Consider the following 144,179-nt stretch of genomic DNA (forward strand, 5'->3'; position numbering starts at 1 on the left):
GGACTCAGGAATGGTAATGGGTTGTAGAGGGGTCCAGTGGAAGCTCCTGCCAGGCTCTTTCTATGCCTTCCCTGAACCCTCAATGGTGGGGAACACCTTAATACAGGGCAAGAAAATGCAGAGCCTCTGAGGTCTTTCTGTGTCACCTGCCTAAGACTCTCTATAGCCTGCTGTGGGAATTAGATCATAGTTACTTAGACACAAGACCCTTTACTTTTCCCCTTCCACTGTATTATATTTAGGTACCTAACCTGATATGAGATATCAGAAAGAACACAGCTGAATGGTGATAGTATCGTTGTACCCAGATGCCTCACCAGCCCCTGGATCCATCCGGTGACTTTGACCATGCTTCAGGGAAGGTATTTCACATCTCAAGATTCCAAAAGCTTATGCAATAAAGAGACAACACAAAATGGTAACCACTAAAGCCCTCCCCACTCACCCCTTTGATAAAACGTGCTGCATGATGAGGGTTGTTATGAGGAGGGGAGGATGAATGAACTGGGGGGAAATCAAAGGTAGTAAAAACAAAGGTAGAGAAAAGTTACTCATCACAACTGGGCTTGAATAAGAGGCTGTATAATATGTTTGTTATTTCAATGTGTCCCCCTCCAAATTCATATGTTGAAATCTTAACCCCCAGTATGATAGTATTAGGAGGTGAGGCCTTTGGGAGATAATCAGATGAGGGTGGAGATTAACACCCTTATTAATAATATCCCAGAGAGCTTTCTTGCTCGCTTTCTTCCATGTGAAGATCAACCAGAAGGCATCCCCCACAACCCCAAAGAGGGTCCTAACCTGAACCTGACCAAGCTGACACCCTGACCTCAGACTTCCAGTCTCCCAGAACTGTAAGAAAATAAATTTCTGTTCTTTCTAAGCTTCCCAGTCTATGGTCCTTTATTATAACAGCCTGAATGAGACAAAATAGTGTCAAGATACACAAAGACTATTTCACAAGATTCCTCCTCAAAAGAAGGAATGGAAGAAAATGTCCTGTGGCCTGGAACCTAGCACAGTGATGGGCACAGAGAAGATGAGCCAAAAATGTTTTCTGAATGAGTGAATGATCAAATGACCAAGTGAGTGGGTACGTTATTTATTGTTACCATTTATTAATATTGATGATTCACTGGGGTGCCTAGGTGACTCAGTCGGTTAGGCAGCCAGCTCTTGGTTTCAGCTCAGGTCATGATCTCACAGTTCGTGAGATCAAGCCGCAAGTCCAGCTCTGCATGGACAGTGTGGAGCCTGCTTCGGATTCTCTCTCCCTCTCTCTTTGCCCTTGACCTGCTCTCCCTTCCAAAATAAGTAAATAAACTTAAAATACATATATATTGATGATTCACACTGAGCTACAAATATATTCCAGAAAAAAAGAACATAGAAGAACGGGCTACTGATGGGGGATTACTGGACTTCCTGCAATTAGGATGAATTATTGAATGTTAGTACATCAAAGTGGCCAAGCAGGACCAAGGGGCCAAGGGACCCATCTGCCGGGCTGCTGGTCTACTCTGCACATAGTTTAATTCAGTTGAAGTCCTGTATTCAGCTTTCTTTAAACTCATTTTAGTTAAATATGTCACCAAGAGTTTTAAAATTTCCCAAGTTCTCACAAAGTTCAGAAATCATTTCTGATCTTTATTATCTCAATCACTGTGGCCAAACTAAGTTTCTGCCCTTTTATTTTATGCAACTCATTTACATTTTAAAGGCAAGTTCTTCTCCAAAATTCTCACACTGCGAATAAAATAAGAAAATATCCCTATTATAATACAGATGCATCCAGAAAAAGATTAAAAGAGTTTAGGAAAAGCTTAAAATAGAATCAATGCTTTGAAGTGTCAGAAAACAAATTTTTTGGAGGATGTTTACTTTTTGTTTTAATTCCATCATAGTTAACATAGAGCATTATATTCCAGGTGTACGATATAGTGATTCTATACATTACTCAGCGCACATCAAGATAAGTGTCTCTTCATCCCCTTGACCTATTTCACCCGTCCCCCCACCCACCTCTTCTCTGGTGAGTTTGTTCTCTCAAGAGTCTGTTCCTTGATTCGTCTCTACTTTTTCTTTGTTTTGTTTCTTAAATTCGGAAAACAAATTTTAACGAGTTGACAGCCCAATGCGTCAGAGTAAATAATATTCTCTTGACAGGTTTGGATCTTTAAACTCGGTGTAAGTGCAAAAGCCACCAAACCTTCCATTTCTAAATTGGCTTCTGATCGGTCCATCGGTGCAACAACTTAGAGTAGCTTTGTTCTTGGTCTCAGCGCATAAACCTTGATTCATATTTAAGCAAATGCCAGCATAGTCTCCATGCACAAGATATATCTTTATCACGTCGAGCTGTTGATTGTAAGTGTTTTAGCAACAAATTGAACATTTTAACACAGGATGTACACAGTGGTACATCAGAGTACATCTGTGATTCACTAGGCACCATCCAAAAAAAAAAAAAACTTAATATGCTCTGCTTCTCAATTAAGTAGAAATCAGAGTTTTTGGGGAGGGGTAATTGTGAGTCAATTTCTATTGACCTGACAGTCTTAGCCTCAAGAGCTGGAATTATAATGCACAAAAGTTTCATAAAAGGACGATGGGTCCATCAACTAATAAAGTGGGATTTGGCCCACGTTGAGGACAATAGATTATACAAAGGAAGGAGAACACTTCAGAGAAGAGTTCACTCTCCCTTTCACTCTAAAATCTCTGCACCATGAAATTTCCAGGAGCTACACACAAGTAAAGGAAAAACCTAATTTCCCCCATGTATTAACAAGGACTAAAACTTAACTTTGAAAAATGTTAATACACAAAACATAAAAATATTTTAAACCATGCTGAAATATAATGAAAGTACAAAACACTTTATATGTTTAAAGTGTAACATTTGGTAGGTTGTGTTATATGTATACACATGAAAAACATCACCACGATCAAGATGATGAATGGATCTGTTACCTCCAAATGTTTCCTGTTCCCCTTGGTAACCCCTTCTTTTTCCCTTCCTGTGTCCCCACTCTCTCCCCCCTCTCCTTCCCTCTCACCCCTCTCATCCTGCCTCCCAAAAGAAACTGCCACTCTGTTTTCGAAAGTGGCCAGTCCATCTTCGATATCAACCAGCGGTGTATGAGAGATCTAACTGCTATGCATTCCCGCCAACACTTGCTATGATCAGTTTCAATTTTAGCCATTCTATTAGTGGGGGAGTAGTATCTCCCCGTGCTTGGAATTTGCGTCTATAGTCTCCATGCGCAAGATGGACCTTTATCACATCACGCCTTTGGTTGTAGGTGTGTTAGCAACAAATTGGCACATTTTAACACGCGACTAACAATGTTGAGCATCTTTTCACGTGTTTATGGGCCATCCATATATCTTCTTTGTGAGGTATCTTATCGGACTTTGGTCCATTTATTTTTATTGAGCTACTAGTTTTTATATTGAATTTCAAAAGTTCTTTGTGTATTCTGGATACAGGTCCCTTATCAGATATGCTTTGCAAGTAATTTCTTCAGTCTGTGACTTGTTTTTTTTTTTTTCCATTCCCTTAGCAATATCATTTGAAGGGCAGATATTTTTAATTTTGGTAAAGCCCAGCTTATCAATTTTTTTTTTCTTTTAGGACTCAGCCATTGTGTTGTCCTTTGGGAATCTTTGCCTAACTTTAGACCACAAACATTTTCACTTGTTTTCCTTTAGAAGTTTTGTAGTTTTAGGTTATACATTCAAAATTATAATTAGTTTTTGTATTTTATTTTAATAATTAATCATTATATTTTTCATGCTATGGTAAATGTATTTCCTTTATAATCACTATCTCCGTTTGTTTGTTGCTTGTATATAGGAACAAAATTATATTCTATATATTGATCTTACACCCTACTACCTTGGTAAATTAACATTACTTCTCGTAGTTTTTAGAGATTCCATTGGATTTTCTACATATACATTCATACCTGTGAATAAAGTTACATTTCTTCTCTCCTAATGGGAGTACGGCACTCCTTTTGTGCTTGACCACTGTGGCAAGAACGTGCAGTACAATGTCGATTAAAATTTGTGAGAACTAAGGGCGCCTGGGTGTCTCAGGCGGTTGAGCTCCGACTTTGGCCCAGGTCGTGATCTCCCGGTTAGTGAGTTCAAGCTCGCGCTGGGGTCTCAGCTGTCAGCGTAGCCGCTTTGGATCCCCGGTCTCCCCCTCTCCCTGCCCCTCCCCCACGCACACCAGCTCGCTCTCTCTGAAAAATAAACACTTAAAAAAAAAAAGACTGGATGTTGACTTTTTTCCAAAAGTCGTTATTTGTATGCAGTGGAATGGTCATAGGGTTTTCCTTATTCACTAGGAAAACATAAGAATAACATCAATTAATGTTTTCCAATGTGAAAAACACCCGTTGGTAAAATGCACTGGCATAGTTCCCTGGGCCTGAAATGGTCTTCTGAGAACGCTTTAAACTAAACAGTATATTTCTTTGGTAGGTATAAAGCTATTTTTGAGTGATCACTGTTAGTTTATGACTTTCAAGACAGTTGGCCATTTTAGCTGTCAGATTTATTGTCTTGAAGTTGTTCATAATATTGTCTTCACATATTTTTAATATCTGTAGAATCTGCTCTATGTCACCAACATAATTCTTAATGTGGGTAATTCGTGTCTTGCTTTTTCCTGACCAGTTTGGTCAGAGATTTATCAATTTTATTAATCTTCCCGAAGAATTAATTTTATTTCATTGACTAATTTAGAAGTTTTTCTGTTTCCTATTTCATTAATTTCATTAACTTCATTAACTTTGATATCGATTATTTCCTTTATTCTTATTACCTTAGGTTTAATTGATGCATATTTTCTATTTTCGTAAGATTGAACCTGAAGACTTTGATTGAGACTTTACTTATTTTATAATAAAAGCATATAGGGCTTTAAATTTTCCTTAAGTACTTCCTTAGCAAAATCCTACAAATTCTGATATGGCATGTTTTATTTTAATTCAATTCAAAATACTAATGTCCCTTTTGCATTTTTTATTGACCTATGCATTTTTCAGAAGTATGTTACTTGTTTCTCAACTATTTGGGAAGATTCCACATATATCTCTATTATTTATTTATTTATTTTAATTTAGTTCTGCTATGGTTAGAGAACATACACGACTTTAATCATGTGCAATTAATTAATGACTTGCTTTATGGCCAAGATTACAGTCACCATCTCCAATGAGCGCCATCAAGTGGCACTCAAGTGGGACTCCCCCACCTCAGAAACTACATCGGGTCATTTGGAGTTGGAATGACTGAATATATGAAAGGAGGGAAAAACTTGCTGGCTGGAGCCATGGAAACTTCTAGAATTCTTGGAAAAGAAATTTTAAAAGAAACATTTTCTATAAATCAGAACCCTTAAAACCATGATCCCATGTCCATTAAGGAACACAAATCATAGATTTCAAAACACTATTTTGGTTCAATCCCAAACTCTTCAATTTTTTTTTTTAAAGATTTTATTAAGTAATCTCTACAGCCAACATGGGGCTCGATCTCACAACCCTGAGATCAAGAACCACATGTTCTGCTGACTGAGCCAGCTGGGCGCCCCTCAACTTCTTCAATTAAAGGTAGAATTGATTCAAATGTCTGGGCTACAGAGCCCCTCGACTGAACCTTGGAAGAAGATTGGGACAAATGGTAATCACCCAAGTTTCTGCCATATTTTTGGTAGTTTCGCCTCTCGCCTTAAACCTTCCCACCACTGCTGGTGCTGGCCTCACTGGCCTTGACACCTGAGTGCCTAGCATCCATGGGCTGAGTCCATGAGCACATCCAACCTAATAAGGAATTCATTTTTGTTTGTTGTATTTGACTGGCAATGGATATTCTATACATAACATAGAATAAGTTCTATAGCATAAGATAGTATAGTATGAGTTCTTCTAAAGAGTAAGATCTCTTTCCAAGAATAAAATGGAGTGCTTTGTGATGGAAAAGATAATGCAAAGAATAATAATACCAAGGATAATAGCTTTATCCTGATTCAAAATACAATTGAAAAAAGGCATAAAAGCCAGTCTCCGAAAGCTGTCCTCATTCCAAGAATACATACCTCCTGGTCATTTAAAAAACGCACTGGGTCCTGTTAGAGGCACCTCAAGCACAGGCCACACCCCCTCCCTGCTTCAGCCTATGCATTAGGAATTCTGCAAATGAGTGCTCATGGTTCACGGGGGGTTCGATCACAGAAAACGAGTTGTTGATCTTTGGATGCCTGCAGGCCAGCAATCTGTGCTACAAGTTTATCCCTCCTAGGAAAAAAAAAAATTTAAAGGAAGGAAGGACGAGACAAGAGGATGGAACCAGTACAAGCATCTGTAACAAGCTAATTGGACCCTTGTGGGCCACCAGCAGGCACAAAATTAAAACAAACAAAGCCTCTCATTGTGCCCTTTCAGGGCTGCACCCACCCCCGGCCTATCAGCTTTACCCCTGCCTCCTCCCCTGGTCCCCATTTTTAAAGGACCTAATTATGGGTCTTTCTGAAGGATCACAAGCCAGTTTTCATCTAAAAAGAATAAGGTATTTTGCCTCCAAACTGGAGACACTGTTAGAAGTTGGTAATTAGTATGACTTGTTAATGGAGTCTGGCTGTGATTAAGCCGTGATTGAGTGTGAGTTTGGTGCCTGTCAGTGGCTAAGCCTGGGAGGACGAGAGATGTTTAATGAGACACCTGTTGTTGGGGGCCCACTGGGGTTCATTGCCGCTGATTGGCACTTGCATGCAGTGTTCTCCGGGTGGGGGCTGGGATGAGCCTGGCAGGTGGTTGGCATCACAGCAGAGCCCGCCGCTCCCTGTGAGTCAAGGCTGGCTGCGTTTCCTGAGCTGTCTGTCCAAGGCCACGGTCACATGTTGCCAACTCCCAGAGAGCACTGCACTTAGCCTGCAGGAGGAAGAGTCCCAGCTTCCCCGTGACCCCTGCTCTCCACCAAACACCAGGCTGGGCATCGGACATCCCTCCCCTCAGCTAGCCTCCGCTGATCCCCGCGTGTAGATGAGGAAGCTGAGGCAAGGGAGATTAAATAGTGCGCCCAAGTTCACATAGCCAGAGACATATGCACTGTCCCCAGAGACGGTGCCTCTCAAACTTCTCAAGAATCCCCGAGGAATATGTTAAAATGCAGATTCTGCTTAAGTCCAGTCTGCAGTGGGCCTGGAAAGATCACGTCCCTAAGAGCCTCCAGGCAGGGGGCGCCTGAGTGGCTCAGTCGATTACACATCAGACTTCGGCTCAGGTAATCATCTCCCAGCTTGGGTTTGTGAGTTCGAGCCCCACATCAGGCTCTCTGCAATCGGCACAGAGCCCACTTCAGATCTTCTGCCCCCCACCCTCCATCTGCCCTCCCTCACTCATGCTCTCTCTCTCTCTCTCTCTCTCTCTCTCTCAAAAATAAGCAAATATTAAAACAAAAAAGAGCTTCTTTGGGGCACCTGGGTGGCTCGGTCGGCTAAGGGTCCGACTTCAGCTCAGGTCATGATCTCATGGCTGGTGAGTTCGAGCCCCTCGTCAGGCTCTGTGCTGACAGCTCAGAGCCTGGAGCCTGCTTCGGATTCTGTGTCTCCCTTTCTCTCTGCCCCACCCTCGCTCACGCTCTGCGTCTCTCTCTCTCTCCCTCAAAAATAAATAAACATTTAAAAATTTAAAAAAAAAAGAGCTTTCATATGATACCTATACTTTGTAAGTCTACATATAAGATACTTCCTTGTGTTTGAGTTGAATAGAACCCACGCAAGATATATGCCTATGGTGCCTTTCAGATTTATGAGTAAGATCACATTGTATTTTTAAAGTTGATTTATTTATTTTGAGACAGACTGAGACAGCACAAGTGGGGAAGGAGCAGAGAGAGAGTGAGGGAGAGAGAATCCCAAGCAGGGTCCACACTGTCAGTGCGGAACCTGATGGGGGGCTCGAACCCGCGGAACTGTGAGATTATGACCTGAGCTGAAACCAAGAGGCAAACGCTTAACTGACTAAGTCACCCAGGTGCCCTGACCAGATTGTACTTTGTAAGGAAGAGAGAAGGGATGTACATCGTACTGCGATACCTCATCTTTGCCCTCAAATAGAGCCTGATGCTAAAATGTTTAGGAATTGTCTACCTAAGCATGCGGTGGAGGAAGCAGGTAGACACGGCAAAGTAGCGGGGGGCCAACCTGAAAAATCACAGGAGTCCCACACTCTACACGAACACATTGGCAGAACATTCCCAGGAGGGGATAAAAAGTCTCGTCTCGGGGACACTGCCCTTTCAATCTGTTAGGGATCCAGCCGCAACCATCCACCCTTACACCTGACTCTGCCCCTGTCCAAATCCGCTTGACAAATACCAACCTTTCAAGATCAGCAACCAGGACCTCAGTAAACAAAACAAAGCAAAAGAAAACAGCCCTTTGTTCTTTCCTGACGGTTGTTTCAGGCTGAATATTGAGTCAAAACACACACAGGAAGTCATAAAGACACCTGCAGCCACCTGCACGAGGTTAGACTCTCAGGTCCAGGGGGAGGGGCTCCAGGATTCCATCTGACTTTCCCAGAGACTCAGCCTACAATTCAGACCACGTTGTTTCAGACATTCCGCTGAAGATTTTCCGAGCTGGAAAAAAAAAAAGACCCACAGCCTCCAGCAAAAATCTGGGCTCACTTGGATAGTTTGTTGAGCATAAAAATACCTGAAGAACAAAACAATCTTGGATGCCTTCAGGTTCCAACACCAATATCAAAAACAGACAAAACTGCATGGGTGGGTAATTCACAATACAAAACACTTTGTCTTAAATTCCATAGATCATTGAGGGTAAAATGATTTTGTTCTGATTATCCAGACAACCATCTCATTTCTTGGTTCCCCTTGGCTGGGGGAGACCTGGCCTGAAGGACATACAATATTGTGTCAAGCATATTTTCCTTGTATTAAAATGATCAGGGTATTGATTTACGGTTCTAGAGAAGGAAAATATGTACCTGATGTGGGCCAATTTTATTTCAAAATTGATAGAAAGAGAAATGTCATACTAGCCACAATTTGATCTAATGAAAGGTAAAATCCAATGAATAAGTTATTGAAAAATTTTATGTGTATTCTCTTTCTTTACATTTATATTTATGACATCAGAGTATGAGGCGTTATCAGGACATTCACATGTGTCGTTTCCAACAGAAAAGTATGCTTTAGACTTCTAGAAGGATATCAAAATTTCAGATCCACCTTTCGGTAGGGATTCAGTATGCTTTTTCGGTAAACATGGAGATAGGGGGCAGTCATCTGCCAGAAACTTACAGAGAGACAGATATGGTGTCTGGCTTATGGGAATCTTTCTTTTTGAACTGTTAAAATTTTCAAGTACCAAAAGGTGCTACATCTCACAGATCCCATATGAAAAAGGAATATGCAAGATGCTTTAGGATGGAGTGAATAAACAGCAGATCTGGAGACAGATGGGTTTGGGACAGAGGCCCAGTTCTGAAAAGTACTAGATGTATAGCCTTGGACCAGTGGCTTAACTTCTTTGAGCCTCAGTTTCTCCATTAGTAATTTGGAAGCAATCATATTATCTTGGAGTATTTTCATAATAATTAGACATAAGGTATGGAAAGTTCCCAGTATGTGGCAGATGCTGAATGAACCCCGAAGAGGGTTTATCATGATCACTATCCTACCAGCATTACACTGGTAAACATCCCCCAGCGGGAGCTGGGAGGGCATCCATTTAACCGTTTCACACCACAGAGGTGGACTATAAAAACACCCATCCAAGTACCATCAGCTCTCACCCGGGACTATTGCCATAGCCTTCTAACAGGTCTCCTTGACCCACTCTGGAATGCCCTCTCCCCTGGCATCTGTTGTGTACATGAAAGTCAAAGTGAGCCTTTGGAAACGTAAGTCATATCGGGTCACTCTGACTCAAATCAGATGGAGCGATAGCCAAAGTCCTTCTGCTTGCCCAAAGCCCTACTTGATCGAGCCTCACGTCCCAGCACTCACCTGCCCGCTCACCCTGCCCAGTCTCCCTGAACTCTCCATGGGCCCCAGCTCAGCTCCTGTTGTTCCCTACTGAGAATGTTCTCCTCCAGCTCTCCACCAGATTCACCCTACCATCCCATCAGTTTTCTATTCAAATCAGAGAGCCCTTCACAGATTAGCCTGTATAAATTTGCCTTCACCCATGCCTCGTGGTGCTTCTCACCTCCTTACCTTGCTGTATATTCTCCATAGCACTGATCTGCTCTAACACGTCATAATTTGTTGTTCCTAAACATTAATATCTTACTCTCCTCCCTAAAGGTAAAGGCTATATTTTTTTTTGTCTTTGTTTGGGTTTTTTTGATAAATCCCAAGAGCCTAGAAACATTACCTGGTACGCCATAAGAAGGATGGTAAAAAATGGATGCATAAATAAATAGGTGAATAAATGAATGAGTTCCTGACAAACAGTAGGCCATGCATGACTGTTGAGAGACTGAATGGCATTGGTTCTTTTAATAAGACTTCTCTCTAAATAGGAATCAGCCTCTTGTGGGGTACAGCGCTGTCTTTTGACCTCAGCATGTTTCCACGGGAAAGTATCAGAAAACATTCAGCCATCTGAACAACCAGTCTGCAAAATAAGAAAATCAACAATGGGAGGGGAAAAGAAGAAGAAGAGGAAGGAGAGGAAGGGGAAGAGGAAGAGGAAGGAGAAGGGGAAGAGGAAGGAGAAGAGGATGAGAAAGGAGAAGGGGAAGAGGAAGAGGAAGGAGAAGGGGAAGAGAAAGGAGAAGGAGAAGATTCAGCCAGTGAAAAGAACTGAAGCCCAGAGAGGAAAACTAATCAGGGCAAGAGGAACTTGAACCTGGGGCCGGGTGTTGTTCAGGCCTAAGCTCACTATTGCCTTGTTCTTGCTGCCTCCTTCGCTGGGCCTATCACCCTCTAAACACTCCTGGGCAGAGAGTAGGGCTGGAGGAATCTTGGTCATGTGACTGACTGAAGCAGGCCTCCTGTTTCTGTGTATGTCACAGATGTCCTTATGCATCCCACGGGGAGGAGCGAGGTCTTCTTTATTCCTCAAACAGAAGAGCACAAGGTAACAGCCCTGGAATAATTCCCAGGAAGAAAAGCCACCATGGGCTGGGCACCTGCTGCTTTCTGAGCGCTGCTCAGTGAGGCTTGTGTGCAATGGTTCAACAGACCTTCTTGAGACTGTCTGACCAGGAAGATGACGTGCTGAACGTGCCAGGGACCCTCTGCTGGCGTTTACCCCATATGCAAGTTCCATGCAGAAAAAACCATGAGTCCTAAGGGGGCAGAGTCCAGAGCATCCACATGAGAAGGAAAAGCTTCATAGAATCCCGGCCCAAATAGAGAGAAAGCCCCCCGCCCCACCTTTCCCAGTACCCCCTGACCTCTGGTAACCGGCCTCGGCCACTGGCAGAGTATATGATAACAGCAGGCCTTCTTGGAATCATCACAGAATGAGCTTGGAACCATGGCCAACGGGACCTGAACACATGCACAGAGGCAGCAGAGTCAGCGTACAAGCAGGAAGGCCTGGCCACAGGCAGGTAACCTCAAGAACCACCGGAGGCCCCCACAAGGGGGTCAACCCAATGTGGGCAATGCAAGGGGCATTGCAAGTCGTGCAGATGAGCCCCAACCACAGGTGATGCTGTTACCCTGCAGCTGACTCCTGGACAGCCTGCCCACCAGTGCACAGCATTGAATGTTCGGTGATGCAGGACCATATTTAACTTAACCGCGTTAGAATGAATTTCATCTCTAGTTCACATTCCAGAATGTGGGTTTAGTCATTCTCAACTGGTCCTTTTGTTTTCTTACTAAAGTTCCAAATTAAAGCAAAACAAAACAAAACAAAAACAAAAAACAAAAAAAAAGCTTCAGGGGGCACCTGGGGGGCTCAGTTGGTTGGGCATCTGACTCTTGATTTTGGCTCAGGTCATGACCTCGTGGTTGTGAGTTCAAGCCCCACATTGGGCTCTGTGCTGACAGAGTGGAGCCTGCTTAGGATTCTGTCTCTCACCCTCTGCCCCTTTCCTGATCTGCTCTCTTTCTCTCTCTCTCCCTCTCTCTCTCTCTCAAGAATAAATAAATAAACATTAAAAAAATCCCATCAGGCTATCATTTTCAAGGGCTACATGGGACTAGCAGATATCTACTGTTTTTATAATTAATACTCCAGTGCATCATCCAGAATTGGTAAAACCAAGGACTTTCAGGATGTGGCCTCAAGGAGGCTTACGTATGTCAAGGTGTATACATGTTACATTATAGCACAATGCGGTGTACTATATGTTGTCTAATTCAACCCTGAGTGTTAGGCATATTTCGTCCATTTTTATAGATCAGGAAAATTAGAGAAAATAAGTGCTTTTATTAGCTGGCTAGGGCTGCTGTAATAACCACAGACGGGTGGCTTAAACAACAGAAATGTATTTTCTTATGGTTCTTATGGTTCTAGAGGCCAAAAGTCCAAGATTGGGGTGTTGGCCAATTTGGTTTCTTCTGAGGCCTCTCTCATTGGCTTGCACATGGCCACCTTCTCTCTGTGTCTTCACACGGTCTTCCCCCTGTGTGCACCCCCTGGTGTCTCTTCCTCTGACACCAGTCAGATTGGGTTATGGCCCAACCTAAAGGCCTCGTTTTAAGTTAATCACATCTTTAAAAGCCTAGCCACAAATACAGTCACATTCCAAAGTACTGAAGGCTAGGCCTTCAGCATATGAATTTGTGAGGGGACACAATTCAGACCACACCAGGGGCCATATACTCCCGTTTGCCTGGAATAGCCAGTGTGAGCTCATTGCCCCAAGGTAATTATTACATAGCACCTTTTCACTCTCAAAAATCATCCCTGTTTGAATGATCAATCCCACACTCATGCAACTGTGATAGCAGAACTCATAAAACATCTCAAGAACGACAGATGGAGTTTCAGCTTTACTCTACTCACCAAATCTGCCTGTCCCCTCTTGCTTCTCAAATACTTCCTTTGTACAAATATGGGGTGCCCCTGAGGGGAATTACGCTTACCTGGCACTTTTCAGGATCTAGGTAAAGAAATCAGGAGATGCACAGTGACCTGGTAGGCAACAGTTGGCCACACAGTACGACATGGCTTCTCCCCAATTTCAAAAGGGAGTATAGCTTCTTTGGATGAACATGGGCATATGGGTCTTCTCCTGTCCCTCTCTCCTCACTTTAGTTTTGGCTGAGCATGTTTTGCTACTGTTCCTTTGTTCCAAAATTAAGAACATTCTTTTATTCCATAATGAAGAAGAAAGCCATGTGCATGTGTCCAGGAGAACGCCATTGGAGGACCTGAGAGATCTTGGTGGGTGTTCCAGCTGGAGCCTTGTGCCAGGCTTCTGCTGTTATTTATCTCTCCCCTACCCCACATACACACACACACACACACACACACACACACACACACACAAAGGCCCAGCAGCATATGGTGCTTCCCTCACCTCTTCAGCATCTTCCATATCACATGCAGCAAGACTTTCTCTCCTGGGGTGTGCATGCTGGGCCCCTCACTGGGACTGCGACTGTATCGTCTGACAGACAACAGGCTGCATATTGCTGGGCTCTGCCACTGCTGGGAGCCGCTTACTTAGTCTTTTAACAGTTCACTCATCGGGGAAGGTAAGATGGCACCCCGAGACTGTTAGCATGAGGGATTTTGTCTGGGGAAGGAAGGCAAGACAACTCTGGGAAAGTCTAAACTGATTGTTTGAACTTTCTGCTCCAATTTATCACTCCAAAAATGAAAATTATAACAATAGCTTCCATATAGTGTTTGCCATGTGGTAGGCTTCGTGCCAAGATCTTTCAAACCAAAATTTAATTGAACCATACAAACCCATGAGGCTTCTGACAGTGAGTGAGCAGCAAATCTGACCTGAGATCTACCTCTCCCTCTATAGTTCTTGCTGCCATAGTACCTCTTCAGATCTTTTTTGCAATCGTTGGTAGGGCAAGCTTCCTGAAATGCATTAATAGCATCACTTTAGCTTTAAAAAAAGTGACTCACTCATATCTGTAGTAAAGCGCCTCAAAGTCTTTCCAAAGAATCTTTTGTCCACAAAATATTATTAAATCCCTGCCTTCTAGTCTTGACCCTGTCCCCAAAGAGGGTTAGTGGCCTCTTGTGTTAGAAAGGGTAATTTGCTCTGTTTCATTATTGCAGAACTTCTCCAAGCCTGAAGTATGTTACTATTCATCATGAATCTCCACTAAGGAGAGACAGCATGTGGTGTTTCCCAGCTTGGATACCTCATGGAACCCATTGCCTTCCTGAGACCCTCAAGAGCCTGGTCACCTGGACAATATCCTCCTGGAAATGCTGGCCTCTTAAAATGCCTCCAGTTTCCATATAGACCCCTCAGCCCTGCTTAATCATGTCCCTGCATTATTATTTGGCAGGAACATTTTCTCTTCTAATAGGTAGTAGGTAATCTTCTACCCACACTATAATTTGCCTCAAACCCAAGCCTAAGCTCAAGTTATTTCTTCCTATCTACCATGCCGCTATCTGCCTGTCCCTACTTTGAGGTCTCAGCTAAACCCTATGGACCTCCTCCTTACCTTGTCTGTAATTCATTCTAGCTACCCAGTTAGTACCTGGCCCATGCCCTTAACTGTGTGCAAAGCACAAATTCACACTAAGTCCGCTCAGTGTCAAATATTCTTTTGTAATGCTAAAACTGTTCTGTCCTTGGTAGTCTTACTTCATTGGCTAGATTGTAAGCTCCATGTGGTGCTTTATCTAAACCAGCAGCATCTCCCACTGAACTGGGACCATGACTCTCCAGTCCAGCCACAACCCTCCTTTTCATTCTGGCTTTCCTGTAGGATAACCAATTGGTCCCAGCTTTCCCGGGACTTTGCTGGTTTTAGCACTGAAATCTCAAGCCCCAGGAACCTGCTCACTTACCAGGCCAACCAAGACAGCTGGTCACCCTACCTACCTTCCCTGGCGTGTGTTAAGGTTTTGCATCCTAAATCTTCATGCTCTGCCTGGAATGTTCTCATCCCATGGTTGGTCTTTCAAGGCCAGGTTCAAATGGTTTTCCCTCATCAGACATTCTCTTATAGCATTCCTCATCATATGCCTCTCTCCTGAGGGGTCAGTATTCACTGACTCATGGGTCAGCTCTCCATACAGCTGTGTCCCCTCTGGGTGATCTCAAGAACAAGGCACTGTCCTGCATCCCCAAGCCTCCCTACTAGTTCAGCATAATTGTTTACCCCAAAGGTTCATCAAATGAGTGGAAAATCAGGTTTTGCTGATAGATTGATCAGTTCTGATCCAGGGCAGGCCCAATCTAGGGCAGGCTGAAGTCCCGGCAGGTGTACCAGAGAGAATCCGGAACTGACGGCACTCATTCCACTGCAGCTAAAAATCACAGAAATAATGCTCAAATCTTCAAACCAGCGGAGAAACGGAGCTCCTCTGTGCGATGCATGGGACTGTCTGTAACTCATTAGTTGTACATTCGCTTCTTTCTAAAGACAGACCCCCAGGCTCCGCTGATATATGCAGGTAGGAGTTGACTTCCGTGATGTATGCCTCCCAGGAACGGGAGCACTCTCCCGCAACGCTGCTAGGTCATGCGGAATAGTTATCATTACAGATCTTGCTGGGGAAATTGTAGAGGCCATCTTTTTTTTTTTAAATGAATATAAAGTTGAAAAGGAATTTTGACAAGTCGGATTCACCAAAGCCAAAGTAGGCCACCCTGACTTGAGCTGTCAATAAGGTGTTAGGGAAGCCACTGGGAGATTAACACCCTTTCACGGTGACCCAGCTGTTCTCTTGAAGGTGATAACATGGAATCAGACACAGGATGATGAACAAAAGCAAGTGGGGGCTAGGATGGGGAGTTTTCCTATCTAAGGGTCCAGGAGAGCTCCTGCTTATTTTTCCAAAAAATGACCATGTTTATTTTTCTTAATCTAAGTAGTGTTATTTTCCAACCTGCATCAACTACAAGAAAGGAAAGATTTCACTGAGTATTTTTCCTCCTATTGTATTGCAGTACGTTGATTTTCAGGAAGCTACTATATAAAGAGAAGCTCTCCATATAGAGAGAAAACCTCTCTCTCTTTCTCTCTCTCTCTCTCTATATAGATATTTTTAATCGATTTTTATATTGCCATTTATATTTCATTATATTATTTATTATGTAAAGTGTGTGCGTGTGTGTGTGTTTGTGTGTGTGTGTGTGTGTATAAGCAGAAAGGCAAAGACAAATACCCGTCCAAATTCAACCTGTCCCATTACCAGGTCGGCTGTGCACCATGTTGGGAAAAGTCACAGCAATCCTCAGACCCACCCTCCTCATCTAAAGTCAGGATTCCTCGGAGGTCATAGGTGAATTGAACTCAAGTCAAATGCTCAGTGGCCTGGCCTCTCACAGCTCAGCTAACGACGCATCAAGAGGAAGCCCTTGTATTTCCAGGATCCTGCTGTACTTCTTGGTGAAATGGAAGTACAGCAAGTACAATAAACCCACATGTTGCTTTTAGAGTTTGCGTGAAAATAGAGCCCGGTGTAGGGGCATCAACTTCCCAAATGGTTAGCAACTCCACACGCTACAGAATTCAGTATCTGTGTGTCTTCCATTTTTAACATCTCTTATCAAAATTCTTTAAAGAGAGTGAAGGCTCCACGTGTCATGTAGTATTGCCAGTTAGCAGAATTCCTCTGCTCACACATCTGGCCTCCTGGGATGCAGCAATTTACCCCACTCCCATCCCCATTAAATGGTAGCTCATTTGGACATTCTGAAGACGTAAAGATAGTTTTCTGTGGTCCAGAATGACTGTCCTGTGTGGGCAATTTGAAACTTTTTTTTTTCAACTTACAGACAAGTGATGAAGAACAGGAAAGATGCTGGAAAATTAAAAAGCAATTTTTAAAAAGGCAAAGAAAAAAAGCAGCACCAGTCTGTCTTCTGAGCCTTCATTCGTGTTCTTCTTATAGGTCTTATTATCTATTGTTTTTGTGTTTTTTGTTTTTTTAAGCGGGCTTTGAGCCCAAAGTGGGGCTTGAACTCATGACCCTGAGATCAAGACTTGAGCTGAGATCAAAAGTCAGATACTTCACCCACTGAGCCTTCCTTTAGGCAAAGCTAAGAACTCTGTTCTGGAGCTCCAAAAATATTGGAGCCATGCTTTGGTAAACTAATCATTAGCTAGTATGAATAATTTTAAAATAAAGGGGAAATAAACAAAAGCAAATTAGATTTTCCTTTTTTAAAAGCAGGAGGAAGAGTGTAGAACAATGCTTTAATAAACAGGCAGTCAAGAATGTTCTCGGACTCCAGCGTCTGGATTTGCCCTAGAGTAGCTCTGTGAATAGAAGCAATTCAGGCCATCTCCTGGAGACTCAATTTCCACACCAGTAAGTACACAATGTAGTTAGACCAGCTGAATTTCAGGTTCCCTTCCAGTCCTGACAGTCCATCAGTCTACAAGGAAAAAAAAATTCTTATTTAAGAATCAATTAAGATTCATTATGATATTATTTTCTCTTAAAGACATCCAGTCTTAGAGAGAACGATAACATTTAAGTTTTTAAATACAAAACCAGAAAATGTTCATTACAGAAAAAAAGAAAATAATGTCAACCTCCCTCACTCCCCACCCCCAAATATTCCTAAAACCCTAGTATCCAGAAATAACCATTCTCAACATTATAGTGTTTATCTTTCAGAATATTTCCTGAGCTAAAACATAAGTGCACATCTACTGACATGTATAAATGAGATAACTGTGCTCATATCACATAGCTGAAGGATATAATCATTGGCTTACGTTTTCTAGAGACCAGGTTGGCCGTACATACCGAAAGTTTTAGAAATAGATGTGTTCTTTGATTTAACAATTACACTGCTAACAAATGTATATTAAAAGGTTATTCGTGATAGCATTGTTTAGCATCAGTTCTTGAAAATGGAAACAAACCAAATGTCCTAAAGTCAGGATTCTGTTAGATAAATTGTACGGTGCATCCACACCGTGGAGTACAATGCAGCCTTTAATAATGATACCCAGATGAACAGATCGAAGGATATGAAAAACAACATAGGACCATTTCCTCTGACAACCACAGGTAAGGGAGCTCACGGAAACGCTTTCTTAAAGCCCCAGGGAAGCTGCCAGGATGGCACAGCCCTGATCTGGGCTGCTGACAACAATTCCAGGCTCCCCATATGCTCTGCAGCTCCCAGAAATGGCAGACTAACATTTCCCTCCTGCTGGCACTTGTGGGCTTTGCCACAACTGTCACTGTTCCTGTCCTCATTCTCCGCTCTATCTCCCAAAGCCCTTGCCCGCTCTTAACCAAGGCCAGAGAGACTGGCTTCTTGAAGAGTGTCAAGAGACACTCTTGAAGCTAAAAGAAAGAAAGAAAGAAGAAGAAAGAAAGAAAGAAAGAAAGCAAGAAAGAAAGAAAGAGAAAAAGAAAGAAAAGAAAAACCTGCTGGGTGGTCCTCTTAGACTTCACAGTGACAGGAGCCTTTCTTCCTCTGGAGCTGGGCAGGGGATGAAGGCGGCCGCAGGGGCAGGAAGCAGAGGGGGCTGGAAGAGGCAGGGGAGTGTGTGGAGACACTCAGCAGAGAGAAAGAGGGTCCCAGAGGAAAACGAAATCAAGAGACCAGGCTCTGGGGCTACAGCAGGAAATGGGAAGCCGTGTTCTTTAAATAAGCATTCAGACCACGAAAGGAAGGAAGACATTGTTGTGCTTTCTTTCTTTGGTAATGTGGCCGATCAAGGAAGGAAGGAAATTCAAGGTATAGTCACCAGGTTCTGAGCTGTTTCCTGGTCCCTGGGAAGGAAAAGCTTTCCTTCTGTTATCTACTCCCCTTCCCTTTCTTCTCTACCATCCCACTCGGATTCCCCTGACTCACGGGTACACTTTCCCATCTCTGTTGTCAGAGTCCAGCTAAACGTCCCGATGGTTGGGCTGGTGCTAACAAGACAGGGCCCTAGATGGGAGAAAGGTGGCTGGTCCGCCTGTGCAGGGTGGGGTGCGTGTGATGGTTCACCTCCTCCTCTACTCTGCCACGTGTTGGTCCCCCAATGGGGCGACTGCAGACTAAGAGAGTCAGGAAGTCCCGTACAGTGACTTCCGCATCCTCTCCTGGCCACCCCAGTCATTGGGGTTTGGCTATACCCAACTCTTACTGGGCACTGTCTAGCTTTCCTTTAATTTCCTTTAATTTCCATAATTCCTTATGCCAAGTATACTTATCAAACTTGGACTGTCAACAACGCCCCTTTCGCTCTATGATTTGGAATAGTACCCAAGGATCAGTTAAACTAATCCAACCCCCTCTCTAAAACAAAGCATCCTTTTCCTCAACATCTCTACATTTTCCACCTCCCTCCTTTCCTGTTAGTGTGCCATGATGAACTATTAATTAATTTACATTTTTAATTAACAGACCCGGTAAATCTGAGATGCAACGATAAACAATTAAAAGTCCGCCCCAGCATCCATCTCGGCTGCCTGGCGGTGCCTGCTGCCTCAAAACTCTTGCATTTTTGTGTCCCCAACCACCATGAGGCCATTGGTAGATATAGCTTTTGTCAGCCTGATGCTATTGTGTTGTCCCCTAACTTCCAAGAATCCTGAATTTCTTAACGAGAAGGAATAAAACGTACAAGGAAAGTCCTAGGGTGACACAAAACTAATGGAGACTGTAGAGCACCACATTCCCCAATGGAAGAGGAATCCAATGAGTCAACAACACAGCTTCACAGTAAAGGGAATTCAATTGCCTAAGAACCTGCTATGTGCCAAATACTATGCTAGATGCTTCATGCCCACCAGGAGCCGTTATCTCTTCAGGTGCTGAAGACACAATCCCTGTCCTCAAAATAAACATGTGTAGACAAAGCAGGCACATGATAACTGGCTTATAGACACTTGTAAGCAACATCTTAACACAGGGAACTCCAAAGGCAGTCAGACTAGATAAGCATGCGTTTATGATACTAAAAATAATTTGTATTTATTTGGTGCTTAACAAAAGCCAGGCTCTTCATCATCTTCATCATCAGAGAGATGTTGAATGATGTAGGTATTAAATTAAATTACTTTTAAAGTCGGCGATCTATTGGTATATATAATGGCAACGAATTGACCTGAGTAAGAATTAAATCTTATTTTGTGAATATGTGAAGTGAAGTTTATTAAAACCCAACAATAATTAGTCATATTGGCTTAAAAGCTGCTAATTCTGGAACACAATTAATACTCAGTAATATTTTAATGGTAATTGATATTTAAACCACAACACGAATTATGACTAGTGTTCGTTGTTACAATTAGTCGTTTTTGAGCATTGACCTAAGTACATCCTAGAAAGCAGCTCATTTATTACTCCTATTAACCTATGTGAGAGATTCTATTATGGATCTCATTTTACAGATGAGAAAACTGAGGCACAGAACAGTGAAGTGATCTGTGCCTGGTTTTAAATATGGTGGGGATAGAAGTGAGACTGAAACCAGGTTCTCCTTGGCTCTGAACCCATAGTGTCCTAAGCCACGACCACACCAACTAGATTCAGCTACTAGTTTGTTGGCTTGTTCTTTAAAGTGGGCTCCATGCCCAATGTGGGGTTTGAACTCATGACCGTGAGATCAAGAGTCACATGCTCTACTGACTGAGGCAGCCAGGCACCCTAGATTCAGTTACTAGTTTTAATAGTAAAGAAATTACAACTTAGGAGCACCCGGGTGGCTCAGATGGTTAAGCATCTGACTCTTGATTTTGGCTCAGGTCATGATCTCATCATGGTTCGTGGATTCGAGCCCGGCGTTGGGCTCCATGCTGACAGTGCAGGCCTGCTTGGGATTCTCTCTCTCTCTCCCCCTCTCTCTCTCCTTATCCCACTGGTTCCCTCTCTCTCACTCTCGCTCTTGCTCTCGCTTTCAGTCTCTCAAAATAAATAAATAAACTTAAAAAAATAAAAAAGAAATCACAATTTAAAGAAACCTCTAGGGTATGTTCCACTATAATATAATAGGTAAAATCTAGTTGAAAACCAACCACATCAGGGCGTCTGGGTGACTCAGTTGGTTGAACGTCTGACTTCAGCTCAGGTCATGATCTCACACTTTGTGGGTCTGAGCCCCACATTGGAATCTCTGCTGTTAGCATGGAGCTCACTTTGGACCCTCTGTGTCCACCTCACTGTCCCTCCCCCAACTTACACTCTCTGTCTTTCTTAAAGTAAATAAATAAACTTAAAAAGAAGAAAAGAAAACCAACCACATCCTTTTTTCTTTCTTTCTTTCTTTCTTTCTTTCTTTCTTTCTTTCTTTCTTTCTTTCTTTCTTTCTTTCTTTTCTTTTTTTTTTTTTTTTGGTATATTTCTGACAAGTTAACTGTTCCGTTTCCAGAGGGTTTCTCTATAGGAGTGGTCATCACTACTAAAATCCTTTTTATCTGAAAACTCCTAGCCTGGCTTTCAATCACCCAAGCTGACTTTTTAAAAGGGGGTGTTGCCTCTTGTACCAACCGTTCTTTCTTTGCAGTCCGACACCTGCAAAAGCCAAAATTGTTTTTCCCCTGCTGTTTCTTGCTTGTGGGATGCAGGCTCTGGGGCCTGACATGACTCACAATAGGCCATGGGGACCCTTGCAAGATCAGCTCATGGTGCTTCCTGAAGAAGCTCTTTGGACACCCAGGCCTGAGGGGCTCCTGAGAAGGCCTCCCGACTGCCTGATGAAGACATCACAGATCAGAGGGAGCATTTAAACACCGCTGGCTGCTTTGCATCCCTCAGAATGGAAAACGCTCTGTTCTGCCGGGTACCTTGCAATGGAAGACCAGAATCTGACTCCTTCTCCAACTGCCAGCGACTTAATGCGTTGCTCTCTCTTATCAGGAGTTGAAAAACGCTTTGCATGATCAAAATATTTTAAGGTCTCCCCAATTTTTCTTCTGAGAATTGCCACTGATTCTGCCTAAGGTTAGTTTCTCCAGTATTTGATTACCTTCCCCTCTCTCCTGTGGGTTTTCACTGCGTGTTGATGGGTACTTTGAACTTGCTGAGTGTTACAAGTGGGGGCTGAGCTTGTATTATGCATTAGGTGAGGTAACTTCAAGGCCATGAAGCTAAAAGGATTCTAAGATGTGGCTGGAGGAATTTCTGTCAAATATCGTACTGAATTTTTTCCCACCAAATTCCTCACTGGAAAGATGAACACGTTAGAGCACAAAGCTTATAATCTACATCTCCACTTAAATAATTTTATGCTTGGGGGCACATGGGTGGCTCTATCGATAAAGCATCCATCTCGTGATTTCTGCTCCGGTCATGATCTCACAGGTCATGAGATCAAGCCCCGCGTCAGGCTCTGCGCTGACAGCACAGAGCCTGCTTGGGATTCTCTCTCTCTCCCTCTCTCTCTCTGTCCCTCCCCTGCTCTCTCTCTCTCTCTCTCTCTCTCTCTCTCTCATTTTCTCTCAAAATAAATGAATAAATATTTAAATGATAATAAGAATAATGTCATGCTTGAATCGATTTTTAAAACCCATAAATCTGCATCCTATTGTAAGATTCTGATGAGGGCTGATGTCTTAACTACGGCTGCTGAAGGTTCAAGAGAAGCTTCCCTAGGAAAACCGGATTGGGTTTGTAAATGAAAAAAGAAAAAAAAATACAAGCGCTCGTTCTTAAACTCTAGCTACACTGAAGACGAATGTGTGATTTACCAAAATGGTCCGGATTCGAGAAGAGGCTCCCTGTAGCTGACCCCACTCATATGTAAAGCCAAAACCCACAGCAAGTTAGCCTTGAGTCAAAATAAAACTTTGCTCCATCAAACAATGAGAAAAGATCTTGGAAACAAAAGTCCTTTCAGTCTTGTATCATCTAATGGATAGCAACAATTCTCACCCTCACCAATATCGATACTTCCTCGAAGTTCAACACCACCAATTACATTTCCTGGACATTTGTGCGGCTCTCGCAAGACACAAGTCACCTTCCACATTCCCACATTTCAACTCATCCTAGTAATTTTGTTCAGAAATTTTCAATGCATTTCCACTGAGACTCCCATCTCCAGATAACTGTTACTTCGCACAGGCTGGGTTAGAAAGTCAAGGTATTTTTATCCTCCCATGGCAGAGTCACCAAGTTTTCTAAACAGCACTCATGATTTTCTACTTGAAATCCGTTGTTTGTGTATACTTCTTGCTACCTGAACCACAAGCTTCATGAGAAGAGGAACCATCTCTTCTTCAAAGATTGCATCCTATCACCTACGGCGCTTTGCACATGATAGTTATGCAATAAATATACATTGAAGGGCCCAGAAATTCCCCTTCTAGGAATGCATCCTACAGATGTGTTGGCAGAAATGCAAAAACAGATATTCCTTGTAGCATTGCCTTCCACGATAAAAATTGGGATCTACATAAAATGCCCATCAACGGAGGAATGGTAAGATAACCTTCCATAGCATACAAACTATGGATTGCTACATAGATAAAAATATACATAACATGTACACATGCACTGATAACAGGAGCAAATTAACTATGATATGATAAAGTGTGCATGGCATTATTATGTGAGAAAAGTTAAAAAGGAAAGTTGCAGAAAACATGTATAGTATGCTCCCATTTTTAATACGTGCATATATATATTATGTACTATAACATTTTTATGCATCAAAAAAATGTCTGAAAGGATATACAGTGTGCTCTCATAAGGAACATTTCTGGGAAGTGGATGTGGTGGAGGAAAGGAGAATTTTGCTCTTTTATGTGAATTTTGAGGCTGCTGGTGCTCTGTGCACTGAGTATGTATATCTTTACAATAAAAGCTTGAGGAAAATAAGTATTATCTAAATGAATGAGTGAATGAATGAAAATTGAATGAATAACATCCACATAATCAAGTAGCTAATTCTGAACACCTATGGTGGTTATGAGGACAAGCTGATGAAATCAGTCCTCTGCTAGGGATGGAAACATTATAGGATCAGACAGGTATTTACTGAAAGGCAACATAACACCATGCAAATTATCCCACCCTAGGAGTCTGTAAATTCCTGGATCATCTGCTTACCTACCGAGCTGTGGGACTATATAGCTTCCCTAGATCTTAGTTTTCTGATTTACGAAATAAGGTTGAGCTGATTTACAAAATAAGGTTGATAAAAAAAGAGTTCCAAAATTCCTTTGAATTCTAAATTTCTTACCCCTTTCTTGAAGGGAGAGAGAGAAATGATGGGGGTCATCAAATGGCCAAAGGATTAAAGATGGGAGGTGCACTGCTAGAAGAAGACAGGCAGTTAACAGAAACTGACCTTGAAAAAAAGAAGTACTTAGGAGGTTAACATTCATTTTATACTTTACTTCATGATATAAATTTATGCTTTCATCTGCATTCAACCCTACATAACATCCTATAAGACAAGGGAACACTGTTTACAGCATGACATTTCAAATATCCAGATGATGGTCCATTTGGAATAGATTACAACTCTGCTTTCTGTCATCAAGCATTCTTGGACCCATATTGCATCCATATGTAGCCAAGAACCATTTGTTGGTCCAGTTTTCTTTCGTTTGGGGGAAAAGGGGGAAAATGGAGAAAAAGTTTAACCCAGAAGTCTTTCTTAATATGCTCGTTCTTCTAACTTTTCTAGATTAGAAACTTTTCTACATAATGGTTGATGAGCAAATAACGTCCATTAATAACGTGATAGCGGAAGGGAACCTGAATCTCATCAACATGAAAGGTAACCTCCTGCCTCAGAAACCATATTGATCCATGAATTTTACGCCAAATATGTTGCAAATATCAGACCGAGAGGGTTACTCAGATATAATCTAATGAGAAGAGCTTCTTTTCTATTTTCCAATTCCTTGGTTTAAAAAAAAAAAAAAAAGCTAACTTCTTTTTATCATGACATCTTATTAAATGCAAAAGGAGCCAATGGTTTGCATTGTCCCCAGTGATATTATATACAGTTCTTTTTATGTTTTCTGACAGAGGATCTTAATTAGACCTTAGAAAGGACAAGTTCATTTTTTTAGCCAACTTTGAAAGACGATCTTACCCACCTAATTCTAGTTGAAAATCAATACATAGCATTCTGCCTTTAGCAGTTCCCAGAATGATATCCACACTGTCTTACCTCCCAGAGACCTGCATCTAGTTTTCGTTACCCAGATATTTCTTTGTTCCTTGAAGAGCTACAAAGAAACATCCAGTCTGACTGCATTGAGAACAATGGAAAATAAAAAGTTTCAGAGTCAGAAGAAAGGTGGAAAGCATTGCCCTCCTTGAAGTGGGAAGCCTGAGAATTTCAGCCTCGGTTGCCAGAGAGGGTGATGAAATCAGGGCTGGAAAAATAAAATGGCCATGCGAGTTCTCTGATTGGCACTTGCCTCCCACAGACTCTGTCTCCTTCTGCCTGCCTGCTATTCCTTCCAAGTGCTTTCCTACCTCCTGACAGTTGACCGGGCACCCCGTCTTCCCGACTGCAGGACCTCAAACCGGACCAGACTTCCTCATTTGGGCAGTGTCCAGCAATGGGATCTGTTCTCCCAATCCTGTCCACACATGCCTAGCCTGTGTAGACCCTACTAATCTGTAGCTACTAAAACAGTTAAATGGTTAAAGTAAGAGCTACAGTGTAAATATTGTTACAGTGGCTTCTGAAAATAAAGTCTTAGATCCAAGACAACCCTTCCCAGGTCCTGTCTGACAATCCTACATTTGTTCCCTCTAAACCCAGATGCAACCTTACAAATCTAAATACAAGATTCCAAGTAACCACTTCTTTCGGATGGAAACTATTGGCCATCATTGCTTGACCCTCTAAAAGCAAACACTACAATTGCTTAGATAAGCATGGATAGCTGCCAAAGAAGGTGGGTAAGATTAGTACCTTGTCATAGGTAAGGCGGACCTTTCAATAAATCCATATGATGACATCACCCCAGCTACCTATGAAACTGGCCCTACTTTAAATACACCCCGGGGTGCCTGGGTGGCTCAGTTGGTTAAGTGGCTGACTTCTGCTCCAGACGTGATCTCAGGGTTATGAGTTCGAATCCCACATCGGGCTCTGTGCTGACAGCTCAGAGCCTGGAGCCTGTTTCAGGTTCTGTGTGTGTGTGTCTCTCTCTGTCCCTCCCCTGCTCTCTCACTCTCTGTCTCTTAAAAAAAATGAATAAATATAAAAAACATTTTTTGAATATAGCCCTTCTGATTCAGTACTGTAAAGACAGGAGTACCTCTAGTCCATCTGTAGTATTCTCTGTGATGATAAAGCCAACTTCTTCCATCCTTGACTGCTTAATGATTTAAGTCTTAAGCCTTCAAATCAACAAATTCTTTGCCAAACATTTAAATTTGGTGAAAAAAAAAACAAAACATAAGTCACCGCTGTTCTTGTCTAATGCATTTCTATTTACCCAGTTCTGAACATGTAAGCACTTACCCAAGGGTATGGCAAAAGCGTGCAATGTTCACTCATAATGCAAAACAGCCCACACCTAAAAAAGTCAGCAAATTTTATTAGTCAGCTTGAATTTGGGGAAGCCTTTCTGACATTGTATAATCCCATTTGATTTCCAGATTATTGTACTGAATTAATGCATTTGTTACACATGTATTAAGGACCCACCATATACAAAGTAGCCATCTGAATCAATGACATATGTGATACCTTCATTGTCCAACTTTGAAAACACAAGACAATTGCTTGGCATTAATACGGAAGCATCATTTCTCTTCGGTGGCTTAGATTTGTGACTTTTCTCCCTGTCACCCCACCCCCACCTACACATGCCCGTTAACACAGGAATCAAATTACCCTTGTTTTATTCATATCAGGGTATTTCACCACAGATGTCTTCTGAAAACCTGTTAGATAACCAGAATCCCTCATTCATATTCACACAGTGTCTCAGTCCTTTCTGCAGGATTTCAACACATTTTTCCAAATTGTTTGGCGTTCTTCTCATGTAAAGGTTCTGAAGTTAGCTCTAGCTTTCTCTCAGATGAAAACTGTCTATAAGACTTAGTAACTCATATTAATAATGAAGTTTGACCCATCCAAGTGTGATCACTTACACAATTTGCACAGTAGAAAATACCAGTTTGCCACTAAATCAAACTTAATTTTTCTGTAAGCTGATTTCATCCTAGAGGGACAAGGTAATGAGACTTGGCGAGTAGGTAGGGAACGTTAGAATCCCACAGAAGAGCAAAAAGCAGTGATCTCTCTACTCCTGACGTTACTTACTTTTCCCTACCTGGAAATCTTAATAATAATAATCTCAGACTCAGTGTTTATTTCATTCCCCATGAGCTGGACCCTCATCTCTCCAAATAATCCTGGACCATTCGGATTTAGTGACTGGCTTGAGATTCAAAAATTTCTGTACAAGGAGGAATTGGGTTTTTTGGGTTTTTTTGTTTTTTTTTTTGTTTTTGTAGTAGCGATAGCATAATGCTACACATAGAGTGAATAATTTTTTTTAACACACATGTTTTCCCAAAAGGCCAAATTTTTGTGGAAATAAACAGAGACCACCCACATGAGAACAACCAGAGGCTCTCTCTTTTGAGTTCAAGGGAGCCAGCGACAATCACATGCGCTTGGCAGAGATTCAAAGGCAGACAGAACAGAACACGTGTGCCGCGGTGGGGAAAAGGGAAGGTTTCAGGTGTGCCCTCATTGGAGGCACTGGTGATGGGGATGCTGGACACGGGCTAGCTAGAAGGGGGACATCCTCTGTCATTGGTTAGGGAAGCGTATCTGGCTTTCTCCGCGTGGCCCTCAGCTGGAAGCAGGGACAAAAATTAGGGAAGGTGTCAGTTACTGATCAAGTCCTGACTATTCACGGCCCGTTGCTACAGCAGTTGACTTAGTTGCCCGGATTTGTTGCTGCAGGTTGCGGGTCAGAGGTCTATTTTATTCATGGTCTGGCCATTGCCGATTTATACACTCAGTCTCTTGACTGACACACACTGAAGAGGCTTGCTTAAATCCAGCAGCATTAAAATGGCCATGCTGTTTTAACAACTGGTACTTCCCATCCAATTAGCTAGTTGAGCATTTCTTTTCTGTGATGACAAAGTAGAAGTCATTCAATGTACATTATTTTGAAGAAAGTAAAACACACACACACACACACACACACACACACACACACACACAAATAAACACCAAATATTCCACCATGTTTAAAAGACAACTGTGTTAACATTTTGGGGTGTACATTTCCACTGTTCATTCTTTTTTTTTTTTTTAGTGTTTATTCTTGAGAGAGAGAGAGAGAGACAGACAGAGACAGAGCACAAATGGGGGAGGGGCAGAGAGAGAGAGAGGGAGACACAGAATCAGAAACAGGCTCCAGGCTCCGAGCTGTCAGCACAGAGCACAATGCGGAGCTCAAACTCACGAACAGCGAGATCATGACCTGAGCCGAAGTTGTAGGCTCAACCAACTGAGCCACCCAGGCACCCTTCCACTGTTCATTCTTTATACAAAATGTACAAAAAACAAAACAAAACAAAACAAAAAAAACAGAATTGAACTGGGCATAGTAATTTGCAAACTCTTTCAAACTAACAAAAAATCCAACAATCATGAGCATTCCTCTGCTTTGTCATTTAGCAATCTTCTCTATCATCATTTTAATAACTGTTATTTTAATGGCTACATATATTAAGAGTCCTCTGATTTGAGATCTTCATGGTATCTAGTTTTCACTATGAGAGAAAGGTATTGCACAGAACATTCCTGAAGGTAACTCTTACTACACAGCTCTGAACAGTAGATTCTCAAGAAAAAAAAAAAAAATTTAAAAAGTGTTGGTGAGGGGCGCCTGGGTGGCTCAGTCAGTCGGTTAAGCATCCAACCTCAGCTCAGGTCATGACTTCATGATTCATGAGTTCGAGCCCTGCGTCGGGCTCTGTGCTGACAGCTCCAGCCTGGAGCCTGCTTGGGATTCTGTGTCGCCCCCTCTCTCTGCTCCTCTCCCACTCCCACTCTGTCTCTCTCAAAAATAAACATTTTTTAAAAAATTTTTAATAAAAATAAACAGTGTTTGTGATAAGAACTGACCAAGAGGCCATAGAGTAGTGAATACCCAGGGAAGCTGGTAGGTGGATTGTACCTGTTTCACAGCCCCCCCCGAACCCCCTCGCTTCTCCTCCCCCCCCCCAGGTCCTCATCCACAGGAAAAGAGCTCTCCAAGGACACGGCAACAACACCACTTTGCAATCCTTCCAGCCCACCTCCTGCTTCTCTGGAGAGCAATCCTCCGGCCTGGGGCAGCATCCCGTGGGAGCTCGTCCTGGACGGAGCCCCGCAGAGCGTTCAACCTGGAGGCCTGGCCGTCTTGCTGGAGGAGGTTGCTACCCTCATGCTACCTGCTTTTCCCTGACAGGCCGAGGAAGACCTCTCAGAAGTCTCAGAAGCCCTCTCTCTGGGCCTCTTTGAACTTCAGAGGGTGTCGGGCTACAGCCTGCCTGTGAGCCCGGGGCAATCCGAGCTGCTACAACAGGTGAACTGAACGTTGAGGTTACCTTCCTGCTGCATAGACAAATCCTTCTCTCTGGGTGAGCCGTATGATCGTGTGGTTTCCTGTCAAGTTCAAACATTTTAGAAATATCATAAAGTTTGCGTAAAACACCAAGTTGCCCAGACAGAAACGAGCTCAGTGTTAGGGGAAGAAATAGGCACATTTTAAAGTCGTGACGAAGTGTGGATCCAGGTGGAGGTCTTTTTTTCTTTTTTTAATTAAAAAAAATTTTTTTTAATGTTTCTTTATTTTTGAGAGAGAGCACGCACACAAGCGGGGGAGGGACAGAGACAGAGTGAGAGGGAGACACAGAATCTGAAGCAGGCTCCAAACTCAGAGCTGTCGGCACAGCTCAGCATAGAACTGACTGAGCCCCCCCAGGAGCCCCCCAGGTGGAGGTCTTGAGGCTACCATTTGGGTGTGCCCTTTAAGACAGAGAATTTGAAGTTACCAGTATAAAATTAGTTGCGAGGGTTTAGACTTCACCTTGCAGGGAAGGGTGCCGCTGCTCAGAGTTGAAGCTAAATCTCCTGGGACAGGAAGCTGAGAATGTGCAGTTCTAAAGAATTCCCCTGAGATACGGGGCAAATTGCTGGCCCCCACTTCGAGAGGGTTCACACTTTGGGAATCGCTGGTTTATACAATCGGCTGTTGGGGGCTCTTTAAGAAAAAGTACAAAATTCTTCTTCACATTTTACACAAATCTTATTTACTTTTCTCTGTTTGACAAACACACACACACACACACACACACACACACACATGACCCCACTGTAGGGTCCCTCCCAGGCTCTTGGAAAGGTTCCAGCAAGTAAGGGGGTGGGGGCTGTGAGGCTTCTCTTGGCGTCCTGGTCAGGCCACCACTGGGGATACCTGCTCTATGGCTCAGCAGAGACCTAAGAGGCTGCATTTCTTTCTTTCTTTTTTTTTTCTTTTTGTAATTTACATTCAAGTTAGTTAGCATCTAGTGCAACAATGACTTCAGGAGGAGATTCCTTAATGCCCCTGACCCATTTAGCCCATCCCCCCTCCCACAACCCCCCCAGTAACCCTCTGTTTGTTCTCCATATTTAAGAGTCTTTTCTATTTTGTTCCCCTCCCTGTTTTTATATTATTTTTGCTTCCCTTTCCTTATATTCATCTGTTTTGTCTCTTAGAGTCCTCATATGAGTGAAGTCATACGATATTTGTCTTTCTCTGACTAATTTCACTTAGCATAATACCCTCCAGTTCCATCCACATAGTTGCAAATGGCAAGATTTCATTCTTTTTGATTGCCAAGTAATACTCCATTGTGTGTGTGTGTGTGTGTGTGTGTGTGTATATATATATATATATATATACACATCACATCTTCTTTATCCATTCATCCATCAATGGACATTTGGGCTCTTTCCATACTTTGGCTATTGTGGATAGTGCTGCTATAAACATGGGGGTGCATATGTCCCTTTGAAACAGCACACCTGTATCTTGTGGATAAATGCCTAGTAGTGCAATTGCTGGGTTCTAGGGTAGTTTTATTTTTAAGTTTTTGAGGAACCTCCATACTGTTTTCCAGAGTGGCTGCACCGGTTTGCATTCCCACCAGCAGTGCAAAAGAGATCTAAGAGGCTGGATTTCTGCAAAAGAAGAGATCATGCCAACTCTCTTCAAAACACAAAGACGAGGGGCGCCTGGGTGGCTCAGTGGGCTAAGGGTCCGACTTCGGCTCAGATCATGATCTCGTGGCTGGTGGATTTTGAGCCCCGCATCGGGCTCTGCACTGTCAGCTCAGAGCCTGCTTGGGATTCTGTGTCTCTTTCTCTCTCTGCCCCTCCCCAACTCACGTTCTCTTTGTCTCTCAAAAATAATAAGTAAATATTTAAAAAAAAACACAAAGACAACGGTTGTTACAGTTACTGCGGGGTGGGGGTGGGGGGTGGATAGCACAGTGTGCCCAGGCTGAACACTGATGAGGTCAACTAAGGGAACTCAAACCTTGGCCTTGCCCTGGACTGTGTGGCCTCGGTCGGTCACGGCCCTCTCTGGGCATGTGTTACTTCGTCTCTAAAATGGAGATGACAACAGCATCTCTTTCACAGCAGAGTTGTGAGGAGTCAGCACCCAGTCAGAACCGGCTGCCTTCAGTAGAAGCAGGAGCAGCACGACGTAGTTTACGGCATCAACCCTGGAGGCAGATCACCCGGGTTGGGATCCTGGTGCAAAAGAGATCTAAGCTGTGCAAACACTTCACAGCTGTGCAAACACAGGCGCGTGAAGTAATCTCCCTGGGCCTCATCTCCTCATCCACGAATCAGGAATAATAATAATCGCAGTCTCCATCAGTTCAAGGATGATATGAGATAAGGTATACAAATATGCACAGTGCCCGGCACACAGGCAAGTGACGTAAATGCCGGCACTGCTCTTGCTGTAGCCGTGATTTTCTCAGGTGATGACCCTCTGAATCCTCACTGGCTCGGGAAACCTGAAGCTTGGAGGAACCCCCCTGCGTCTTCCTCATTGCCCACCATTAAGCACATGGGGAAAAGTCAGTACAATTCTTCTGAATCGAAAACAAAACTGAACTGAATGGCTCCAGCTCATCAACATCAGTCACCCGAACTCATCATTCGTGCTGTTAACAGAGTTCCATGAAAATCACAGTCTAATCTAACCAGCCTGCCTCTGCCTTAACCTTCCATTGCTTTCCCACCAAATTACATTCACACCTTAGAGTTGGTGGTGGGAAAAGGTGGGGGGGACCTCGCTTCTTAGGGGTCAATCAAATTTGTCCTCTAGGGAGAGCACCTGATTGGCTTACCTATTGAGAGCTTCATGATTTTATTAACGTTTCGTGTGGTTGATCTTCAATACGCAGAATACTGAAACCATCAGGGGTATTAGGAAGGGAACAGCTATAGAGGTCATTGTCATTTTGGAAGCCATCAGCAAAATGGCTAAGGTTTTGAGATGGCTGCCAGTGAGCCTGCTGGGCACCATCTGTGAAGGGGGTCCAACTACGAAATGCAGAGGTTGAGAGACAGCACAGCATCCTGGTCAAAAAGCCTCGAACAAGTGGTGGGGGCCACCCTTTGATAAATGGGCCTACTGCCACCCTGTGCCCTACCCAACCTCCCCCAAGGGGAACCGTGAAGACAGCAACACTGAGTCCTCAGTGAAACCTTCAGGGGCTTCCGTTAAAGGAAGTCTGGGTTGCGTTTCACTATTCAATGCTAGGAAATATCATTTGTGATCGAGTAAAAACATGATATCTTTCTCTACAAGATTCTAAAATACTCATTGATTCATTCAAAAGCATGGGTGGCACCTCTTATGGCCCTCAATGATTCCAACACGGGGATGGGAAGTAAAGTATTTCATGCAACTTCTTTGGGATCATGTCAGTTGCAAATTTCTGAAGACCTGTGTCCCCCACAGTGCAGGGCACAGAGGATGTACTCACTTAAATCTGGATGAATTTAAATACACCGGAAATATGCTTCCGGTACCATGAACTAGAACGACACGGTCTGCTAATATCATGTTCACCAAGGGAGAGAGGGCACCTGTCGTGTGTCTTCTATATGAACACGTCCTGTCTTCACGAGGAGACCAAGAGTACCTCTCAGAGATGGACTGCATGGTAACCAATACTATCCTGCTGGCATCAGGCAGGGGGCCTGGTCTTTGCTGTGAAGGCTCTTGTCAACAACCTCCACGTGGTGGACACAGTTCACCTTGCCCCACTCATTCTCCCTGGAATCCATACCCACCCCATGGGAACAAAGTGTTAAGGGTACACAGAGTAGGGAGCCTGCTTTCTGCTGAGAATTTGTAGGAAGGTAGTCCAAAGAACAGACATTAAAACCGGTCCTTGAAAGCACGAATAAGATTGTGGCGATGGTGGTGGTGAATGGGAGGAAGACTATCCCAAGCAGAGTGAACGGCATGAGGGAAAAGTACCGTGGCGCAAAAAGGGAAAGCAGGGTATATACCCCACAAGAATGGAAAACAGGGACTCAAGCAGATATACATACGCCCACGTTCATAACAGCATTATTCACAATAGCCAAAAGATGTCGGCAACCCAGCTGACCCATAACAGATGAATGGCTAAACAAAATGTGGTCTATGCAAGCAATGGAATCTTGCTCAGCCTTAAAAAGGGAGGAAATTCTGACACCTGCTACAACATGGATGAATCTTGTGGATATTATACTAAGTGGAATAAGCCAGTCACGAAAGGACAAATATTGTATGATTCCACCCATAACAAGTACCTAGATCAGTCAAATTTGGAAGCAGAAAGTCAAGTGGTAGTTGCCTGTGGTTAAATGAGTTGGGAATAGAGTTATTATTTAATGGATAATGGATTGTTTCAGTTTTGCAAGATGAAAAGAATTCTGGAGATGGATGGTGGTAGTCGTTACACAACATCGTGAAGGTACTTCACGCCTCTGACCTCTGCACTTAAAAAGTCAAAATGGTAACATATGTATGTGTATTTCTTAATGTTTATTTTTGACAGAGAAAGAGAGAGAGCACAAGAGAGGAGGGGCAAAGAGAGAGGGAGACAGAGAATCCCAATCAGGCTCCATGCTGTCAGCACAGAGCTGGACATGGAGCTTGAATCATGACCTGAGCCAAAATCAAGAGTCAGACACTAGGGGCACCTGGATGGCTCCATCGGTTGAGTGTCCGACTTCAGCTCAGGTCATGATCTCATGGTCTGTGAGTTTGAGCCCCGGGTCAGGCTCTGTGCTGACAGCTCAGAGCCTGGAGCCTGCTTCGGATTCTGTGTCTCCCTCTCTCTCTGACCCTCCCCTGTTCATGCTCTGTCTCTCTCTCTCTCTCAAAAATAAATAAACATTAAAAAAAAAAAGATGTAAAAAGAGTCAGACACTTAACCGACAGAGCCACCCAGACGCCCTTTTAAGCATATTTTTTACCACCATTTAAAAAAAAAAAGTGTTTTCTTTAAGGGCAAACCAAAAGACACAACTAAGCCCTGAGTTAAAACTTTATCTTCTATTTAGACCTTTATACTTTCAAAAATACTGGGCAGTTATTTATTTCAGGGGGGGTGACTTATATTTTATATAAATTCATATTGTGCAGATTTGAAATAGACACAATTGAAATAGTAATAAATATGACATTATAAAAAAAAAACAACAATGTGAACCTCCCTCTAAAATTTTGTACTTAACCAAGAACCATTTAGTTTTAAGCCATGGGAATTGTAAATTGTGTTTAAGATCAGATACATGACAGCTTTAATCGATAAAAATCCCATCATCTTTGTGAGTGACTTCTCAACTATATGGCACACAATTTTGGTGAATATTGAGTCATTATCTTTAAGTATAGTCACAAATTTTACATGTTTCCTATGCTATATTCTTGAAATGCAAGCTCTTATTTTGTGATACCATTGCTAATGTTGGGGGAAAAAAACGGAAAACAAAGAACTTTGGAACAGAAGATATGTCACCATCTTAAGAAGCAAACCAATCATTTCTCAGTGGTTTATCTATCTCTAGAGATTAAAAAAGCATATTTGAAAATTTTTAAATGCCCTCTTTCTCTCTCTTTTTCTCTCTCTCTCCCTCTGCCCCTCTCCCCTGCTCATGCTCTCTCTCTAAAAAAGGAGAAGAAGAAGAAGAAGAAGAAGAAGAAGAAGAAGAAGAAGAAGAAGAAGGAGGAAGAGGAAGAGGAGGACGAGGAGGAGGATAAATGCTACAACTGGACTCAGCAAATGTCTGGCCTGCCACTCTGGAGTCTTCCTTTGCAATCCCCGTGACTGCAATGATTCCACTGCCAGGCACAGTGTCTGTAGACTCTGGTCCCAGGCACAGAGCTGCGTTTGCTCAAAGACATCCATGCACATGTGAGTGGACCCGAAGACACTAGGGTGTGCACCTGCCTGGTTCCCAAGCACCGAGTCTGGGAAAACTTCCACTGAACTGGAATGCATGGACGGTTGGAGGCTGTCCCCCAAGATGGCAAGAAACCTCCTCAACTCCTACACAGATCTTACCTCCTGAAGCCAGTCCTGAAAAACTGTCATAGTACTGGACCTTGGATCCTTGGAGGCTCCAAAAAGTATCAAAATAATTCAAGAATTGGCCCGCTAGAGAATGTAGTAACTTGACCCTATAAACATATAAAGCCCTAACCAAATCTGTGGGTATGAGTAGATATACAAATAGAGATAGAGTATCACGTGTCTGTCAAATAATAAGACAATTGAAGGCCGAGAAAACATTACCGGACATACTGGAGCCACATAGAACATTCAGCCTCTTAATCACATACACACTTTTCTCTTCAAACTTTTCCAGAAGGGACACACAGTCTGTCTTTACGCCGATGCCAAGGTGGGTCCATGAAAAGGCAGCCACGAGTAACAGAGGGCAGTTTCCTGCCACTCTTTCAAAACATGAAAAGAAACCAACCGCAATGTGAGGAAGGAAGCATCCAAGGAGACTGTCATGCATATCACCACTCAGAGTCCAGCTCCAGGGTCCATCACGGCAGCATTATTTGACTCCCTTTGCCCGAAAGTACGAGAAGTTTGGAGTCTGGAGAGGTGACTTCCCATTTCAGCCAGAGTTTTCTAGGGTAACAGGAATGTAGTCACCTGCAGAAGAAACTCTGAAGGGGTGGGACCTCCCCCCAACCCCGAATCCCTGTGAAGAGCTCCCCAGGCCAGTCTTTAAAAGCTCATCACCCTTGTCAACACACACACACACACACACACACACACACACACACACACAAGCTTCCCGGCAAGGACAGGACGGCAATAATTAAATGGGATAAAATTAGAATGTTAGAAGAAGCCTTTCCATCACCCAGATGCATCTGGAAATCAATCTTAAGGGTCTACTCGGATTTCTGCTTCCTGCAGAGGCTTGGTGGGGGCTGAGTAGAGGAAGCGTCTGGGTCTCCATTCATCCCCAGACTAGAATCGACATAAGGAGAAAAAAAGAAGTTCATTGTGTTCCTAACTCAGTTCTTCTCAGATTTAATGTTTAATGCCAGGACGCCCTTTCTATTTTTCAATCACACAAAATGGTGCTTATTAATGAGCTCTCAAATTACATAAAGAGAGAGCTAAAGCCCAGCAACACTGGTATGGCCCGTGGCATTGTGGCTTTGAGTGCAGAATGACATCTGTGTGCAAGTTAGGAGGACCTGTCCACCGCAGCTATGGAAACCAGAGCCAGAGGAAGAGGGAAAAGAGATGCCTCAGAATAAGCACTAGGGAGCTGCAAAGAGGGGACATCCCAGAAAAGGAAGATACTCAGCATCCCTAAACACAAACACACACGCACACATTTCGCTGGTACCTTAAATGATGCGAATCTCATATACCAATCATTTAAAAAAAATTTTTTTTAATGTTTATTCATTTTTGAGAGAGAGACAGACAGACAGACAGAGTGCGAGCTGGGGAGGGGCAAAGAGAGAGAGAGACACACAGAATCCGAAGCAGGCTCCAGGGTCCGAGCTGTCAGCACAGAGCCCAGCTTGGAGCTCGAACCCACGAACCGCGAGATCATGACCTGCGTCAAAGTTGGATGCTTCACTGACTGAGCCACCCAGGCGCCCCGATCATTTTTTGTTATATTGCTGGATTGTAAAATTAGTCTTTCACATGAGTAAGTGTGCATACATATATATATATATATGTGTGTGTGTGTGTGTGCATGTGTGTGTACATATATATGTATGTGTATGTATATATGTATGTGTATATACGTGCATGTATGTATGTATATATGTATATAATACTAGCTTAAAAATAAAAAGTATTTTTGCAAGATATAGAAGGGCTGGGCCTTCAATCCATTATGAAGATCCTCTGTGTGTTCCTCCCCCTTTCCAGATGGTACCAATTAAGAGTAAGACCCTCGTCCTAACAGATGTTAGCCAAATAAGCCCAATCTGAGGCTTTAATGAACAAAACCAGACACATTTACTATACCCAAGAGAAGCAAAAATAAATATAATGTATACAGTGGGCCACTTGGGTTAACTTGCAGTGACTGGGGCTTTGACCCTCTGCTGTGATTAGTTTCAACTTTCCCCAGTACTTGTAATTAGCATACAGAAGGCCGAGATAGCTTTTAACACAATCCCAACCTTGGATTCCATCCACTCCCTTTATCTTTCCTTAATATTGTTTGAAGAGGCAATTTCCACCTCTAAAATACTTTTCATTGCTTTTATTGAAATGGGAAGCATGGCTTTTTAAGATTCTAAATCAATAATGATTAGCAACTAAGAGCACAGCTTGTTCCGTGTGGAGAAAATACGGCATTTTCTAGCTCTCTCGGCTAGCTTTGGATGATCCGAGCTTACATCACCTCCCTGACCTGTGCCTCAAAGGGTCCCAGCAAGGATGACCATGCAGGACAGAGAGGCACCTCAGGAGTTCAAACGGGCTCCCGGGACCCCCAGGGCGCTCTGATATTCTCCTGAACAACAGGTGGCAGTAGAGAGGTACTTTTGCAGGAACTAATTAAAGAGGTTTCTGTTTCAGGAGGGGGTGTAAAATGCTGCTTAAAAGCAAGGATTGGATAGTAAAAAACACAACCTGATTCAAATTTCTGTGCACACGCTGCTGTTCTGTTTCTACATATGTCGCACCTAGCTGAGAGATTCTCTCCCCACCACCTCCTTTTCTTATTTAAAGAACTCACCTTGTGATATAAATAGTTTCCTTGCAGGGGAGATCTCCCTTTTTTTTTTTTTTTTTTTTGCAATTAACAGATCTCTCACCACCGACTCCGCCCTCCCCCCCCCCCACCACACATCTAAGAGAGCTTGAGCTTGTCAAAAGCACAGATTCCAAAGCAGCAAAGCCAAGGGAGAAAACTGCCATATTATGGGAACATTTGGTTTCTGAACTGCCTTAAAATGGTGACCTTTTTTCTATTGCCAAATAAACATTCTGCAAGCTGCACTGGTGTAGAACAAAAGTATCATCTGATAGTTGATCAAAGAGTTGTCTTTTAGATCCTGTCGTCATTTTGACCAGAAAAGGCATTTGTTTGAATTCTGAGCAGAAACCCGTCCGCGTTGCTTTGAGTGCACATCTCACTTTTAAAAAATCTTTTAGGCGTGTACAGAACAGAGCTTTCCTCTGAAAAGGGACGGAGAGAGAGAGAGAAAGAGAGACTTAATAAAACACCAAGTCCCAGGGAATCCACATGACTAATTTTGTATTAAAAAAAAATACTGAAGACGTCTGTTCCAGTGGGAACTGTCCCCAGCTATTAGTAATTGCAAACATTAGTCATGAAGACATGGAAAATACAATCTGTAAGCTCATCCAGGACATTCTGCCCAAAAATACAATCTATGGAACTCAGTACCACCCATTTTGTCGCAGTGTGCCTCCCGGTGACGCAGTCCAATTTTCAAACCCAATCTGCCAAATTTCACTGACGCATCAAGTTCTCTGGGCAGCTCTCTGGAAGCAGCAGCCCCCCTACACCCAGTAGGAACATATAGGCAACTTCCTTTTCCCTACGCCCATTCTGTTTCACCTGCAATCTCACAGATACGCTCTACTTCTGATACTATGGATTCAAACATAGCAGGCAAAAAAAAAAAAAAAAAAAAAAAGAAACCTTTGAAATGTAGGGTGATGTCAGACATGTGGGTATTTAATAACTCAGTCTCCATTCCTGGGTCTTGGATGCCAGGAAGTAGACGTGACTCTTTGTCATTGGTTAGTATGGGATCTACCAAGCTCGCGGACAATGAACATCTTGAAGGTTTCCCAACATTCATTGTGGTCCAGTGACTCACTTCTAGAAGTGACTACTTTGAAGGTCTAAACCTAAGGAGGCAGGTGCCAAGCCAGAAATCTAGGACTCACTTTTGATTCCTCCCTCTGCCTTCTTCCCACATGCCCGCACCCCATACTTTCTACCCAAATAATGACCAATGATTCTTGCCTCGACCTTCTAATACATCACCTAGCTGCGTAACTCTTACTTGTACTTCCAGACTTACTAAGGCATCATTTCCTCCTGAAAGTGGTTCTTCTTTCCTCTCCTGCACTTAAATTAAATCCTGCACCTGAATATCTCCACAATCCACTGTGCCTACCTCTATCAGAACAAAGTCACAATTTATTATAATTGCCTACTTATGTGCTTGTCTTCCCTAAAAGACTGGGAGCTCCTTGTAGAATACAACTGTAGCATTTTTCTGTCTCTTCTCAATCTGCCTCTAACCCAGGTGTTTGGCAGATGGATGGAAGGATGGATGTGTGGGTGGATGGACAGGAGCACTCCCAGCAAGAGGACCCTGGCTTCCCCTTGTCCTGTAGAGTTGCCAAGGACACCAGTCCAAATCACATCTGTCATGAGGATGCTCTTCTCAGCCAGAATTGCTTGGGCAATTCTTAAGAACAAATTATTTTTAAAGAAAATTTAATTTGTATTCAAAGACAGTCCCTGAACACCAGCCCTTGAAGAAAGCCTCAAGGAACCAGCTCTAAGTCATGAAAGACTTGCCTTCAAGGCTGGACCACATTTAAATTCCCTAACAAATAGGCGGCTGTATTATCCCCATTTCTTTAAGCAGCCAACAAATGGGGCCCTGCTCTGGTCTAAAGAGCCTGGCTGGAATTCTTCGAGGTGAAACATTCCTGCCTAAACAACTAGAGGCACTTGATCTACTGAGATTAATGGCCTTTTTTTGGACCTGGAATATAAATCCCTAGAGAATGGGGCCAAAACTTTCACCAGCCACACCATACCTTATCCTACTATTGTGTGCACTTAAAAATATCAGCAGTCCAAATGACGTATTGGATAAAGGGTTAGTATCCAAAATCTATAAAGAACTTACCCAACTCAACACCTGAAAAACAAATAATCCAGTGAAGAAATGGGCAGAAGACATGAATTGACACTCTTCCAAAGAAGAATCCAGATGGCCAACAGGCACATGAAAAGATGCTCAATGTCCCTCATTATCAGGGAAACACAAATCAAAGCCACATTGAGATGCCACCTCCCACCTGTCAGAGTGGCTAAAATCAACAACTCAGGAAATAACAGATGCTGGCGAGGGTGTAGAGAAACGGGAACCCTCTTGCACTGTTGGTGGGAATGCAAACTGGTGCAGTTGCTCTGGAGAACAACGTGGAGGTTCTTCAAAACATTAGAAATAGAACTACCCTATGACCCAGCAATAGCGCTACTAGGTATTTATCCAAAGGATACAGGAGTGCTGATACATAGGGGCACTTGTACCCCAATGTTTACAGTGGCACTTTTCACAATAGCCAAATTATGGAAAGAGCCTAAATGTCTATCAACTGATGAATGGATAAAGAAGATGTGGTTTATATATACAATGGAATACTATTCAGCAATGAGAAAGAATCAAATCGGGCCATTTGCAACGACACAGATGGAAATGGTGGTTATTAAGCTAAGTGAAATAAGCCGCTCAGAGAAAGACAGATAATCTATGTTTTCACCCATATGTGGAACTTGAGAAACTTAACAGAAGACCATGGGGGAGGGAAAGGGGAAAAATAGTTTCAAACACAGAAGGAGGCAAACCCATAAGAGACTCTTAAATACAGAAAGCAAACTGAGAGTTGATGGAGGGGTAGGGGGAGAGGGGAAGATGGGTGGTGGGCATCGAGGAAGACACTTGTTGGGATGAGCACTGAGTGCTGTATGTAAGCGATGAATCATGGGAATCTACCCCCAAAACCAAGAGCACACCGTATACGCTGTATGTTAGCTAACTTGACAATGCATTATATTAAAAAATAAGTTAATTAGAAAATAATAATAAAAATTAAATAAAACACCTGAACCAGAAAAAAATATCTATATCAGCAATCTTTCCGGGGAATTGCCTGGATCCAGGTAGAGTTGCCGGATAAAATACAGGACACCCAGTTAAACTTGCTTCAGATAAAGAATAATAATTTGATGTAATTGTCCAGAAGAACCTTTTCTTTTCTTTTAAGTTTTATTTATTTTGAGGGAGAGAGAGAGAAAGCAGGGGAGGGGCAGAGAGAGATGGAGGCAGAGAGAATCCCAAGCAGCTCTGCACTGATAGCCCCATGTAGGGCTCAAACTCACAAACGGCAAGATCATGACCTGAACCAAAATCATGAGTCAGATGCTTACACGACTGAGCCACCCAGGCGCCCCAGAAGAAGCTTTTCTATAATCATCTCAGGTTTTGTGACAGCGGTTCCTGCAGTCATATATCGGTTTCTAGATATCTACAGGTTTATTTCCTTCTCTGTGGCTCCAGGTACAAATGTACAGGGTCTAGACCAGGGTAAGACAAAAGAGGCATGTAGGGTGCAGAGTTTAAGGGGGCGTGGAATCTCCGAGTAGTGTCAGTGGGCAGTCAGTGCCTGAGAGTGGGAGCCTCCTTAAATTTGTCACCCCAGGTGACAAATGGCCCTGCAATTGTAGGTTATTTTCCCCTCCAGCTGAAATGGTTTCGGAGACAAGAATTTAACATTTCTAATGGCCACCTAGTAGTCATTCCTAGGTGAGAAGAACACAGATTTTTGGGGACAGAGATTGCAATCTTTAGCAAATGCAGAACACAGTCCCTCGCCTACAGAGAAGTATGTAACAACAGGACAATATTCTTCATATATGAGCTTGTCCCCACCTTTATTAACTCGGGGAGCTCCCTACAGTGCGTGTTCACTTCCCAGGACTGCTGTACCGAGTACCACAGGCTAGGGAAGGGGGCTTAAGACAACAGAAATTTAGTGTCTCGGGGCACCTGGGTGGCTCAGTCAGTTGAGCGTCTGACTTCAGCTCAGGTCATGATCTCGTGGTTCACGAGTTCGAGCCCCGTGTTTGGGTTCTGTGCTGACAGCTCAGAGCCTGGAGCCTGCTTCAGATTCTGTGTCTCCCTCTTTCTCTCCCCCTTCCCCCTCGCTCAAAAATAAACACACATTAAAATTTTTTTTTAAATGCAGGGTCTCACAGGGCACCTGGGTGGCTCAGTTGGGTAAGCTTCCAAGTCTTGGTTTCAGCTCAGATCATAATCTCACAGTTTGTGGGTTCGAGCCCTGTGTCGGGCTCTGCAAGGCTCTGCGGAGCCTGCTTGGGATTCTCTCTCTCACTTTCTCTCTGACTCACTCTCTCTCTCTCAAAATAAATAAATAAACTTAAAAAAAAAAAATTCAGTGTCTCCTGATTCTGGAGGCTGAAAGTCTGAGATCAAGATATGGTGATCTCAAGATATCATCAGGGCTGGTTCTTTCCAGGGTCTGTGAGGGAAGGATCTGCCTCAGACCTCTCTCCTATCTTCTGGTGGTTTCCTGGCAATCTTCAGTGCCCCTGGCTTGCTGAAGCCTCACCCTGACCTCTGCCTTCATCCTCACATGGTGTTCTCCTTGTGGGCCTGTCTCCAACTTTCCTCTTTTTATAATGCTGGTCATATTGGATTAGGGCCACCCCAGCGAGCTCGTCTTAACCTGACCACTTCTATAAAACTCTGTTTCCAAATAGGTCACCTCCTAAGGTGCTGGGAGTTAGGACTTCACCATATGAATTGGGGGTGGGGGGCTCACAATTCAGTCTGCAATACAGCGCCTCTACCCTGATGGTCAAGGGCCCACCTGTGGACCCACAAGGCCCTTCGGACAGGTAACTGTTCCCCTCACGTCTCATTGTGCCTATCTTCCTACCCACTCCCCGTGGACACCCCGTATGTCTCTCTCCACACGGGGACAGCTCTTGTACACCGGATAACACGGTAACCCGCCTGGCTCTGCTCTCCACACCACCGAATCATGCTCGATCCGTCTCTAGGACACTTTCCACCTCCCTCAGTATGCGGCAGCACCAGAACTAAATGAACTTCGAGCACCCTTCCTGCTCTTGATTTTTAGTTTTCTACTTGCCTCACTATAAGCATCACTTCCTGGGAAGGGGGAGGTCAAGCACCACACGTCTCGAATCACAGAGGGATTCTTTTTCTGTACAAGCAAAGAGCCGCAGGTTGCAAGGGAGGGTTGTGGCGATCTGGGCACGTCCATAACTAGACCGTGCCTCTCAAGGAGACTCGGGACAGCTGGCCAGGAACCAGGCAGGGGTCTGTAAGGGCCAACTGGAGTTCCTTCCAAACATGTGACATGTGGCTTCTAAAGCAGGCGGAGCTAGAGGCACCTGGGTGGCTCGGCCAGTTAAGCGTCTGACTTCAGCTCAAGTCATGATCTCACGGTTCGTGGGTTTGAGCCCCAAGTCGGGCTCTGTGCTGACAGCTCAGAGCCTGGAGCCTGCTTCGGATTCTGTGTCTCTTTCCCTCTCTGCCTCTCCCCCATTCTCTCTCTCTCTCCGAAAAATAAATAAACATTAAAACAAATTTAAAACAGGAAGAGCAACATTTTATGAGCATCCAGGAGAGAAGGACAAGATGTGAATGGTGAAGGGAGGAAGTAAAACGGGGTGGGGGCAGGGGGGAGGCACAGAATCAGAAAAAGTGCCCTTGTCCTGGAAGGAAACAGCTAGTGGTGAGTTGGAGATCTGGTTCTTTCTGGAATGGCTGTGTGACCTTGGAAAAAAATACTTAACCTTTCTGAATCTCCCTTTCTCCCATTTATAAAATGTGTTAATGATAGCTGCCTCAGAGGTTTGTTGGGACATCAAATATAAAATACCCCACATACATTCTAGTTTCTCTTCAGATCTTATAAACCTTTCTTTCGCCTTTTAAATAAATATCCCACAACCTGGCCCACCCAGCCCAAGAGAAGTAAGTTCTCGGTGTCAGTTCCCCTTTCTGGCTTCCCCGAAGGCTTTTTAAAATCAGTCTCCAACCTACCAGAGAGGTCCAGGAGGGCCAGAGGGGTGCGCAGTGGGAAGGATCGAGGGGAGGAGGGAACGCGCCTGCAGTTTAGCTCAGCCCTGGCTGCTGTCCATGGTCGCGATGCTCTTGGAGCCGCAGGGTACAGCCAGGACTGGGAGAGGCGAGACGCCCTCAGGGGCCCTTACGACAAGGGTTGGGGACCGTGCAAGGTGAAAGCCAAGGATGCTGAGAAGAGTTCTCCGGCTTTTGGCAAAAGGTGTCACCAGGACGCTGGGTGATTTCCTATACCCTGAGGAAACGAGGCGCTGAGCAAGCCCGGCACCAAGAGCGGCCGACACTAGGTGGCGCTGCGCGGCCAGGCAGCCCGAGGCGGCGGGCAGTGCGGTTCCTGCAGGATCGCTCCTGGGAGCCAACAGGTTCTGCTCAGTCCAAGGGCTGTTTGTGTTTGCTGAGTAAAGCACCTTATTGACTGACTGATTGATTGATTGATTGACTGATTCATTCATTCATTCATTCATTCATTCATGAGTTCGTTCATTTATCTATTTATTTATTTATTTTGTAACACTCACCTCCTAACAGACACGTACAGGCAAAACTTCATGAACACGGGACTCTGATGCCCTTAACCAGTTCCTTAGTTAAAATGCGATTCGAACAACTGGTCACCAGGGAACCAAAAGATATGAAATTGCTCTAAATTTTGTGATTCTTGCCTGTGGGTAAAGTCTAAGTTGGACAATTAACATTTATAAAGTGCTAATGTTTAAAAAAAAAAAAAGTAACTAGGGGCTCCTGGGTGGCTCAGTCGGTTGAGCCTCCTGCTTCGGGCTCAGGTCATGATCTCACGGTTCGTGGGCTCCAGCCCCACGTCAGGCTCTGTGCTCAGAGCCTGGAGCCTGCTTCCCATTCTGTGTCTCCCTTTCTCTCTGCCCCTCCTCCGCTCCTGCTCTATCTCTCTCTGTCTCAAAAGTAAATAAATGTTTAAAAAAAAATTTTTTTAAAGGAACTAGCTAAAAAGTCATGGCACTCTCTAATGAATTTCAACATAGCCTACCCTGTGACCCAGGAATCTCCCTCGTAGGGAGGAGTGTGGATGTCCACAAAACGTGGGTGCAGTGAAAATACTCAGAGCAGCTTCATTCATAATAGCCCAGAGCTGGAAACAATCCAAATGCCTATCACGAGCAGAATGGAAGAACCAACTGTGTATATTCATACCCCGGAATCGCTCACAGCAATAAAAAGGGACGATCTGCTGATCCGTGCAACAGCATGGCTTTATGTGGAGTGAAGAGAGCCAGATACCAAACACTAAATACTCTATGATTCCATTTATATGAAGAACAGGCCGGCTTTCCTACGGTGATAGAAAGAGGGTCAACAATTGCCTTTGCGGTGTGATTACTTGGAAAGGGCGCAGTGGAAGTTTCTGGGATGATGGACATGTTCTAGCTCTTGATTTGAGCGGTGGCTACACAGGTGTGCACGTATGTGATACTCACGAAGTGTATACTTGGATGGAATTTGTGCATTTTTCTATAGAAAATTATACTTAAAAGAGAGGAAGGAAGAAAGGAGACAGATTACCTCCACTCTTGCATTTCCTGTGTTGATTTCTGTTATTTCTCTCTTTTTTTTTAGTTTATTTTACTTATTTTGAGGGGGGGGGGCAGGCAAGAGGCTGAGAGGGGGAGAGAGAGAATCCTAAGCAGGCTCTGTGCTGTCAGTGCAGAGCCCAACACAGGGTTCAAATTCACAAACTGTGAGATCATGACCTGAGCTGAAATCAAAAGTCAGATGCTCAACTGACTGAGCCACCCAGGTGCCCCGATTTCTACTAGTTCTAAAATGTCCCCTCAGGAGAAATTTACCTTGGCCTTCGGAAATGGCAGGGTGTGGGGCATGTGGGTGGCTCAGTAGGTTAAGCATCTGACTCTTGGTTTTGGCTCAGGTCATGATCTCGCGGTTCATGAGTTCAAGCCCACGTCACGCCGGGCTCCGTGCTGACAAGGCAGAGCCTGCTTGGGATCTCTCTCTCCCTCTCTCTCTGCCCCTACCCCCACTCATTCTCTCTGTCTCTCTCAAAATAAGTAAATAAACTTAAAAAAAGGGGGGGCAGGGGGCACAGGTCGAAGGATAGGCATTTCGGTCAGTTGGTTGGGTAGCTCCGGGTAAGTGGTCCAACCTCACTGATCTTTCTCAGCTGAGAAATACCCACTTAACCATCAGGGACATAGGCGAAGTGCCAAAGCTGTTCAGCACAGTGAAAAAAGTGCGCCTCCTTACACAGATACGTGGTGACGTTTGTACCTTTTAGTGATAGTAAGATTTCACACCATTCTGACTCTCGGTTCTTAGATCCTTTTTAGGATTTGTCTCGTTTTTCCCTCTAATGTGAAGAATATGGCCTATTTCTGGCATCTGTCCCTCCCGTCCAGTTTTTCGCTGTGTTTTGAATAATTTAGCTCAAGACATCATTCGTTTTTAAAAGCGCGTATGCTTCCAACTAATGAATTGTCCAAATCTGCATCACACGACTTCCATTTCACTCGTTAGAATCCTAATTGTCGAGCAGCTGAAATGGTTCTTATTGTTTATTCTAATTGCTATTAGGAAGAAGTGCCAGAATTATATGTGATTTATTAGTCACATAAAAATAATGAGGGACAAATAAAATTATTTTCCCTGAAGTTATTCTCAAGGTGCAAGAAGGGGCATGTTTAAGCAAGGCCACTGTGGGAAATCTCTGGGAAGGAGAGAAGCCTGTCTGTGGGTATTTCAACTTGCCGGTTTTATCCACTGAGTTGCTTTTCTTCCACTCCCTTCAGGCACTTGGGGCCTTCAGAGATTGATTCCTGTTGCCCCCACCAAAACCCACTCTTTTTGTTGTTGTTGTTTATTTATTTTTGCAAGAGAGTGAGATAAAGCATGAGCAGGGGAGGGCAGAGAGAGAGAGGCAGACACAGAATCCGAAGCAGGCTCCAGTCTCTGAGCTGTCAGCACAGAGCCAGACGCGGGACTCGAACTCACGGACCGCGAGATCATGACCTGAATCAAAGTCGGATGCCAGATGACTGAGCCACTCAGGTGCCCCAAAACCCACTCTTGAAAGTATCCAGTGTTGGTCATTATGCCTTCATGCCAGTGGGACCCACACTTGCTACTCACCCCAGTGTCTGGGATGGGGGAGATGGGGTCATTGTATTCAACGCCCAAGCCCCAGTAGCCTAGAGCTCATGACTAGGGACTTCTGATGGGTAGTGGTGAGCAGTGGGTTCACCGAACACGATACCCAACAAAGGGCAAGTGGGGACCAAGCCCAAAGGCACAGGATTTAGAGCAGGGTCTAGGGAGGATGCCTTTCCATTGTGCCTGACGTCTACACCCAGAGGGATCAACCATTTGTAATCTGCACAAGTAACTGTTGGGGTTAACAATGGCTCTAGATTTGGCTTCTGGAAGATTGTATTGCTATTATGGCCAACACACCTATTTTGCATGCCTACTGCAAAGAATGCAAAGAGCCTGTGGATGTCCCTAGAGTCTCCCAAAAAGAATTTACATTCTAACCAACGAGTGCACCATAATGCCTGAAGCTGATCCCTTCCCACCCCCACTCTCTTCACATAGCCCATTCCTGAGAGGCCATATTTGATTTTCCTACTTTGAGTTGGGAGTCCCTCCAAACCACCCCAGAACTCTAGTGCTTAGACCAAGTCTCACCACAATTATAACAAATGGTGCCAGAATTTACATATGCTTATACGTATATTGCATGTTAAAAAAAAAATCATCACCATAACCCAGTAAGGTCGTGGCCTCAGTTTCCTCATCTATAAAATGGGAATAACATGGGTCCCTGCCTTCAGAGGTTGCTACAAAGATTAAACAGAAAACACATTCATTTGTTTAATGCCTCTGTGGTATTCTACTTTGCTAAGAAGTCGAGGTCATTACTTCCATTTACACATTAGTAACAGAGGGAAAGAGACAGAAAAGTACTGCAGTACCCAGCTATCAGGCTGGTTACCAGCTCCCTGGCAAACTGGCCTCAGCTCCCACCAGGGAATGTCTACACAGGCCTGAATTCTTACCTGCCTTTCTCCTGGCCCATCTTCCAGTCAACTGCCTGTCACAGGAGTTCACAGTTCTGTAAAAAGAGAAAGTCTAAATGTACAGAATTTGAAATACAAAAATGAATTTTCAAGACATCAACATGTTTGAAACGATTGCCTTTGAAAAACAAAATCGTGAGAGATTTCTTTCCTTCGACTTTTTCTAGCCCCGTCCCCCTCATTTTCAAATAAGTACCTACAGTTTTCATAATCAGAAAAATGTAACGTAATGTTGAAAAACAAACCCAACAAAAATCCCTGCTTCTGCCCTTCCTGCCTTGGCCTAGAAAAGGTCTCAGAGCATGGGGTACAAGGTGAAGGCTGGGGGTCTATTGCATGTAAGCTCCTTGCAAAGATGAACGGGCAGTGAGAGAAAGCTGAGCTATCCACACCAAGTCCTGCAAGGTTTTTATTGGTTATTAGCGATTCCAGTTTTATGTACTTTATTTTTCCATGAGTGTTTGTTTTTTTGTTTTTGGGTTTTTTTTTAAGGTTTCCATGTATTTGAAGTGGAGATTCTCGCCATACAAGGGTTAAAAAACGATCCAGGGGGCACCTGGGTGGCTCAGTTGGTTAAGCGTCCGACTTTGGCTCAGGTCATGATCTCGCAGTCCGTGAGTTCGAGCCCCGCATCGGGCTCTGTGCTGACGGCTCAGAGCCTGGAGCCTGTTTCAGATTCTGTGTCTCCCTCTCTCTGACCCTCCCCCGTTCATGCTCTATCTCTCTCTGTCTCAAAAATAAATAAACGTTAAAATTTAAAAAAACAAACAAAACAAACAAACAAACAAAAAAAAAAAAAAACGATCCGGCCATCAGTGATGGTCCAGATGCCACTTGACCCAGCAAAGCAAAGGCACGAAGAAAGTCAAAGCCACACTCCCAAAGCATGAGAGAGAGCTTCCCCAGAGGGATGTGGGCAGGTGCACTGGGAGCACATGCTCCACTGGGGTAGGAAATGTGCTTCCCCTGGCTCACCGCACAGCTGCCCCCCCCACCCCCCGCCCCCACAGAGTTTGGTCAGACGGAGCTGGTCCTGGAGTTCCAAAGAGCAGAGCACCCAACACCAGATCGACTGAGTCAGACGTGCATTTCACAAGGTCTCCAAGTGAGGCATAGGCACTTAGCAGCTTGAATAGCACCGCCGTAGGCAGCTGGCCCCAGGTGGGTGCCGAGCTACTGACGATCAGGCCTGCGGGTCCACATATGTGTCACATAGGACATTATCTTATTACCTCGTTAGGCTCCCCCGGCCCCCGCCACTCTGCGGCAGGTGAGTAGGAGAGAAGGCACAGGCCCTAACAAACAATTGAAGAAAATGATTTCGAGGGTAAGTGAGGAGAACGAAGCCCGCTAGCTTCTTAATTACGGGGCAAAGCCTAGAACCCCGCTTCCATGTGCTGGACCCGGAGCAAACAGCAGCTCAGAGAAACAGGGGTCACCATGTCACTTGCAGATGGGCCACGCTCATCGTCGCAAGGGAGACGGTTTCTGTCGAGCGCAGTATAACATTCCCTATCCTAACCTTTTGGTTTCCTTTACCCTCTGGGTCCCAGGGCTGTCTGCTCCCTTGGTTGGAGTGACACACATTCATGGTCTCATGACGTCTACTGGGAACCCAAATAGGTAGACCTTGAGATACTATACTGACAAGAGCAGAAGTTGCTGGTTGTTTCAAAATACTCATTCCCATCTTCTTTCCCAGTGATAGACTCCAGCTTCAATTGGGGTGGCATTATACCTAGGTGAAGGCAATTTCCCAACCAACCTTATAGTTAGGTATCACCAGGTAACCAAGTTCTGACGAACAAGATAGAAGCAGATATTCTCAGGAAGGATTGTGGGAAAGCTCTTTAAAGGGGACACAAATGGCCATGCAGGCTTTCTCTGTCCTTCTCTCCTTCTTCTTTTTTCCTTCCTGGATCATGGCTGTAATAGCTAGAGCTCCAGCAGCCATACTGGACCATGAGGCGCCCTTAAGGATGAAAGCCAATGCCTGAGGATACAGAGCGGCAATAGAAGAAGTTTGGTTCTCCAGGGGGAATGTGGAACCCCCACACCAGCTCTAAGGTAATTTTCTTCTCAGGACTGTGGTATGTGAGAAAAACATCCTTTTATCTTATTCTGTTCAGTCTCAGTGACTAACAGTCAAGTAAAATTTCTAGTGGATACAGTACACAAGACCAAGATACCCGACTTTACAGAACTTAGGGACTCATCAGCTGGAACTAATACAACATGACAATATGGGCCAGGGAACCATAGGAGCTACAAATCCAGGGAACCTGGAAGATGCAGGAAGATTTCTCTGGAGAAGAAACATCTAAGGTTAGGACTAAGAATGGGTTGGAGAAGGGAGAGAAGAACGTTCCAGAAGAGATAAGAGTATGCACAAAAATCCACGGGCAGGACAGAGAGCATAACCTGTTCTTTCCATAAGTTTGAACGTAACCACAAGAGCTGTGATGACTGCTGAAGGTTTTTAAGTAAATATTTTCTTGCTAGAAAAATCCCCCCGACTGCTTTACCAAGCAAGGGTCTCAAAGGGCATGTTTGAAGAGAAGAGATAGGTGGGAGGCCAGTGCCGGAGTCCTGGGTGAGATCCTGAGGCAGCCTGGACCCGGCAGGACACTAGCAGTGGGAGGAGAGAAAGGATGGATTTTGAGTGATATTTGGCAGAAAGAGCTGGCAGGGTGTAGAAGGTAAGGTGGTAGGAAGAGCCAAGACTGGGGCTCCATGTACTGGCTTGAACTGATTTGGGGACCACAGAGTCAGCTCCGTTCGGGTCACCTTGCGTCCAGCACCATTGTAGGAAAAAGTTATTTCATAGCGAAACATTGTTCTCTCACCTCACTTGTGGGCATGTCAATGAGTCAACCCCAGCCCAACAGCCCATTACTACTGAAAATAGCTAAGAGAGTCTTTTGTGTGTTTGTTTGTCTGCTTTTGTTAAGAAAGCCTTTTATTTTATTTTTATTTTTTTTTTTTTTAAGCACAAAGGTAATGTATTCTATATGAGTTTAACACCTGTTGGGTAATAACTTAACGAAAATATTTTCAGGGTTTTGTGTGAAAGTAAACCATCGCAGGCAGATTTTTATATATGAAAGTACATGAAAACTATCTTCTGGAAAAATGATTCCAAAACGGATTCTTAAAGTCCAAACTCTACAGTTCTCTTAAAGCAACATTGTCAATCTCAACTCGCAGGGTCAATTTGGAGAAAGGTTCTGAGATTCAGCCCAGGAAATATGCTGAACATCGAGAAAAAGGGTTCTGGAAATAAGGAGAAAGCCCCCTCACCACAAGGAGAGCTGTGTCTCCCTGAATGCACTCACTGGTGTGGTTCTGGCTCCCAATAGAAGCAATGGGAGAACTGAAATGTGAGTGTAGTTACAGTGGCTGCCATGGGAGGGCAGTCTAGCATGATTCTTGCAAGAGTCGGGGACGCTCAAAGCAGAGGTATAAATTACCCTGGGCTTCAAAACAACCACTCCCACTCCCACCTAGTGAGCCCTCCTCTAATTGTGGAAATAACGCAGAATATGGGGTTGGAGATAAATCCTTACAAGCAGTGAATGCAGTGTAACACACAAGAAGGGAAAACTGGAAACAATCTAAAATCCAATGTTGAAGGGACGGCCAGGTACCTCATGATACGTGTAAAATAAGACCATGCCTGCTTTCATGAAAATGATAACAAACTTATCATGTTTGTTGTTAAATTCTGGATACAAAATGCTGCATATGAGCACTAAATGTACCTGAATATACAATGAAAACCGAATTACTATGGAAAATGTTACGAGTAGACAAGGTTAAGGTTATCAACCTTGATAATATAAAATATGAAGATGTGACAGTCATCAACCAGGATATGCAAGGCAGGAACAAGAAATGTAATACAAGGCAGAAAGTGTAGGCGTGAATTAGGAGAAAAAAAGTGAACCAACTAGAAAGTTTTAAACAATATCTTACATTATTCATGGATTTTTAAAACAGAATATCAGAGGAGAAAAACGTGCTTTTCTAGATTCATGGCATGAAAGACCTACATAATGAACTAAGTAAAAATGAATTACTTAAGCATCCAGTTCAAGAAGTTAGAAAATCAACAATAAAATATGCCCTTTCAATAGATGGGAGAGTATAACAAAGGTAATAGCAGAAATGAAAGAAATATCAAACAGAGAAAAAGGAAATGAAGCATTTTCTAGAAAAAATACAAGGTACAAAATTGACCCCAGAAGAAGGAGAAAACATAAATAAAGCAATACAAGTGGAAAACAACGCCAAAAAAAGAAACAGAAAATGACTATAGTATTTATGAATAGAGTTGTATCCCTATTATAGAAAACTCTGCAATCTGTTTGGGTTTTTTTTAATGTTTATTTTTGAGATAGAAAGAGAGAGAGTATGAGCAGAGGAGGGGCAGAAAGAGAGACACAGAATCCGAAGCAGGCTCCGGGCTCTGAGCTGTCAGCACGGAGCCCGACATGGGGCTCAAACCCACGAACCCTGAGATCATGACCTGAGCTGAAGTCGGACGCTCAACTGACTGAGCCACGCAAGCGCCCAAAAAAACTCTGCAATCTATTAAAAGAATACGGTCCTTTTGAATTAGCCCTGGGTGGAAAAAAGTTTTTAAAGGGAAAAAAAGCAAGGTGCCCAATAGCGGTATGGTGTGACCTCCTTTGTGTAAAATTTAAAGACTCAGGTAGACACATGACATCATGTGTTTCTGCCATTAAGGATCTACTAACATTGAGGCAGTGTGGTAGAAGCCACCATGGAGACTCTAGAGCTATAGTCCCTGGATTTGTACCCGGGGTCCACCACTTTCTAGCTGTGTAACTGTCAACAATTTCCTTAGCTTCTCTGTCCCTAATCTCCTCCTCGGTAAAATGGTCACCCTAGAGCCTAACTCACAGATCTATGGGGAGTCCATGGGTCAGTCAATACAAAGTGCTTTAGAACAGTGGCTAACAGTTATATGATAAAAGCTCACAAATTGTTTGTTATGGTAATTATTTTACACCTATTGGTATATACTTCTTTTCCTCTCCCTGAGGAAGTCGGGAAATTTTAGAAGTCTTTTGGAAATTAGGAGGGAAAGACAAGGACAGGTGGAGAGTGCTTACAGACAAAGGGAAGGAGGCTTTCGCTAAAAGGATGTTTCGCATTTCCTAAACACATAATTACATAGGACAATGTCAACAGCGGATTTACCAGGACACTGGTTTTCTTTTTCACCCCTCTCTGATTTTAGACACTGTTACAGGTTTAAATGTTATGTTCCCTCAGAGCACCACTATTTAAGATATATACAAACGAAAAAAAAGATTAGAAGGAAAAATCACAAAACATTCTGATGGCATTTCTTTGTTAGAGTAAGGAGATTCAGGATCTTTTTTTCCCTCCTTCATTTTAAGCAATTCTTTTGTACTTGTTTTCAAATGTAGACAAAATTGAATATATTTTTGTTGTAACCTTTCCCCATTTCCCAGCCTCTCCAGGATAGTGAGCATCTTTCTCGACATTTTTTTTCTGCGCATTCACGTAAATACATAATTACAGGAATATATAAATGTTTAGTATTTTTAGTAATATAAATGTTATCACACTTTTTGTGTCGTTCTGCGATGTTTCTTTTTTCAATTAAATTGGTCTTGAGGGGTGCCTGGGTGGCTCAGTTGGTTAAGCGTCCAACTCGATTTCGGCTCAGGTCATGATCTCACGGTTTGTGAGGTCAAGCCCCACGTCCGGCTGGGGTTCCCTGCTGTCAAAGAGGAGATTCCTGCTTGGAATTCTCTCTCTCCCCCATCTTTGTCCTGTTCTCCCTTGCTTGACTGTGCTCTCCCTCTCTCTCAAAATAAATAAATAAACTTTACCAAAAAAGAAAAAAATTGGTCTTGAAAAAAGAACTTTCTGTATCAATACACAAAATATCTACTTGTTTTTTAATAGCTGCAGGGATTTCCTAACGTGTCCATGACAACATTTATGTAACTGTTTCCTTATTGATGGACATTTAGTTAGTTCTCAGATTTTCACTCTTGCCATCAATATTACAACACACAGCCTTCTGCACCTGCCCAAGCCCATGAATAGTTTCTTATCATTTTTCCCTATTCTGTGTACTTCTGGGGATGTGAATGCACTGCTTTTATGATATGAAATAATTTTGAAACCAACAAGAGTAAGGATAAGAGGAATGTTAGCTGGCTTTCCAAAACAAGAATTCTACAGTGTAATTCATCCCTTAAAGCAATAGCACTCAAGTGAATACCAGGATGCCTGAAAGGGAATAATAAAGAACAAAAAAAGCCCACACAAACAAAACAATAATTATTTTTCCTCAGGAGCTTGCAGGTAGTGCAAACATAAATCTGTGCTTTGGCCAAATGCATAGATGTCGCAGCATTAATTGTCCACTGGGATGATTAGGGACAAACTGCATGTAATAGAAACATCGCGAACACTTGTGTTTCTTGGCCCAGCTGCCAACGACAGGCAATTGGGCTAAATGAATCGAGAGCCGGCCAGGTGTGATCAATCTTACATCCTCAAGACCATTATTACCAACCGACGACAAACCTTTGCAAAGATCCTCCCCCCAATAATTTATCATTGTGTCTCTTTTCCTAATAGGGTTTACCGTTTCATGAGGAAAGACCCACCAAATCAATTAAATATAAATTTATTAGTTTATTTTATTTTATTTTATTATAAGTTTATTGTTTTAGATGAGAAAAGGGAAATACTGTTTTTCTACCCCCCCCATTTTTCTTTCTCTGAGTTTGTATACATGCTAATAGGAGCCTTGTGTCATTTATCATACCAAAGACCAGAGGAAGCAAAAGAAATCACCAGAGAAAGGGGAGGCAGGTGGAATGTGGATCTCCAGATCTTTTGATGGGGGAAAATGTTCCTCTAGTGAGCATTCCGGTGAATGAATCCTAGAGACAGTGAAGTTGAGGCCTGCCCTACTAAACAGCAGAACAGAATGTGTTATTTTGTTTAATGGAACCCCATAGTGATCTTCTACTGAATAGACAGAGTTTGATTTAGGGAAAAAAAAAAAAGAAAGAAAACAATTTGGCCATTCTTGGTTAAATTGTCACACTGACTGAAGAAGAAAATAAAATGAATGTTTTCTATGGAACTTTGTGGTTACAGGTTAAATATCTCCATATGCATATTTAGCAGAGAAAAAAAAACACACAAGGACACAGCCTAAAGCACAAATTTCTGGGCTTTCCATTGGCTAACTGGGCTTTTCATTGGCTAAGCCATAAGACAAGAGTAGAAAAGGTACACTAAATCTCAAATAGCCATTAGATGTCTCTATGTGAGTTTTCAAGTGGGTCTTAAAAAGAAATAATAGTGCTGCATTGCTCTGGCAGACAAATCTTAAAATCACGTTTTAACATGTGACCCCTTTTATCTAAGTCCCACTGTGACACCATAGGTCATGTTGGCCATCCAGATTTCTTTCTGCCTTCAAAGTCGTCCTGGCCCTGGTAGCTCACGGCACCACACGATTAGATCGGTCACCAGTGCCTTCCTTCTGCCCCACATCCCTCCCAGTCGGACTTCTGTGCCTTGTCCTGCATATTCCTTTTATTAAATCCAACCCCTGCGCCATGAAGAATGAAAGCAAAAGATAAGGAGGCATGCATATTCATTGAGCTCTTTTTTTTGAAAGCAATGGCCAAATTAAGGCCGAATTTATAGTTTTGTGGAATACTTGAGATGGTGTTTGTTCTTCCTGTGCCAAGGGCCTTAGGAGGAAGAATTCTCGCTGGGGCATCGTCTAGCCCCACGTACCCTGCACGAGCAGTAGCACGTGGTCAGCCATTGGAGGGCAACTAATTTGAACCGATTCCAACCTGCTTTCCTTTGCCAGTTTCTACAACAGACGCTAAAACTCACTCTCCTCACCTCTGCTACCCTTAGGAATTGCCATGTGAGTCAGTGCTGACCGAAGAGATAACAAGGGAAGGGTGCTGGTTTCTGAAGAACCCTCCTCTTGCCTGCTGAGAACGCGGAGATCGCAGAGATGGTGGCTGGCCGACCCGCTGCCATCTTGCCACCAAGAAGGAAATGCCGGAAGAAGTTTGGAGGTTGAGACTCGTTGAGTTGCTGAACCGGTGACTTCAGCTGCCTACCTTTAGGCTTCTAATAATATAAGGGAAACAAGCTCTCTACTTAAGTTTCTTCTTTTTTTTTTTTTTTTAAGGTTGTTTTTTTTTTTTTTTTCCAACGTTTTTATTTATTTTTGGGACAGAGAGAGACAGAGCATGAATGGGGGAGAGGCAGAGAGACAGGGAGACGCAGAATCGGAAACAGGCTCCAGGCTCCGAGCCATCAGCCCAGAGCCCGACGCGGGGCTCGAACTCACGGACCGCGAGATCGTGACCTGGCTGAAGTCGGACGCTCAACCGACTGCGCCACCCAGGCGCCCTAAGGTTGTTTTTTTTTTTTTTTAATTTATTTATTTATCTTGAGAGAGAGAGAAATAGTGCATGTGGGGGAGGGGCGGAGAGAGGATCCTAAACCGGCTCGAGCTACCAGCACAGAGCCTGACGTGGGGCTCGAACCCATAAAACCGTGAGATCATGACCTGAGCCAGGACCAAGAGTCAGCCGTTCAACCCACTGAACCACCCAGGCGCCCCTCCACTTCACTTCCTTGAAGCAGATTTCTGTTAATCACAGCCAAATGCAATCGCTTGACTAGATGTCACAGGCAGCAATGATGGTAAGCCTAGCTTCCAAGACTTTATAACGTCTTGAGAGAGGCAGGCATCTAACCACTTAACCAAAATATTGAGCAGAATATGAAAAGCACCAAGTTGAAATTAACACAAGTCCACAACGCGGAAGCAGAAAGAGAAAATTCGCGTTACCGGTGGGACCTAAGACACCCTCATGGAAAAAAAGTGGAGAAGACACTGGAGCCGAGCTCTGCAAAACGAAGAGTATTTTTCCAGACCAAAGAGGGCTTGGACCGCACCCCCCCCCCGCGCCCCGCACCCCCAACACACACCAAGGACCCAGAGTGAAGAAAGGAAGTGTGGTCTGTGGCAACCTGGTTAGTATCAGAACAGTCCCGGGTGGCTGGAGAACTGGGTTGTGTTCAATGACACTGGAGTTGTCCGCCCCTCCGTTTGCTCTTCACACACGTTGCAAAACAGTTCTTGCAGCCCTCGCTTCTCCTAAACCACTTCCCACTTTTTCTTCCTTTCTGCGTTCGGTAGTAACCTCCATCACATTTTCATTTACTGCAAGAAGCTAGGTACGAATCATGAGCTGTTACCCTGCAGAGAGAAGGAGGGAAGGAAAAAAAAGAAAAGAAAACAATAGTTTCTAACAATTGCTAATGTGAAAATGTAATGATTCCTTTCATAGGAGTGGTTTGCACCCGAAGGTGATTTTTTTTTTTTCCCCTGGAGGACACGTGGCAATCTCCGGACACATTTGTGGCTATCATAATGGGGAGGGGGGTGCTCCTGGCATCGCATGGGTAGAGGCAGAGATGCTGCGCCACACCCTATAGGGCATAAGACAGCCCCCAACACAGAATTATCCAGTTGAAAGTGCCAGTAATGCCAAGATTGAGAAACCCCATTTTTATGTTATTTGACGGTGACGGATGGGAGTGCCCACGTGTGGTTTCGTATCACCTAATGGGTTCATCAGGGGGTAGCACATAGGTGACAGCATCACCCTGAAGAAACATTGGTGGTCACTACAGGACGGGCCATTGTGTTGTCTAATTAACCACATCAGGCTCTGTGCTGACAGCTCAGAGCCTGGAGCCTGCTTCGGATTCTGTGTGTCCCTCTCTTTGCCCCTCCCCCACTCGTGCTCTGTCTCTGTCTCTCAAAACTAAATAAACATTAAACAAAAATACTGAACAAAACTACAATGCCTAAGGCAGCATAGTAACACCATTTGATACTTTTGGACTCCCTCACACGGGGAAACCCCTCTGACAAGATCGTTGGTAATAAATATTTGTTGAATCTTAACGCATGAAGAAATACAAACCTATCACACAGGGCTCAAAACTACATTTCTCTCAGGAAGTTTTCTGGGGACAAGGTGGTGGAAGGCAGCTCTGGCCGACTACTTTTTCAAAATTGCAAGCCTTTGCGTGTCACAAAAACCAGTTTTTAACACAGTTGCAAAGAGCCACATCGACTATTTCATTCAGAAGGAACTCCACGCCAAAAATACTAGCGTCTTACAAAAGTCGTCTTCTTGGAAAAACTTTTCAAAACATCATATTGAACGACAATGGATTCAGCTTTTGTTAAGAACCGCGTTCAGATCGCAGATGGAATATTGAGGACTGTGCTAAATCACAGATGGTATATTTTTTCCTATATTTCACGAAACAGGCAATTTCTACCACTTTTTTTTTCCTTTTGCATTTTGCTCTTGGTAATCCTGTAGATTGAACAACAACAACAACAAAAACTAAACTAAAAAGAAACGTGGAAACATTTACTTTTAGTGCTGTTTATAATCTTACTCTTTAGTGGGTGGAAACATCACTGAATATTCTGTGTAATTTACTTAAAAAAAAAACTTAGAGTGTAATTCATTTTAGGTGAGCAATTTGTTTTATGAGCCGTGTATGTTTATTTGGGGTTGCGCTGTTTTTTTATTGAGTGCAATAAAGACACTTCTTATCAATTGATTTGTTGTATCAGCAATGGGCTTCTTTCCAGACTGAAATATGGCAGCGTTTCCAAGGACATTATCCAGCATATAATTTCACCACAGATATGAATCCGGGTTCATTAGGGCCCACTTGCACTGCCTGTTATGACCTAATTTCTAGGATTCCTGCTTGATGGTGGAATTATCTTTCCCTGCACACAGTGTATAACATGGCTGTCAGATGAGTTCTCTCTCTTTGATGGTTCATCACATACACAATTTTGAATTGTGCCAACTTTTATACCAGCTGATAAAATCAGAAGTTCAAAAGTTCACTCCCGATCCCACGTGACATGGAAACTTCAAAGATTCTAAAGCCGACACCTTTTAGAAATAATTAATGGCAGGGCTGACGCGGGAGGTCTTGGGTTACTGTGCTGATGGCGTTAAAAACACTTGTCAGGAGGTAATGCTTAACCCAAATGTGGGCTAGTAAGTTCCACCTGTACCTTACGTCTAGCCTGGGGGTGATTTCTGGCCTTTTGGGTTCAGCTGACTTACCGTGACTGTCAGAGCATGGGGCATCTTGCACACCCTGATATTAATGCTTTTGTGTGGCATCAGGCTCATACGCATTCGTGCATTTCCGGAGTGAGAAAATCACACCTCGAGAACTAAATCATGGCCGATGCAGAGCTCACGAAAGTGCCTATCACAATGTCCTGGGGAACATTTCGTTTGCACTTCGGTAATGCCGTGCGTGAGGCAGAACAGAAGTGATATACACTCACAGAAAGTAGAACAGTGAGATTTAACAGCTGTGCACACGGCCTCGAGAACGTAAAATCAGGAGGCTGTGTCTTTAGAAAACTATTTCTTTTAAATCCCCAAATATCACATCTGGTTGCATCGAGTTGTCATTATGACATAGTATTTAAGATGATTTAATGGGTTATTGCAGGATAAGAATCTTGGAGTTTACTTAACTACTGTGCATTAAGAGAATGTAGCTGTTTAAATGATGTTCTGACAAAGCAGATAAAAAGCTGTTCTTGATGTCGAATGACTTTATTATATACTTTTTTTTTTACTGTAGTCAGTATAAATATAGATACTCAAACGTAAACAGAGTATATAAAAGACAAGGGCGAAAGTGGAGCTCTGTGACAGAAATTTAAAGCAAGCAGCACGTAACAAATGCAGAAAACTATTCACCGTTGAAAATTTACGGGGCATATTGACTACGTGTATGAATGTGGCAAAGTCACAATACAAAGGCATCATGTGTCTGCTGTCCCTTGTTAACAAGTCCCCTGACTGGGCCTCTGCCAGCTCACGGGTCAGTCCCCGCTTTGGTGGCAAGGTCTCGCTCCCATTTGGGGAGGCTCCTGGTCTTGCCCCTGCTTCATACCCCCACACCCTCCACCTCCCACACCAGCACAAACCTCTCCCCGCTTTCCCTCAGGTGCACACGTCATTTTTTTCTAATGTTTTTAAGTGTGTATTTATTTGTGAGACAGAGACAGAGCACGAGCGGGGGAGGGACACAGAGAGAGAGGGAGACGACACAGAATAAAAAGCAGGCTCCGGGCGCTGAGCGGTCAGCACAGAGCCCAACGCGGGGCTTGAACTCACAGACCGCGAGATGGGGAAGGGGCAGAACCGACTAAATCACCCAGGCTTCCCTGTACACATTATATTGAATAGAAAGCTGAGGCTCTATGTACCTAGAACAACTTCAGACAACTTACACGGGGCCCAAGTCAAAATCCGACATCCCAGTTGCCCAATGCGTCATTTCATTACCTCATCACATTCCTGCTGCTGCTTATGGCAACTGTCCCAGTGGACATCAACGTGCCATGTTTTTCCAACCTGGAAAAGTATACAAAAGTCTTTCTGTTGGCCTTTCTGTGCCTACAGTAAATGGGTTTTGCCTTAATATCTGAAGGTGCTTGGAACTCCCCATGAGGGGGGTTAAATAAACAAACCGGCAGGGGGAAATGGCAGACTCTCACCGGATTGCCCTGACTGTTGAGTGGTGTCTTAAACAAGAGAGAAGCAGAGTGTTCCCCCAGTTCACTGTTTTGTCATCGCTCCTCGGGGCGAGTCCTCATGCCAGCCGCAGAATGCGGGAAGAGACGAAGAGAAGAGGCAAAGAGCTGGTGTGACTGCCTCCTGAGAAGGGTTCCCAGAAACTGCCACTGAACATAGTGGCTTCTGTCCCACTGGCCAAAACCCCTCCTCCCATCGCCACATCCAGCTGCAGAGAAGAGAACAGAATATTCCATTTTGATTCTGAGGAACCGTGCGCCCAGACAAAATCCCACCATTACGAAGGAAGACAGTGAATGGGACAACATAGGTGCTGTTGACAGCGAAATGGGCATTTGTCTGTGGATTTCTGACCACTAACGAGATTCTTCCTTACTCGTGGCTTCCTTCATAGGTCACGGGCTCTAGTGTTAAAAACAACACCTGGGTTTTATCTCTTGAGCCAGCTCTGATTAATAGCTTAACCCGATGAGTGACGGCTTGATTAATCATCAACCGTGGTTCACGACTGCTTGAGAAGGAGTCTGAAATGAAGTGTGGCCTCCAGGATGAAGAGTTCTGCTATCCATTGGTGATGCCTGCAATGCGTACAGGAAAAGAGGGTAGGGATGAAGGTGCTTCTTTTCTATTCCTGGTCTGACCCTTGGCATTCACTTTCAAATTAATGTAACGGTTCTATAATCCAGCAGCATATTAATAACAAATGCTACTCACACTTCTATGTCATGTTACCCGAAGCAATATATGCATGCAGGTATTATTTCCATCCTAACAGCTTTCTTCTAAGATTAAAAAAAAAAGTGTATTTATGATCTCTAATTTGGAGGCAAAGGGTATAATTGTTAAGTAGAACAATGGGCTTCCACTAAGGTCACCTAATAATAAATAGAAAATTCAGGGGCACCTGGGTGGCTCAGTCGGTGAAGCATCCGACTTCAATTCAGGTCATGATCTCAGAGCCCAGAGCCTGCTTCGGATTCTGTGTCTCCCTCTCTCTCTGCCCCTCCCCCACTCATGCTCTGTCTCTTTCTCTCTCTCTCTCTCTCTCTCTCTCTTTCTCAAAAATGAATACACATTTAAAAAAATTTTAATAAATGAAAAATTCAGAATTTGAATTTAATTCTTTTTTTAAATTTCTTTTAATGTTTATTTATTTTTGAGAGAGCACAGGCGGGAGAGGGGCAGAGAGAAGAGGGAGAAACAGAATTGGGAGCAGTTTCCAGGCTCTAAGCTGTCAGCATAGAGACTGACATGGGGCTCAGACTCACGGAGAGTGAGATCATGACCTGAGCCAAAGTCGGATGCTTCACCGACTGAGTCACCCAGGTTCCCCTGAATTTAATTCTTTTAGAAACAAGATATTCTTTTCACTACCCTATACAATACTATTCAAAAAAAAATGATAGAGATAGAAAGAGAATTAATCTCTTGATAGACTATCTTGGATCAGAGTGATTATATATTATCTACTAATGATTCTCCCTTCAGATTTTTTGCATCTTTCCTGCTAATAAATTCTCCATGGTACCCCACAAGCCCAGATGAACCATTCATTCAACAAAGCTAAAATTTAAACAAGAAACTGACTAGGAACTCAGCTACAGATATGAATAAAAAATTAGTTTCTGACTATAGTAACCTTACAAACACGTAAACAAAGAAATGAGTTGCAGTGTGCTAAGAGCTACAATGAGAAAGGCCCATGGTGGTGCACAAAAGCCAACAGCCGCCATACCAGGTGTGAGTGGGCAGGGAGGGTGCCACAGTGGCCTCATCCGAGAAGAGGCGAAAGGGTCCTGAAGGGTGGGTGGGTGATCACCAAGCATACTCAAGGGGTAGCCAGCCAAGCCAGGAGAAGCAAATGGCGGGACTGGGTACTAGAATAGCATGGCCGTTCCAGAAAACAACAACAACAACAACTGGGCAGGATGTGTGCACGTAACAGAGGCAAGCAAGAGGCAGGGTGTTCACTGGGGTATACAGAGAGAGGTAGGCAACAGCAGGAGGGGTAGACAAGAAGATGGTCATGAAAAGCATTCAAGTGCCTGGATGAGACTGGGCTTTATGGACTTTAGCCTGTAAGCACTGGGAAACCACGAGAAGGTTTTCAGCAGGGGTGCAAAATAATTGTGTTGGCCTTTGAAAAAGACCACCCTGGAAACTCAGCTGGAGTTACCAAAGTCACGGGCAGTACAACCAGGCAAGAAATGAGCAGAACCTAAAACGAGAGTTCTTCCTCTGGGACCTACATGTTTTGTAGGATTTATGGAAGCTCTCAAATTATGTGCCCTAAATGTAGGAATGAGCTTGTCTCTGAGGAAAAGCTCTGTGCCTTTTCCCCAAGGTTCTTAGTGAAACCCAGAACAAGAAGGACAATAACATTCTAAAGTTGAAAAATGTCTGGCCTTGGGGCGCCTGGGTGGCTCAGTCGGTTCAGCGTCTGACTTCAGCTCAGGTCATGATCTCGCGGTTTGTGGATTCGAGCCCCGCACCCGGCTCTGGGCTGGCAGGTCGGAGCCTGGAGTCTGGTTCAGATTCTGGGTCTCCCTCTCTCTCTGCCCCTCTCCAACTAGCACTCTGTCTCTCTCTGTCTGGAAAAAGAAAAAAAAAGTTAAAAAAATAAAAACAAACAAGCAAAGGCCTTAACAATAGGTCAACTATATTTGGATCATATTTTATACACACAAAGTTGAAGGACTCATGTGGAGTAGGAGACTTGCCACAGATTTTCCAAGATGAATCAGACTGTATCACTATCCCTTCTTCCAGCATCTCCCTAAACTTCCAAGTGCTATCTAACATATGGACCATGTATCCCAAAGGTTGGTTTGAAAAGTAAATTTCCTAGGGGCACCTGGGTGGCTCAGTCAGTTAAGCGCCCGACTTCGGCTCAGGTCATGATCTCTCTCGGTCTGTGAGTTCAAGCCCTGTGTGGGGCTGTGTGCTGACAGCTCAGAGCCTGGAGCCTGCTTTGGATTCTGTGTCTCCCTCTCTCTCTGCCCCTCTCCCACTCCTTCTCTGTCTCTCAAAATAAATGTTTAAAAAAATTTTGAAAAGTAAATTTCCTATAAGAAATTTGGCCACTCTGAGAAGGTGGCCAAAAAGACATGTAATAGCCTTTTACAGGACAGGAAAAAGCAGAGAAGCACCAAATCTCAAATCTCTAGCTACAGAAACTTCTAGAAGCAGAAAATGGAACCGTTACCAGGCAACAAGGTAAACACAGAAAGAAAAATCTAGATCACTTGTTCTGAAACTTTATGGGGGTTAAAGACCCATAACCCCCATAACCTTGAGAAGTTGCTGAACCCTCTAGAACTTCTCCCAAAACAATTCGCACAGGTATCTTCTTACAAAATTGTGCATACTATTTGGAGAGGTTTGCAAAACCTCTGGAGCCCAAGAACATCGGCGTGACCCCGGACACCAGCTTGAGAGCCCCAGTCTCGATAACTCTCCTTCCCTCAACAAACATTCTGTTATCATAGTTTTTCATCTAAATTAGGCCCAACCAATATTTACATTATCTGACTTTCATTGAGCCATGCAGTCCGCAATTAATTTCACCTCTGCCACATGCGTGCAACCTCCATCAGCTGTACAATCACAAAGTCTAAAAGGAGACTAATTCTAATTTCCGCTAAATTACACTATCGCCCAAATGGCATACGAAATCCTAAATGGATTGATAAACCTAGAATAGGAAACATTGTTCTATGCTTAAGCTTCATAAAATGCCTTCTCCCCTCAGCAAGGGTATCTGTTCTTACCAGCAGGTATTTGAATTCTGGTCTACTATATGGATATTACATATATATGCATACACACACATATAATACCCTATATGTATTCTCTATCTCTATCTATCTATCCTTGACCATTCTCTCTACTATGAAGCAAATTACATAAATTTTCAAAGTAAGTCCAAGCCCAGCAGTGGTCTTGATTTCCTAATGGATTAGGGAAAAGAGTAATTTGAAGGGGAAAATTACGGCAAATTCTATGTTGTTTCTTCTTGTTCCCCTACTGCAGTTACTGAAAACCTTTGACTAGACCTCTAAAAGAGACCACACATTCGATAATTTGAAGCAAAAGGTTAATGGTGTTGTTACAACTATTATCCCTTTTAAAATCATTATCGTCTTGTTTTTTATGACTATATTACCTTCACCTTTCGATGAACCCACTTTACCAGCTGTTTCCCTCCGTCATAAAGTTTGCCGAACATTATCGTAGGAATAGGAGAAATGCCATGTTTTATCAATCAAGCCTAAGGGAATTTGAGGCTTCTTACAACCACAACTGTAAAGGGAGTTTATTGCAAGTTTCTGTTTTGATTTGTAAATTGTCCTTAAGTAAAATACATACCTGATGCCAAGGGATGGAATGTAAAAACGCAATGCGGTATACGACAGAAACCTGTATCATAAAGTTTGATAGGTTGACAAATGAGAAGGCAATAGACTCCTGACAAACGCAACCAGACTTTCTGCCTTGACGCGCTGAGACCCGCGGCATCATTCAGCCTGCCGGTGTCCCTGATCCTTCAGCCCACACCACCTCAGCACCCCAAGGAATACACGAAACGTAGGACAGATGCTTCTAACTTACACAGGACTACACAGAAAGTCTCAATACCGTTCCAAACTTGATACGATAAAGGTATTATTTCATTATGATGCAATCAAATTAAAATTTTACCAGGAAAGTCCTAAAATACCACCGTACAACAGGAACCAAAAAACACATTCCTAAATACTAGACATTATTAAATATGTGTAACTAAGTGATAGCAAATATCAAACCTGTAGGATACAGCTAAGTGAGTACTTTGAGGAAATGCAGCCTTAATGTGCATTTTAAAAGACTGAAAATAAGTGAATGAAGTATTCAACCAAGCAGACGTTAAAAGAGCAAGAAAACAAATCCAAATAAGATAGTGGAAAGGGACTAAGCATGAGAGCAAAACTGCATTTTTTTTTTTAATGGGGAGAAGTAAAACAACAAAATCAAGATGTAGTTCCTTGGTGAGTACTATTTACAAATCTCTAGCAGGACGGATCAAGAGGAAACAGAGAAGCCAAAAATTAACATAATTAGAAATGGAAAAGAGGGGCACCTGGGTGGCTCGGTCAGTCAAGCATCTGACTTCGGCTCAGGTTATGATCTCGTGGTTTGTGGGTTCAAGCCCCACATTGGGCTCGGTGCTGACAGCTCAGAGCCTGGAGCCTGCTTCTGATTCTGTGTCTCCCTCTCTTTCTTTGCCCTTCTCCTGCTCATGCTCTGTCCCTCTCTCTCTCTCTGTCAAAAATAAATACACATTAAAAAAAATTTTTTTTAAGAAAAAGAAATGTAAAAGAAACATAACTATAGATAAGTTATTTTGTTTTATTTTTTTAAAAGAGTTTTATTTTCTTTAGGTACTCTCTACCCCTGGATGTGGGGTTCCAATTCACAGCCCAGAGATCAGGAGTCACGATCTCTACCAACTGAGCCAGCCAGGCAACCCCATAGCTATAGATAAGTTCTAAGTTAATACTATAAACAATTTTGTACCAACATGTTTGAAAACACTAATGAAATGCCAAACTTCCCCAAAATATTTTAATCACCAAAATGACTCAAAAACAAATTCTGAACAAGCCAGCAAGCCATTAAGTAACTTGAATCAGCAGTCTAAAAACTCTCTCTCCTGGGGGTGCCTGGGTGCCTCAGTCAGTTAAGCATCTGACTTTGGCTCAGATCATGGTCTCATGGTTCATGAGTTCAAGCCCTGCGTCGGGCTCTGTGCTGACAGTTCGGAGCCTGGAGCCTGCTCTGGATTCTGTGTCTGCCCCTCCCATGCTCATGCTCTGTCTCTCTCTGTCTCTCAATAATAAATAACTATGAAAAAAAGACAAAAACTATCTCTCCTCAACCAATTTCACAAGATAACTTTAACTCCACAAAGCCCAAAACTCTCTATTTGTTTTTACAAACTTTTTTTTTTCAGAATAAAGAAATAGAGAAAGCTCTCCAACTGATGTTTTGATGTTACTATAACCTTATTCTGAAACCTGGCTAGGGGAGTGCAAAAAGATCCAAATCATTTATAAGTATAAATGCAACAATAACAAAATAGTGTCAACTCAAATCAAGAGTGTATAAAACTAACACATCATAGGGGCGCCTAGATGGCTCCGTTGGTTAAGCATCCGACTCTTGATATCGGTTCAGGTCATGGTCTCTAGGGTTTGGGAGACTGAGCCCCGCATCGACTCCAGCTCTGTGCCAACATCGCAGAGGCTGCTTGGGATTCTCTCTCTCCCTCTCTCTGCCCTTCCCCTGAGCACTCTTTCTCTCTCTCTCTTTCTCTCTCAAAATAAATAAATAAATAAATAGACACTAAAAAAACCTAACACATCATAAGTGCATTGGACTTATATGACTAGGGCAAAGATATTTAAAAATTATGAAATCAATCAATAAAGACCAAAAATGACATGATTATCTCAACAGATGCAGAAAAGTGGTAAATAGAAACATTTATTTAATATAAATGCATTTGGCAAAGTAGGAATAGAGAGAAAGTTTCTTAATTCAAAGATGATGTCATTCTTTTTGTTTGTTTATTTACTTTCGAGAGACAGAGAGAGACAGAGTGCGAGCAGGGGAGGGACAGAGAGAGACACACACACACACAGGATCTAAAGCAGGCTCCAGGCTCAGAGCTGTCAGCACAGAGCCCCACGCAGGGCTCGAACCCTCAAACTGGGAGATCATGACCTGAGCTGAAGTCGGACGCTTCACCAAATGAGCCCCCAGGCGCCCCAAAGATAATGTCATTCTTAATATCAAACTTTCTAACGGATTCCAGTAAATTCGGGAAAAAAGTCGAGAATTCCTACTGTTGGCCTCACTACATAATACTATGCTAGAAATCCTAGCCCATAAAATACAAGAAAAAGAAGCAAAAGGCTTCAGGTATGGCTAAAAGAACAAAACGTCCTAATTTATAAATAAAATGATTATCTGTGTCAGCGAAATAGAGCCCATGGGCTAAATAGAGCCCACGGGCTAAACGAAGTCTATTGTAGCCCAAATCCAGCCACACCCATCTGTTCACATATTGCCTATGGCTGCTTTAGACCTAGAGCAGCAGAGTTAAAAGCAGTGACTGCTGGACCCTCAAAGACAAAACTATTGGCCATCTTGCCTTCTCCAGAAAAAGTCTGCACGCCCCGGGCTACATAATAATAAAGATGTGGGAGATCAAGCAATCCACAAGCAAGCTAGTAGAATGAAAAATAATACTGAATAGTTTCTGGGCCCGAGATCAATGTACAGAAAACGAGTAGCATCTTTCCGCGCTGTACCATCTACTCGAGAGCTATATTACAAAAAGGGCGACTTCTCACAGTAACAATAAAATCAGTAAGTAAGCAGAATATATGGCCTCTAGCAAAATATGTCACACTTTTGCAAGAAGAGTAAACTAGTTTTGAAGGACACAAAATAAAAAAAAATGGAATAAAAATGGAATAAATGCTTATTTCTTTGGCAAACTGTCCAAGCACGATACAGTCAGTAAGTGTCCAGTCCTAGACTCTCAAGTTCCCGTTGTCTGCCTGTGTGGCAGCCTGTCTGCTTTGGTTATTTCTGGATTTCCCAACAACATGTGGTGTAGACAAATAGTAGATAGAGGGATGTGATTGTGCCCAGTGTGCACAGAACAAGTAGAAAATGAAATGAAAGAAGAAAGTGAGAAAGATAGGAAAAACCAATAGCTAGAATTTTTAGTATATTACAATGGTCCTAAAATATTTAAAATTATGAAATATTTATCATGTGCTAAACTCTGAAATAAAACATTATGTGTCTATATGTTGGCTCTCAACTCTGTGAGGAAGCTACCATTACTTTCTTCAATTTATCCATAAGGAAACTGAGCCAGGGAGAGATTAGCGCCATTAACAAGTTACGCAGCAAGGCATTCAGTGGGGATCCAAACTCATGAGGCATAATTCCAGATCCTACTCTCTTAATCCTTACCCTGTGAGGTAGGTGTTACTCCCTGCATTATTAGATGTCATATTATTATCTTCGCTAACAGTTCCAGAAGCTTGGAACTACTCAGTGACTTGACCAACTTCATCAGCCTAGATAAGTGATGATGCTGAGATTCGAATAAAAAAGTTGCCAAAATTCATCTTATTCCCACTGCACCAACTGTGGTCCAAAACTCGAGTGACACCAGCAGGGGAGCAGGGGAAGAATAAAAAGCTTTAAATATTAATTATTCAGCAGGTACTGTGATTTGGGGTGGAACAGACCTTCGGAAATGTCAATAGACTATACATTATTAATTTGTCAAAGTCAAGAATTTAAATATTTAAACATTTCTACCACTGAAACATACGTAGCAAACCCCACAGTCACTAAAACTATAGCACATTAAATTTCTACCCTCTACTAATGACGTACGGCTTCAATTTCTCCAGTTCTGATAACTCCCCTTAGAGAGACCGGCCTGGAAGTCTCTGGAGAGAAGTGACAGGCAGGGAGGCATCCCAAGTTACTGATTCTCAATCTGCAAAGCTGTTTCTTTAGACTGTTATTTCATCTTTTAGTGTCCTTGCTGTCCATTCTAGGTAGAGTTTTAATTCTTGACAATAATAATTCAAAACAGCCTTAGCCCTTTATATTCTTTAAAAGGTAGTCACCCTTATTGTAGATTTTAAAAAAGAGAGATAATCTTTGACAACACTAACACCCATAGATAACCATTCTTGACCATCAAGGACATTGTTAAAACCACCCCCTGAATACAACCATAAAATTGCCTTAATCAAGAAACTTGCTTCTATTTCAACAATGGGCCATCAAAGGACACGGGATTTTGTGGAGCAAAGGTTGAGTCTGTGATGTAGAAGTAGAATTTGACCTCCAAATAAAGTAGTTAGCAAGCACACTGTTGTGTGTAAAAGTTCCAGTCAATGTCCAATGAACCAGCCCAAACAGCCAGGTCAGAATCTCTGAAGCTTCTGGATAGCGAATCAATGCCAAATAGACGGAGCTTCCTGCTTGAGCACATCTCTGGATTAGGACACAATTCCAGGCAGCAGCTGGAATTACTGGGATAGCTTCGAAGCCTTTCAAGAAAGTCACCTACGGGTCAGTCATGGGTTTAGGGCCCCATTCAAGCAGGATGAATTTTAGCAGAGCTGAGTGAGGAACCTGATTTTCAGAGACTCCCCCAAAACTTGAGGCAGAATAACTGTCAGATACGCCAAATGATGGTCTGCTTCAAATTGCTGATCTAGCCAGCTTTGGTTTTCTAGGCTCAGTAATTGGGTAACACCAAGACTATAGATCAAATATCTTTCGTGCCCAGAGCTGAGTGATACAAAAGCATCTAGTAAAGATCCTGTTTCCCCATGACAGGTGTTAGCAATAGGTCAGTCTTGCTGAATTTCCAAATTTTCAAAGCATGTGTACCAGGTAGGCATTGCGTCTTCATCAGACAAATGATACTAGGTTGAATTTGTCCCAGCTGGTTGGATTTGGTTAAAACCGATCAAATTCAATCAATGCGGGTTAAAAACAACACACCTAAAAAATTACCCATTCATCCTCCAAACATCTCACTGAGGTGACAAAGGCAAAATAAAAGTAATATTTGATAGAAGTAGTGAAAGGCCAAGGACTTTTCTCCCAGAAGACTAGAAACATTGGAAATTATCTACAGGACCCAACGCAGGTGGGACTGAACTGAAGGTGAGACCAAACTGAGTTGCGACCTACTCCAGGAAAACAAGGATGTGGCTGAAAAGTGAATAATACTTTTTATAAAGCCCCCCAAATCTTCAAGTACAGAGTCAGCCAGTTCAGGGAGCAGTATCAGGCTGTGAGCTCTTGGTGGGCTTCTGATGGGTATTAAAGCCAAAGGAAAAAGGGGGCTGTTCCCCAGGCAACTTCAGGTCACCACAATGGATGTGGGCTTATGCATCTCTAAAGAAGCTGGCCCGCATCCCCTCATTCCATTAGGACTCTGCAGATAACACGCTCGTTCATGGCTAAAAAAGATGAACTCACAGTTGCTGTGTAGCTCTACAACAGCTACTAATGTCAACTACTCTAGACATTTATATGTGTACATATATACACATATATGTATGTGTATGTATATGTATATGTATATGTCAGTATACGTATACTGACAACCAAGAGTCACTAGAAATTAAAAAAAAAAATAAAGGCATAAAATTAACGAGTCACTCCATAAAAGCAAAACAAATGGTTCCCAAAGGAAACAGCATTAACAAAGGGAAGAAAAGAATATGTGGCCCCAAATGTGAATATCCCTTATGATATTGAAGGCAATGTGCAGCCATATAATAAAAGCAGGCTGGTAAAAAGGCACAATCAGAAAGTAAAAAAAAAAAAAACAACACATTTTTTTTTCAAAACAAAATTCTTAGACATATAAAAATATGATTAGCATAATATAAAAACACAATGGGGGACAGAATAACAAGATGTACATACACCCAACCTCCAACTAGTAATTTAAAAGTCCATTTTGATAATATAAAGCAAAAGACAAGTGAAATATGAATTATTTGAGAAAGATTTGAGTTTTCATAACTAAAGTGCCACCCAAACACTAAAAAGGAATACTGAAAGTAGTTGTATATTATTAGATATATCCTGCTATTATTTCTGAACTCAGAGGTTAATTCTAAAAAATACCACTAAGAACTTTTAGAAAGATAAAACTCTTTTATTAAAAGGGAAAGAGAAATAAACACATGATGAATTTATCATAAAATACTAAATACTAAAATGCAATGAAGAAATATCTACATTGTTCTGAAGAAAATACTGTGAATCTTGAATCCTTTAACAAGCCATATTATCATTTGCACATGAAGACCAACTAAACATTTCTTCAGTTGTGTAAGGATTCAGAAAACACACCAAAGATTTGCTTTTCTGAAAAAGAATATTGCTTAATTGTATTTCCTAGTCAATTAATATGTGTGTGTGTGTGTGTCTGTGTGTGTGTCTGCATGTATACATATATGTACACACACACACATATATATATATATTTTTGGATATATACATGTATATATCCAAAAAAAGAAAAATCTAAAACTTTGGATATAAAAACATACTAGAGATAAAAGCAACTAGTAAACCTTAGAACTACATCACCAAGGGTGACAATGCATTTCTAGAGTTTAATGCAGTTGCTCAGAACACATAATTTTTATAAACAAGACAAATAAATAAAATTTTAAATTTCAAAAATAAAATTTTAAAACCATTTAAAAAAAATCTGGAGCCTCGGGGCGCCTGGGTGGCGCAGTCGGTTAAGCGTCCGACTTCAGCCAGGTCACGATCTCGCGGTCCGTGAGTTCGAGCCCCGTGTCAGGCTCTGGGCTGATGGCTCGGAGCCTGGAGTCTGTTTCCGATTCTGTGTCTCCTTCTCTCTCTGCCCCTCCCCCATTCATGCTCTGTCTCGCTCTGTCCCAAAAATAAATAAAAAACGTTGAAAAAAAATTAAAAAAAAAAATCTGGAGCCTAAAATAATGATTTTTAAAATTATAAATATCGGGGCGCCTGGGTGGCGCAGTCGTTTAAGCGTCCGACTTCAGCCAGGTCACGATCTCGTGGTCCGTGAGTTCGAGCCCTGCGAGTTCGAGCCCCGCGTCAGGCTCTGGGCTGATGGCTCAGAGCCTGGAGCCTGTTTCCGATTCTGTGTCTCCCTCTCTCTCTGCCCCTCGCCCGTTCATGCTCGGTCTCTCTCTGTCCCCAAAAAAAAAAAAAAAAGTTGAAAAAAAAATAAAATTATAAATATCAAATCTAGGTCTTAGGAAGCAGAGGAGGACAAATAGAAATTTTTAGAAACGCAAAGGTTTTATTTTCATAAGAGATTGTAGATACAAATGCAACAGAAAAACAGGCTCAAAAATACCAACATTTAGGGGTACTTTTGGGAAGGAAAAGTGACTGAAAAAGAACAAAGACTATTCTAAGATGCTGATACATAGTGTGCTCACTTTTTGAAAACTCATTATACTATACACTTTTGATTTAATTTTCTATATACATGTTTATACTTTAACTTTTTAAATTCATCTAAACTCCAAAGGCTAATAAGCAATTATAGCAAGGTTGCAGGATATAAGGTTAATATACAAAAGTCCATCACTGTCCTATATACCAGCAATGAGTAAGTGGAATTTAAAATTAAAAACACAATACCATTTTAATAGAACCTCCCCAAAGTGAAAAACTTAGTCGTAAATCTAACAAAATATGTACAAGAACTATATTAGGAAAATTACAAAACTCGGGTGAACAAAATCAAAGAACACCTAAATACATGGAAAGATATTCTAGGTTCATGGATAAAAAGACTCAATATTGTCAAGATGCTCACTCTTCCCAATTCAAATTATAGATTCAACACAATCCCAATCTAAATTTCAGCAAATTATTTTGTGGATATTGACAAACTGATTCTAAAGTTTATATGGAGAAGCAAAAGACCCAGAATAGCCATTGAAGAACAAAGTTGGAGATCTAAGATTACCTGACTTCAAGATTTACTAGAAACCTAGTGTAATCAAGATAGTGGGGTATTGGCAAAAGAACAAATACATCAATGGAACAGAACGGAGAGCCCAGAAATATACTGAACTGATCTTTATCAAGGAAGCAGAGGCAATGCAATGGAGGAAAAGATAGTCTTTTCAACAAATGGGGATGGAACAGCTGGACATTCACATTAAAAAAAGAAGAATCTAGACACTAACTTTACACCCTTCACCAAAATTAACTTGAAATAGATCATAGATTTAACTTTTTCTCTTTTATTTTTTTAATGTTTATTTTTGAAAGAGAGACAAAGAGAGGGAGCACGTGAGTGGGGGAGGGGCAGAGAGAGAGAATCTGAAGCAGGCTCCAGGCTCTGAGCTGTCAGCACAGAGCTTGATGCAAGGCTCGAACTCATGAACTGTGAGACTGTGACCTGAGCCAAAGTCGGATACCTAACCACCTGAGCCACCCAGGTGCCCCAGATCATAGACTTAAATATAAAACATAAAACTATAAAACTCCTAGGAAAAACACATATGAAAAAATCTAGATGACCTTGGGTATGGTGATTACTTTTTAGATGTAGTACCAAAGGCACAACTGCTCTATGAAAGAGTGTTTCAGAGAATGAGAGGACAAGTCACATGCTGGGAGAAAATATTTATAAAAGACACATCTTATAAAGGATTTTTCAAAATATACAAAATATCTTAATACTCAACAATAAGAACACAAACAACCCGATTAAAACATGGGCCAGATACCCTTAAAATTGAACTAAAGAACACATAGAGATGGTAAAGGAGCATATGGAAAAATGTTCTACACCATACGTCATTAGGGAAATGAAAATTAAAACAATAAGCTACTTCTACACACCTATCAGAAAGACTGTATAGATTGCATGGTGTGTGTGTGTGTGTGTGTGTGTGCACGTGTATTTGCATGTATGCACAATTCTAAAAGCAAAGTAAAATACGCTGAAGAATTCAAAACAACCTGCTGACGGTTGGTATCTTGTACAGGGAGTAGGAATGGATGAGAGATCAGTGAGGGACCAGTCAGAAGACAGAATCATGACAGTTGTTACTTTAAAGAATGTAATATACAAAACAAATCTTAACCAAGTAAGAGGTTGTTAACTAAGCAACTGAGTGGGGCAAAGAGAGAACTCAAAGGTATCCCAGAGGAGGAATTGCAAGAAAGAGCTCAGAAGAGGGATCTTGTGCGTCTGGACCTGAACATCTCAGAAGAAGGTGTTAGTCAGCTGTGAATCCGAAAGTGCCGTGAAGCTGAGTCTGCACATACGAGAAAAAAAAATGCAAACTTCAATCAACTGGAACTACTGTGGCAGGAAAAGGAACCAGATACAAAAGCCACAGGAACAAAAATAAAGGAGCCCGGTCAGATCTCCCTCCATCAGCTTTGCAGGCTCTCTCCAGGACCCAGTTGACAAAAACCTAACAGGAAGGCAGCTGGCAGGAAAGCAATGTGAGTTGCAGAAGCCTAAGTCCTACATTACAGAGCAAGGCCATAGACAGGTAGGTACATGCCCTTCAAGTTGAAAAGAGTTTTCCTAATCAAATACAGTCATCCTAACTAGAGTACTAATTATTTACAGAGTAAAGATACTTTATTTATGTCCAATATCATCAACAGACCTCTTTCTTTTAAAGATGTAAGCTATCTTACCTATAATTTACTCTTATTTGAATTGGCCAAATTATCACGGTTTTTTTTTTTCAGTGGAAGGCAACTTTCACATGGCTTCGGAAAATTGTTCATACCACCTCTAAACCTTCAAAGATGTATATTTGCTTATTTCTTTATCTAACAACAAAATACATCCAAAACTTACCAATGTAACACCATGATATATAAAATTTAACACTGGAGACTTTTGTGACAATATATCTCCTTAATGCTTGACAATGAAATTAGCTTATTTTGCATTATTTCTAATAATTTTGATTCCAATGAGCTTATAGAAAATACCTAAGTTGGCTTTCATCCAGCTACTTGAGTACTTTAACCAAAACTATTGGTCTTCTAATGATGGATAGTTCTTACTTTGATAACGGCATTCACTCATCTTTTCTTCATTTGACAAATATTTATTACGGTATTGGTGATATATGCATATGTACATAAATATAAATAAATAAGACTAAAATCCTTGTCCTTGAGAAAGTTAAATTCTATTTTGGAGAGAAGCAGTGGGGAAAAAAATTAAGTAAAATAAACAGTATGTTAGACTAATAAGTGCTATGGAAAAAGAAATAAAGGCAGATAAGGGGATATGAACCATTAGGGGTGGAAAAGGTAATATTTTATTTTTTTTTTTAATTTTTTAACGTTTATTTATTTTTGAGACAGAGAGAGAGAGACAGAGGGCAAGCAGGGGAGGGGCAGAGAGAGAGGGAGACACAGAATCCGAAGCAGGCTCCAGGCTCCGAGCTGTCAGCACAGAACTCGATGTGGGGCTTGAACCCACAAACCATGAGATCATGACCTGAGCCAAAGTCAGACACTTAACTGACTGAGCCACCCAGGTGCCCCTAGGAAAGGTAATATTTTAGATGCATGACAAGGGGGGGAATCTCACTGACAAGGTGGAACAGAGATCTGAATAACATGAGGACAGTAGCCATGAGGATACCTGGGGAAAGAGAACATTCTAGACAAAGGCAATGACAAAGACAAAGGCCCTGGGATGGAACATGCCTAACATGAGAGAAAGTTCAATTCTTCCTCTCAACTCAAAGCCATGACTTCTTGGATTCACAATGATACTGTTTTCCCCCTTACGATGTTAGCTTTGGGAGAATGTTACATGAAAAATACACACAAAATACACACACACACAGGCACACATACCAAATCTGTTTAATTTTAAGTATATGAATATACTTTATGGCATTTTGTCAGTTCTAGAAACACGGAAGCTATTATATATTTTTTCTATTTTAATGTAAAGTTACAATTAAAAACAAAATTAATGATTAAAACACAGTTTGAATTATAACTGCATTTTAATATTACTGCTAGGAATTTATCTTTAAACTAATAGAGATTGTAATTTTCATTTTCAAAAGACATGTTAATTATTCCAAACAGATACTTTAAAAGAAGTTGATTGTGTTTATATTGTTTATACTTTCTGCCAATGTAAGTTTAATATTTTCAATTAAATATTTTAATTGGTTGTTCATAAGGTACCTTTTCAAAAGACACAATCATTTTCAAGAACTGGAGACCTCCAAACACCATCTTCAAATTCAATTAGTTTATAATGCATTTGAATAAATTATAGTTTTGAGGACAGCTCTTTTAGAAGGGTGAATAAGATTAGCTTAAACAATTAAAATTCTGTTACCTATATAGCTAGAGTGAATGCAAAATTTATTTAACATATTATTGTTATGAAATACTTCAGACAGGCTAAAAAAATAAATAACATAAAGGTATAATGTTTAAAAATAATTGTAAAATACTTGTAAACCTTCCACAAAAGTTAACAGAACATCAGCAATACTTGATGCCCCCAACCTAATATCTCATACCCTCTTCCTCTCTCTGCCAGCTCCTTTCCCTCTCTCCCACTGTTTCTCAGGGGCAACTCGTCTTCCAAAATTGTTATGCATCACTTCTTGTTTGCCATCAAAGTGTATGAATCCCTAGACAATACATTTTATATTTTATACGCCTCTGAGCATCATACAAACAGTATTATGCGGTGTTTTTACAGCAACTTGCTTTTTTCATTTAACACTATGGTGAGACTTATCCGTACTGAGATACATGAAGCTGTCCTAAACTCATTTGCCTTGCTACATAGGATTCTGTGGTATGGATATACCACAATTCATTCATTTTCCTATCAATAGAACCTTGCTCATTTTTTAAAACTTTGCTATTATAAACATTGCTGCTATGAATACTCTTGAACACATTTCAGTGCTGTGAGTATATCCCTAGGTTGTACATGATATACATCTTCAGTTTAAAAAAACAATGATAAATTGTTTTACAAAATGCTTGCACAAATTTACACTCTTACTAGCAATGAAAGCACTGTGAATTTTGCAGCTTTCTGCCTGAAGACAGTTTCTTTTTCTTTTTAAAGTTTATTTATTTAGTTTGGCGGGGGGGGGGGGGGCGAGGGAGAGGGAGAGAGAAGATGTGGGGGAGGGGAAGAGAGAGGGGGAGAGAGAAAATCCCAGGCAGGCTCCACACTGTCAGCACAGAGCCCAGTGTGGGGCTCAAACCCACCAACCATGCGATCATGGCCTGAACCCAAATCAAAAGTCAGACACTTAACTGACTGAGCCACCCAGGCCCCCTGAAGAGAGTTCTAATTCATACAGCCCGGAAAAGCAGCCAAGGAGGAAACAAGTAGACTTCCTGATTTGAAGAGACAGAATTAAGACTCTGGGGAGACCAGGATGGCTTGTGTCTATAGGATAGCATAATAGAGAGAAGAAAACAGGACAGAGATAAAACTATGGGGATCTGCAGAGGCTCTCCCTCAAGGATTCAGCTGAGTAGTAATCAGTGCATGTGTGCAAAGTATTAGAGGTAATAGGGGACTGATTCACGTAAGACTGGAAAAAATGCCTGTTGCCACTGGCCAAACCAGAAAACCTCCTGATTCACGCAGCATTGGGAAGAGGACTCAGATGGCTTTGCCTCTGAAATGAGGAATAATTAGCCATAGACTGAGCACTGCCTCAGTCCCTCCTAACAAATCATAAAGATGTGAAGCAGTCCAACTCTTTCCAAATAACTGCACCCCAGAACAAAGTTCAAGAAGATCTATTGGACTACAAAAATATCCAGCACTCAAAAAATGTAAAATTGATAATAATGTCTGAGATCCAATTAAAATTGCCATGCATGAAAAATGGGGTAAAAAAAAAAGTACAACCTATAACATGGAAAAAACTTAACTGAAACCAACACAGAACTCACATGGATATTACAATTAGCAGACAAAGACATTAAAATATTTACTAAACCTGTATTCCATATGCTCAAAAAACAACACAGATACAGAAGATATAAAGATTCCAATCACAGCTCAAGAGATGAGAAATGCAGTAGATGGCATTAATCACAGGTTAAGCATTGCAGTGGAAAAGATTAGTGAACATGAAGACACTAAAAAAAGAAAGAAACTCTGCAAAATGAAACAAAGTAAAAAAGAAGGATTCAAACATGAACAGAGCCTCAGCAAGCCCTGGGCCAATTTCAATCTGGTAATTATAGTCCCAGAAGGACAGTGAGGATGGGATAGAAAAAAAATGTTTGAAAAGAATAATGGTTGAAGAGTTTGCAAATTTGACATAAACTCTACACTCATTGATCCAAGAAGCTCAGTGAACCCTACACAGTCAACTCTTCAAAACCGCTGACGAAGAGAAAAATCTTAATCGGAAGGACACTGTGACATACAGAGGCACAAAGGTACTGGCGATAACATATTTCTCTTTGGAAACAATGCAAGCAATAACCACTTTATAGTGGTGCAACATCTATAAAGTAATGAACGAAAACACTAGCAACCTAGAGTTTGAATCCAGTGAAAATACCTTTCTTTTTTTTTTAATTTTTTCATTTCTTTATTTTGAGAGAGAGAGAGAGAGAGAGAGAGAGAGAGAGAGAGAGAGAGAGCATGAGCAGGGGTGGGGCAAAGAGAGAGGAAAAGAGAGAATCCCAAGCAGGCTCTGCATTGTCAGTGCGGAGCCCAATGCGGGGCTCGAACTCACAAACTGTGAGATCATGACCTGAGCTGAAATCAAGAGTTGGACGCTTACCTGATTGAGCCACCCAAGCACCCCAAGTGAAAATATCTTTCAAACACCAAAGTCAAAATAAGAAATTTCTTGGGCTTAGGACAGCTAAAGAACTTATGACCAGCAGAACTTTACTATAAAATATGCCAAAGGAGATCCTTCTGGCAGGAGGGAAATGATTCCAGCTGGAAATCCAGATCTACACAAAGGAATGAAAACACTATAAACTATGACTACATGGTTAAACAAATGTTTTTAGATATTTATTTATTTATTTATTTATTTATTTATCATTATTTTTTTAGTTAAGTAGGCTCCATACCCAACATCAGGCTTGAACTCATGACCCTGAGATCAAGAGTCACATGCTCTATTGACTGAGCCAGCCAGGCACCAGAATAATTGATTATTTAAAGTAAAAATGATAACAATGTAGGGTAGTGTTTATAACATGTATAAAAGTAAAATATATAATAACAATAACACAAAGGCAACAGATAAAAGGAAGTATATTAGCTTAAGTTTCTTCAGCTATAAATTCATTGGTATATATCAGTTGAAAGTGGATTGTGGTAAGTAAAGATGTATTTTATAAACCAGTAAGCTAGTAAAAGGGATAAAAATGTAATCATATTGGATTGTATTAGATATGCCCTTATATCTTTATTTTCTGCTTTACTATTACTCTGAAACTTAGGGATAATGTCAAAATCAACATTTAAGATACACTTTAAATTACTATGAAGTGTAGGGGCACCTGGGTAGCTTTGTCAGTTAAGCAAGCCATACATTGGCTCAGGTCGTGATCTCACGGTTCATGAGTTCTAGCCCCATGTCGGGCTCTGTGCTGACAGCTCAGAGCCTGGAGCCTGCTTCGGATTCCGTGTCTCCCTCTCTCTCTCTCTGCCCCTCTCCCACTCACACTCTGTCTCTCTCTGTCTCTCAAAAATGAATAAACTTTAAAAAAAAAATTTAATTACTGTAAGTGTAAAAATTATATAGGAAACTCATGACTAAATAATAACCATAAAAACATCTGACCAAGATGAAGATGAGAAATTAAAATCTTTGATGTAAAGATGGAAAATGTCATCTAAGTATATAACTAACCTACCTGCATATATGAGAAAATTCCTTTACCATTCAGGAAGTGTGTTGAAATTCCTCAGACACATTCATGGGGCCCCTGGGTGGCTCAGTTGGTTAAGTGTCTGACTTTGGCTCAGGTCATGATCTCACCGGTCATGAGTTCAAGCCCCACGTCGGTCTCTATGCTGACAGCTCAGAGCCCAGATCCTGATTAGGATTCTGTGTCTCCTTCTCTCTCTTCTGCTCCCCTGCTTGTGCTCTGTCTCTCTCTCAAAAGTAAATAAACGTTAAAAAATTTTTTTGAAAAAGGAATTCCTCAGACACATTCAAAAGCATTGTTATATAATCACTTAGTTGTGTATGTAGCACAGACATTTTGAATTGAATCATAAATGCCAGAAGTGTAATCGAATTCTATTTAGCAACTGTGGACTGAAAGGAAGTACATAAGCAATACCATTGCTGGCAAATACTGTAAATTCTCTTGTAGCTCATTGCAAAACTGCTGTTTTCAGAGTTAAAAACCTTTACTTAAAGTTTCTGGAAAGAGAGGCTTAAGAGTTCTTTGCAGTCAATGTAGAAATTATTTTGGTCTTTAGTACATATGCCTACACACGTGTTTCATGCAACATTAGAGATAAGACATAAAAAGAAAATTCATAGAGTACACGGGTGGCTCAGTTGGTTAAGTGTCTGACTCGATTTTGGCTCAGGTCTCGATCTCACGGTTTGCGAGATCGAGCCCCACAGGTGGCTCAGCACTGGGTAAGGAGTCTGCTTAAGATTCTCTCTCTCCCTCTCTCTCTCTCTTTGTCTCTCTCTCCCTCTCTCTCTCTCTCTCTTTCTCTCTCCCTCTGCTCCTCCCCTGCTTGTCTGTGCAGGCCCACTCTCTCCCTGTCTCTCTCTCTCTTGTCTCTCAAAAAACAAAAAAATATTCATGGTAACTATTTTAAAAGAGTTTTGATTTTGGAACAATGTAGAATTAGTGATTAATGAAGTAAATTAATAACATAATATATATAATAAACTACTTTCAGTTACACTTTAAAAAATCATCATCTTTCTTAAGTCACAGAGACAGCCAATAGGGCTATTTAGTAGACATAAGATCCTGATCTATTTTTCACTATTGCAACAAACTCATAAAATACCTAAGAAGAAATAAAATGAAAAAGTGGAAAACATACTTGAAGAAAACAACAAAACGTTAATGAAGGACGTCAAAGAAGACCAGGATTCCAAGACTTGATATTTTAAAGACGCCAATTCTCCACAAATTAATCAGTGTAGTCCCCAACAAAAACCCCAACAGAATTTTTTTTGCATTAATACACTTCATATTTTAGAGAAATTTTAAATTCACAGAAACATTGAATACAAAGTAGAGTTCCCATATACCCTCTTTCCTGTGCCCTCAGTTTCCCTTATTATTACCTTCTTGCATGGCACTACCATCACTACAAGTGATTAACCAATATCGATACATCATTGTTATTTTTTTTTCAGCTACTGTGATTTTTCTTTTTTTTTTTTTTTGAAGCCCAGGCAAGTTACAATTTTTTTTCAATATATGAAATTTATTGTCAAATTGGTTTCCATACAACACCCAGTGCTCATCCCAAAAGGTGCCCTCCTCAATACCCATCGATACATCATTATTAAATGAAGTCCATAGTTTACATTGAGGTTTACTTTGTGTATCGTACACTTTATTTTTGTCTTGGTTTTCATGAATTCATAATATCATAATGTATAATGTCCACCAGAACATTATCACACAGAATAGTTTCATTGTCCTAAAAATCCCCTGGGGTGGACATGAATTTTTTTTAATCTTTTTTTTAATGTTTATTTATTTTTGAGAGAGAGAGAGAGAGAGAGAGAGAGAGAGAGAGTGCGTGCAGGGTAGGCGCAGAGAGAGAAGGAGACACAGCACCCAAAGCAGGCTCCAGACTCTGAGCTGTCAGCACAAAGCCCAACTCGGGGCTCAAACTCACAAACCTTGAGATCATGACCTGAGCCAAAGTCGGATGCTTCACTGACTGAGCCACCCAGAAGCCCCCAGACAGAAATTTTTAAAACAGGAACTTGAAGACCTAATTCTAAAATCATTGGAAAGAAAAAAAAAAAGTGCATGAAACCAATAAGGATTTTTTGATAAACAAGGACAACGAGGAAGGCTTTGTGATATCAAATATTAAAACATAATATGCAGCCATAGAAATTGAAATGGTGGTTTATAAATGTAAAACTCTGTACATAGATTAATGGGACACAAGATAAATCCCCAAACTAAGCATATATGTATGGTAATATTAATAGGCATTTCAAATTAGTGATTAAAAGTGTCTAATAAAAAAACCCAATAAATTAGATTATTATATTATAGATAATTTTTATTTATCTTTTTTTTTTTTTTTTTGGAGAGAGTGCAAGTGGGGGAGGGGCAGAGAGAAAGGGACAGGATCCAAAGCAGGCTCTGGGCTGACAGCAGTGAGCCCAATGTGGGCCTTGAACTCATGAACCATGAGATCATGACCTGAATCAAAGTCAGATAGATGCTCAACTGACTGAGCCACCCAGGTGCCCCAAATTAGAGTCTGATCTCACATCATATCCAAAATTTTACCTATGTTTAAGTGCCCAAACATAACAATATTATAAATAAAACTATAGAATAGTTCAATAAAATATGACAATATTTTGATAATTTTGTAGGTAAGAAAGTCCATGAGCTAACTCAGAAGGAATGATTGACTGTCAGGAAGAATTGAATAATAATTCTTATTGTAAATCTCTGTATCACATGGGTCATTATCGAGAGCATTATTTTTGTAATTAAATCTTATGTAGAAAAAGAAAAACAATGAAGTTTCTTCCATGACTGTTTTCTCTGATCAGAAAAAAATATATATTTATTTTATACCACTATTTCAAACAACGGTATGTCATAAAAGTCCTTACTTTGTACACATAATAAAAGCAAATTGTCAGTTCATATCGAGTATTAAGTTTGCATTTCTTACAGGAAGCTATATAAAACATTAAAATATAATCCTGCGGAAAACAAGGTTAAAAAAGACTTTTTTGAAAGTCTTGCCTTGGCAATCACTCACCAGAAATAATTCCCTTCATTCTTATTTTTCTCTTTATTCTCATCTCAAAAAAAGTTATGTTTTTTTCATGGTTTCATTGCAGAGTGAAAGCCTAGTCATTGATTAAACTGTGGACACTGGTTCTTCTCATCACAGCACAGGATTACGCTGACCACGTAATTTATTTGTCCAAACCAGGGCTTTTTTGACAGTGAAAGGGAGCCCTGTTAATAATTACACCCAGACAGCATGCATCAACTATCATTGTCCTAGAACACAAAGATGAGTGACCAACCGCGTGTAAAGCTTTTGATGTTCTGTCCCTTTCCTACCTCCTTATACTGGTTTTCCACCAGTGTTTCCTTGGGCCTTAGGTTCTAGGACTCCCACACTACTACTTTCTAAATCACGTCACACTACTCCACACCTTTGAGGCACTGCATATTCAAAGCCCTCTGAATAATTCAGTAATGACTGCTGAGTAATTCAGAAATTCCCATTGAGCTTTGAAAACCGTGCTTAGATGGTAACTCGGAGCAAAGGCCCCCAGGATCAACCATTCTCTTCCTTCATCAAGAGGCAGTCACTGACTGTGCTCTCCTTTGCAAGGTAAACATGACATTTATGTTCCAGGAGCTTATAATCTGTGAGAACTCTGGACCTTGAAATGCTTCTACCACTGTGATGATTTCACTGCCTGACATCGATCTGTGCCATTAAAGACAGGTATTTTAGCAGACCCCTGTGTCTGATAGCATCCTGACCCTCCTTGGGAGAATCAGCCTTTGCTCACTGCACCCGGTCCCAGTAGGTATATTAATTAACTCTTGCTCTATCCCAAACCATGCCAAAACCTAGTGATTTAAAACGTGCATTTATTTAGCTCATGGGACTGCAGGTTAGCTAGGAAGTTCTGCTGATGTGGGCTGGCCCGGCTGATCCTGGGGGCTCACCTAGGCAGATATCTGTAGTCAGCTGGAGGGGTTACTGGAGGCTGACCCTTTGTGGTAGCTCTAGGATGTGTTTGAAAATTCTTTTGCATTCTTCCTTTCAAAAGGCGAAACGTAATTCCCCTTCCTTCGAACATGGGCCAAACTTAGTGACTCATGTCTAATAAATAGAATGTAAGGTATGAGACTTCTGAGACTGGGTTCGAAAAGGCACTGCCACTTCCAGCTTGCCCTTTTGGACTGCTTACTCTGGGGTGGGGAGGGCGAGGGGGCAGCCACCTCTCTGTGGAGAGAGGCCTTCCTGGGGAGTAAGGCCTCCAGCCAACAAACAGCACCAACTGGCCAGCCATGTGGGGAAGTCACCTTGGAAGTGAATCCTCCAGTCTCAGAGGAGTACAGGCTCAGCCTATACCTTATCTGAAACCTCATGAAAGGTCTTACTCCAGAACCTCCCATCTAAGGTGCGGCTGGATTCCTGGCTTCGGAAGCTGTGTGAGGTGGTCAACGTCCATTGTTGTTTTAAGCCACTCGTTTGGGGAATAATCTGATGCATAGTAGTAGATAAGGGATACGCTGGCTAAGGTGACCTCAGCTGGGACAACTCCCTTCAACTCCACGCCTCTCCTCTCCCATCATGCTAGCCAGGACTTGCTCTCAGGGACTCACAAGATTCCAAGAAAGAGAGCAGAAGCTTCTGAGCCCCCTGAGCCTAGCTTCAGAAATGGCAGCCACCCACTGTGGGCTAAAACTAGTCACTGGGCCAGCCCAGGTTCAAGGGTGGGTACACAAACACCTCCCCTCAATGGAACATTGAAAGTCACACTAAAGGGGCTGGGTATGCCTAACTGGCTCAGTCAGTAGAAAAGGCGATTCTTGATCTCGGGGCCATGAGTTCAAGCCCCACATTGGGCATAGAGCCTACTTAAAAAAACGGTGGGGGGGAGCAGTTCGTGAATACTAGGAGGGGGACCACTGAGGTCAGTTTGGCAATCAGCTGCCATAACAGAATTGTCAGTCAAGGTGTTTCCCCTACTTAGTCCCAAAAGTGGACTCTTTTTTTTTTAAGTTTTTTTTTTTTTTTTTTTTTTTTTTTTTTACTATTACTATTTATTTATTTTGGGAGAGAGAGCATGAGCAGCAGAGGGGCAGAGAGAATTCCAAGCAGGCTCCACACCGTCAGAGCAGAGCCTTTCGCGGGACTCAAACCCCCGAACCGTGAGATCACGACCGGAGCTGAGATCAAGAGTTGGATGCTTAACCGACTGAGCCACCTAGGCGCCCCCCCAAAAGTGGGCTCTTGACTGAAGTAAGGCTGACCAAACGCTCCCTGCCCCAGGAATCTTGACTGGCTGACTCCAGAGGAAGAATGAATAGTTTCATCCTAACAGTGAACGACTTGGAAAGGCAGAGCATGAATCCCTGGTGTCTGGATTTCTCGAGCTTGTCCATATCCTGTCCTGTCCTTCGTCTGGTTCCTCCGGTTTTCGTTCTGTAAGCCACCACATGCTTTCCAGTAGACACCCGTCCTTTCCTATTGATATTATCCGGAGTTGATTTCTGTCGCCTACCACCAAAGAACCCCGCCGGCGAACGGCTGTCGGTGGCCGTGGCAGCACTGGACGCAGGACTGCATGGCTTCCTTAGGAAGTGCCCCTCACGAGCCCAGGAGTCCCTTGCAAAAGTACAAGCCAGGAGATGCCATAAACAGAGCACTGAGGGCCCCCGCAGACGCTTACCAGCATTCAGAAAACTCTTTTAAGAACTCTTGAAACATCCTTCAGGACAAATGTAATACAAATGCAAAGCAGCAGCGACTAATGCCAGAGAAGCTATTCTGGAATGTTATTCTCTGCAAAGGCTGAATCCATGTGGCAGTGCCGCTGCATGCCAGGGCCATCGCGTGCCAGGAGAGGCCAAAGTTTTTGGCAACTGGACCAAATATTCGTATTCAGGCTATGAAGGCCAACTGTCTCATCGCTCCTGCCTTCCATTGACATATGGTGGCTTCAGGCCGCTGTTCCATTATCTCATCGACTGCAAGCACAGTTTTATAACCACTCTGGGCATGAAACACTTAATGATTTCCATTGACGGCTGGTCATGTTTCCTTACTAATTCCCTACAACCCATCGGGGACGACAGAAGGTATCGAATCCCTTCTCGGGTATTTAAACCGTGAGCAGTCATCTATATGCAGAAAGCGTGCCCACGAACTATTGAGAACTTTGCTTATGCAAAGCCCAGAGCACAAACGTTGCAGAATCAGACGCCTCAGACACAGAATCAAATGCTGCAGGATCAGATGAAGTTCGGCAGCTTCAGAAAGAAACTCATTAGCGTTTTTTTTGTTTAGTCGGGGGGGGGGGGGGGTTGTTGGTTTTGTTTTTTTTTTTTTTTTTTCAGGTTGACAGTCTAGCAGTTGTCAATCAGGGACAGGCTTGGCACTTGGCAGTGGAGGCAACGTGTCATCGTGGTTAGAGGCACAGCCCTCAGTCTGAAAACGGTGAGCTCCAATCTCACTCCGCCTCTCACTCTCTGAGTGACCTTGGACACACGTTAATTAACAGTCCGAGGCCTCGGTTTCCCTATTGGGGTAACTGTGCCAAAAACCAGAAACTATCTCATAGGGTTTTGTTGAGAATTAAATGCAACAACAAATGTGATACGCTTAGTCCAGAGCTTACAACATAGGAAGCACTCAATCGATGCTAATTGCTACTGGTTGGCTTTTTTGTTTTTTTGTTTTAATTATTACTCCTACTACTAGCAATAGCAATCCTTTAACACACCAGCAGCTTCCAGGGTTGGAACAGCAAGACCCAGGGACGTTTGACTCACCGAGTCAAAGCAGCAGAACGAAGGCTGGTGCAGACAGGATTGGCATCGGCCCAGGGGCAACCGTCTGGGAAAATGGGGCAAGATGTCGTGTCCCAGTGTCTATGTTCATGTGCAGTCTGCATCGCCCCCTCACACTCCATCTGGGCTGGACCAGCGGCATCAGAAGCAGGCCTCAGGAGAAGGGAAGCAAGAAGGCATCTAGGGTTCAGGCCTGGGCTTCACACCCAGCGGAGAACGAGAGCAGGTGCCTGGATGGGGGCAAGAAATGGGACAGCTGGAAGGGCTGCAGACTGACGCTCGTGGAACACCGGGGCTCTGGTCATACCTCGCGGGCTGCGGGGCAGCAGAAACTCCCCAAACGCGTCCAATCAGCAGAAGGGAGCGAGCTTGCAAAGAGCTGCTGAGATCGGCTCTCTGGCTGCGATGTAAGGTGAGCTGTTCCTTGCTTGTAGGGATAATGCCATCTTCCTGAGCTAAAGGAAGGAATGGGCTCAGCAATGAGAGGGGAAGCACAGAGCCCCGCTGGGATGGCATCATCTGCGGCAACTACAGAATGTTCCAGGTGGGCGCAGGGCTGATAACCTGAACCGGGAGGTGCCATCCGCTCTGTCAGATCCCCAGCCCTCTGGCAGACATGGCCAAAGGGTCCCCACCTCAGAGTCCTTCTCAACAGAAGCCTCGAGGCTCTGTCTACTCGCACGGGTTTCTCAGAGGGAATCAGAATCTGCGCTTCGGCCAGAAAACCATGGGATTCATGTGCATATTTCAGTTTAGGAAGTTGCGCTAGGAATCCCTTATCAACCGGTAGGAATCGGCGGGTGAGCTCAAACCATTTTTGCTTGGGAAACAGACTGAAGTGGAAAGGTGCCGAAGGCATGAAGCATGTCTCACATTTCAGAAACTATCACCGTGTCTCACTGATCTGCCAGAGACTTTTGGCTCATGAGAACGTTCCCATGTAGCCAGGAGTAAGAGGGTCCCGGCCAAGTGGAAATGGAGGACTGGGGGGAAGCCAGTTAAGATGTATGGGAAGTGGAACAGAAATCTGGAGCATGGGCATAGTAAGAATGAAAAGATTCTCCATCCGAAATTTCTCTTAAAAAGAGAGAAAGAGACTCTCCATCTGACCTATTATTTCCTCCCTTGTTTGCTCATCTTGATTATTCACTCTACTTCTTCATTTGTAGTTTTGAGAAGATCGAACTCGCTCAGGGAAGTGAGCTCTCGGGGCCAAGAATTGTTAGGTGGGAACAGCTGTAGGCACCAGGAACTGATCACCAGGGCAGTTAGAGAGCGGGGAACAATGGGAGAAAAGTGAAAGTTTGCAGAAGCACTCAGGACCCTCCCACCTGCAGGTTTTCTTTCTTCAAACTTGTGTGGTGTGTGTGTGTCTGTGTGGGCATGAATTTCATGAAGGTGCTTTTTCCCTCCACAGCTCCTAAAATATTACCCATCTGTGGCTTCCTTTTGGGAAGCCTCTGAAAGGCATGAACCCTTTCTTCAAGTCTCTCTATGCCTCGAATACAGAGACCGACATATGCTCAAAGCTTGGCACACAATATCAGGGGGTTAAGAAACCCCTAGGATCTCACGGACCTCAGGTGAAGAACCCACACCTTCCATACCTTTTTTTTTTTTTAATCTATAACTTTAAACCTTCACAGCACCAATGTCTAAATACATAAGGATTACCAGGTTGCTTTGCTTTCCATTGGTTGGGGTCGATGGGAACTAACTCGTCTTTGAGACAATGAATGGTCCTCACTCCAGACATGCTATTTAAGCTGGAAAGTAGCTAGAGAGCTCGTAATAAACACTAGTGCCCAGATCAGAGGCTGGGATTCAGTCGATCAGAGTGGAGCCCAAGCATCTGTATTGTTTAAAGCTCTCCAGGTGATTCTAAAAGTGCTCAGAACCCAGGCTCAGAGCCACTGCTCTGGGGTGCTTCTGCCCTGAACTGGGTCTGGGCTAGGCAGTGATCACTACTCTACTTTCCACTGTCCCTCTCAGCTTCTCCTCTGTACAGAAAGCAGGTGTGCCCAAGTCTGGGCATTATGAGATGAATATCGTCTATTCATATCTCTCCCGTGAATACAATTCTGTGTCCTAAGCATGAAACCTTGTTGGGGGGGGGGGGGACACTAATAAAACCCAACTTTAATAAACTCCTGCCAATAAACTGGGAATCTTCACCTCTGCCACCTTTCCATCAAGGACAAAGGTCTTTCTCAGGGTGGGGACATGCCTCTGACCTCACTCACAGTGCCTTTCACCACTTGTGGGTGTGAAAAACCAGGTGAGCCACTTGGTGTTTAGTAAACAAGAGTCAGTATCTCCAAGCTGCCTGCCTGTAAATCAACCTCTGATCCATATGGGCATATCATTTCCATATGCATTTGAAGAGGTGGATTTTTTCCAGTCAATGCTTAAAGTAAGTTACTTCTTTGAAAATCATTGAATAGTAAATTGAAATCTTGTGGATATTGACAACAAATCTGATGCATTATGTAATTGGCAGTCTTAAACTGCCACCTGGAAACACTCATTACTTCTAAAAGAAATTTTTTTTAATGTTTATTTATACTTGAGAGAGAGACAGAGTGCAGGGGAGGAGCAGAGAGAGAGGGAGACACAGAATCTGAAGCAGGCTCCAATCTCTGAGCCATCAGCACAGAGCCTGACGTGGGGCTCAAACCCATGAACCGTGAGATCATGACCCAAGCCGAAGTCAGACACCCAAAGACTGAGCCCCTCAGGCACCCTAGAAACATTCACAAAACACTCTTCAGTTTTTTTCGGGGACAGATAGATACATGGTGGCCACATCTTGGTGGCTGGTTAGCATCTGGCCTGTCCTCTAGAATGTGTAAATCAGCCACTGTTTGGATGCAGAATCTATAAAAACAGAGCCTGGGCAATAGGTCTCCTTCCATGAAATGTTAGTTCTCACACCACAACTCACTGTGTCCAATTTTAAAGAACTTCTGACCCCAACTCAAAATTTGTGGTAATCAATTGATTTCTCTATTTACAATAATCGAACTACCTCTCTCTATGCTAGCCTAAGTTCAATGAATAAATGAAATGGAGTATTTTGACTCTGCTAATGACACTGAAAGTATATTGGGCCCAATGGAACTGAGACACCACTGTTTCCCCAAAAAATCCATGATGGTGTGGCTCGAGGTACAAGGTTGTAAACCGGCCTCATTATGCCTTCGAAAAGCAGTGTCCTCCGATGCTCAGCTTTGTGAGAGAAGTTAGACGTTAGGTTTTGAGCGAATGGTTCGGATCATTACCTGGGATCCTCATGCCATATATTTATGGAAAACGGCCCGGTTGAGAACATGTTTAAAACTTACACAAATCCAGTCATTCAAAACCCTAAAATTCTTCACAGGACACAAGTGATATTTGAAGCTCCCTTTAACGATTATACTTCCAAATGTTGTTTTTTTTTTTTTAAGTGAGCTAATAAAATACAATTCTTCTTAACATCTCCGCGAGAACTTTTTTTCTTGCCCAAAGGTGGAAAAATGACAGAAATGACATTACCGGCTACGGTTACGTGAAATGTGGCAGCTCACAGAGAACTACCACATACGTCTTCTCACCGAATCCTTACATTGTGACGAGACCAACCGACTCTGAGGAAACTGGAGCTTAAGAAATCCAAAGACCTTGTCCCTGCTCACGCCACCAGAAAGTGGCAGAGCCAGGGCTCAAAACCAGGCCTGTCAGACTCAAAGCCCATCTCCACCACCATCACCTCAAGAACAACAACGAGGGCAACCATTTACTGGGCACTTATTGTATACCAGGCTCCATCACAGAATGGTCCGTTTAACACGAGAGATGTACAGCAAGGAAGCCATTAACATCTGAAGCCCAGAGAACGGAGTCCCTTCCTCAATTTTATAGAGCAAGTGCTGCTAGTATGGTTTGAACCTAAGAACAAAAGCCCCTCGTCTTTTTTCTGCCCCTGTGGCCTTCACATGAGGCAGAGATCAGCTCTCCACATGCCTCCGAATGTCCAGCACACAAGAAGCCCCACTTCTTGTGGGGCCGTGGAGCCAATGCCAAAGGTCAAGGGGCCCACTATCTTGACATGTGACATGGGAAGCTGGAAGGTTTCCCTGCCTCACCCGATACTGTGTTCCCCTTGGAAACCCACGTGGTCCGAACGACACAGGGAAATTGACACCTGGAATACGTGAAAGAATTTATCATTTTTATACCATTATGCCTTATTTACCCCATTTTCCTGTGACCAGCCTGACCTTTGAAAAAACCTTGGAAGGCTTCATAAACTCTGTAATCTAACAGATGGAGACAGCCTGCTGAGCGCTGAGGTCCAGGAGAAGATAGACACAGCCTTCCTATACACTAGCAGGAACCAATCTGAAAATGTCCAGGAGGAAAAAAAAAATCCCATTTATGTCAAAATAGCAGGGAAAATACATAAAAATCAACCTCACCAGAAATAGGAGAGACCAGAGGAAGAAAAAGATACAATTTTATTGAAGAACACATAAGCGCTTGCATGTGAAAACTCAATATTTATAAATGCTAATCCTTTAGAACTTAACTGATAAACTCAATCTTTTCCCAATGTTATTCCAATCAAATGTCCAAGTTTTTTGACGAAAACCTGACAAGTTAGTCCTAAAATTTCTCCGGGAAGATAAAATGTGTACAAAATAGCCAAAATAGGGCGACTGGGTGGCTCAGTCAGTTAAGCATGTGACTCTTGATTTCAGCTCAGGTCATGATCTCAGTTTGTGGATTCGAGCCCCACATGGGGCTTTGCATGACAGCATCCAGAGCCTGCTTGTAATTCTCTCTCTCCTCTCTCTCTGCCCCCCACCCCCACTCACACATGCATGCTCTTTCTCTCTCTCTCTCAAAATGAATGAACTTAAAAAAAGTGTCTTAAGCTAAAATATAATGTGTAAAGGACAGAAACGAGGTGATATTTGCCCCACTTGCTAGTTATCAAAACTTACTATAGAAAAACCTGAAATAAACAAAAATGTTTAGGAGTATGAACAGATAACAGGGCAATACAAAGGAGAATAATTTTTTTAAAAAAGGCTGATAAAGTTATGTCAATTCACTATGTGATAAAAATGAATATTCCATATAGTAGGAAAAGGAAATAAATAACAATACATTATGCTGGAGGAATTAGCTATCTCTTTGAGGGAAAAAATGATTACTTTCTCCACAAGATACTCAAAGGTAAAGAGCTTAAGGTAAAAAAAAAAAATTTACAAAAGGAGAAAATATAGGTGAAGTCTTCATAATCCTGGTAAAGGGAGGACCTTCAAAAGAGCAAGAAAGATGAACTGCCATTTTATAGAATAGCATGCCCTATGAAAATATGTTCAATCTCACTCATATTCATATAAAGGTACCTTTAAACCCCAATGAAATACTACTTTCCACCCAACTGATAGGCAAACATTTTAGGCTGGCTTTATCCAATGTTGGCAAGATGAAAGTGATCCCACACACGGATGATGAGGGTATAATCTTTTTGGAGGGCAATTTGGCAGTATCTAATGAGTGACATATCCTTTGACCCAGCAATCACACTGTAGGGTTTCTTTCTAGGGGAAATAATTGTGCAGAGGCTTACAGAAGGGTGTGTGTAAAACTATTACTAACAGCTCCGAATCTGAAGGAACACAAATGCCTATTAGTGGGCTGTGATGATACAAACAATGGTGCAGTCGCACCATGAAATCCTCTGTTATTCATAAAACCTACGAGGCAGACCTTTACATCCTGATAAAACAGGCTTCAGCATACGCTGAAGTGAAGAAAACCCAGGAGCAGAGCCCATGACTACAGTGTGATTTTATGCATTTGTGCATACGTGTGGAGAACAAACATATAGAGCTATATACATGCTACATAGGCTTGCAAATGTAAATACTAAGCTGAGAACTGGTGGGAAGGGCTTCAGACCAGAGAAGAAGGGTCTGAATGGGACCAAAACAGGAGCACGGGGCGCTCCTACCCTCACATGCTCTCTGCATGAATCCACTGCGAAACAGACTTGACTCATAAAGTGATTTTTTAAACTTTTTATAATTTACACTACAGTAAAGCTTTACGATTTCCATTGATTTTATTATTTAATCCAATTAGAATTCCTCATGAGCCCCCAAATAGTTGCAAGAAGGTGCTTTGTGGAATCCATCCTAGTCAGTTACCAAGTGGCAATATCCATCAGGGCAGACGCTTGTGGGGCAACAGAATGGTAAAGGGCAATTATGTAGAACAGATGATGTTTGGTCACAGACCAGCTCTTCCCATTGACTTGGCGTTCAATACGGATCTCATCATATTTATTTAAGATCCTTAATTGTTACTTATCTTGTGTGTCTTGTTCTCATGTTTGCCTGTTCGGTTTCAGTAATGGAACCGTAATCTATCAGTTCAGTCTCAGGAAACACTTCCCTGACGTGCTTCTTCTGTTGCTGTCACAATTCACCTGCATTATGCATGTGTGAGCCATGCAGGAAGAAGGCAGACCTTTCTGCTATTCAGAATAAGGTATCTTTAGCAAAAGAGTCCTGCCTCTCCATCAAATGGGAGCGTCAAGCAAATTTTGCCCCAGTATTTCTTTTTTTGGTTGTATTTTGTTTTCTCTTGTTTCCTGTCCTCAGTTCTCTTTTCTCACATACGTTTTCTCCCTTCAAACTTTCCTTCAGGTTAAAAAAAGAAAAAAAAAACAAAAAACAGCTCATTTCAGTTATTTCCTCAGAAGCTGCCACAAATCAGTTTTGGAAGAAGTTGGAACATCACTTTAGGCCTGGGGATAGACAAGGTGCTCCAGATACAGTGCTACCCATTTCCAGGAAGGTACTGCTAACCCAGAGAGGGGCACCTGTGTGTCAACAGTGAGCATACTGTGATGGTAGGGACCCCAAACGGGACATGGTGAACATCTGTTCTTTCCTCTTATTAAAATAATCACTTTTTGGGGCGCCTGGGTGGCTCAGTTGGTTAAGCGTCTGACTTCAGCTCAGGTCATGATCTCACGGTTCGTGAGTTCAAGCCCTGCGTTGGGCTCTGTGCTGACAGCTCAGGGGCTGGAGCCTGCTTTGGATTCTGTGTCTCCCTCTCTCTCTGCCCCTCCCCTGCTCACACTCTGTCTGTCTGTCTCTCTCTCTCACACACAAATAAACATTAAAAATTTTTTTAAAAAATAAAATAATCACTTTTCTTGTTCCCTTCTCTTCCATCCTCTTCCCTTCCTTCCTTTCCCTTTGCCCTTTAATCATGATAATGAAGGGCACTGTCATGAACAGAGAATACCTTGGGTCTGAACTTGGTCCTTGTTAACATCTTACATTACCATGGTCCATTTTTTAAAACTAAGAAACTATTAATGGGTACAGTTACCATTTATCATTACCTGTCTAGTACTATTACTAAACTCCACACTTTATTTGGATTCACTGTTTTTTCCACTAATGTCCTTCTGTCCCAAGATACAATCCAGGGAACCATACTGCATTTAGTCTCATGTCTGAAAGTCTCTTAGTCTTTTCTTCTTTTTATGGCCTTGAGAGTTCTGAGCAGTACGCGTCAGGTGTTTTGGAAAATGTCCCTCAAACTGAGGGTGCTGGTCTTTTGCTCATGCTTAGACTGGAGTCTAAGAATATCAAAAGAAGTGATGTGCTGCTTTCGGGATATCCTATCAGAGGTACACGCTATCAACATAATTTATAACTGATGATGTCCATCTGGCTGAAATAGTGTGTTCTGGATTGGAGATAAATAGCTAAGTCTGGTGCAAAATCAAGGAGAGAACGAAGAGAATCTACATCACTTACTGGGAATTCTTCCATAAGGAAGATTTGTCTTTTCTCCTCCATTTATTTATTTATGTAATCATTTACTTATGTCAGTATGGATTCACATACATTTGTTTCTTTTTTCTTTTTTTTTTTTTTTCTCTTTTTTCTTCTGCTCTGCCCTAAGAGCAGACTCTGGTGCTGGGGCTACAATAAGTTAGTCATATTGGCACCACCTAAAACCTAAGGAGAAAACTTGGCTTTCTGGCTACAGAAAATGGGAAAAGAGCACCCTGAGGTCTGGAGTTTAGGGAAATCCCCATGTTTTTTCTCGTTTTTTTCCTCACTGCTTTGCCTTGAGAGTAATTCCAATTGCAGAAAACTACTTAGCAGCATGTGTGGCTAACACTTCTAGAGAAACAGGAAATTTCTCTCCAGAGGAAAGGGGCCCCCAGAAGCCGTAGAAAATGGGACAAACGATGGAGAGGAAAGAAATGGAGAAGAGTAGCCCTTAATTCTGTGCATGACCTGACACAAGTTCCGGGCTCATTCTGAGTTGCTCACATGGAGAAAAGACCCACGGCTGGAGAGCAAAGGGTTTGAGAAATTAACTGACATTGGGAAATCTGCCCACAGAAGGTGAGTCCAGAAGAGGCTGAACATACCCGGGTTCACTGCCCATTAAATGAAAATAGCGGACAGTCTCCAGAGGATTTTAACACAACATAATATGTGGGGCACCTGAGTGGCTCAGTCAGTTGAGCGTTCAACTTTGGCTCAGGTCATGATCTCATGGTTCATGGGTTCAAGCCCTGTGTTGGGTTCTGTGCTGACAGCTCAGAGCCTGGAGCCTGCTCTAGATTCTGTGTCTCCCTCTCTCTCTGCCCCTCCCCTGTTTGTGCTCTGTCTCTCTCTGCCTCTCGAAAATAAATAAATAAACAAATGTTAAATTTTTTTTTAAATAACATAATGTAATATTCAAAATGTCTAAGATATAATCTAAAGTTCCTAAACATACAGAAAACTGGAAAGTGTGACTGATTCTCAAGGAAGTAGACAATCAGATGTCAAGCTCAAGAATACCCAGGTACCAATTTTTTTTTTCAAAGACCTTTAAACAACTATTATAGTCATACTCAAAGAGATAAAGGTAGACACTCATTATGAATGGAAAGATAATGTTTACATAGAAACAGAAACTATTTTTAATGAATATTTTAGAACTGAAAAATATGATATCTGAAATAAAAAATTCATTGGATGATATCAAAAACACAATGAAGGTGACAAAGAAAAGAGTCAGTGAACTTCCAAACAGATCAATAGAATTTACCCAATTTCTCCAACAGAGAGGGAAAAGAAAGTGAAAAACTCATAGTCTCAAGGTCTCATGGGACAGTATCAGAAATATCTAGTATTCATGATATTTAAGTCCCAAAAGAAAGGGACAAAGAGATTGGTACAGAAAAAAAATCTGAAGACATAATGGCAGAAAACATAAATTTGGTTCAAGACATGAATATACAGCTGTAAGAACTCCACACAAAATCAACTCAAAGGAAACCAACTCATCAAATTTATGAAAAGAAAAGATAAAGAAAAATATTGAAAGCAGACAGAAAAAATAACCCATTATATATATATAGGAAAAACAACTCAATGACTGCTTGGTTTCTCATTAGAAACCAAAGTTCTCAGAAGACAATGGAATAACATCTGTAAAATGTGAAAAGAAAAGAACTTCCAACTCAGGATTCAATACGCAGCACGCACGTCTTTCAGTAATAATGTCATAATGAAAACATGCTCAGAAGAAGGAAAACTAAAAGAACTCATTCCTAACAGGCCTTCTCTAAAACAAATGTTAAAGAAAATTCTTCAACGTAGGATGTTCCTAGAGAGTTTAGAACTTCAGAATAAAGAAAGTGCTACAGGGGAGCCTGGGTGGCTCAGCTGGTTGAGTTTCCGGCTTCAGTTCAGGTCACGATTTCACAGTTTGTGGATTCAAGCCCCATGTCGGGCTCTGCCTTGACAGCTCAGAGCCTGGAGCCTACTTTGGATTCTGTGTCTTCTTTCTCTCTACCCCTCCCCAGCCCATGCTCTGACTCCCTCTCTCTCAAAAATAAGTAAACATTAAAAAAGAAAGAAAGAAAGAGCAACAGAAATGATAACTATTTGGGTAATTGTAATAGACTATTTTTGTCTTGCATTGTTTAAAATATGTATAACTATCTGAAGCAAAAATGTAAACATTGTCTAGTAGAGTTATCAGTGTATGTGGATGTAATGTAAATGCCAACTATGACATAAAGGGGCATGGTGATCCCTAGAGAAACTGCTTAAAAAATACTACAAAGAGTTAGAGTCTGAAAATTGATAAATTTAAATGGATTACTAAAAGACATTCAAATAATTAAAAAGAAAGCAGGAAAGCAGGAACATAAACACACATGCACACAAGAGAGGCACAAATCAAGCAAATAATAAGATGATACATCTAAAACCAACAATATCAAAGATTACATTGCATGTAAATGGTCTAAACACATAAATTAAATGACAGAGACTATCAGATTTGATTTTTTACTTTTTAATATGCTATATGCTGCTATATTAATGTTAGCCGAACTTGAATAGTCATAATAACGTATGCGCAACAAAAATGGAATTTTATCTGTGAATGAGGTGGGTCACCAAATACATTACCATCTGCCTAGTTGTAGAATATTTCTTGTTTTAATACCTTCCTTTTTAAAGGTTTGGCTGAGGTGGCTCTACTCTACCACAAACATGGCCAGGCCCACTGAAGCCAGTCAAATGACTCTGATCGTCCACTCAACAGCCATTTGCTAACAGAGCTCTGATTCTGTTTAACCCCAGAGAAAAATCACTGGTCTGAGTGAATTGTAAAAATCTCATTTCCTTTTGTGAGTTGATGAGTCAGTTTTCGCCAACATGTAAGAAGGTCTATTGGGGCATCTAGGAAATAGATTTTTTTTTTTCCAAGAGAAGAGAGAGAGGATGAGAAGGGAAAACAAAAAAAAAACCTACTTTTTTTTTTTCTCCAGTGTGGACTCCCTCACTTTACTTTTGAAATTCTGCCTTGGGATACTTAGAGCTGTGGTAACCACTATCACCAGGAAGGGAGCTGAATATGGCAGTGGAGAAAGATAAGAGCGGTCTGATGAACCAACCTTGAGAGCTCCTGCTACTGGACTTCTGGTCAAGTACACAAGAAATATACTTATTGTTTAAGCCAATGTTTGGCCGTGCATTCTGCTCCCTGTACTCAAAGTATTATTAACTGACAAATGAGCACAGGGAGCCTGATCTTTTTCAGCACAGAATGTCATATGTGCACTTCTGCCTTTTGAGAACTATTAGGGCCCTATTCTTTCCCCCTTTCTCAGCCACTTATTTTGGAAGGGAGAGAGATGGCCTCTAAGCCTAGAGAGGACGAAGAAGACTAGAGTAAGAGGCAGAGTACTACACATTTATTGCAGAGCCAAAAAATACTGTATGAGTTAGGATTCATTCATTCAATCAAGTCAACAAACACTTATTGAGTGCTGATTGTGTCCTAAACTCTGTTAGGTGCTAGAGGTACAACAATGAGGAGAACAAGTTCTGTGCTTCAAACAGGGGTGATAAACAATATGCAAATAAGTATATAAGGTCAGGTTGTGTTATAAAGAAAAGCGGCCAAATAACTGCATGTTGAGGACTCTTCTAGATAAAATGATCAGAAAATAACAGCTATTTCAGAACTTTATAGGGATTTGTGTCCTTTCCTGCTTTCTTTGAGAAGTGATAAATACACTTTGAAATTGCAAAGCCTTAGTAAAGTTCCACATTACAATTTAAGCTCAAAGAAAGCAGTAAAGCAACATTTCTTTTGGAAGAAAGGAAAGAAGGAAGTTAAAAAGGGAGGGAAGGAGGGAAGAAAGAAAAGAGAAGAAAAAGGAGGGAGAGAGAAAAAAGAAAGAAAGAAAGAAAGAGAAAAAGAAAGAGAAAGAGAAGGAGAAAGAGAAGGAGAAACAGAGGAAGGGAGGGAGGGAGGGAGGAAGGAAGTGCTACTTCAGGAAAGGTTTTAAATCTCAGTACAAGATCAATCTGTGATAACAGCTCACAAACTTGGAAATTTAGTAAGAGAAGAACTTAAAAGGGTTAGAAAATGGCCAGATAGTGTCAGCTAAGCTAGATGGTAAAACAAAATTGAGACTAGAGAAGGAATGGAGCATTAAAGGACAAACTGAAACGAGGACAGGCGAAAGGAGCCGTAGGTGTGGAGAACAAGTCATCAAAACAACTAGAAATTTTCTGGACTGTGACACGGAGGTCAGGAAATCCTTTCGGGTGGAGCAGAAACTTGGGTAGCATATATTATTTAGAAACAACCTGATTCATGATCTTACTTATAGCAGGAAGAATCAGTGTTGTGGCTATTGCCTGCTTAGAAAGGCCGTGAGCCCAGAACTCCTTAGGGGTTGTACCAGGTTGAGAACTACACCCTTCTTTCTACAGCCCGCATTCTTCCAGTTTACAGGCTCTTTCTCAGGCTGGGAATTCCGAAACCCGGGAGAGGCGGGGCTCCAAAACCTGGAGGTTAGTAGTTGCCAAGTTAGCCATTAAATTTCCAGGCAGCCCCTCCCCCCAAAGCTCACAAGAGAATTATTGCTGAGTTCCATTTTCCAGGGCATGTCTTTCCCCCACGAGTATTAAATCCAGATTAAATCATAAATACACGCCAGTTGGAGCCGCAACTTCATATTCCAGAGCGAACCCTGCGACTTCTGCAAACACTCCCCCTTGCAGCCAGAAACCCCGCCCCCGTTCGTAACCATGGGAACGACTGACTCTCTGCGAGCCGGAGATTCCCGGTTCCGCCCCCTCCCTAACAAATATTGTTTCCCACTATCTGTCCACATGGGCGCACCGCCTTACTATTGGTCACTGCCCCAGGACTGTGCCTTGCTCCAGCCAATAAGCGGCCTGTGCACGTGTACGCCTGCGTATCCCGATTGGTCACCACTGCTTGATCACGCACTGCCTACCTGCGCCATCCGGTGCGTGGGAGAGCCTATGATATGACTCGGTGGCCATTTACAACCAATCCGCACCAGGCGGGGCTCACAGCCGGCCTATGGGCGCGCGCCGGGGGTGGGCTGTCCCGGCCCCTTACCAGTCCCACCTGGGTTTGTTAAAGCGATAGGCCCCACGGCGCGCTAGGGCTCCACCGGGCACCGCACAGCGGCTGCGGGGCCCTCGGCGTGCCGCGGGCGCCCGTGACAGCGGCGCCGCTCTGCTCGCCACGCCGGCTCCGGACAGCTGCCGACCTCCCCGACGCGGCTGCATCGCCCGGCGGGATGGGCGGCGAGGCAGGGTCCGCGGCGGCCGTGGGCTCCGAGGGCCGCGTGAAGAGCCTGGGTCTGGTGTTCGAGGATGAGCGCAAGGGCTGCTACTCGAGCGGCGAGACGGTGGCGGGACACGTGCTGCTGGAGGCGGCCGAGCCGGTGGCCCTGCGGGCGCTGCGCCTGGAGGCCCACGGCCGAGCCACCGCCGCCTGGGGCCCGAGCCCCGGCGCCACCGCCCCCGCCGCCGCGTCGGAGGTGGAGTACCTGAACGTGCGCCTGAGCCTGCGCGAGCCCCCGGCCGGTGAGCGAGGGCGACGACCCTGGAGTCCCCGCCGGGCGGCGGGAGCCTCCTCAGAGGGCCTGCCAGGAACCGGGAGGGCGCGCGCCGGCGGAAGCCCACCAGCCGGGGGGCGGGGGCGGGATCCGCGGCTGGGGTCCGCCCACCCGGTTGCCGGAGCCTCAGTTTGCTCGCCGGTGACGGGCGGGTAACAATGCCCGTGCCCCCCAGTTCAAAGCACCGGGGCGATCTCGCGTAGTGGGTGCGCACCTCTAGCTGGCTCCTCGCCCCCGGGCCTCACCGCGCCCGGCGTCCCGGGACCGTCCAGGACGGTCCCCGGAGTGAACCGTTGCTATGGGAACCTGTGATGAGCAGACAGAAATCTAGGTTCTGGGGATCTAGGTCCTGTCCCTTCTGGCCTGAGGAATGGAGGGCGGAATCCGTCTTTGAGGGGCCATGCTGTGGTGCCCACTGGTTTATGGGCCTCCCGTTCCCATTCTGGACGTAGACGCTTGTATCTGGTTCATGATGAATTAGCAAAACCTTAGTCCTGGGAAGAGGGGAAGTAGTTCGTGAGCGGTAGGTAGGAATTCAAAGGAAGTGTTTCGTGAGCATCTTACTTGGCTTCCCTCTTCTGGAAGCAGGGTAACTGAAGAGTTCTGCCTCTGCCTTATATTCTTTGTCTTTTATTCTTCTTTTTGTTTCCATTGCAACATCCCTTTCCACACACCCCCCCCCCCCCCCATCCCCTTAGGCCTTTGGAGACAGTGGGATCTGGGCATGGTAAGAGTTTCTGGAAGAAGAATTACCTTTCTTGTCCAGTCTTGTGGAGTCCAGTTAATAGTGTAGGTTTTTCCAGAAGTGGTAACCCATTATATAGGTTTCCTCAATCTCTATATTATATGTAAATGTTAAGATTTTTTGTAATTATAATAAATATGCAAAAGTTGCTTTTCTTAATCATGAAAATACTAGGAACAGGGAATCTTGGTCTTCATGCAGTTGGTGGAAGCTTCTTTACACCATTTCACTCTTCTGCCTTCTCAGCTTCAGCTTTTATATATAAAATGAGATAATGGTATAAACTCCCCTCCCTTGAAGAGTCAAATGCAGTATATCACTGCTTTGCCCCTTGCTGTGTCTTCTAGAAAACGAATAGTAGGTGCAGTTTTGCCTTGTCTTGCTATGGAGAAGTAGACTGTTCCCAGTTAAATCCTCAAAGTATGTGAGAATCCAGTGATCCCAAATAGTGTAGCAAGGAAAAAACATATTTGGAACCAAAGCCTTCTTTTGGATTCACAAGTGCATTGTGTTGGGTGACCCTTTCATGGGTATGGTTTCCGGGATCTGCCCACGCATGCTTCCCCCAATGGTCAGAGACAGGGCAGATTTTCAAGATGGCTGACTGGCGTCAAGGGTCATGAAGAGAGAAGTGGTTTTTGTCCAGGACTTTGGACACTATATCTTTGTGCCCATAACTACTGAGTAAATAGATACAACATTAATAGCAGTTGGACCTGGAATTAGCAATAAGAATTGCCTTGGTAAAACCTGGGCTAATAGTGTTTTCATTCACGAGTTAGATCTTGCTTTTTCATTCTGGTGGAATAGAACGGCTAAGTCTAGACAACCTGAACATTTTTTTGCTTCTTTTATCATAACAAATATTTGCAAAGATTATGTTTCATTTAAAAATCATAATCTGTTGGGTGCCTGGGTGGCTCAGTCAATTAAGCAACCGACTTCTTCTCAGGCCATGATATCACAGTTCCTGAGTTCAAGCCCCACATCAGGTTCGCTGCTGTCAGCACAGGGCCCACTTCAGATCCTCTGTTCCCCTGTCTCTGTCTCTCCCCCACCCATTCTCTCTCTTTCTCTCTCTCTCTCTCAAAAAGAAATAAATACTTAAAAATAAAAATCATAATCTGTTTTGTTGAATTTTTTTTTAGTAGGCTCCATGCCCAACATGGGCTTGAACTCAGGACTCTGAGATCAAGTGTCAGTTGCCCCACCAACCGATCCAGGCAGGAACCCTTAAAAATCATAGTCTTTTTAAGATGATCTCATTGAGAAAAAATAACAATAACATCTGTAGCTTGGAAGAGGTTAGCAACTTTACAGGGTCATAGATTCTGAGAGTCATTTAATTCCAAGACCTAGGTGAATTCCAATCACCTGAAGAGCTTTTTTAGAAATCTAGATTTGGGGGAAATGTGCCTATGAGATCTATTTTCAGGAAATATCCCCAGATAACTGTTTGGCATTGTTAAATCTAATCTAACAGCTTGCTGCCATTGTGATTGATACTCTTCATTTTTTTTTTTTTAATTGAGGAATTGTGGTAGAAATACAAGACAGACCAGAGAGTTGGTTTCAGTTGGTCACCAACCAGCAGTCTGTCCTTGTGGGAGTCCCTCATCCTTCCTGAACCCAAGTCCCTGTAATGATATTATAGCTCCCATGGCTCCTGGGTGCCCTGAATTAGGAGGTTGGTTGGGCTATAAGAACATTAGTGAATGGAACACCTCTCTGTGAAATTGTAGCCTTCACTGTATGAGGCACACGTAATGAGCCAAGACAACAGAAGCATAAATGGGCACATGAGTCAGCTTGTGAACCTTTTTAATAAAAAAATAATAATAATAATAATAAATAAGAGGAAGAAAACTAACGTTTGATTCCAAAAACTATAACCTATATTTCTCAACCTTCTCAATTTTTGTTCCTATTTATTCATGGAGGTGATTGAAAGTCTTCATTTTAAATGTTACATGCTTCCTGTGTGGATGTGTTTTGTCTATGGTGAGAGAACTTTATCTCTTAACCTCTCAATATCCTGGGTAACTCTGTTCTCCACACATGCCCATTGTGCTCGGCCTCATGCTGTTCCCTTCGTCTAAAACCCTGCCCTGCTCTCTCCGTGCCAACAACCCTCGGGTCCGGGACAGGCATCATCCCCTTCCCAGGTTCGGGCACTCTGTGGTCATTACTTGGGTGTGTGTGTCTGTGGCCTCCTTCCCTCCCCTGGTCTGTTTGACAGTTGCCATCACTCATCTTTGCATCCACAGTGCCTGACATCTAAGCATTATAAATTTTGAACTCAAGTGAAATCTCCATTTCTGAACATTGTAAAGTACTTGAATTGTCATATCCAGTAATCTAATGATGATACATTTGAACTGTAGTCTACCCCCGTCAGGAGCACTGGGATTGCCTTGAGCCTTTTACTTTGATGACAGTAAATTGGGAGAGGCTTCCCTAGCATCCAGTGCTGGAGCACTGCTGGGACACTGCTGAGGCTTCTAGGGTGTCTCTGAGCACACGTGAGAGCCTTGGGGACTATCTCAGTCACTGTTGTTTTAACATAGCCTCATGTTCCTGTCACTTGCTCACTTTGCCTCCAAGTCACCCACTCTGTGTCATATTTCTATTTGAATGACTTTCCGTGGAAGATACTATACTTATTCTGCCCCTCATATATTACACACTGAACACTGGGGACATTTGGAAGACTAAATGGGCCAATAATGCATTCCTGTTTTCTAAAAAGACGAGGTTGAAATGTTAACTGAATTGTTTCTAGTAATTAAGTGGAAAAAAAAATCCCATTTCACTAGCCCTTTAATTTTTTTTTTTTTAATGGATACAGTAGAAATCTCTGTTTTTAGTATCAACTAACAGGCAAATCTCAGAGTTCTCATCTGCCCTGCCCTTTCTTGGTCTTAATCAGGCCACCCTTGATGAGGGAATTTAGTCCTAAATTTGAACAGATGAACAGAAAAGGCGGGGAAGGTTTATAAGGATCTCTGCAGAGCTATCTAACGACATGGCAGCCCCGGAGTTGGCTTTGGATCTGAGTGATGCAGATTGTGTGTTCATCGGAGCTCCAGCAGCGCCTCTGGCCTTGCAGGGTCCATCCACCCTGTGTCTGGCCTTCTGACAAGCAGGGATAAGCCTCTGTGTGCGATGCAGTGGAGCTGGCCGACCCTGACCCAGAGCAGGAGAAAGGAGGCGTGCTTGTGCTTGGCCCACCCCGCTGAACTTGAACTAGCCACCTATTAATCAGTAGAGCTCACGTGCAAATGCAGGACTCTTACCTAATAAGTTGTCCTGTTGGTTTGGCTCTTTCGTATACTCGATATTCGTAATTCTCCAAGGAAATTCTTCACCCCCTTTTTCCGTTTTTGTCCAAGGAATACAGAATCTGATTTTTATGCCATACCCAAAATAAATAGATGTATTTTTTGTTAAATCAGTTTTAAATGCAATTGAATACTGATATCTCATGTTAGCATAATAGTGTACCATATGCTAGTATACTAGTATTGATGTGTGTTAGTAATAATATTATGTTAGTATACTTGTGCTAGTCTATGAGTAGGGTGAACAAATGTTTATGTATATGTATACATGTACATACATGCATTCATGTTCACCTATGTATGTATATGGGAACTCTAGGCTCCGACACTTTATGGTAATTACTTGTGTGATTGGTCTCCTTGAAGATAGAAGATGTGTGTGTGTGTGTGTGTGTGTGTGTGTGTGTGGTTTGAAATTGATTAAAATTAGTAGGCTGATTCAGATTTTAATTCTCTAAATCTCAGCATACTGTACTTTATGGAGTACACTGGATATTATAGCCAGGAAAACCTCCTTTAAAAAAAATATGATTTAGGTTGTGAAAATTCTTGATCTAATACTAACTTTAGTTAAAATGTATTTTCTTTTTTAGGTGAAGGCATCCTTTTATTACAGCCTGGAAAACATGAATTTCCATTTAGCTTTCAGCTTCCATCTGAGTAAGTGAAACTATTATTTTCATGATTTTCTTTCTCCACAGCATGCCCTGCCAGATGTGTGGGTACCACGTACCTGCTGACGCTCCGTTACATCCGCTTATCTTGCATTGCCCCAGGATAGACTTACCTTGTTCACACTCTTGGTTTTTTGTTTGTTTGTTTGTTTGTTTGTTTGTTTGTTTGTTTTTTAAGCCAAAACCAACATTTTAAGGGTTTTTTCCAGTTGTGTGTAACTGAAAGATGAACTTATAAGTTAATGTCTTTGGCTTGTTTCAGACCTTTAGTAACCTCATTCAGCGGGAAATACGGAAGTATTCAGTACTGCGTGAGAGCAGTTTTGGAACGACCCAAGGTACCTGATCAAAGTGTGAAGCGGGAACTTCAGGTTATTAGTCACATCGATGTCAACACACCAGCATTATTAGTAAGTCCTTCCTTCTTCTCTTCCCCCTTCCCTCCCTCCCTCCTTGCTTTCAATTGCGCTATGTACATTGAGCCAGTTTAGTGGTCGTCTGTCCTGTCACTTTCTGATAGAATCTCGTAACCCATGGGCATTCACTCTAAATGTGTGATTCTAGGCCGGGCAAATTACAAATTGTGTGTGTTAATACTATTGATTATGTCTCCGTTGTTCGGGGCTTCTTTTGCCAAAAAGTTATACAGGCTTGAAATGCATTAATAAGGCTTAATAATAATAATGCACACACAGAGAGTGGTTACTTTTACCAGAGCGGCCACATTCACAGGGCTGTGGTATTCTAAACTCTTCAATAATAGCAGGTTGAGGAACAGTAATTATGGAAGAGTATTAATCATGCTCAGCCTGTTATTGAAGCTCAGGCCATTATGCTATGTATCCTTCCATTTTGCATGCCATTTTCTAACATTAAGTAAGTGCACGCAGCTGCTGTGGGGAGCCTTTCACTTATCATTTCCTTATGACAGATTTGGCCACATTAAAGCATTGAACTTCTAATAATCACCAGAAATACTGTAGGCTGATAAGAAAGATTAGGCTATAAGTAACAACAGAATAGGCAAGATGGGAGCTAATGAGCTAGATTCTTTTATCTAAACCCATATTATCAAAATAATATAAAATTATACCTTGTACTTTCATGATAGCTATGAGGACCTAATGGTTCTTCATTTAAATATGAATGAATGATTTTTTTTTTTTTTTTTTTTTTTTTTTTTACTTCCTAGAAAATACTGGGATAATTTAAACTTTCCATCATGATACTGATGTTCCAAACATGTATGTTTAGTATCGGGGGTTTCTTTTTCTGCCCAATGTTTTTAAAGGGAAAAAAACAGGAGTTAAAAGGTGTTTTGCTCTGTTTTCATACGAAAACTGAATAGACTTTACGGTTTGTTCACTTTTAGAGTGTGAAAATATAACAGTTATGCCCTGGTCGCATGGCCCCTTGTGGCCAGAATTCTAGAACAGCCAGCACCCAGCTGACCCGGCTCACAGCTAGTTACAGCTGAAACTTACCATCCACTGACCACTTTTTTTTTTTTTTTTTTTTTTTTTTTTTTTTGCAAATTGACAATACTGTCTTGTATTTTTAAAAACTACTTGAAATTGGGAAGTTAGCTACTTCTAAGCTATTCATGGGACCATGGTGGCAAATGATTTAAAGAGATTTTATTTTTTTTGCCAGAAAGAGAAACTAGTAATCCTTTAATATTCTTTTATAAGTAAAAAATGTTGCAGCTTTGGGTTTTACAATGAGCTTTTGGTTTGTGCATCTTTCCAACTGAGCATCTTAAATCTTGAGTCATTTCCATCGATGCTGTGGAGTAGAGAGCAGGGCGGTATGTTCAGTAACCCTGTGGCTCCATGACATTGGGTTTATCTTGCTGCCGTTACACTAAAACCCAAAACATTCTAAGTTAAGGACACTTGAAATTTCTGCCGACTAATATACTTTTGAATTCAGGAAATGAGACTGTTTGCTTGTTCTACAGTTTAGATGCCAAAACAAGTACAATGTTCTGATTATTGATTTTTATACCATTTCTCCTTTTCCCTAATACACACGTAAGGTTTTTAAAAGAAAAAGTATCAGGGCGCCCGGGGAAGTTCAGTCGGTTGAGCGTGATTTCGGCCCCGGTCATGATCTCGCTGCTCGTGGGTTCAAGCCCCGCATCAGGCTCTGTGCTGACAGCTCAGAGCCTGGAGCCTGCTTCAGATTCTGTGTCTCCCTCTCTCTCTGCCCCTCCCCCACTCACGCACTGTCTCTCCCTCTCTCAAAAATAAAAAAACATTAAAAAATTAAAAAAGGAAAGAAAAAGTATCTCTGTCATGTTAATAGTTATGACTACAATTTTTGATTACTACTTTAAGGGATGTTAAATCATTTTCCAGAAACATAAGGATTTACAGGGTAAAACAGGATGGTGTCACCTAATGTGAGTCTGAGAATTCACCTTAGTTTTCCTAAAAAGAGAATGATTTTTTTTTTATGCTTTGTGTTTTACTTAAGTATTTTGCCTAGTCTGTCACATGAGGATAAAAGTGTTGATTTGTTTTTCGGAAGACCTTTCTTCACAGTTATTTAATAAAGAATGACACGATTTTAGGTTCTGTGAATTTTCTGCTAGTTTTATTAAAGTCATGTTATTATTTGAAATTTTCAAGACCCCTGTATTGAAAACTCAAGAGAAAATGGTTGGCTGTTGGTTTTTCACTTCTGGTCCAGTCTCGCTGAGTGCCAAAATTGAAAGGAAGGGATACTGTAATGGTAAGCACAACGTTTGAAAGTCCACGTGGAAGAGTCATTCATTTTATTAGCTAACTGCAAGTGATTTTTAATAGTGTGTTTTGTAATTTACGAACTGTATACTGTTTTAAAATGTGAATAGTACGGTTTTCTGTTTTTCACATAAGTAATTGATATTTAAGTTTTTTTGAGTGGATGAGTAGATTTCTGTCCAACTCCTGGCATTTTTGACTTCAGTGCTTTCGCTTTAGTGACAAAGTCTAAAATTAGAAGCCTGGGAAAATGCCAGCATTTGATTTGATGTTCGGCAGAGTGTCCAGGGTGGTGTTGCCCAGAAGAGCACTGTTGTGTGAAAGCCCCCAAGTATAGGGGGCTGCGATGTAGACCGTGAACAGTCTGAGCAGTCAGACTGCCACCGGCGTGACCGTTTGTGAAGGGTCTGCTCCCGTACGGTGGCGTTGACCCCCGCTCCAGGGCTCGGCCAACTGGAACCCCACGTGGTACGGGATGGTGTCATGGTGCATGTGTAACGCGGATGCAAAACTTGCTGCTCCATCCACTGTCTTACCTGTGCCTGAACACTAGTTCCTTAAAAACAAAGTCTTTGTTCTCCTGTTGGCTGGGTTTTGATTTGATAGGCACTAGTGAGTCCATCAGTGATCCTTTGTACTTTATACACCCCTGGGCCATTTCTTGGTGTGTCTTAATTTTTATAGATATTGGCCATTCACATGTCTTTAGAATTGGTAACCTGATATTGCTATGTTAGACAAGCAAAGAATGCCGTAATTAGAAAGCGGCACCTGCCGTGAGCTGCGGCGATTCCTCAATTCTCTGACGCGGATTTACAGTACAAGCCTCCCGTCAGAGATCCCCTCTTGTGAAAGTGACTTTGTGACATTGCAGCTTTAATTGGTAATGGCTCTAGTTCACCGCGGGGAGGGCTTTCTGAAACGTCGCTGAAGGTGTTTTTGTTTCCTTTTCAGGAGAAGCTATTCCAATCTATGCGGAGATAGAGAATTGTTCCTCCCGCCTCATCGTTCCCAAAGCTGCCATTTTCCAAACGCAGACGTATTTGGCCAGCGGGAAGACAAAGACCGTCCGGCACATGGTCGCCAACGTGCGAGGAAACCACATCGCCTCTGGGGGCACCGACACGTGGCACGGGAAGACTCTAAAAATTCCGCCTGTTACTCCATCCATCCTGGATTGCTGCATTATCAGAGTAGACTATTCCTTAGCTGTAAGCAGGGAGCTTATTTTTATACATATATATATTTTAAAGTGTATTTATTTTTTACTTTTTAATTTAAAGCCAAGTTAATTAACATGTAGTATAGTATTGGTTTCAGGAGTAGAAGTTAGTGATTCATCACCTACATATGACACCCAGGACTCATCCCAGCAAGTGCCCTCCTTCATGCCCATCACCCCTTTAGCCCAACCACCCCCCCGCACCCCACCAGCAGCCCTCAGTTTGTTCTCTGTATTTAAGGGCCTCTTATGGTTTGTCTCCCTCTATGTTTTTATCTTATTTTTGCTTCCCTTCCCCCGTGTTCCAGAGTGCTTTTTTAAAATGAAAACTATGTAGAACGGAGCAGTAACTGATGCCGTGTCCCCACGAGCATGTACATTTAGCGGCTGACAAAATGTCACTTTACACCAGCATTCCGACAGGCTGGAGTGACGAAGACTGGCCTTTGTCTGTAATCCAAACCTATCCCCCTGAGGCATTTAATTAAGTCACATGAAAGAGTTAAGGTGCATGCAGGGGGCTGGTTATGTTGAAAGCACCTACTTCATTTTCTACAATTCCTATGTGTAGGACATGCTCCCTTATGCTGAAGGATGTTAAGGCTACGGTTCCCCATCACAGAGCATTCTCTATCTCGTGTGCCGTTCATTTGGTTTGTTGTCCGTTGCATTTGGTCAGGATGATTTACAGTTGTATGCGGGAGCGGTGGCAGGCAACAGAGAGATTTGTTTGTGTGAAAAAACAAACTGGTCCATCTACTATGAGGTTTAACCTATATTTTGCCTTTCTCTCTGTCTCTCTTTTTTGCTGTTGTTGTTTTTGTTTGTGTGTTTGGCATATTAGGTGTATATTCACATTCCTGGTGCTAAAAAACTGATGCTCGAGCTGCCCTTAGTGATTGGCACAATCCCCTATAACGGTTTTGGGAGCAGAAACTCCAGCACCGCCAGCCGGTTCAGCATGGACATGAGCTGGCTGACGCTGACGCTGCCAGAGCAGCCGGAAGGTACGACGGTTTGAGGAGCTTTGAGCGCGAAGTTCACACGTAGAGTAAGAGCAGGCGGGGTCAGGACAGAAGTGCTCAGATGACCATTACTACTGCTGTTCACAGCGGCCCCGGCTCTTCCGGGTACTAAAAACTAGAAAACGTGTTCCTGGAAGGGACGTGGAGAGCTTGGCTTATCCAGGACGCAAAGCTGCTGATGGCAGAGCCAGGAATCGAGTCTTCTACTCCCGACTCCCATTCATTAGGAGTAAGACGATGAGAAAATGGTCCAAGTACGCGTAGAGTGCGTGTGTTTTCTGCAACCACGTCTACGTGATCTGTTTTGCCTGCACTGTAACATCCACCTCTCGAAATAGAACATAATCAGTGTTCGTAGAGATTTCACAAAAGCAGAATTGATTAAATATGTCTTGTTGCAATAAGCACAAAAAGTCGCTTACTAGAGCGGGGATAAAAAATAAAAAACCATTGTTTTCACATTTAGCTACATTTCTGGTTTTGGTAAGAGTTCGGCAGATTAACGCAATTGACTTTGCACGGACTTCTGAGATCCAACTCCATTTTTGTTTTAGCGCCACCCAATTATGCAGACGTGGTGTCCGAGGAAGAATTCTCTCGACACGTCCCTCCTTACCCTCAGCCCCCTGACTGTGAGGGAGAAGCATGCTGCCCTATGTTTGCCTGCGTACAGCAATTCCGCTTCCAGCCTCCCCCTCTCTATTCAGAGGTAAGCAAAGCAAACGAAGATGAGACTTCTGCCTTGCTGTTTGTAAATAATCCTCCGTAAGTATCTGCTGCTGATTCCTAGTGAGCAGGGGATACATAGTTAAAAAATTTCTCGGGTAACGTTAGATTAGCCCTGATCCAATCACCTCATTCTGTAACGGTTGCCTTGTAAACTACAGCAGGCACGTCGTGCACCGTGGATTGCCTTTAAAATGTTTTATGTGGCCATAGAACACGGAGAATTTAAGTGGCCCACTGGGACTTATTACTGATAGGCTTTGAGCAGCTCAGTTTACAACCACCAATAATTAGAAACAGATACCAAGACCCTTTGGAGAGTGCTGGGATAGTAGTCTTAGTGTCTTGGTCTGTTTTTTCAGGTTGATCCTCACCCTGCTGATGTAGAAGAGACCCAGCCTGTGTCCTTCATTCTCTGAAAAAATTCCAGAAATCACTGTGTTCATCATCCGATTAGAATGTTGGTTCTTCCCCCGCTGCCTTTATGGAAAGAGGGAGAGAAGATTAGGGGAAGGACATACACGAACATCAAGATTGAAGGTGATAGAAATTGAAGGATGCATGAACTTTCCAGTGGGCTGACAAGAATGCGTTGCACAAATGTATGATAGGGTCATGTGTCCCCTTTAAATGAAGCAATGAAGATGTGACAAGTCACAGAACGTAATGGAAGTGCTGGTGGTGAGAGAGTAAGTGAAGGGTGTCTGCGCTTGACCCAAGAGAACAGAATCCATGTGGGTGGTGGAAACACTAGACGAACATACCTTTAAACAGGTTTCTCCAGGTGGAACAGAAGTTACCCTAAGCTTTAAGGAAATATGGACTCGTTGGGAGCCTTGATCTTGAAGAAGGTAGCAGCACAGAGGTGTGTATAAATAGGAAAAAGGTCCACTCTAAATGCGAAATGACCCTCAACACGTCAGGGTCTTCATGATTTCTCCCCAGGTCCCATAGAACTGAAGTTCTTGAGAGAATCTTTTTATGAGGTCCTAATGAAGGAATACAGTTTCATATTGTAATCAGCTGTACAGTATTATGAAACCAAGAAAGAGTTCCTTGCAAGGCATGTCCGTTCAGAGGGGAAAGATGAATTTCAGTTTGAGAACACATTTTGTGGAAGGCTGTACTTTTTACCCCCTTCAAGGACTCTGTTAGGGTGTTTGATTTTTCCCGTGTCTTAATTACCTAAGATCATAGTAGAAAAAGAAAGGGGGAAAAAAAAGGTTGCATCCTCAGGATACCTCGATAACTACACGGAAAAAAAACCAAAACAACAAAAGCCTCTCTTAACCTACCTCTAGTGGGGTTATCAGAATCCTTTTAAAACACCAGGCGTGATAAGCCTTCCGTGGAGTTCCTGCTAATTGGCAGTCCCAATCTTATCTCGCCGATCGCTAAATCCGCAGGTGGACCGAGGGAAAAATCTATAAGGTTAGCATTAGATGAAAGTTAATAGATGTATGCCAAAGGGTATTTCAAAATAAATGCAGAATCAAAAGAGGGTACAAATTTTGAGGGTACCATTTAAAAAACAAAAACTTAATTCCTGCCTAGAGACTTCAGTCTACTGACGGCAGTCACCACGCTGTACGTTGTTATTCCAACTCTTTAGTAATTCTATTTAAACTGTGATTTTTTTTTTCTTTATTGTCTTGGTGCAATATTTTATTATCATTTAACCTCAGGATATTCCGACCGACAAGATTGTGTTGCTGCTGAAAGTGTGAGCAGTGTTCTTCCTGTCCCCCTGTTCCCCATTCTTCCTGGTCATGTGCTCACTTGCTCGTCCTTTGATCTGTTAGTTTCGTGAGCCGAGAGCACCCCGGACACCGCATGGAAGGGAGGTAGGGATTCCCGTGGGAGAGATTTTGGACCAGCCAAGTACTTTGGTTTTCTCCACGTCCTACGGGTTCGACCCAGAAACCCTGGTGCTTCCATGCAGAACACCACACTTCATTCGCCAGAACGAGTCCTCTTTTCTTCCCGTCAGCCTACATTCAGTCACGAGTATGAAAGCTCTTTTTCTAAGGTTAAGTTTTGTATTTAGAGTTAGTCGGCCCTCCGATCAGGGATTTTTCTACAAGCATGAGGTAGATGCAGGCTTTTCGCCCTTCCGGACATACCTCTCTTTGTAATCACGTGAGCACCTGCAGCAGGTTTTTCTCACCGTAAGCCACTGTGTAAAATCACAACACACAACTGTTATACTGATAATGGTGGCACCGAAATCGTCACACCCCGTTCATTCCCTGCTTTGGTTTTTAGTGTGTTGTGGGGTTTTTTGTTTTGTTTTGTTCTTGTTTTGCTTTGTTCTTGGTGTGTTTTTAAGCAGGTAACGTGTACTTAAGTGCTGTCGGAACAATTTTGCTTTTACTTTAAAAAACAAAAAAAGGCCACCTTCAGCCGTTTCTTGACTTCTGAGTTGTAGTTTACACGCTTTGTCACGATACCAAAACACAATGATACCAAAACACAGTGAAAGACACAAAGCGAAAGGTGTGAAGGAAGAGAAAGTCGAGCTGTTTGGCCCCACGTGGAAAAGCCAAGTAGTTGACTCCCAACTGCTTCGCGCGCTCCTTCACTAGGATTGTTTTGTCACCTGTATTAGAGAAATCATGAAATGTGCTCCCAAAATGAAAGCACAGCTGATGTCGTAGCACTTAACAGAGTAGCCGAAAGGGATGATTCGCCTTATCGAGTTGGTATCCGCCCATCTGACCTTAAGCAGTTGGTTGAAACTGCATACCTTTCTATAATCAAGACATTATTTTCCGAATGTAGAGAAGTCTACATTGGAACGGAGTTCTTGGGAATGAAGATAAAAATGCAGCTGCTATTGCTTGTTTATTCTGTTGTTTAGTTTGCAGAGAAACCGTGGCCTTAGAATTTTCTTTTTGATGCAAACATTGTGACATTGAAAATGTGCATCTTCGGGCACAGAAAATCCTTCCGTGGGCGGAACTTTAATTTTGATGTTTTTGTTTTGCACAATAAGAAACTCAATAGGCAGGGGTTTTGTTTTTGATAAGTTAACTATGAAAGCTTTTTTATTTTTATTATTAAAAATGTAACAGTTTAACCCACAGGAAAAAAAAATAAAGATTGTATTTTGTACTCTGGTTTGAACCCCATGGGTTCCTTTTGTTAATAAAATGATGACACTAATGCTGTGAGGTGCTGGGTTGTTTTTTGTTTTGTTTTGTTTTGTTTGCTTTATTTTTATAAGATTCTGACCTGAATTGTCACAGACATAGGGGGGAGAGTCAATACCACAAGACCAAGTGTAATTGCTGTAAATTAAGATCCTTTTGTATACACGTATGGTCACCGGGCCGGACAGCCTGGGGGGATCCTGAGCCTGGTTTTACAGTGCGCTCCGTTTCCCCCAGGTAATCCGTTTTTAGCATTCTGTGAAGAAATGTGGTTGACATTTAGAGTAAATAAGCCTAAACTATTTTGGTTGTTGAGGGAGTACTACCTTCATTTGTTCCCAAATGATAATGGCTATTTTTTAAAGCTTCTGGAGTTTTCGTGTTTTATGGGCCACGTGTTTCCCCAGTGGAATCTGGTGGGCTGCTGGTGGACGGATTGGAAGGCACTGACCCAAGCAAACCTCCCCTTTCAAATGGGTAAAAACCGTGCATTTTGTACAGGGAATATACAGTGGCATACCATCTCAAGAAAACTCCCAGACCCTCTCTCCTGGAAAATTCTCAAACTTAGCTAGGTGGTAAAGCCCAGGTAATCTACTCTCCCAAGTGTTTATAATCTTGTTAAATAATAAATAGGTCATTTGTGGATCCTCATTTGCAATCAACGTAAATCGAGACATTTGTCTCCTGCACTAAATACTGAGACAAAATTTGTAAGTTCACCGTTGAAGTTTCTGCAGTGCCTTCTGTAAAATGGTGGGTTCCAAAATTTAGAACTAGGCAGACAATCACAAAGAATCTGGGGCAAAACCCTCATATTACAAATGAGGATACCAAAACCCAGAGGTGTGACCTGAAAGTCTGACCTACATTTTTCTGTAAGATCTCTGCTCATTCTAAAATTTCCTGATTCTACTACTTTAATAGAAGTCACAAAAACAGTAATTGCTTTAAGTTACTCGGCTTACGACTCACTCACAGAACCGGATACTAACCATATGCTAATCAAGAATCAGGGGAACCTGAGTGACTGAGTCCCTTAAGCATCTGACTTCAGCTTAGGTCGGGATCTCATGGTTCGGGGGTTCAAGCCCTGCATCAAGCTCTGTGCTGACAGCTCAGAGCCTGGAGCCTGCTTCGGATTCTGTATCTCCCTCTCTCTCTGCCCCTCTCCTGCTCATGCTCTGTCTCTGTCTCTCAATTTTTTTTTTTTTTAAAAGGTAAGAAAATAAAAAAAAAAAAAGAATCTTCTGTGTACCTATCTAAAAGCCCTGCCTCCTGAAAGGACAGGAGTCCTTGACTAAATTGTTTCCTAAGTATGTTTAATTAGTAGCTGAAACCTTTCCTTCAGCAATGGCATTTGTTTGTAACTTGATATTTTGAAATAATTACAGAGCCACAAGTTGCAATCATAGTACAGAGAGATCCTGTGTCCCCATCACCCAGTCTCCCCCAAAGGTAACCTCTTACATGACAACAATATATTACCCAGACTGGAGAATTGACATTGACACATTCCACACAATTAACTAGAATTCAGGGCTTGCTTGGATCTGGCCAGGTTTTGAATGTAGTCCTTGTTCTTGGAGGTGTTTGTGTGTGTATTCCGTGACATTGTATCATGTCTAGGCCCATAGCATCACCACCATCACTGCAGAGAAAAACTCCATGGCTGCAAAGAGACCCTCAGGCTGCCCCTGTGCAGCCCTTGTCCGTGATGGATCTGCTGTCCCCTTCCTTCATCCCTGATGGATCTTTTTCTCCATCTCTATCATTTTGAGAATGCTACAGACATGGAATCATTCTGTATGTACCTTTTCCATTGGCTTGTTCACTCAGGATATCACCCTTAAGAGCCACACAAGCTGGGGGAGGGGGGAGGGGGCGCCTGGGTGGCTCAGTCTGTTAAGCCTCTGATTCTTGGCTTTGGCTTAGGTCATGACCTCAGGGTTCATGAGTTCAAGACCCGTGTAGGGCTCTGCACTGGCAGCATGGAGCCTGTTTGGGATTCTCTGTCTCTGTCTCTCTCTCTCTCTCTCTCTCTCTCTGTCTCTGCCCCTTCCCCCACTCATGCATGCACCTCTCTCTCAAATAAACTTAAAAAAATTCATGCAAGAAGTATTGATAGTTTGTGCCTGTATGTTTCAGCTGAGACATTTTGATATTTTTTTAATGTTTATTTATTTATTTTTTTTTTAATTTTTTTTTCAACGTTTATTTATTTTTGGGACAGAGAGAAACAGAGCATGAACGGGGGAGGGGCAGAGAGAGAGGGAGACACAGAATCGGAAACAGGCTCCAGGCTCCGAGCCATCAGCCCAGAGCCTGATGCGGGGCTCGAACTCACGGACCGCAAGATCATGACCTGGCTGAAGTCGGACGCCCAACCGACTGTGCCACCCAGGCGCCCCATGTTTATTTATTTTTGACAGCACACAAGAGCGAGTGGGGGATGGGGCAGAGAAAGAGGGAGACACAGAATCTGAACAGGCTCCAGGCTCTGAGCTGTCAGCACAGAGCCTGACACAGGGCTCGAATTCACAGACCGTGAGATCATGACCTGAGCCAAAGGGAGACACTTGGCCCACTAAGCCACCCAGGTGCCCCTCAGCTGAGACATCTTGAAATAAGTTGGCTATTATTTAAAATTTCATTCTGGGGGACGCCTGAGTGGCTCATTTGTTTGAGTGTGAGACTTCTGCTCAGGTCATGATCTCAGGGTTTGTGAATTCGAGCCCTGCATCGCTCTCTCTGCCTTCAGCTTGGAACCCTCTGAGGATCCTCTTATCTCTCTCTTTCTCTGCACCTACTCCGCTCACACTCTGTCTCTCAAAAGTGAATAAACATCAAACAAATTAATGAGAAAAATAAAATTTCATTTTGCAATTTACAAAGAAAATGTGTAACGTGTACATAATATATTTGTAAATGCTTTGGTTTTGATTTTGAGAAACTGCCTTTTATGTACAAAAATACAGAAATACAGGTTTACATACACTTTTAGGGCTTCACTTTTGGCTTGCCAAAGTACTTGAAGTATTTAACTTTTAGATGGAGATGAACTAAGCTATTATACTAAACATGAGCAAGAGGTACCTGTGATGAAAATATAAGCCAAGGAGAAAGTATCTTGGACTATGTATCCCATCAGCAGCTGATAAGTTTTAATATAGATTACGCAGGAAAGAAACGGTATTTGCCTTGCATAGTTTATTATTATTATTATTACTATTAAATCTTGTGGGTTTATTTTTAAATTTTTTTTCCTGTCTCTGCTTTAATTATTTTCCTCCTAGTCCTACTTTTTAATACCTGAGATGAAAACCCCACTTGGAAGCTGATAAAAACTTAACTGTAAAATGCACACTTACTGTTTTTTTTTTAAGCTTATTTATTTGTTTTGAGAGAGAGAATCCCAAGCAGGCTCCACACTGTCAGCACGGAGCCCCATGCGGGTTCTGGAAATCACCAACCGTGAGATCATGACCTGAGCCGAAATCAATCAGACGCTTAACTGACTGAGCCACCCAGGTGCCCCCATACTTATTCCTAATGATCCAATACTATAAAACATAGACTTCCTTGTTAAGACAATCAGATTTTTCTAGGCAGAAGAACCCTTCCAGAAGCCATTGCATACTAAGCGAATGAGCTTTTCCCTAAAACAAGACACGAATCTGTCAGTGAGGGAAGGAAACAGCAAAACAAATCCAAAACGAAAGGGGTGAAGGCAGATAGAAAAGTGGTGACCGGTGCCAGTTTCCAGGATGTCAACATAGGGGAATCCACCTCGAGCTGTTTCTGTGGCCGAGGGGAGATTTCACCCCTGCTCACATTTTCAAAAACCCAAGATGTCTCGCATGGACAGGAAGAGACACGTTTTAGGCAGCACCTGCCAGTGAAAACAAGTCAAAATATAGGCCCTTCCCTCCTAATTGCCAGTGGTCTCCCCCACCCACCGCATGCATAGAAGTACACACACGCGCGTGTACGTAGGCATGCACACAGACACGCTTACCGCTCACCCTTTTGTCCACACTACTTGCCTTCAGACCTGAGTCTCTTTTAGTCAAGGAAGGACGTGAGTTCTGTTACAAACGGTGGAAACGGACAACAGGTTCCTACACCCCCAGGAATTTGCTGGAAGAGAAGCCATTTTCTGCCAACCTCTTCCACCAACGGTCTTCCCCCAGACAGTACAACACCAGTGGAGGTATCAGGGAAACCTTATTAAAGGAGTAAACTGGGGGCCGCAGCTGCCAGGAATTTATCGTTTTTCTTATATAAAAATAGTTGCTGCATGCTGCAAATCAATCATTTTCCTATCATAAAAATGCCATGTTTATTTTGTCTTGCTTTTTTTTGTTGGGTTTTTTTTTTGGGGGGGGGGAGAGAGAGAGAGAGAGAGAGTGCCCGAGCAGGAGAGGGGCAGAGAGAGGGGGACAGAGGATCTGAAGGGGGCTCTGCACTGACAGCCATGAACCCGACGCGGGGCTCGAACTCACAGACCGTGAAATCGTGACCTGAGCCAAAGTCGGGCGCTCAACCGCCTGGGCCACCCGGGCGCCCCTTATCTTGTCTTTTAATCTAAGATGCCAACATCCATCTGAGAGTCTGCGTGATAAGCATTCACTGTATGATAGCTGATTTGTATTTGCTCTCACTGCAGATAGATGTTCAGACTTGCCTGGACTGGTTTACTGAGTTCATTCAAGTAAAGGATGAAGGTTTATGGTCTATAGTTAATGAGCTTACTTCAAAATACGGCCTGCAAACAGGCGCACGCACGCACATACACACAGATGCTCTGTGTCTTGACTGGAGACTTTGCCCCACGGGCAAGACGGCTGGTCGAAACTTGCGTGGTTTCTGCTCTCGGGGACTCAAGAGAGGGCACGCCGTCGTCACCAATGCATCCCACTACTAGAAGCCCACAGAGGATGACCTTACTTTGAGGGCAGTAAACAGGAGTGACAGAGGCTTTCCACAAACCAATTCCATATTTCATACACCCCCAGAATCGTGGCAGCACAGGAAGTTGAAAGCAAAACCCGAAGGTCGAGCCCTTAGAGTTCATGGCATAATTAAGGAAGCTCGAGAAGCCCATAGAAGTACATACAAGAAAGTACACCGAGTATTCACTCTCTGACAGTGTGGCTGCAAATCGGTTTTAATAGTTCCAAGAGAACTGAGATTATGGAAAAACAGCTTCATTCCCTAAGCACTTCTATAATTTTTTTTTTTTGTCTTGCCTAAATCAAAACAAATTTAGGAAGTATGTGTATGTGCATTCACAGGATTAATATAGGAAGCAAAAGTCTCTAGTTTCTTTTACCTTCCTTGGGAAAGGCTAAAGTCAAAAATTCCTTGTAAGCCTCTTAAGAGAACCTGCTTCCACAGAGGTGGATTTTAAGACAAATCCCAGTGTTTGTTATCCCATCCTTGACTCAACACCAGGCTCTAAAGGTAAACGCAGAATGCTGGATACTGGGAAAATCGTAGCAGCAAATACCTCCTATTATCTTATCTGACAAAACAAAAAAACCTCGGTAATGAAGTCAGAAGATAACTTATCTTAAATTTTTTTTTCAACGTTTATTTATTTATTTTTGGGACAGAGAGAGACAGAGCATAAACGGGGGAGGGGCAGAGAGAGAGGGAGACACAGAATCGGAAGCAGGCTCCAGGCTCTGAGCCATCAGCCCAGAGCCCGACGCGGGGCTCTAACTCTCAGACTGTGAGATCGTGACCTGAGCTGAAGTGGACGCCCAACCGACTGCGCCACCCAGGCGCCCCAAGATAACTTATCTTAAACATGCGCGTCCAGGAGCTGCAAACACCCAACAGCTGTTCCCCTAAGAGAGGGATGTGGGACCACACCACCCAAAGGTGATGTTTTCAAGAAAATGAATTGCATGGTACTTGAAGCTGTTTTTAAAATTTGTGTATTTTTGGGGCGCCTGGGTGGCTCAGTCAGTTGGGCGTCCACTTCAGCTCAGGTCACGATCTCGCAGTCCGAGAGTTAGAGCCCCGCGTCGGGCTCTGGGCTGATGGCTCGGAGCCTGGAGCCTGCTTCCGATTCTGTGTTTCCCTCTCTCTCTGCCCCTCCCCCGTTTATGCTGTGTCTCTCTCTGTCTCAAAAATAAATAAACGTTAAAAAAAATTTTTTTTTAAATAAAATAAAATTTGTGTATTTTTAATTTGTATTCTGAGAGAGATGCAGAGAGCAAGCAGGGGAGAGGCAGAGAGGGAGAGAGCGAGAGACAGAATACCAAGCAGCTTCCATGCTGTCAGCACAGAGCCTGATGTGGGGCTTGAACTCCCGAACCGTGAGATCACAACCCGAGCTGAAATCAAGAGTCGGATGCTTAACCAACTGAACCACCAGGCACCCCTGTACTTGAAGCCATTTTAATACAACCAGTGCCAGAGTCATCCTCTGATAAACGAAACAAGAATAATGCTCACTGCCAGTGGGAGATGTTTTAAACAGTGTCCGCACTGAACAGGGGGCTTTCTAGGGGTCTCAGATCACGGTGCAGAAGTCCCCCAGGGAAAAACTGAGTTAGTGGGAGCCTGGCAGCCTATAAGTGAACCAGCTTCTTTCTCCAGCCTCTCCCAGCCATAGATACCATGTCTTTGACCCTTCAGAATGAGCCTGACTGGTTCCAAGATGAAAAGTCCCTCAAGCAGGTATGAACTGGAATACAGCTCGTAGTTCCAAGTCTGGTCTGAGCGGGGCATCTGAGAACCGGCCTTGCTCAGCCACTGCCTCTCACTGGCTGTGTGACCCGCACCTAGGACAGGCCAGATGCTGGAAGGGACCCCTTCCCCAGACAGCTGCCTTCCTACCTAAGACCTAGAACCTCCACTCCAATGCCAGGATCCCCCAGGAAGACAAAGGTGCAAGAAACTCTTTAAACTGAATAATAGATCAGAAGTGGCTGCTATCAGGAGAAATGAGGGTTCCCATCTATCAGATAAATTCGCTAAGGGAAAATCGTCTGTGTTGCTGTTTGTTTTGTACTTTGTGCGATTTTTTTTTTTTTTGGCATCTGATTTTTATGAAGGGAATTTATAACATTGAGACCCAGGTAACCCCAAAGCTGGAGACTCACTTCCTACATAGCCAGGGCCTCGATGCTCTGCTCAGCGATTACCTGCCCTCATCCAGGGGAACCAGACTGTCCTGTTTGCCCGGCATTTTCCCCATGCCCTGGGACCCCTGGCAGAGTTGGTCACCCTACCCTCACCCCTCCTAGTGGGAGCAATCCTGCTCCACTCCCCACGCCCCAAACACAGCTGCTGGAGGCCTTCACCGAGTCACTGTCGCTTGTCCCTGAGGCTCCAGAACCAAAATCTTCCCGCTGTCACCCAAGAGCCCCCATGAGAAGTATTTCCCTCAAAATGAACCAGGACACATGCGTGAGGCCTGGAATGCTCAGGCCCCTTTGGCCGTTGGCCATTGGGATTTGGACTGGGACCCCCATGGAGGCCAGCCCTACAGGTGGTCCAGTCTCCACCTGCCCCATCCCAGTGACCTCTTCTTCCTCATTCTGTTATGAAGGCCCCAGCCTGCCTGCAACCAGTTCACAGGGCCCCCGGGGACCAGGGACTGGTTCTGGACCACAGGTCACATCTCTACCCCCAATTTCTTCCCAGACTTTGAGCTCTGTGCACAAATGTACATGGTGAGAGGCCACAGAAGTGCCTTCTCAGTCTGCTGTCTTCTCTTGCCATCTCTCTCTCTTTCTTTCTCTCTCTGTTTCTGTGTGTGTGTGTGTGTGTGTGTGTGTGTGTGTCTATCTCTCTCTTTCTCACCTTCAAAGAAACAAGGAGCTGATTTCCCCAGAGCTACAGGGTCCCTTTCTTCCTCTTGCAGCTCCCTCAACAATGACCTGGGTCCAGCTGAAGGTTGGCCCTTCTTACCATGTAATCACCACGCTGGGTAATTACTGGGGCCAGATGTTCTGCGCGTGCATACCAGGAACAACCACCAAGTACTACGACGACACAACTTTGCTCAAAGGACGTCTGGAGTTCATCTCTTGAACTTGCCCTCAGAGCCTGTGGCACAGTCCTTCTTAATATCTTCACTGGTGAAAGTCTTTATCCTTTGAGACTAGCGTTGGTGCTTGGAGACCATCCAACGGCCATGGAGAAACAAGCTGGAGAGTAAAGCCGAATGCCAGGCTGTGGTGGCACTGATTAAATCGACCCAAGCTGGGGTGAGGAGCAGCGTTGAGCAGGATGTCCTCATGGGGTTCAACCAGCTGGCTCTGAAACATATTTCCAAATGGCTGACATGTAATACCTATTCATACTTCACCTCACCTGGGTGTTCCCAGGTCCCACCAGTCTGTGGAGGTGAATTGGGTCCCATTAAAAATAATAACCGTGTGTCACTCATTCTTACCGCAACTTGCTCTTCAAAAATCTCAGCTTCTTGCCAAGTCCCTCTTCTACTCCCGAGAACTTTCTGGAAGGCCCCAGGAGTAAGCCCATCCCCGCTAGCCCCTGACATCATTTCTCAAACCCTGAAGACTTCAAAAATTCAGATGAGGTTGATTTTTATCAAGTGGAGAATGATTTCTGTTATTTCGTATTCTATTTTTTTCGGGAGCCCCCAAACACAACTTCTTGGGCCTCAACCTACTGCCAAGTTTTTAGTGAAACTCTAGATTTCCCCTTCCCTAAGACCTGGTGGGCAACTCTGGGACAGTGCTGTTGGCAAAGTCAGGAGACCTACCCTCCTTAGAATCTCCATACCCTTCTGAGGACTAAAGCTCTGAGATTGGACTAGGTCTGCCTTCCCCAGCGGCCTCTTACCTCAGGATGAGTCTTTACCATCCCAGAAGCTCCCCCAGTCTCCCATGTATCTACATCCATCAGAGAGCTCTGGCTCAGAGTCAAGCTGGGGCCCCTCCATTTGCACTGAGATGGACAGAGTCACAGAAAAGCAGGGCATGCCAGAGTGGGATGGCAGAAGGGACCTAACACCCAGCTCTCAGAGAGGCCACCTGCCCCAGACAATCAATGACCCCCTTGAGTGAGAGACTGGGCAGATGAATGCATGCCAAGTTTCCATGAATATGTCTATTTGAGACACCAAGACTCCATAAGGAGACAAGGAACAAAGGACTGATACCTCTTCCATGGAAGAAAACACTTCTGAGCTCATGGGTCACTGCCTGGTGAGGGCAGGTCCAGGGGTTCCTGGGCCATTGAAGGAAAGCACAGGATCACTTGCCTGGGTGTCAGCATGAAGGAACAGGGTACTGATGTGCCCACTGGCTTGCTTTGCACTTGATCTCGGTTCTCACTGTCCATTCTGCTGTGGTGGGGGCTGAGTCGGGAAGCAACCAGTTCCCAGTTTGGACAGAACCATGTTAGGAATGTGGCACTTTTAATAAACCTGGCTGGCGTAACTTTTCCTGTCTCCTTTTCACCTACTCGGTTGGGGTTGAGGGGATCAATCTCACCAATGAGCTTCTCCCATAACAGACTTCCATTTGTGCTCAGCACAGACCCAGAAGCCCAGGGAACTTTTATATTTATTACAGAGAGAGGCAAGCATCCATTCTGCCTGTTTCCATTAACACAGACTGGCAATTAATGTGTTTGGTTCAAAAGCCTTCAAACATTTGTACATCCATTTTCACGTTTAAATGGCTCTGTATAACAGTCAAGCAGGTGGTTAACTATATGTATATTAAATTCATAGAGAAACTGGTAATTTTCAATTATAATTGTCAGTTCACAGTTTACATGATAAGAATTTTTTGAATAGACCCATTAGCTGATTTAGTTAGCCAGGGTTTTTATAAATCATGGTTTATTTGCTTATTCTACTTATAAAGGAGGAATTTTCAGTGTTCTCACATGAATCAATAAATATTTACTTTGGTCTTTATTCTGCCCAAATGCCAAGTTTGACAATGGATGAAATATCATTGGGCTTTCTTAAACAGCTGTTTGAATGCGGCTGTTTTATTAGTTGTTTTGTTTAGTATTATTACTCAGATAATGGTTTAAAAGTTTTATTCATTTGCTATTAATTTGTTTTTTATAAATAAAGTCAAAATAGGGCTGAATCGCAGTTCCTTGTAATTTTACAACATATTGTACTTTCCTGGTAATATGTTTTGACAATAGAAACTTCCAAGCCAATGAAAAGCTGTCCAATTTTTCTAAATGATATCCTTTAAAGCAAAACTCTGAAATAAATAGCACTGCCTTGTGCATAATAAAATTTGATGATTTTGTCACCATGGATAATATTTCTCTTTCCTAGGCAACAGAAATAATTTAAAAGCCTCTCATTTGGCTTTTATGGCACAAAAGGCAACGTAAGATACTAGTTCAGTGACGGGAAACTCAATGTCAGTCTGAGAAATACCTTCAACTTTCCCAACCCTTGTCCTTCCCTTGAGTCTGCCCCTGGATTTTTCCATTAAAAGCATGATGAGGCAGGAACATGTAGGCCCCTAAGACATGATGAGGGGCCTGTGAATGATTCTCAGGTGAACTCCACTGACTCCTAATTCACCGTGTCTGTAATTGGGTACAGCTACCATCCTTCCTGTCCTTCCTGCTGAGCTCAATTCTCTCCTGTCTAGCCAGCCACCTGGGCACGAACCCCTCAAACAATGTAAGAAACAGGAGGCCCTCAATTTGTTTCCCATGGGTCCCACCAGGTATTTTTTGCCCTAAACATAAGGGCTGTATGACTGGACATTGCCAGTCGCAACTATGATGACTGATACCTTCAAGATGGGCACTCAGAGGCAAGACTCAGGGAAGCATCTCTCTGAGTTACTCAGCTTAGGGATGAACAGGTAACGAAGGAAAACATTAAAAAGAAGCATTTTATCCCAAATACCTGAAAAATATTACAAACAATTTTAATAACGCTTTTAATAACATTAAACCCATAATAATAAGCTTGAACAAACAGAAACTTGCCATTCTCTTTCAAAAGTAACCTTCTAATGGTTCTCTCCTGCCAGTCCCTGAATAAAACACTCCTTGTGGGTGACATAAAACTTGACTATGAGTTAGGGTCAGTTACCTACTCCACTTGCAACAGTGCAGGAAGTGATCAAAAGGGATTTCTCTTCTCTTGAGTCCACTGAGGTTATCAGGTGGGATATTGTAAAGTGTGATTCTCAAAATATATGTTTATGGGTAACTGAAGAACATTCCCTGGGAAGAGAAATAAGAGCTTGTTCTTTAAGACAGATCAAGACAGAGAATTAGCCGAGAGGCAACATCCAACAGAATCAGAGACTGGGCTTTCACTCTGGATCTCTAAATATACAAACTTAGGCAAGTCATGCAACTTCTCTGGGCCTTGGTCTCCTTATCTGAAAAATGGAAATAATAGTACAATCTCAGTGGTTGTTTTTATAAATAGTGGGTAACATCCACAAAGTACAGATCCCATTAAAATATGGGGCCATAATGTCTGTTCAGTAAACCTTAGATGAATCTGGGAACAGTCATTTCATTCATTCATTCACTTCAGGGATGAGATGAGTTAAATTGGATGCCAGGGAGATTGAACATCCAGATCCTTCTTCTTCTCTTCCCTGAACTGCCCCTACTACCCACTAATCCCAAGACTAACCCTCTATTATTCTCCCAAGACAGTTCTGGAGGGTCTAATGTGGCCACCACATGGGACCCTGGTGGCCAAATTCTACCAAGCACCCATAGCACTGCCAGTCAGAAGAGAAGTGGGGTCTGGGGGAGGACCTTGGGGAGAACTGTTTTTCATGTTTCTATAAATGACTTCAGCACAGCATTGAAGGTCAAGGCATTATCAGGAGGTGATACGCTATCAGTGTTGTGTAGAAAATGAGGGAAAAAAATAACACAACGGTCACCTTACATGAAGAAGTTTATCTGCAGCAAAAATTAAAGCTTTTCAAATATGTTCTTAATAATGTATCTAGATTTTTAGGATTACTGCAGGTATGATTCTGTATGGGTTAAAAAGCCCTCACCTCATTCTTTTTCAGCTTATTGCTGGAAACTTCAGGAAATAAACACCTGGGCACAGGTCAATTCTTGGGGTAGATTGGTGCTTGGCAAACCTGAATTTCCATTTAGTAACTCACTGTGTCAGTCATGAAAATTTTACGTTATTTTTCATTTTTAAAACCACAAAGTGTTTCTAGTTTAGAAAATAAGAATAAAGTAAAAACACTCCTACTCACCACCCAGTTTTTCACCACCCACAATTTCACTTTGTCTACTTTAGATATTTCTACTTACAGAAATCTAACATATTGGATAAAGTCAAAGCTCCTGTTATAGGTCTTTGATGCCTTCCCTTTTCAATCCTTCCTAAAGAAGACCATGGTACCAATGTGTGTGACTCTATCTTGTTCACGTTTTCATAATCCAACTCTGTCTCCCCTCCAGAAACAATATAGGGTGTGGCTGTGTGTGTGTGTGTGTGTGTGTGTGTGTGTGTGTCTGTGCATGCTGATGCTATACAATAGTGCTATCACACTTTTCTATACTTTTGTCCATTCTTTAGCATTCTTTATTCTGTTTTCAGGATTTATCCATGTTGACACATGTAGATCAGGTTCACTGCATTCACTGTATGTCCATATTTCATTGTAGGAATATACCATGATCAATTTGAAACATGTATCTTTTGAGACTCCTTGTTTCTTATATCCTTACCAATACTTAATACTTGTCCAGTTTTCATTTTATGAAGTGATTCCCCATTATTTTTGTGCTAATTTCCACACTACTAGTGAGGTCCAGCAACATTTCTTATGCTTATCTCCATTTGGGTTTTATCTTCTGTGAAATCTCCTATTCCTACTCTTCGCCCATTTTTATTAACTATGTGTTTTTTCTTATTGATTTGATGAAAACCCAACTTTAAAATTTGGGTAGAAATTAGATGCACAAGAACAGGAATCAAGACATCTAGCTAGAGGGGATTTCATGGGTAAGGAGCAACCCATTTTTTGAACAAACCATTTTTGCACTTATCTCATTTTAGCCTAACGATAATTCTGCAAAGTGATTATTATCATCATCTTTTCATACAGAAGGAAACCAAGGTTTGGAGAACTTAGGAAATTGTGTAAGGTTCTCAAAGCCAGATCCATGTAAAACCCAGGTTTCATGATCTGCATAACCTTTTTCTCTTTCCATCCCACTAAACCACCTCCCAGGAGCTCACAAGTTCAAGCAAGAGGGACATGCATGCAACAGTAACAGGCCAGTTGGTAGAGCCCAAGTCCCACCTGCTGGGCCTGGGCACAGGGGAGCTATAGCTGAAAAGAGGTACTCCAGTCAGAGTGCAAGGGGCTAGAGCCATCCTGAGCAGAATGGGCTGGTGGCACACAGGGAGCTCAGCCCTCTGGAGAATGAAGGCAAGCTATTTGTTGGAGCAGTAATGCCTGGGAGGGTTTTAACAGTCTGTCCTTGTGAGGAGCTAAGCAGAAAAACAAGATCAACTGCTCTTTTACTTGAGAAAACGAAAGTTTAGCAATGGGAAAGCACAGAGCTTAGGAACACCATTGCTCAGATGAGAAGGCCAGCAGAACCTGACCTTCTCAATAAATATTTGTTGAACGAGTGTATAAATGAAGGCAGAAAAGAAGAAAATATATGCACAACATGGATAAATGGCCCAGGGAAGGTCACTTTAACAGAGAGGACAAACAGATAAGGTTAGTATTGTTTTCTTTCAAGACTCCTTTCTTTGTCTTGGCTGTTTACATTACCATACAGGCACAGTAGAAAGGGGTCAAAGGGCCCTAACCTTCATTTTCCTTCTATTACACATTTGGACCTCTTCCCAGATATCTTCAGCACATTAAACAGACCTACCCACTATCTCCTGGCAGGGGGCTTCCAAGAGGACATAGGAGGTACTGGACAGATGATTGAAACAAATTGACCCATTCGATAGGGAAGGATATCCAGGCCTAGAGAGGTCCAGGAATTTGCCCAAGGTCACAAAGCACAACTTCCTCTCTGGCCATTTTCTACTGCTAATACCAGAGTTTACCTTTAGTTTTTCTGGAGTTGAAACAGATTGAATGGCCATATGTTGAAAAAAAAGAAGCAAATATACACCAGTGTCTCTCAAATCTTGAGCACTGATCCTTTCTAAAAGATGTCCCTCTGGAATATGTAACTGAGAAGTGTCACACAGGGAAGAGAACTGGCCTGATTCAAGTATGGGAAACATGTAATAATCCTTCACATCTGTTCAAGAATTAGGAGGTGACAAAGCCTTTTGAATCCTTTGTCTCAACTGGCCCCCACACAGTGTCCCAAGGACAACTTTCCCCTTTATACATGAAACCCATGATGCCCACAGATACTGAATGACCGTCCCATAGACAGTGGACCAAAGTCTGCACTCAGCTGTTATGGTTCCAGATAAGTTCTTCACAACATCCCATCAGGTGGGAAGACAGATATGCAAATAGACTGCCCTAGGCACAGTCACTGAATGCGATGGACACTCATTTGTTTATTCATTCATTCAATGTGCTCCATTGAGCAACTCCTGTTTGCCAGACACTGTCCTAAGCATGCGAAGGTCCCTGCTGTTATTCAGTTTAAACGCTTTGATGTTTTTCAGTCTTTTTGTCTTTTTATATAAACAAGGTATACCTGAACATAAAACTCTCCAAGGTAGCTGAATTGCCACCATTGAAAACACACCCCGTGGCTCCAAGAACACCAAAATATGTTTCCTAAGACCTGAGGTCTTAGGAACAAGCCTGGGATTTTCAGCATCCAAAGCTCTTTCTCAACATGCATGGCATTTCTTATCACTCCATTAAAGCCACTACTTGTTGGTCAAATCATTCATACAACCAACCATGCAGCACTTTGGAGTTTGTTAACATACAATGCAAATGTACTTGAAGAGGTAAAACATAACACTATGATCAACTCTTACTATGCCAACAGGGATCCGAGCTATTGCTTAAACTTGCTCATCACAATCCCCGGGGGTATGTGTTAGAAGGAGAGACTCCCAGACACCCAGGGGTCTTCTGACTCAGGCCTACCACAAGGGGGACTCTGGCAAGTCCAAGAACTTTAAGAAACTCTGCCTTAGACCACTTCAGCCAGTGTAAAATAAACTCTAGACACTGAACTTGGACTTTGCAGTTTTGAGGACTACTTGGAAGGAAAATACCAACTGGTGGTCAAAGTGCTGAAGTCAGTAGGGTGAGGGGACTGGATGGGTCATGTACTCAAGGTAAGACAAGGTAAGAGGTGAGGAGTGGGGGAGGACTGGCGAAGGGGGGTGAGAAAGAGAAAAGGAGCACTCAGATAAGGATTCAGGGTCAGAGAGGTCAGGAGATCAGCTCTGGGACAAGCAGCTCAGCTTGGCCCATGGGCAGGCTTTCCTAAATATGTGTGTTCATTGGCACAATGCAAGCCAGTTAGATCAAACCCTCCTGACCTTGAGCTGCTCATAAACATAGGACCTGCTCAATGCCAACAGTAGGCATTAAGGAACTGGGTCAGCCCTTGATAATAATACATGGGCAGCCATTCAGTGCTTGCTAGGAAACCCCAGCCCATCTGTGGCTTTCTCACACAAGCCTGTTCCTGTTTTGGCAATAGTGAGAAGAAGTGGCCAGAAGGTGTTCATGAAGGCCATAAGGTGTCCATAATCTTCAAGATCCCTTGCCCGCTTCTTAACAGATGAAGTTATCAAAAATCTCCCTTGTCTCAGCCCTGAAACACCCTTTTAAATTTGAGTAACACTCAATGCTTATCATCCAAGAGCTGTAGCTGATGTATGAATTCCCAGGCTTGGCAACCCTGAGAAATTAATAAAAATAGAGTTTGTCTCATTTTAGGAACAAAAGCAGGGGATGATTTCAATTAATCAACTTTTTTTTAAAAAATGTACCTGTTGCCTGTAAGGCTGCTAAGTAAGAATTTGGAATATGGAAGTGGGGGGGGGGCAGGGAATCTGTTCATGGAACCCCCAAAATATACCCAATTTATCCACCATCTTTTACATTAAATCATCTGCAAATTACAGTTGATCCTTCAACAATGTGGGTTGGAGCTGTGTAGGGCCACTTGTCCGTGGACTTGTCTTAATAAATGCAGTACAGTACCATAAATATATTTTCTCCTCCTTAGGATTTTCTTAATAACATTTTTGTTTCTCTAGCTTACTTTATTGTAAGAATACAGTACATAATACCTATAACATAAAAAGATGTATCGACTATTTATGTTTTCGGTAAGGTCAACAGCAGGCTATTAGTAGTTTAATGCTACACAGGCTTTCTACTGTCCCCAACTCCCATGTTGTTCAAGGGTCAACTGTATGTCCATACAAAGGATCTCGCTTAATCCTCAGAGTGATACAATGAAGTAGAAAGAAATGGTTGGGGGTGCCTGGGTGGCGCAGTCGGTTAAGCGTCCGACTTCAGCCAGGTCACGATCTCGCGGTCCGTGAGTTCGAGCCCCGCGTCGGGCTCTGGGCTGATGGCTCAGAGCCTGGAGCCTGTTTCCGATTCTGTGTCTCCCTCTCTCTCTGCCCCTCCCCCGTTCATGCTCTGTCTCTCTCTGTCCCAAAAATAAAAATAAGAACGTTGAAAAAAAAATTTAAAAATAAAAAAAAAGAAAGAAATGGTTGTGCCCAATTCACAGAAAAGAAAACTGAGGTTCAGAGCAATTCCATGACTAGAATGAGAGATGAGGCCTTGGCTTACACTCGAGTTTGATATTCTGATCCCAAAGACAGAGATACACCATGCAACATAACTTGTAAGATTTCCCAGAAAAACTAATGAGGGTGTACCAATAAGAGATACCTCCCAACTAGATCATGAAAGTAGGCAACTTCCCTTTTTCATCCTTGCCTCCTTAGAGCCTAGCACAGAGCTAAGAGAATGTTTGCTGAATGAATGAATGATTTAGCACAAGTTCAACCTTTTAATGACGGCAGCCCTGGGTGATCTCTGAAAGCCATTCCTGTGTTTTAAGGCTTTTGATTCTTTTAAAGAATCTCTTCTCAGGGCTTTAATCCCACCTGATCATTTGCCATCAGGGCTCAGATCCAGAGAACCCTCCTCTGGGCTTTTCCCAAATGCATTCCAGTTCAACAATATCTAATTTTTCAAAACATCTTAACTGCATCTCAAAGGTATGTCCCTCGAGACATAAACAGACAACTAAGTCAGGCCACCAGAATGTCCGAGTAAGATGGCGTTGACAGGCAGACAACGAGATGAGTCCCTGGGCTATGGGGTGATGTCTGGGTGCCTTTGTCAAATCACCAGGTCTCGGGTAGGTGGTGGTTATGTGTACCTGAAAGTCAGCTGCAGGGTAAGGCCTCAGCTTGCTTCCAGCAAATCCCTCCCTGTGGGCTGGGTCCATAAAGCTGCTTCCGCATGTGAAACCTAGAGAGAGAGAGACATGGTTTCAGTTCCTCCTTCCCTCCCTCGGTGGCTTACGGAGACCATCCATGGAGGAAGACAAGCTGCTCGTAAGTCAGGACCAGCTGCAGCGTGACACGTGGGCTTGAGCCTTAATTCTGCTAATTTCCAGTTTTATCACTTCTGGCCATTGCTATCACTTTTTCTGAGCCTCAGTGTCCCTGGGTGTGGAAAATAGAAAGATCGGAATGCTACTTTTGCCACCGCGTAGTCATGAAATTTAAGGGAAAGACTCCGTACTAACACTGCCCTGCACATTATAAAATTTTGGCAAATGTCAATTATTGTTATTGTGGTATTTTTCACTCTTAAAGCCATTTTATTTTATTTTATTTTATTTTATTTTATTTTATTTTAATTTTATTTTATTTTTTATTTGAGCGAGAAAGGGAGAGAGTGAGCTAGCAGGGAGAGAGGCAGAGAAAGAGAGAGAGAGAGAATCCCAAGCAAGCTCCTTGCTCAGCACGGAGACCGATGCGGGGTTCCATCCCAAGACCCTGGGGTCATGACCTGAGCCAAAATCAAGAGTCAGCTGCTCAACCAACTGAGCCACCCAGGTGCCCCAAAGCCACTGTGTTTTTCAAATTAAATGGATCGTCTGGCAAAGATCTGCTGCTTATCACTTAGACAACACCAACTCATGTGTGTGTGAGACACTTTTGCCCTTCATAGGCTCATAGAAACTGGTGATCTCTGAACATTCCCTCAGACAGCACCTCTCACTGTAGACCAGGCAAAGACACAGAGAGATAACACCATCCAGAATCACACCAGGGAGACGACTGGATTAGACATCAGGTTTTCTCATTCCTCACCTATGCTTGCTCTATCATATATACTATTTTCTCCTCTCCTGGGTCACACTCTCTCTATAGTGTCCAAGTAAATACCTCTCTGGAACCTAAAAATGCTGTTGCTGGCGATAGAAACTGTTAAAGAAAAATTTATACAGCTCTTCAACCTTGCATTGAAAAAATTCTCTTACACTTGGGACGCATGGGTGGCTCAATCCTTTAAGCGTCTGACTCATGATCTTGGCTCAGATCATGACCTTGCAGTTCGTGAGTTAGGGTGCTGTGTCAGGATTTGCGCTGACAGCTCAGACCCTGCTTAGGATTCTCTTTCTTCCACTCTCTCTACCCCTTCTCTACTCACCTACTCACGCACACAATATCTTTCTCTTTCTCAAAATGAATAAACTTAAAAAAAATTTTTTTTTAATTCTCAAACTCTTAAAATCTAAGAAGAAAACTTCTAAAAAGTTTTAGCATCGATTTCAGGTTAGCAAAGCTCAAGAAAAAAAAAAGAGGTATTTTCAGTAAGGTCTGAAGCTAGAAAATGTTCACGTCTTATTCCCCTGAGAGATCTTGTTTAGTAAGATTCTAATCCAATGTTTTGACCAAAGAGCCTTGTGACTTGATGATATCATTGGGAGATAAAATTCCTCTGTAGAGATCCTTCACTGAGATGAGCATATGCATTCCAATGTAAGTATTAGAATTTTTAGACACTATGCCCCCTTTCTCAAACTGCAGTGTTTTGGAAGCACCGTGATCCTACAGAGAGGACCCTTAGTTACAGACCCCAGGACCTGGAGGTCCTCTGCCCACGTATGAAGGTAATGTCTCCGTGAAGACAAGAGCTATGTCTGGCTTTTCACTACAGCATCTCCACAGCCTAAAGAAGCATCTATCAGATGGCGACTGGAAAAAAGTACTTGCTGCTGTTACTGGTGCTTAGAGACAAGTTTTGAATAGAGGACATCTATTAGACTTCTGATTTCTTGATAGAGTTTAACAGGTCAACAAGAACAGCAACAACGACAACGAAACAAGCAGGAAGAACTTAGTCTGCCAAGACTGGGCTTTGTCCTCTATTTGCTATGCGGGCTGAGTTTGTTTTCCTGATGCCTTTACAGATCTCTGGAGCGTCACTGTTTGGGTGTGCCGCTCCTGCCTGTTTCTGGGTATCACGCTATTTCTAGGAATTCGCACAATAAGCAGGTTTTGGAAGAACACCAGCCTGTTCCCAGACTTCCCTTTTTCTGCTTGTTTTTCAGAATCCAGGTCAGTTTCTATCTGCAGGTCTTCCTGTCACCTGTTACTGGCTTTCGGCTTTGGTTTTCTCCACGGGACACAGCACAGACATTGTAACCGGACCACTCTCTGGCTTAAATCACTTATTGTCGCATTGTGGAAGGCGACCAGCTTGATTTACCCAGCAGAAGGGATTGGTGTCGAGTCAGGAAACTTGCACCAAGTTCCCAAGGATCTAATCTTTGGGAAGAGGTTAAGTCTTTAACAAAGAAAACAGACCTAACACAATGGCAGGCGATAAAACAGGGTTTATGTTAGAAACGGATTCCAGGGGCGCCTGGGTGGTTCAGTCGGTTGGGCGTCCGACTTCAGCTCAGGTCACGATCTCGCGGTCCGTGGGTTCGAGCCCCGCGTCGGGCTCTGTGCTGACAGCTCAGAGCCTGGAGCCTGCTTCCGATTCTGTGTCTCCCTCTCTCTCTGCCCCTCCCCCGTTCATGCTCTGTCTCTCTCTGTCTCAAAAATAAATAAAACATTAAAAAAAAAAAAGAAACGGATTCCAATATAAAACAAATCTGTTGGTGCCGCGGTATTCACAGAAAAAAAAAAAATGATCCCGTGGTCTAGGTGACAAAGAGAAACCTGTCAGATTCAGATCTCAGATGGGATGGAAGATGAGGTGTAGAAGAAATGAGTGGTGGGGGGGGGGGGGTCTAGACACTTAAAAAGTGACCTTGTTTCCAAGCTTTTCGATAATGGTGCTCTGGTTTCACAAGCTCCCTTCTAACTGCCCCAACCCCGCCATTTCTGCCCGTTGGCTGCATGTGTTGGCACAAAGTGATCCCCACTGGCTTCTGGCGCCCAGTTACTCAATAGAAAATATTTACTGAGTACCTTGTACGTGTCAGGTACTGTTCTAGTTGCTGTAGAGACGAAAACACCCGTGGAGCTTATGGCTCCTTCCGGTGATAAAATGAGCAAATAAATGAGCAAATAAGTACATGAAGAAATGCAAATGATAGCTGGTAATTAAAAGGAATTACACAGGAGGATGGTGGCCCTTTAGGGGTGGCCTCATTTATTTTTTATTTTTTTTTTCAGTGTTTATTTATTTTTGGGACAGAGAGAGACAGAGCATGAACGGGGGAGGGGCAGAGAGAGGGAGACACAGAATCCGAAGCAGGCTCCAGGCTCTGAGCACAGAGCCCGACGCGGGGCTCGAACTCACGGACCGCGAGATCATGACCTGAGCCGAAGTCGGACGCTTAACCGACTGCGCCGCCCAGGCGCCCCAGGGGTGGCCTCATTTAGATGAGGACCAGGGAAGGCCTCTGTAAAAGGATGGCATGCCAGCCAAGACGGGAATGACGATAAGCCAGCCGTGGGAGGGCTTGCTGGGAGAGTATTCCTGGTAGGAGCAGGTGCAAAGTTCTTGAGATGGGAAAGAGCTTGGTGGAGAGCAGTGGGCAAAAGGAAATGGAGAGCACAGGGGAGGAGCCCAGAGAGAAGCAGGAAGGCCGTCAATGGAGCAGTTCCCCCCACCCCTCGGACACAAGTAGGGCCCTACATTCCTGTAACTCAGGTCAGCTAACAGAATTTCTGCTGTGAGGATGACTCCTGACACCTCAGAGGACATGACTAGCCAGTGAGGTCTCAGCGAAAGATGAAGATCAAAAGAAAATGAAGTACAAGGATTTCTAAGTGGTGTTTGTTTGTGGCCCATGGAAACTAAAAATTATTTGAACCCTTTAAGGGGTGCCTGGGTGGCTCAGTCGGTTAAGTGTCCGACTTCAGCCCAGGTCATGGTCTCACAGCCCACGAGTTCAAGCCCCACATCAGGCTCTGTGCCAACAGCTCAGAGCCTGGAGCCTGCTTCAGATTCTGTGTCTCCCTCTCTCTCTCTGCCCCTCCCCCACTCATGCTTAGTCTCTCTCTCTCTTTCTTTCTCTGTCTCTCTCTCAAAAATAAACATTTAAAAAATTTTTGTTTTAATTGTTTGATCCCCAAATAGCAACACTCCCCCTTAAATCTGATGAATCTTCAAACTCTGGAAAGTTCCTACATCTGGATCTCTTACTAAAGCTAATGGAATATAAAACTGGGTCTGAAAGAAAAGAACTTGTTTTTTGGTGTCCTGTAAAGTGGCAGGAGAATGTCATAGGAAAAGCATGAAGTTGGCCATGCTGGGTTCTTTAATTGCTGTGTGACTTTGTACAAGTTACTTAACCTCTCTGAGCTTGATTCCTCTGCCTTTCTATAGAATCCTCACACGGTTTAGGGAGGATTAAATGGGATAATCCTGGAGGCTCCGCTGACATCGGTTTCGGCTCCTCCCCTCTCCCTCCCCCACCAGGTAGACAACAGGAGACTGAAGTTCAAGAGAAGACAGAAGCTATTTAGTAAACAGAAGAAAGGGTGAAAAGAAGGGCAAGGAAGACCCAGAAGATGCCTGATTCAAACACAGAGGGCGCTGTGGCCTTCACTGATAAACCAATTTCTGCAGGCCCATGGACCTCCTTCACAGTTTTGCAACCCTCTCTCGGAATTCTCTAGAGAGCCAGATTACAGTCTGCACAGGAGAAGGCACGTGTGTTGACTTTGAGCAGAAGCTGCTTTCTGACCCTCCCCCTGGCCCCACCCGCAGCGTTACTCAGTTTGAGGACCCGATTGGGCTCTGCACCGTGTAGGGCAGTCTCTGAAAGCTCAAGTTTAAGAATCTGCGGCCCTGTGAGTTCTGCTGCTGCGGGGCTTTCTGGGAACCCCCCACAGGCTCAGTGCCGGCCTCAGGGCTGGAGTGCTGGGGACTTTCCCATCCCATCTTCTGGGAAAGAGGCCAGTTCCCAGCACCTGGAGCCAGTGGGGAGGATTGCTGATCACCTTTGTGCCGTGATACACACCATTGGCGGCAACTTAAAAGCCAATTTCTGCCAGCCCCCAAATCCCCCACCACTGATTTCCACTTTAGCCTATTCACTCTAGGAAGTAGAAGAGAAAATTAATGGGCAACCGCTCTGTGTTCGTTGGACTAGGCAAGACAGCACAATTACACCCAGCCCAGGGCCACACTGGGCAAAGCAGACACACAGACTCGTTGCTCTTAATGAAACCCCAAGGGAGGCGTCTGGGAAACTCCCTAGAAAGGAGTGCTCTAACAGGAAGTGGCTTCTTAGTATTTTGTTATGGCAGAAAATGCCTCTCTAATCTAAAGCTTCCTGACTCTTGATAAAAGCGGTCTTTAAACGAAATCATAAGAGAGGGAGACATGTAAGTACCAGCTACTCAAAATGGCATGTTTGTGTTAAGAAGTAAGTTCTCTCCTTCTTAATGAAGTCTCCAATGGATGAAAGCCACAAATGGCATCTGCCAGGCTGAGTCCCACTCATGTCCTTGTTTAAAAAAAAAAAAAAGAAAATTCTCATAGTGGTCACAGACCACAGACACAGCACGCCCACACTGAGCACCGTGTGTGTGTGTGTGTGTGTGTGTGTGTGTGTGTGTATGTGTGAGCATGATGGTATGGCTGGGCCCACTTCCAAAGGGTCATTTGTGTCTGAGACCGTGGATTTAAAAAATCCACACTGAGGGGCGCCTGGGTGGCTTGGTCGGTTAAGTGTCCGGCTTCGGCTCAGGTCATGATCTCACGGTCCGTGAGTTCGAGCCCCATGTGGGGCTCTGTGCTGGCAGCTCGGAGCCTGGAGCCTGTTTTGGATTCTGTGTCTCGCTCTCTCTCTGCCCCTCCCCTGTTCATGCTCTGTCTCTCTCTGTCTCAGAAATAAATAAACATTAAAAAAAATTAAAAAAAAAAAAAGAAAAATCCACACTGAGTCCAGTTCCCCCCCTGAATGGAGGAGAAACAGAACAACACTTTCCTTTGGCTTTTTCCTGGAATACCCAGGATGAGCACAAAGAAAGTCTTGGAACAAAGGATCCAAACCAATAATATATTGGTTTATTCCAACCAACTCCCCTATTAACTAGTGTAAGAATATCCATTAGTTCTAGAACTCTGCAAAGTTCCACCAAGAGGCTTCATTTCTGCTGAAACTATCCACCCCTCCTGCTCTCCTGCCTGCCTCTCCTCTCCCAGCTAACGATCTTTCACTCAAAGACTAAAGAAGCTTCCAGATGACAGAGCCACACACACAACTCCGTATGGAAGAGCCACTTAGGAGATTAACCTCATGCCCAATTCTTTCTGACCTATGACAGTCTTCACCTCTCTCCTAAAATGAAGGAGCCGATGAAAATGCAAACAGTTCTCTTCTTTTTCTAAAGGGCTAGTCATGAGAAAGTACCAACCCCAATCATTTGTGCTCAAGGAGTTGGGTTGGGTTGGGTTGCCAAAAATAAAAATGTGTGTGTGTGTGTGCATGTGTGTGCATGTACATGTATGTGTGAGAGTCATGAGGGCACAGGCATGGCTTCCTTATGACTTTCCAGGGCATCCTCTGGGCTGATAATAGTGGGGGCTTCCTGTTCACATGCAGAAACTATCCAATGTCCTCTTCCTAGTGAGGTCTGCACACCCAGCAGTCACTGGGTGTGCCACCATCCCCTTTCATCAGCCAGAAAGCACAAGACAGAAGAAGAAACGGGTAGTGAGGAGTAATCACAGGGACAAGGGATCCCTATTGCAACTTCCCTCACTCAGGCACAGTCTCTGAATGACTTCTCCTGCTGCCCACACTCAAAGTTCGTTCACCAAGGCCCAGTGGAAGCTCTGAATGGCATTGTTTCCTGCACTGGGGGTGTGTCGCAGTCAGTCACATCAAGTGCCCCCTTATGGCCAGAAGGCACCAGGTCACCACAGAGCATATGAATAGAGCAACAGAGAACGATCTGTCATTGACCAGACACCTAGAGGAAACAAAGATCAAATATCTTGCCTACGCTCCCCAAAGAACAGAAAGTTACTCTCCTTTAATTGTGCTCAGCACAGGTGTGGTGTTCCAGAGGGAAATTAAACCTAGACCCCCGGTCCTGTCCCACTTGACTTCATCATGAGGTCATGGGCTGTACAAGCTGTGGGGAGAGATTTGTTGACAAGGACGTGATCAGAATGTATGACCAGGGCCATGGGAGTCAGAAACCAGTTCAGTTCAACAAGCCTTCACTGAATGTCTACTAAGTATCAGGTCCTGTGTTGGGTGCTAGGTATGCAGAATTCATTAAGACAAGGGGCCTGCCCAAGAGGATGTTACAGTTTCATCCAGAAAATGGGCGTGAGCACGTAATCTGGAGATCGGTGCTAAGAGAGAACAATACTGGACTAATGCCGGTGTTTAACGAAAGCTTCCTGGAGAGTGTCATACCTGAGTTAGTACCTGAATGATGAGTAAGGCCTGGCCTGGTGATCACCAATGAAGGGAACATTCTGGGAAGGGGCAGCGTTGTAAATAAAGGTCTGAAAACTTGGGAGAACTACAGAGAGCTTGGTATTACAGAATCATAGCACATGAGGTGAAGAAATATGGAGCTGGCGAGGTGGACAGACAGGTCAGAGCAGAGGCAGGCGTGGTCAGATTTGCAATTTAGGGTGTTGTTGAGACTTAATTGTAGCAGGTAGGTTTAAAAGAGGCAAAGAGGAAATCAGGGCACTATGGGAATATTCGAGGTGATAAATGTAGCAAATCTACCCAGGTCTACCTGGATACAAGCCATTGACAATGGGCTTTGAATTTCAGGAATTCAAACATAAATCTGGATGTGTTCTAGATTAAGGAATCCAATTAGTGAGGGTACCCACTGCCTTGGGGAAGAAACTACCCAAGCATCATGATGAATGGCACTCAGTAACCTATAATTGTACAGAATCGGGCCATGTCAATTACTCACCCACAAAGGTTGATTCAACTAGTATGTAGGAGAGAATAATCTGTTCCCAAGGCCTATTACCAATGAGCCAACAAAGGCATCATCCATGACCAGGGTAAGTGGGAGGAAAGTCTATTTTAAACCCAAGGTAAAGGCTGACATAGGGAGAGGATTAACTGGGTTTCACAAACATAACAATATTTCCATAAAATGAGAAGGAGTCAAAGAACTCTCTGATTGGGTGATTATCAGTTACCTGAAGCGTTTTTCTTTTCTTTTTTTTTCTTTTTTTTTTTGTGGAAAAATTATTCTAAAAAGTTTTCTCCTTTCTTTCTCCATCTGCCCACCCACCTCTCATTTTTAGAGGACCAGTATTGACCCTGATGCTCAAAGAGTGATAAGTAACAAGGCCTCTCATGAGTGAACATAGCACTGTTATCCTGAGCCATTCTTTTCATCTGGCTTTTCTTTATTTTAGGCTCCCAAAAGTACTCTAAAATACTGTTTTGGAAAAACCCTCGCTGTGTGTTTCTCTTCACTCTCACAGTACTACTGTACTCGGAGACCCTTCGGGTCACCAAATGAGGGAGGGCTTTCCTACATGTCGAGCAATCCTCTGTGACACCAGCTGGGCATCCTATAACTCAGTTCAGTTCTGACACTGGAGTTTGCGTCAGATCCCACAAGTTAAGGGCTCAATCCTATAAAGATGTCCCTCCTTTCAGGGGCACCGAGGTGGCTCAGTCGGTTAAGGGTCTGGCTCTTGATTTCGGCTCAGGTCATGATCTCTCTGTTCATGAGATCAGGCCCCGCATCAGGCTCTGCGCTGACAGTGTGGAGCCTGTTTGGGATTCTCTCTCTCTCCCTCTTTCCCCGCCCCTCCCCTGCTCGTGCTTTCTCTCTCAAAATAAATCTAAAAAAATAAAATAAACATTAAAAAAAATGTCCCTCCCTTCAGACACAATCACAGTCCTAGGTTGTCAGCTTCTGACGAACTGGCTGTAAATCAGAGGTCCTAGGCCCCCCTCCTTGGGTTCACTAATTTTCTGGAATGGCTCACAGAACTCAGGGAAACATTATGTTTACCAGTTTATTAGAAAGCATATAATAAAGGATACAGATGAACAGCCAGATAAAGAAATTCACAGGACAAAGTCCAGAAGGGTCCTGAGTGCAGAAACTTCTGTTTCCGTGGGGTTGGGGTAAATGGATGGGGTAAATCCATCCCAGCACATGGATGTGTTCATCAAACCAGAAGCTCTCCGAATCCTCTACTTTGCGTATTTTTATGGAGGCTTCATCATGTAGGCATTACTGATCATTAACTCAATCTCCAGTGCTACTCCTCTTCCCAGAGGATAGTTGGTGGGGCTGACTATTCCAAGCTTCTAGTCACAGCTGGTGTTTCTGGTGACTCCATCTTGAAGCTATCTGGGAGCCCACCAAGAGTCACCTCATTAGAACGAAAGACACTCTGATCATCCAGAAAATGCCAAGGGATTTAGGAACTCTGTGCCAAGAAGCAGGGGGTTCATGTACATAGATGTATATACATATATTTTTTTCCTAATTGCTCACAAACCTATAGCATCTTTTAATCTTTGTTCTTACCAGTCAAAGAAAGCCAATTTCTCCCCCCAAACCTGATTTTTTTACATTTTATTTATCTATTTATTTATTTTTGTGAAAAGCACACATGTAACTGGGAATAAGTGTTAATAGCCATATCAGCCAGATCGATAGGACCCAAGAACAACTCCATCCTTTGGTCAACTTGGTAAAGAAATGGGCACACCATATAACAAGGAGTCTAAGGCACTTTATCTAAAGAAATCCTCTTTTGTTCAGGGAAAACAAGAACAACCACCATGGTGGTTTTCTACCTGAACCAAAAAGTTACCTGACTCATCAGTTTTGCTCAATCAAGAGGTGCCTTATACACATGGCCCACACCCCCCTGCTTAGCAGGAATGTTCCCTTTGTCATGATTCTTTAGTAACCTCCAACAGAACACCAACATGCCTTGACTATGCCGCACAACCAGCACTGTAGAGAGGAGAGCAGTCCCAGGGATTACAGTCATGACGGAGTCGGGAGGGACGAGGTTAGTCACCAAGCATGCTGCCATTTTGAATCCTGAAGAAATCTTCCTGTCCTTGTGGCAAAGTCGCCATTTCCTGCTTGTCAGCCACATGCCTGCTCTGAGCTTTGCCATTCATCATTTGGGTGTTGGTGTCAGAGTAAGGAAGTGACGGGAATGATGTCAGACTTGTAAGGAATTTTCAATGGCGGACTCTCAAATGTAGGGCACTGCCTCACTTAAAAAATCAGTATAGAATTTGCAAACTCAATCACTGTACTGTGCACCTGAAACAAATACTACGCTGTATGTTAACTAACTGGAATTTAAGTAAAATCTTGGGAAGAAAAAAAAAAAAACTTAAAAAAAAAAGAATTTGGCAACTCCATCAAATTTTCTCTTTTTTGAGCATCTGATATCTTCTCACTGCTGTGTGGAGTGTCAAAAGAAGTAGAGCATAGAGACACCATGAAATACCATGTCTCAGTAATACTAACTAACATTCTGTGGGATCATACGTGTGCTGCCCATCACGTAGGAGTTGATAGCTATTAACTCATTTAACCCTCATGACGGCTCTACAACGTTACTATCATTTTGCCCATTTTATGGACAAGGAAACTGCGTGATAGAAAAGTTAATGCACCTGGTTTGTCTGCCGTCCCTGCCATGCCCCAGGTATCGCCTGGAGAAAGTGCCCCATCATCTGAAGCCTCTATTTTCTCAAGGGGGATAACTGGATAATTCCACTTACCTCATTGGTCTGCTGTCAGGATTAGAAGTTCATGCATGTAAAGGGAACGGCATGGTGGTTGGGACCCCAGTGTTGAGCCCTCAGTGTATTAGCTAATGCTACTACCATTTCCAGCTACCCTCCCCAGTATGCCCAGTTCAATCATTAAGTAGCTAAATTCCAGGTGTCCCATAGCTGGGCCTCCAACCTGTGCCTGCTCCCCATGGGGTCTATCCCCTGTGACTTCCTATACAAGCTTGTGTGTGAAACCACTGCCTGTTTTCTCTGCCCATGTTCCACATGGCTCAGCTCAGCGATCACATGGGCATCTGGCAGTGTCTTAACATCAGCTCACATGGGAGGGTGGGCCCCTTAAAAAAAAACCTAAAAGAAATTCCAAAGGCTGTATTTTAAGTTGCCCCATCTCCAAACTCAAGCTGTGAATTTGATAACCCTCTTCAGCAGCTGAAGCTGCTCCAAAATGGCTCCCATGTCCCCCAAATATAATTTCCTGCCCCCAGAGAGACTATATTTTAAGTACATATATGCCCCAAATACTCCCCAAATTTCTTGAGACTCCATCCAGCCATTTTCATATGATGATAATATATTTCACTTGTTTCAGTTTATTATTTGTATAATACATATGATAAGATTAGTACACATACATTATAGATCTTCTGACACAAGTTACTGATGTTTTTAAATCAAGAGGCATATGCAGGACATATTAAGTGATACTTTCAAACTCACCATTTTGATGAGACCCCGTAGACTTGACCTGAGGTCTGGCACTTGACCAACCTGATTCTCAGGTTCCTCCTCTGTCCAGTGGGAATAAAAACTGTAATTGTGCACACTTACTGAGGGCCTACTATGTGTACTGTTCTATAGTACTATTCCATAGGTTTTGTGCATATTAAATTATTTAATCCTTTCAATAATTATATCTTATAGCCACAACTATTATTTCCCATTTTATAGACAGGGATACTGAGAGCTAGATTTTAGAGTTCTGTTAGTGGGGCAGCTCATTTTTTGCACCCAGTAGGTCTATACACTTGGTCACCACATTCTTTTGTATCACATTTAATACCTACCCAGTTGAGGGACTCAAATGGACCTTCGTATATATCCAAACTATATCATGTTTAAAATTAAGGCATTGCATTAACAGTCTGAAGGCATGGGATTGTGTAATTAAGAGCCCCAAACTAGAAAATTTTATACTTTAAAAATCAAGAATATATGTTTGAGACATAATT

At 43.0% G+C, this 144,179-nt stretch overlaps 1 protein-coding gene and 1 long non-coding RNA gene across 2 annotated transcripts; one reads left to right on the forward strand and one right to left on the reverse strand.

Moving 5' to 3' along the window:
- Positions 1-17,292: 17,292 nt before the first annotated feature.
- On the reverse strand, positions 17,293-62,282 carry LOC111560787. Its single transcript, XR_006598946.1, has 6 exons — positions 61,268-62,282; positions 61,001-61,124; positions 57,670-57,898; positions 48,559-48,614; positions 26,551-26,605; positions 17,293-17,540 (listed from the first exon to the last, which is right to left on the reverse strand). It is a non-coding gene; the product is annotated as an uncharacterized LOC111560787 (long non-coding RNA).
- A 38,352-nt stretch (positions 62,283-100,634) lies between these two features.
- ARRDC4 (arrestin domain containing 4) lies at positions 100,635-114,802 on the forward strand. Its single transcript, XM_023254963.2, has 8 exons — positions 100,635-101,125; positions 105,837-105,903; positions 106,180-106,327; positions 108,551-108,653; positions 109,619-109,875; positions 110,731-110,893; positions 111,466-111,620; positions 112,000-114,802. The coding sequence occupies exons 1-8, from the start codon at positions 100,837-100,839 to the stop codon at positions 112,054-112,056; spliced, it is 1,239 nt and encodes a 412-aa protein (XP_023110731.1). The 5' UTR covers positions 100,635-100,836; the 3' UTR covers positions 112,057-114,802.
- The last annotated feature ends 29,377 nt before the right edge of the window (positions 114,803-144,179 follow it).

The sequence above is a fragment of the Felis catus genome, chromosome B3 (genome assembly GCF_018350175.1).
Source record: "Felis catus isolate Fca126 chromosome B3, F.catus_Fca126_mat1.0, whole genome shotgun sequence".
NCBI lineage: Eukaryota > Metazoa > Chordata > Mammalia > Carnivora > Felidae > Felis > Felis catus.

Coding starts and splice junctions, on each gene's coding strand:
- ARRDC4 (XM_023254963.2), top strand. CDS start 100,837: ATGGGCGGCGAGGCAGGGTCCGCGGCGGCCGTGGGCTCCGAGGGCCGC. Junction 109,876..110,730: donor GAGTAGACTATTCCTTAGCT/GTAAGCAGGGAG, acceptor TTGGCATATTAG/GTGTATATTCACATTCCTGG. Junction 111,621..111,999: donor CTCCCCCTCTCTATTCAGAG/GTAAGCAAAGCA, acceptor CTGTTTTTTCAG/GTTGATCCTCACCCTGCTGA.